At 37.2% G+C, this 144179-nt stretch overlaps 4 protein-coding genes and 1 long non-coding RNA gene across 15 annotated transcripts; 2 read left to right on the forward strand and 3 right to left on the reverse strand.

The window, feature by feature from the left end:
* Window positions 1–13842: 13842 nt before the first annotated feature.
* Slik (Sterile20-like kinase) lies at window positions 13843–93185 on the reverse strand. 5 transcript variants are annotated; one of them, XM_073990930.1, is made up of 12 exons: window positions 92803–93110; window positions 70209–70463; window positions 54156–54677; window positions 53894–54092; window positions 53522–53832; window positions 53324–53464; window positions 51861–51936; window positions 51505–51788; window positions 49083–51449; window positions 48917–49023; window positions 18399–18531; window positions 14911–18002 (listed from the first exon to the last, which is right to left on the reverse strand). In XM_073990930.1, the coding sequence occupies exons 3-12, from the start codon at window positions 54477–54479 to the stop codon at window positions 16965–16967; spliced, it is 4980 nt and encodes a 1659-aa protein (XP_073847031.1). In that variant the 5' UTR covers window positions 54480–54677; window positions 70209–70463; window positions 92803–93110; the 3' UTR covers window positions 14911–16964. The 5 variants fall into 5 exon arrangements, with proteins under 5 accessions (XP_073847033.1, XP_073847031.1, XP_073847029.1 ...); XM_073990932.1 differs by lacking the exons at window positions 14911–18002; window positions 70209–70463 and adding an exon at window positions 13843–14337 and having other exon boundaries at window positions 92803–93185; XM_073990928.1 differs by lacking the exon at window positions 70209–70463 and having other exon boundaries at window positions 92803–93185.
* On the forward strand, window positions 36651–48842 carry LOC141405967 (uncharacterized). 2 transcript variants are annotated; one of them, XR_012413293.1, is made up of 2 exons: window positions 36651–36738; window positions 47233–47294. XR_012413293.1 is itself a non-coding variant. In XM_073990935.1 (2 exons), exons 1-2 carry the CDS (start codon window positions 44401–44403, stop codon window positions 47277–47279), a joined length of 561 nt encoding a protein of 186 aa, XP_073847036.1. In that variant the 3' UTR covers window positions 47280–48842. The 2 variants fall into 2 exon arrangements, 1 of the variants encoding a protein (XP_073847036.1); XM_073990935.1 differs by lacking the exon at window positions 36651–36738 and adding an exon at window positions 44401–44914 and having other exon boundaries at window positions 47233–48842.
* Window positions 93186–104657: 11472 nt separating the features above from the next.
* LOC141405969 (uncharacterized) lies at window positions 104658–106899 on the reverse strand. 5 transcript variants are annotated; one of them, XR_012413296.1, is made up of 6 exons: window positions 106709–106899; window positions 106213–106649; window positions 105984–106140; window positions 105098–105868; window positions 105010–105039; window positions 104659–104943 (listed from the first exon to the last, which is right to left on the reverse strand). It is a non-coding gene; the product is annotated as an uncharacterized lncRNA (long non-coding RNA). The 5 variants fall into 5 exon arrangements; XR_012413295.1 differs by having other exon boundaries at window positions 104660–105039; window positions 105098–105267; window positions 105354–105868; XR_012413298.1 differs by having other exon boundaries at window positions 104658–105039; window positions 106284–106649.
* A 7435-nt stretch (window positions 106900–114334) lies between these two features.
* LOC141405968 (uncharacterized) lies at window positions 114335–115659 on the reverse strand. 2 transcript variants are annotated; one of them, XM_073990938.1, is made up of 3 exons: window positions 115419–115659; window positions 115110–115272; window positions 114335–115049 (listed from the first exon to the last, which is right to left on the reverse strand). In XM_073990938.1, exons 2-3 carry the CDS (start codon window positions 115159–115161, stop codon window positions 114880–114882), a joined length of 222 nt encoding a protein of 73 aa, XP_073847039.1. In that variant the 5' UTR covers window positions 115162–115272; window positions 115419–115659; the 3' UTR covers window positions 114335–114879. The 2 variants fall into 2 exon arrangements, with proteins under 2 accessions (XP_073847039.1, XP_073847038.1); XM_073990937.1 differs by having other exon boundaries at window positions 115110–115353.
* A 5154-nt stretch (window positions 115660–120813) lies between these two features.
* Window positions 120814–123381, forward strand: LOC141406587 (uncharacterized). Its single transcript, XM_073992318.1, has 3 exons — window positions 120814–120846; window positions 121939–123045; window positions 123120–123381. The coding sequence occupies exons 2-3, from the start codon at window positions 122257–122259 to the stop codon at window positions 123138–123140; spliced, it is 810 nt and encodes a 269-aa protein (XP_073848419.1). The 5' UTR covers window positions 120814–120846; window positions 121939–122256; the 3' UTR covers window positions 123141–123381.
* Window positions 123382–144179: the final 20798 nt, after the last annotated feature.

A 144179-nucleotide genomic window follows, 5' to 3' on the forward strand; every position in this document is an offset into this window, starting at 1 on the left:
TGTCTAAAGTATTGTCTCAGATGAATGATGTCTCAGTAGGTAATAATCTGCAAGAATTTTATACTAACATTAATCATGTTATTGAAACCAATACTATTAATCTAGATCCCCAAAACAGGTACGTCCCTAAGCCTTGGTGGGACAAAGAAATACAGGACCTCTATGACAAACGTACGCTTGCCCGAAGAAAGTATCAACACTCGAAGTCGTGGCTGGATGCCTTGGAGCTGCAAGAGGTTGAGAGAAGGATGTATAGGTTGATATGGAAAAGGAAACAGCAAAGTTTCAAAGCATTTCAAAATAATCTCAACAATCCAACTTCCAGTAAGGAAATGTGGTCGATGATGAAGAATATAAAAAAGTACGGCAAAGCCAAGCCGGTAAATAATTCCTGGAGCCAAACCCAAAACGTGGAATATCTCGACTTTATTTCACAACAAACTTCTATGAGTTCCATGTCAGCACCAGTTGTATTTGCAAATGTGACGAACGAACGTCCGGAAATTGATCCTGATGTATTTGATAAATTTTTAACTAGCCGATCCCCAACATCTGCTGCCGGACCAGATAAAATATCGTATTGCATGATTTCCAACCTTGGCAGTGAGGAAAAGAAAAAGTTTTTTCAGATGCTAATAGATATCTGGAACAGTGGAGAGTTCCCAGAACAATGGCGCAAAATAAAAATCTCACCTATACCTAAAAGAGGTAAAGACCTAAGTGACATCAAAAATTATCGACCAATAGCACTTATGTGCACGCCACAAAAAATATTGGAAAGTGCCATTAAAAATCATATTCTGGAAATAGTTGAACAAGGTCAAATCATACCACCGAGATCGTATGCCTTTAGGCCAGGCCGATCCACTACTAACTGCATAAACGATGTCATTAATTCTGTCGCTATTCTCAAAGAGAAGGGCAATCATGTTATTGGTGCTTGTTTGGACGTGGAGAAAGCTTTCGACAACACTTGTATTACCAAGCTTGCTACAATATTGTTCCTTAAGGGCATAAACACCCACATAATTGAATGGATTTATAATAGCATGAAATGCAGATACCTCGAAATTGGAAGTAGCTCCAGAACTGTAACTAATGGTTTACCCCAAGGCAGCGGGCTTAGTCCCATTTTATTTAATATCTACACTGCACAAATACATGATGTCACAGCAAATGGGATTATCCTTTTTCAATTTGCGGACGATTTTTTTATTCTAAGTTTTGATAAAGTGTTTGATAGAGCAAAGGACATAATGATTGACGAGGTCCAAAGAATCTATGCTTGCTGTGCTGAATTAAACTTGAATTTTAACATGCAGAAAGTAAACACGATACATTTTTCACGACGGCCAAAACAACTTAATATCAATATTAATGGAGAGATGTTAAATCAAACCAATAACATAAAGTATTTGGGAGTGTTCATGTCATCTAGTGGATCATTAAAAACTCACATTGACGAAGCCACTGGAGCTGTTGACAAAACATGTAACTTTCTTCGCACTCTCAGCGGTTGCACTTTTGGTGTATCACCGTCTAAGGCTATTCATTTTTATAAGGCATTCGCCAGAGCCAAACTAGAATATGGTGCCGCTGCATTATCTAAACTAACCAGGACTTCCGAAAGAAGAATTAAGACTTGTATTCAGCAATATTTGCGAAAAGCCTTGGGCTTAATCAAATCTACGCCATTGCCTATTATTTATCACCTGGCAGCTGAGCTACCACCTGCCCATAGATTCGAACTCGCTACTGCTAAGGAGTTAATAAAAATTAAGGCACATGATCTTCCTGGAATTAATCATTTTGATTCAGCTATCTCAGCCAATACCGCATATATACAAACGATGGATAAGTTTAAAGAAATCATTGATGATGTGGCGCCAACAAAAATCATTCAATCCAAAGCTAGAGGTTTGACAACCGATACCAAATTCTTTCAAGGTACGGTAAAAAAGAAGGCAGAAGCAAATGCAAATATCATAAATCAGCTATTTCTCGAAAAAATCAACAAACTGCAGGAACGTGAATTTGACATCTTTTTCACGGACGGATCAGTTTCTACAGACAAATCTGGTGCTGCATTCCTCCACATGAATACTAATATAATAAATGCATTTTTTACCAACAAAAGACTTTCATCCATGTCTGCTGAAATCCTTGCCTTCAGACAGGTTGCTATCTATGCTAGAAATAATGGGCTAGCTAGAATTGCAATACTGACTGATAGCCTTAGTGGCATCCAGGCCATGACTTCGAGGCAGCATAAAAACTTCCTTATTGATGATTTTGTCGATACCATAAATGCCAATTCTATTATGGTAGAAATGCATTATATTCCTGCACATGCCAACATAGCTTTAAATGAGAAAGTTGATCAAGCCGCCAAGAACGCATATCAAGATGGTATCCAAATCGACATTAAATGGCCAATTAAAGACGCTTTAAACAAAATACAAGACGCAATCTGGGAAGATTGGAGCAATGATTACTCTGCTATAGCCCAACAAGGTAACTCGCACTACTTCAAAATTTTTCCAAGACCTTCCAGGACTCCATGGTTCAAGGGATCTAGCCTTAGTCCTGACGATCAGAAAATTATGAATCGTATACTAAGTAATCACAGTTTTAGTAATAGCACGTTGGCTAAGATGAAAGTCCTGCCTTCTGGGGATTGTCAGGTATGTAACAAAAGTGATACTGTTTCACACATCCTTTTCGAATGCACAAAGTTTAACTCTATCAGAACTAAATATCCTACATTCAATGGAATCCTCACTGTTGAGGATTACATTAGCAAACACAAATGGGAGCACTTGCAAGATCTAACCAAATTTATTCATGAAAACAAAATAAAAATTTAAATTTCTAAGGCAAACAGACCAAGTCTGTACTATTCTCCGTGGGCCTCAAACCTTTACTTAGTTTAAAGGAGGGACCAAGCTTATTTTTAATCCAAAAAAAAAAAAAAAAAAATCAGATAAACACAGAGCAGCTGACCACTAACAGATGATTAAAAAACAGCTGATCGAACTTGCTAAATGTTGTCGGGAAAAATTCATTCAGCAACTTTTAGAATTTCTAAGCAAACAACTGTCAAAATTGTTTTCTCACTTCGCTCTCTTTTCTGAACATTTGTATAAAGATACAGCATTTAGTAAAATTATTAAATTATTAAATTATTACAAATTATTACGTAAAAAGACACACCTAATGTTGCCTTTCTTTTTGTTATGTTTTTATTTATAATAGTATTTGATAAATATCCAATTGTTATTCCACATTTTACTTTATGAATTTAATCATTCCTATTTTGGCTTATTCTTGTTCGTGGCATATGATATTATATGCTTGATGTAGATGCCATGCCAAGGTGTTGGTTAAGATACCATTCCACGGGGTTGTTGAAGAAGTCATCCAAAATGATTTGAATATTTTGGGAGTCACGTCTTTTAAAAAGCATGGGCGAAGGTGGTAAAAAGATGACATGTCACTTGCACCCATGCTTGAATAGCTTCTTTGGCATCGAATATTTTGCTGGGAATCTTAGCGAACAAAGAACAATTCAAAGGCACTTACGATATGTCACTTATCATCTTGCACATTAAGTAATATGCACATTGTCCTGTCGAGGAACAACAATTGCAGAAAGGGGTTGCTCCTGATTGGGTCCTCTTCCATTCCTGTTGCCATCCTATGATTCTGAACCGCTTCCTATACCTGCAAATGTTGGCCAGCTTCAACTCCGCCTTCAGATTACTCCAAACTCTATTGAGGTCTTCCTTGCTTCATTGATACATGGATGAACATGTATAGTTACTTTCAAACTAAAACACAAATAAATACAGCTGGGGCCTAATTACGACATTCGATTCGATCGAGATGGAAAAATCGAGCTATGAACACCTTTGTGCTCTCCAAAGAACACTAAGAAGGTAGATGGTAAAAAATTTGTTTATTTTAAAGCAAAAACTAAAAAACAAAATTATTAACGAAAAAATGTAAATATTTGTTAAATTCGTTGAATAATACTTTCGGAATGAAGATGTGCTAGAAAACTGTACGAAATTATTTATTTTTGTAAAACTTTTTGACTTTGTTGTAACAAATTTCTAATGCATATACCTTAGTAAATGTACAGTTGGTGGCGCGAATAGGTTTTCATAGTTTGATTTTTTCATTCTCGAGCAAATACTCGATCGAATCGAATGTCGTAATTAGGCCCCTGATTATAATTACAAATGCATAAATTTCTTTTTTGTCGATTTTTTCTAAAAAAAGTCCATAACTAAATTTTTTTGTTCAACTCACCTTGATTTCTTTAGTGAAATTTTAAACTTCTCAACGAAGTAACAACTTCATTCCCACACCAGTACGTGAATTGGACAAACCATTCCTTTTCGAATGCGAATTTGTTTTTAGAAGAAAAGCCCCGATTATATAAAAAACATAAACATACAAAGCAAAGATGAGAATAGTTGTTGTGAGTAAGTAATTTTATTTGTCTTTCCGATGCTAATTGCCGGCGAGCTGAACTTTGGCCAGATATACAGCTGATGTCCTGGGTACTTCTTTGGCTTCTACCACGACGTTGTATTGTTTTTCAATTAATTTACTGTGATTTAAATATAAACAAAACTTTGCACCCTTTTCAAATTGGGATGTGAAAAGTAGTTACCTTTGAAAATTGAATAAAAAAAATTGAAATGCAATTCTGGAAATAATTTCAATTCTGGAAATATCAACAATCAATATCAAATATCAACAACAATTTAATTTCAATTCAATTTCAACAATGGTAAACAGGCGGTCATGCTGCATCCCAAACTGCCAGAATAGGGAGCCGATACCTGACGTGAAGTTTTATGGAGTCCGCAAGAATTGGATTGGAATCCTAGAAGAGAATTATGGGGCTGGTATCAACTACCTAAAAAAATTTATATGTTCCCGTCATTTTGCCTCTTCATCAGTATCCCCCAAGAAGTACTTATTGAGGGATTCCTTACATCCCAGTGAACAACAATTCAACAACTCAATGTTCATCCGACGAGGATGAGAGAGCGGAAGCCGAACCTCCCAACAACAATTCAATTTGCTGTATCAACTCCTGCAAGCAACACATCAGCTGCAGCGAACAACAATTCAACAATTCAATTGGATGAGGATGATGAAGAAATGTTCGTGAGCGATACTGCGCTGACTATAAATTACTTCAGCGATAGTGAGGACACTAAATCAACACCCACTAAATCAAGTGATGACGATGACAGTGATAGTGATTTTGAACCTCCCAATCCCACTAAATCAACACCCATTACATCAACACCCATTACATCAACACCCACTAAATCAACACCCATTACATCAACACCCACTAAATCAACACCCATTACATCAACACCCATTACATCAAGTGATGACGATGACAGTGATAGTGATTTTGAACCTCCCAATCCCTCAACACGAACTAGGAAAGAAAATATTACACGAACTACATATGAAAGAAAATATTACACGAGCAAAAACAGAAGACATTATAAAAATCGGAATAGAAGAATATCTTCGAGGAGGACCCTCCCTTAACACCATGACGGAGAAATGTGGCACCTCAAGGGCAAATTTTTTTAGACGTGTAGAAAAAAGGCGATTTAATCATCTCGATATTCATAAGGGCACCTGGCTGTCTCCAGATCAGAAAACAAGAAACCAAATTGATCATGTTGTGATAGATGGAAGACATTCATCGAGCGTGTTGGATGTACGATCGTTCCGAGGCGCAAACATTGATTCGGACCACTACCTTGTTGCAGCAAAGGTACGCACCCGCTTAAACGTAGCAAACAAAGTACGAGCAGACACAACACGAAAGTTAGACATCGGTAAGCTGCAATCACAACAGATAGCCACAGCATATTCCACTCAACTAGCCCAATTGCTTAATCAAAGCCCTCCTCATCCCGATAACATATCAGCGCAATGGCAAAGCATTGCCCACTCCATGCAAACAGCCGCAAAATCCATACTTGGATACCAGAGACCTCCACCAAGGAATCCATGGTATGATGAGGAGTGTCGTGCTGCCACCGAAGAGAAAAATGCGGCATATAAGGCTACTTTACAATCCGTAGCAACGCGTAGCGCACGAGAGAGATACAGGGAGAAAAGGAGAGAGGAGAAACGTCTTTTCCGCAGGAAAAAGAGAGAGATGGAAAAGCGGGAGTGTGAAAAAATCGAGATGTACAGGAGCCAGAATGAAGTCCGAAAATTCTACCAAAGAGTCAAGCATCAAACTGATGGCTTTGGTACAGGCACATCCTCCTGTAGAGACCAGCAAGGTAATTTGGTAACTGATACAGATAGTATACTCAGGATATGGAAAGAACATTTTTCAAATCTGTTGGTATCCAATAGCAGCGAAGAAGACGAAGATACCACAGTCCCAATCCCAGAAGATGGTATTGAATGTATACTGCCCAGCCAAGATGAGGTAAAGACAGCAATAAATCGGCTGAAGAATAATAAGGCAGCAGGGGCCGATGGCTTACCAGCCGAGCTGTTCAAAACCGGAGGCGACACGCTGATAAGGTGTATTCATCAGCTAGTTAGCACCATCTGGCAGGAAGAACGAGTACCCGACGATTGGAACCTGAGTATCCTGTGCCCCGTCCACAAGAAGGGAGATAAGACTGTATGCTCTAACTATAGGGGCATAAGTCTACTCCCTATTGCCTACAAGATCGTGTCAGGGATATTGTGCGAACGACTAAAGCCAATGGTCAACGAGATTATTGGACCATACCAATGCGGCTTTAGACCTGGCAAGTCCACCATTGACCAGATATTTACCCTGCGGCAAATCCTGGAGAAGACCCAAGAGATGCAGATCGACACCTACCACCTTTTTGTCGATTATAAAGCAGCCTTCGACAGTCCGCTGCGCTCAAAGGTATTCCAAGCCATGTCTGAATTTGGTATTCCCGCAAAGCTCATCCGGCTTTGTAAAATGACTTTAACTGACACGAGGTCCTCAGTTAAAATAGGAAAGAACCTCTCCGAAGAGTTTGGTACCAAAAGAGGTTTCAGACAAGGAGACAGCCTTTCGTGTGACCTCTTCAACATCCTGCTAGAAAAGGTTATACGAGAGGCAAACGTCAAAAGAAGTGGCACAATCTACACCAATAGTCACATGTTACTTGCTTATGCTGATGATATAGACATCATGGGTCGATCAGTAAAAGAAGTAACTGATACCTTTATAAAGGTCGAAGGAGAATCTGCTAAAGTGGGTCTGGCGGTAAACGGTGAGAAGACCAAGTTGATGGTGTCGACGCGCAATGCGTCCATTGAGCTCGGACCGACTGTGGAAGTTGGTTCCTATAATATTGAGGTAGTAAAAGACTTCGTCTACCTCGGCACCTCCGTCAACACAACAAACGACATCAGTTGTGAAATAAAAAGAAGAATTGTATTGGCCAACAGATGCTACTTTGGATTAAGTAAGCAGTTTAAAAACAAAGCCACATCTCGTCAAACAAAAATAACGCTCTACAAAACACTGATACTACCCGTGCTGATGTATGGCTCCGAAGCCTGGGTACTTGCGCAAGCAGACATGGCAGTGCTTGGTGTGTTTGAGAGAAAAATTCTTCGAAAGATCTACGGACCAATCTGCGTTGACGGTGAATATCGACGTCGCATGAACCACGAGCTGTATCTGCTATACAACGACATGAATATTGTTAAACGTATCGAGATGCAGCGATTGCGTTGGCTAGGCCATATCATAAGAATGAGCGATGATGAACCCGCTAAAAAGGCGTATGAATACATGCCACATGGCGGTGCACGCAGAATTGGCAGGCCAAGGAATAGATGGCGCAAACAAGTGGATGTTGAGATGAAAAGGCGCGGTATTCCAGAGAGCAAAGCAACAAATAGAGAGGAATGGAGATCTCTTCTTAGTTCGGCCTATAGAACAAATGTTCTGTAATGGGCCAGCTAAGTAAGTAAGTAAGTAAGAAAAAAGGCGAAATGAACTGAGGGAAATTAATTATCCTACCAAAATAAAAAAGCAAAGTGGTTCTTAACACTTTTTACATTATTGAATAAAATAAACCTCTTTTGGTATAAAACTGTTCGGGGAGAATCTTTCATATTTTAACTGCGACATTCTTGGTCGAAGATGCCTCCGAGTCGATGCGGTTGTTAGTTTTTGGGATGGTGGTTTATTTGATTGGCTGATCATTGTGGTCTTTGATGCGGTAACTGGTTTGGGAGCGGAAACAGTGGGTTTTGGCGGTGTTAGAGGAGCCAAAGTTATGTATTATTTTCTGATAAACACTCGACATTGAACATTTTTATGTTTAGCATTTTGATTTAAATATCAACAAAACTTAGCACCCTTTTCAAATTTGGGTAAAATGTCAATCTGAAAATTGAAATTAAAAAAAAAATGAAATTCAATTCTGGAAATAATTTCAATTCAATTTCAAATTTCAACAATGGTAAACAGGCGGTCATGCTGCATCCCAAACTGCAAGAATAGGGAGCCGATACCTTACGTGAAGTTTTATGGAGTCCGCAAAAATTGGATTGGAATCCTTGAAGAGAATTATGGTGCTGGTATCAACTACCTAAAAAAATTTATATGTTCTCGTCATTTTGCCTCTTCATCAGTATCCTCAAAGAAGTACTTATTGTGGGATGCTTTACCAGTGGTTCCTTACATCCCAGTGAACAACAATTCAACAACTCAATGTTCATCCGACGAGGAAGAGAGAGCGGAAGCCGAACCTCCCACTACATCAGCTGCAGCGAACAACAATTCAACAACTCAATGTTCATCCGACGAGGATGAGAGAGCGGAAGCCGAACCTCCCACTACATCAGCTGCAGCGAACAACTATTCAACAACTCAATGTTCATCCGACGAGGATGAGAGAGCGGAAGCCGAACCTCCCACTACATCAGCTGCAGCGAACAACAATTCAACAATTCAATTTCCTGCAACCGACGAGGATGAGAGAGCGGAAGCCGAACCTCCTACTACATCAGCTGCAGCGAACAACAATTCAATTTCCTGCAAGCAACACATCAGCCGAAGTGATGGCAGAGTTCATGGGTTTTGAGGACAGTACCACCGCTGTGCTTAAAAAAATATTTGAGCAGAAACCCATGGACTACAGAAAGTGCATTTTATCATTTGATGGTGCAAATGTCTATGACCATGAATTTAAAAAAAGCGAGACGAGCATATTGCTTCATTTTAAGTGGCCTTCTAGCCGACTGGAGTATGGTTGCAGGAGTTGCGTTGAAGGAACCTTATAAGGTGGAAGATATTCAAAACTGGTTGTCAAAAATTTATACGGCTGCGGGTAAAATTGGTGTCTCAATAGAGTTTAATGTCTGCGATGCACAGGCGCAGCATGTTCAATTGTTGACGCCATTGAGACATTATCAGCTGTTCTGTGAACCTGTCAAAGGACAAAATTTACTGTGGGGCATCGATATGATGCATCTACTATTGAATTGTGTGCACGCATTGATACAAGGACGCCTTAAACGCCAGGGATCTCGATCTCCAGTGAACTATACTTTACTTGAAGGATTGAAGAAGTGTCCTTCAAATTTAAAATTAAAATATACATATTAGAGGTTCAACATTGACCATTATTGTGAGTTGTTTAGCGATGAAGTGATTCAAAAGCTTTCAAAATTAAAGCAAACTCGAGATGTACAATCGTTAAAATTTGTGGTGTCCAATATGAAAGGATTTGTCAACTTTTTAAAAAATTATCAAAATATCAGGTATGTGATGAATTTCGAATCGATTTGGTATGAAAACGATTTCTCCAAAACGAGTGAATTGTATTTAGATGTGATGGGAACCGCATCGAATTTCAATTCCACGTTGTTTCAATTTCATTAAATTCCCCCATACAAAAAACGGACTAGTGATCCCGAATCTCCAGCTGAAAGGCACATAAAATACTTTTTGGCAAAAGCCGAAATAAAATTTAATGGAAAATAAAATAATGGCCTGTTCCCGTACTTTATAAAGTGGTAAAAGTTGTAAAAGTCGTAAACGATTTTCATATAAATTTTGTGTACGGGAACGCAAAATGTGTAAAAGTGGTAAAAATTGTAAAAACTTTTTAGTTCTGGAACAGAGCTTAAATGTGTGTTCTTATTTAAATTGGCCTAGTGAGGAAATTTTTGTGCTATTACATGATGAGAACTACAAACAGCGCATAACAACATATTAAGCGGGTGTCTTCACCAATTTGGATGTTACAAGTAGATTTTTTGTTCTGTGTTTTTTTTTTATCAAAATATCAAATATTTTGTTAACAAAATATTCCAAAAATAAGGAAAATAAATGTTAATTTATCTTTTTATTCCCGTTCTTACATTTCAAACTTTTTCTCATAAAAAATCTAACCAAATTTATTACATCGTTTTTCAATCGACCACAAAAATATGACCGTTTTCAAAACGAGAAAAATAAACGATTATCGGATTGCATCACACGTCTTTTTGATCAATTTTTCCATAGAACAAAATGGAATATGAAACCGATATCGAAAACAATTCGATGTCGGAAAATGTACATGCATCACACCTACAGTCGTTTTTGACTCGTTTTGAGATCGAAATCGATTTTCATCACATACCTGTAGTGGGATTCTGTAACTCATTTTTGCTGTTATCGATAATTGTCGGTAAAATTAAAATGCTTATAATTTCGATAATTAACGAAAATTTTCGGTAAGTTAACGATGAATAAAGAGTAGTCGCTAGCCTCTACCGACACAAACAGTGATGCCAACTTTTCTTTATGTTTTTAGTCATAATTTTGCGATTTAATTTTACCGATTTTTGTCGGTAACAGCAAAAATGAGTTACAGAATCCCACTACTGATGTCTCTGGAGGACAAAGATTCGGCATTGAAGGAATTTGGCGATTTTGTAAGAGAGGTTGATTTTAGTGGCAATGACCTCTTCTTCTCGTGCATAAAAGCATGGCAACTGTTACTCCGCAAATATTCTAACATTAACCTTCTTAAGTGCACGACACACTTCACAGTCGAAAAATATTTCTTTATTATTGGCAAACGACTCACAATCGATCAAATGATAAAGGATAAATTGCAATATGACAAGGAAATAGAAAAGAACGGCTATATCGGCGACGTTTGCATGGCATGATCAAGTTTTCAAATCCGGAATTGGACTTAAGATATAATTTCGATGGAGCTCATCATTAACTTAATTATACATTTATTTTAAAATTTTAAAGAAATCAATTTTTAATATTCATTATTGCGGTTTCGTTCCTTTCAATAGTCGTTGACTTTTATTATTATTTTTTAAATAAAATAAGAAAACAGAATATGCTAATTTTGTGTATCATTGTTATTAAACAAACTGCAGGGCAAAGTACTCAAGGGCACTCTTGCCAGAGTTCGCCGAGGCTAGGTTAGGTTTTAAGATACGTAGTTATCTAATAACAAAATGGCTGCTTCACTCGAGCAGTTGGTCCATTGTGTTTACCCCAGTTGGTTTGAAGATGATAATGATTATGAATATGGTTATTGCTTGTTGAGTTGTGCATGAAGAAGTTTCCGCGATATTGTGGTGTTATTAATAGATTATTTGTAGTGGTATGGAAATTGTGTTTTTGTCAAGCCATGATGGGTTTTTAACAAATTTAAAAATGATAATCCTTATAAGGTCAGAGTATCCATCTCCTATCTACCCAATAGTCCGTGCCTTCTTGTTTGCAATAAGCGGCACCTCAAAGTAGATGTTGTCTACTACATCTACACATAATATACAGTAATCGACGCCACTGTAGTCCCATCTTAATACCTTAGCGGATGTATATGCGCGGATTCATTTTCATGGTGACGTAAGATGATGCTATAGCATTCACATGCAAGACCAATTGGCGTAATTTTTGGTGATTAATATGCATAGTACGACTAATTTCATAAATATCCAAAATATATAATAAATAAAAATTATAATAGTATTACACGGTGCTCTTGAATCAACTTTAATTGAAAGGAGCTTACAACCTACAACCTGGGAAGTTTTTGCGGATTCTGAAACTACAATATTTATAGATGAGAAAATAAAAAAAAAAATCGCCGGAGCGCTTTTTAAATAAATCACGGTCAAAGTTCACATTTTTAGTGTCTTTTAGGAACTAAAGGAAGTGTTATAGCAGTGAAAATTCTCTACAAGATTGTCCATTATGATGTTTTTTTTTTATGTTTTACCATTTTTGAGATATAGAAGTTCAAATTGGGACAATTCACTGACTGTATCGTCTCTTTATAAAGCAATTTCATGACTGCAAATTCCCAACTTAAACTTAATTTTTTAAAATTTTTTGCAACCTAAAAATGTAACCTGAGCTTCTTTATCTCAAAAATGGTACAGCCTGGGAACAAATCATAAAGGTCAATCCTCTAGAAAATTTTCACAGCTACAACATTTTCTTTAGCTCCATTTCGATAGGACTTGCGGTTTTCAAGCAAAATCGCAAAAACTTAAAATAAACCTAAAAATGTGAACCTAACCTAAAAATGTGATCGTGATTTATTTAAAAATCCCTGCAGCGATTTTTTCTTGTTTTTGGATTTTTCTCATCTATGAACATTGCTGTTTCGGAATCCGAAAAAATTCCTCAGGTGTAAGCGGTTTTTACTTAAAGTTAGTTAAGGCGCACCGTACATGACATTGTTTTATAAGGGGGCGATACAGTCAGTGCATTGTCCCAATTTGAACTTCTATATCCCAAAAATGGTAAAACCTACGAAATTAAATAAAGGTCATTCTTGTAGAGAATTATCACAGCAACAATATTTTCCCAAATCCCATTTCGATGGGACTTTGCGGTTTCCAAGCAAACTCGTGAAATACTTTGACCGCGATTTTTTTTATCCGTCGATTTTTTTAATTTTTGTGATTTTTCTCATCTATGAACATTCTAGTTTCAGAATCCGCAAAAACTTCGCAGGTGTAAGCTCCTTTCATTTAAAGTTGTTTCGTTCGTGAACGTGTAAAGGTTAGAGATCTAACCCTACAGCGGTCCGAATTATATACTGTCTTCCGTACCGTCATTAGATGCTTTGCAGTTTTTAAAATTCGTCAAAATATTTCAGTTGCACACTCATACATTGTTCCTGGAAAATGCAACACAATGTAGGGAATCAAGAAAACTACATACCTGAAAAAACATCCTTCCAATAGGAGCGACAGCAGTGTGATACATTGGAAGATTAAGGTTCTGATGACAATGATGCCAATTTCGAAAGCAACGAGGAGGACCCAAAAGTCCCCTTTGATGAACCGCACGAGGGCTAAAATTTTTAACAAAAATACTACCTAAAATGCCAGGATTCTAAGATATCTTACCTCGAATATTTCGAAAAAAATTATAAAAGGGCGGAACTTGCCTCGCCTACTTTGGTTATTTTCCGATGAAAACATTAAAAACGCGAATACAAGTGTCTTATATTTGTTTGCTCTACTTTCATAATGTACTCAGTTTTTCTCATTATTTTGAAAAAATTGAATTTTGTTGCAGAGTTTTTCTTAAGTGAGATTTCTCAACAAAAAAAATTGCCCCTTTTTCTCACTTTTTTGACATTTATGATAGCTACTTTTTTCACGAACGTGAGTTTTGTTCTCCCTTAAGATGTTTATAATAAGCGAGGAGGCGAGAGTGAGAAAACTCACGGTGAGATGATGTATATGGGCTGATAATTTGTAAATAAATTTAAATTTGTATAAATTGTACCACCCATAAAATGTGTAATATAACGGTTCTTGTATAGTAGGTTTATTTATTATTTACAATAGTAATGTCTACAAATTTGTTTTATATTTTAATATAAATAGAATATGTAATAGTATATATAGTAGAATATATATAAAATAATAGATTGCATTACACAAATAGACATATATCTAAAACATAATATTCTGTATAATTATAGCATATTAATTAATTGTATTCTAAACTATGTATTTAAATCAATAGATAACGATATTTCTGTTCGACAGACTATTTCCATGTAAAACTTTTGCAGTTTTTTTCTGTTATTGTGAACGACATAGGCAATGTTGAGGTTGGGGTGGAATACGTGTATGTGTATGGAGGATAACAATACCTTAGCCTTCAGAAAATGACGATAAACTGCTCCGTGTTGAACCAGTGAAATGATCTCGTTGTAACGTATCCGAAGGAACGGATACGATCAGTGCCCCTCCATATAAAGATTCCATTTCTTCCATTTGTTTAGCAAATGTCTCTTCCAGACGCTATATGTTATTATGAAAAAGAAAGAACAAGAACATGAACGTCATTAATCTTTCAAAATAACCTAGTGATGAATCATTGTTAAGGCGACTAAAAATGATGAGAGTTAACATGACAATGAAAACTGACACACAAATGCAGGCGTACCCACACACACAGAACAGTCATACGTACACTAATAATTACAACCGAATTATTACGATACATTAGGCATACAACTAAATTGCTTTTAATTACAACCAATTGATCCAGTATTATTGCAATGGTTATAAATACCAATTTATTTATTTTCACATGCAGACTAATTCTGCAGAATACAGTATGGATATTTGATAACATAATTGAGTTGTATACCACAAGTAAAAGAACAAATGAAGTCAACTGTCTTAATAATATACAAATATAGTTTCACTAACCTTTCAAATTCTTTGCATTCTCTGGGATATATTTGAAAGAATGTTCATGAAGCATTGATAAATACGAACAATACATAATACCAAAACCAAACATATATAATACTGGACGTCATAAAATCCAAGTTATTTGTCTTATTTTCGAATTTTGATGTTTCCTTATGGCAAGTTCATAATTTTGTTTTTCAGAATAATGTCTATGTTCCCACTCAGGAATAATGTCTATGTTCCCAATATAAGGAATGGTGCACTTTTTACATCGAATTGTAGGATTGTTTTATAGTGACAGATGAGCCAATTGAAGTCAGTGACGTTCTATCAATGATATCCCACAATGCCACACACGTATGAATACATAATTGATATCATATTATCGGGGATGAAACTTGAGGCGAATCTTCTCACTTATGGAGTGATTCATTTTTGTATTCCACAATTTTAAATACACTACTCAATTTCGTAGGCAGGCTTCCCCACTCAAGCAGTCTGGGTCCAAAGGTACAAACTGTGAACCGCTATATCAACTGCACTTATTTCACGACGGATTCGGTACAGTGTGAATCCCGTACTCGGAGACCACATTTACGTAACTTGTACACTATCCATACTCAGGCAACCCTATGCTTATGTATTTCAGTACGGTATATATAAAAGTCTAAGATATTAAGTTTGTGGAAGTCGGAAATGCACTTGCAATATTTAGCATAAATATATCACTATATGCAGAACAAGTTAACCAGTAGTGCGATTCATCACATACCTGTAGTGCGATTCTCTAACTCATTTTTTGAGTTACCGACAATTAACGATATTGTTCGGTAACTTAGCTACCAATAAAATGTAGTCGTAAAGTTCAACCGATAGCAACAGTGCTGTCAACTTTTATATGAACTTTTCATTCATAATTTTTTGTTTTAATGTTACCGATTTTTGTCGGTAACTCGAAAAATTAGTTAGAGAATCGCATTACTGTAGTGGGATTCTCAACTCATTTTTTGAGTTACCGACAAAAATCGGTAAAATTAAAATGCTTATAAATTCGGTAATTAACGATGTTTGTCGGTAAGTTAGCGACGAATAAAAAGTAGTCGTAAAGTTCTACTGATATCAAGAGTGTTGTCAACTTTTATTAGCATTTTTCATTCATAATTTTGCGTTTAAATTTTACCGATTTTCGTCGGTAACTCAAAAAATGAGTTAAGAGAATCCCACTACAGGTATGTGATGAAAATCATTTCGACTCGATTTAACATTAATTGAAGTTAGTAAAATTATTACCGTTTCATTAAAATTATGGTTGAATTGAAAATAGAAATTAAAAAAGAAAATGTCAGATTCGACAAATCAACTCCAATCGGTTTCCATAAGTATAAGATTTTTTTTCTCTTGGAAAGGATCGGATTTTGGAACCAGACATTTTAATTAACAGAATAATTATTTGAAAGCTAATAGAGTTGTCAATCACGTGAAACTAATAAGCTAAATAACCGGGTATGTTCTGAGACACTTCACCTCTCACTTTACGCCTTAGGAATTTTTGTTCACCCCTTTACTCCTATTTTTTTGGGATAAGATTCATTAAGGTATTTTAAAAGAAGAGTACGCTCTAGTCCTTCCATAAAATACTCGAAAAATAAGCGTAAATGGGGTGAACAAAATGCTTGAGGTGTGAAGTGAGAGGTGAAGTGTATCTCAGATCATACCCGAACACTTAGTTTTGAATATCCCCAAAGGGACATGGTAGACTTCTCTCATTGATGATATTGATAAGCTATTGTAAAATATTTCTTAGTCTTAGTATATTAGCTATACTAGACCATAGTATATTAAATAAGATCGACTAAAATGTTCGAAAAGGACTTTGGTTTCAAATATTGCAATAACAAGGATTTTAATGACAAGTCTAATAGTTAAATTTACTGATTAACAGGGAATATAGATTGCTAAGATGGTCAAGAGGTAAGACTAACGAATGTGTTAGTATACAAGGTTCATATTGACAAGGTACATATGAATTTCGTGTATGTATGTAATATTAGATTAAGGAATAGTAGTCGCACAATAACACAAAACAGAAAATATTGTTAATGTTTGCTTAATAACTAATATGTATGGGTTTACATATTATTCTAAGAGAGTGTTTGAAAAAAATAGGAATGCTGAGGGACAGTGTGTACTATAATGGAAAATGAATTTTATGGCAAAGTTTTTGTTATTCAGCTACTCTGTGTATCTTTGGACTTTTGTGCTTCTGTGGCTTTCGGCACAATTCTGGGAAGTGTAAATTTTGGTCCCCTCTGAAGGAGAAAGCCATCATAAGGCTTATCGTCTTGACATGTATTGGAACGTCGCAGAGTTGCTCGAAGTTCTGGGTTAACTTCGTTAAGGAGTGCTGCTGCTTTTTCGCCTGCCAAATTTGCATCATTTAGAGACTGCTGGCGGTGCATTGCAGTAAAACCTTCCGAAATATTGTGGAGCGAATGTGATGCAGTAATTGAAGAGTTCCTTTCTGGTAGTATCGATGGACGTTTTATAACAAATGACGATGATGGGTGTAAAAGTGAATGTGTACTAGCTTTCGGTTTCTTTAACTCTTCACTTGTTGAAACAGATTTTCGACCAAAACGATTAACAATGATGTCATCGGCATGTCTACGAAGCTCCACGGTGGAGGGTGTATAGGGAGCCCTAAATGTTGTTAAAACTTGGTTATTTTCTTCTTTTATAGTATGTATTGCACTTGGTATTGGAGGGGTTTTAATTTCAACAAAGTCTTGCTGATCAGATGTCTTCGTTATAACCGGACCTGCCGGGCGAAGTTCAACGTCCTTAAGACTCGTATGCTTTGTATAACAATTCAATCTGGCATCGACACTATCATTTTTGATATTAGGATGCGTTCGAGGCATGGAATATGATCCATCCAATAGTTCATTGGATGTAATTGGACGGCCCTGTTTGTAGAGGATAGGTGTATTTGGGACGCTTCTACTAAGATCTGGCACTGAGCTACGGAAATTTGAAGATATGCCGGAAGAGAACATTGATAAGGTTCTCGATCGAAGCATTTGCTGAGCACTGTTCAAAAATGTCCCTTTGGGCACCACTCGTGGCAAGTCGTTGAATATACCTACTAAATGATTGGGCAATTCGATCGGCAATTCCTCTAATTCCTCATATAGTCGATCGTCCTCTTTTATTCCATATCGTTGACCAAACTCCCTCATGATAACTTTGTATGTTTCAACCATATTCTGAATCATGTTTAAAATGATTTGTAATAGTTCAGAAAGGATATAAGCGGGCACCGTTGACAGGAAGCATGCAATCATTTCGTTATTTTTGTTAGTAGAAGTATTGGTAGTAGTAGTATTGATAATAGTAGTACATTAATGTTACGTTTATTTAAGGCAGTGGAGTTTATCCAATTATAAACGCCCAATGGCAGCAATAAAAAGTAGTAGAAGAAAAAATAAACAAATGTTTAAGGTATTATCCATCACAATGTGCATAGAAACTAAATGTTTACATATTTCGAAAACAGCTATTTTCTTAAGATACGTAAAATTGGATTCGCATATTTAACCGTATCCCGTGTTATATTGATTTAAATTAGCGTATATTTAAGCTTAACACAAATGATCTGTTACCTGTTTTCGTGGCACTAACTGATCTTTCCATTCCCTCAATTCCGCCTTTAAGCGTTCATCAATTTGGGCTAGTTTAGCGTGTTCATGCTCTACCAAAGCCTTGCGCTTTTCATTTTGAAGCTGCTCCAGTTCCCTGTAAAAAGAAAAATTGTACATAATTTAAAATTAAATATTGCTCAAATAATATCTACTTTCGATTCGATATTGAACTTTGAAACCTAAGCGCAATAATAATATTGAAAGCATGGTGACAAAAAGGGGTATCGAAAGAGTATTCACGTTTTAAGAAAAATATTTTTAATTTAAAGTTATTGTTCGGCTTAAGGTCAGTGAAAAGACTTGTTGATTTTCGTTTATAAGTTTTTTATTCTAATATTTCTGTTGACATCGTCAACCATCTTCAGGTATAAACTACAATTAAAAACGCAAATTAACATTGGAAAACAAATATTTATAATACAAAATTACATTAAAGAGAAAAGCCACTGGCTTCTTCTGCCGTTTGAGCTGAACTATATAAAAACTAACAGCCTGTTCATGTATGTCGATAAGAAAATGAATGCGCAAGAAAAACTACCAAATTTGAGTGTGTTTTTCAAATTTGTTTTTTGTTTTGAAGTAAAAGCAAAGGCAGTAATATTTCAAAAACTAAAGTTTGGGTGTGTTTCATGCGCACACATTTTCGTTTCGAAATACATAAACTGGGGGTAAGTATTTCTTTTTGTCGTGAGTGCTTTTGTACTAAATGTCTATATATGTGTGCACAGTGGTCAATATCGGATTTATAATTCATTCTGACGTTACTGGGTGTATTTATTATGTGCAGCATTTCTAAGGTAAATCGCCTTTTATAATTATTCTCCTGTGTCAATATATCTTTCAAATGTGGAGTATGTCTAGTTGAAATACAGTGTCCTGCTAGGGCCGTCTTTTGTTCCAAAGGTATGTCCGTTTTTTGATCCGACTTATGTTCTGAGTCTAGTTTTTAATTTTGTTTTCGTTGTACCAACATATACCTTCTGGCATATGTTAGTTCCGTCTCCATTACATTTAATTTTGTAAACTATGTTGCACTTGTCTTCTTTTTTCACCTTAAATTTTGTTTTACTGAATAAGTTATTGACGTTGTTGTTAGTTTTTAGTGCTAACTGTTAGTCGTCCTTGTTGTAAATATTGGAGGTTTTCAACCAAACTGAAAAACCCGGTATATACGTTATCGATTTTGATGTTTTTTTCCTTCTTGTCTTCTGTGTTTTTTTTTTGTATATTTTATCAATTCTTCAATGGTTTTGTGTGGAAAATTGTTTTTAAATAAAATGTTGTATATAGTTTGCTCATTTTCTAGGTGGAAACTCATGCATAGGAGAGAGTTCCGTGAGGAAATCTGTTAACAGAGGCACTCCGCAGGGAGGAGTTCTCTCACCCCTGCTATGGCTTCTGGTAATAAATGAAATACTTGTGTGCTTCGACCGGCTAAAGATCAAGGTGGTTGCCTATGCTGATGATGTGGTTGTGCTGATAAGTGGCAAATTTCTGCCAACCCTGTCTGAGCTCATGCAAAGCTAAATACCTCGCCACTATTCTGGACCATCGCTCATGGCACTCTATTCCTGTAAGAACTCCATTGGGAAAAGCTGGGGATTGAGACCACAGATCATACACTGGCTGTATGTAACCGTGGTCCTGTCCATACTTACCTATGGTGGACTGGTCTGGTGGCAAGCTCTTGGGAACAAAGTGTTACTTTCCAAATTGTCAAGTGTACAAAGAACCGCGTCACTGCTGATTAAAGAATCGATTAAAAGCACTCCTCAAGCTGCTTTAAACGTCATCTTGGATCTCCAACCTCTGGACATCCTAATACAGTTTCAGGCTGCGAGAACTGCTTTTAGACTCCGGGAGTCAGGGTGTTGGCGTGGTTCACACTTTGGACACTCGAATGTCCTAAAACTAGTTGATAGTCGACTTGAGTTAGAAGACAATGGTTGCGTAAGCGATTATTTGCCTACCTCGTTCAAGTTTGACTCCTTAACTGTTATCTTCCCAAGCAGAGACGCATGAGCTGAGTGCATATCTTCTCTGGACGGTCTGGCAATTTACACAGACGGGTCCAAGATGGAAGAAGGTACTGGCGCTGGCGTCTACTGCGAGAATCCACTAATTAAAAGCTCATATAAGCTTGACGATAATTGTAGTGTTTTTCAGGCGGAGATTCTTGCTATCAAGAAAGCAGCTGAATTGGTGAAATGGCTTGAAGGCAGTCTTACAGGACCGGTGACTATATATGTCGATAGTCAAGCGGCCCTCAAGGCTCTCAAGTCAGGGACCATAAATTCAAGAGCTATTCTTAATTGTAGGAGAGCTCTGCAGGATAAACCCGATATCGTAAAGCTATGTTGGGTTCCGGGTCACAGCAACATCATGGGAAACGAGGTAGCAGATGAACTGGCTCGAGGTGGCTCTAGGTCTATCGACTTATCAATTGATGAAACCGTCCGGCCACCGATGTGCCACTACATCGGCAAACTTCGGGAGATCTTCAATGAGAAAGTACATCAAAGATGGCTATTGGAACCTGGTTGTAGGTTACCCAAGGCAATCTGGCCTGTGGTTTCTCGTCGAAGAACGGCTTCCCTCCTCTCACTTGATAAGTTAGGGATGAAAATCGCGGTGGGTCTTATAACAGGTCACTGCAGAGTGAAGTCCCTAACATAGATCCTAACATAAGATAGATATATCCCATCGTCCTACTCACCTTTGCCTGACTTCTAGCAAAGGTCCTTAACAACCCTTAATAATCAGTCTCCTTTCACTTTTCCAGATAATCCCTTGACGTCAATCTCTACATCTCCTACACTCACCATCATCTCATCAAGCTGCATCAACACTCCACATCTCTTTCATCTTTAATCATCTCAACAACACACCTCCATCATCTTTAAATAGCCTACACAGGATGAACACAATGGACCAACGGTATCCGAGTGAAGCAGTCACCTATTCTAACCTAGGTGGAAACTTTTGTCACTTATGCTTAATACCCTATTAATAAAGTTTGTAGCGGTGTTTATTTTGACTTGTCGTGGGTGCTTAGAATAGAAATTTATTAGACGTCCTGTTGCCGTCGGCTTTTGGTACCAATCAAGTGATAATTTGTTTCCTCGTCGAATTATAACTGCGTCCAAGTTCCAGTTAATGGGTGAATTGAATTTTTTTTTGTCAAACGAATTAAGATTTTTGATGGTGTTGTCAATTTCTGCTTTTTTCACTATGCAGAAAATGTAATCTACGTACTTCGTTATTAACTTTGGTTTAATCGTCATTTTATCTATTACAGCGTCCAATAATTCCTCCATTACGATGTCCGCAATGATCGGTGACGCCGGCGAACCCATTGGTAGTCCTTTTTTCTGCTCGTATATTTTGAATCTTTTATACAAAGAGTCACTATTTCTAAGAAAATGTCCTTCGGTATTTTTGTGTGTTCGTTGATTACATTTCATTTTTCAGCTATTGTGCTTATTGCCAGATCTATCGGCACGCTCTCTTTGAAATCCAGAGCGTCTTTGATGTTATATTTAGAAGGTTTCGTCAGATTTTTTAAAATTTCTACTATATATTTTGAAAGTCCATATGTTGGCGAATTGATTGACGAGCATATAGGCCTCAGTGGTACTCCATCTTTATGGATTTTTGGGAGACCATAAATTCGGGGCGCAACAGCTGTGTTCGTCGTCATTTTATTTTTCTCAAAAACATCAATTATCTTCATCCTAAACAGTTTTTCTATTAATTTGTTGTTGTTTTTTTGCAGTTTCGATGTGCACATATCCCATAATATTGTTTTCATCTTAGCTTCATAGTCGTCCTTGTTCATTGCAACCGTCTTTCCCCCTTTATCAGCATTCAATATCAAAACGTCTTTATTGCTTTTTAAAAATTGTTTCGTTCTACCCACTAGGTCAAGTATAAACATATCTTTTTTACTCAATTTCGTCTGTTGTAAGTGTCGTCAATAAGAGAGACTAATTTCACTCTCGCATTTTCCTGATCCTCTTTATTTTCAAGTGTCTGTACGTATTCTTCGCTCTCGGCGATGACATTCAGTAAGGGGAATGTTTTTCTTGTTATTGGCAATGCATATTTTGGCCCCATCGACAGCAACCATTGCACATCGTTTGGTATTGTTGTGTTTGTGGAGTTAAAAAAACCAATGGTTCCCAGCCAGCAATTGGGAGTGAGTGAGTCACTTCCTCTATCAGAAGTTATCGCTTTCTGAACTTCTATTCTAGAAAATAGCGATCCTTTATCATTTTACAATAACAATTGCATTGCTGTCCCTTTTTTAACTTCTTGAATAACTACCTAGTGTCAGAAAAGGAGATCGAAATTCTATTATTGCTTTTTTACACTAACAATGCTACTACTTACGACTATCGCATGGGCAGACACTTTCTCTGGTCAATGCAGACACTTCGATTGTTTACGTTCATTTGAGGCGTGTACAACCTTAAACTAATATAAGACTTTAGTCTATCTGGTGTTTATAAGGTACGGTGGTGCAGTGGTAAGCATGTTCGCTTTGCATTCTTAAGGTCAGGGGTTTGATTCCCAGGCCAGGCAACATAACATTTTTAAAAGTACAAAAATTAATGAAGATGGCAATTTCATCTAAGGATAGTTCTTTAAAAACGTATGTAATTTGGAACATTAATTAGAATAGTAAAAAAATAAAAATTAAAAGAATAACAACAGATAAAATGAAAAACGAAAAAAAAAATGTTTTTTTTCGTCACAACCAATTTTATCGCTAAAAGTACTTCTAGGAAGTATCGAAAGCGGCATTCACAAGTAGTGTCGTGGACGTGGTTCATTTCTTCCCGAACGGTGTGCCTACTTCAATTAGAATGCGAGATCGCGGATGTGTATTTCTATCGCCTGGGAGTGACTGCTTCGGGTAATGGGCGATAATAAATGCTTGCTGGGTTACTTTAAATCAGTGATGGCCAAAAACACACAATTGCAGATTACATCTTGCGCTAGTGTGAGTGGAAACGTAAACAATGCGTTAATCGAACGAATGTATTTATAGTGTACCTAACCTTGTTCGTTCGTCTATATTCGTAATATTTTGAGCATCCATAGCTCATCCCCTAGATGACATACATATCTGATTCTTCGTAGACACGTCCTTTATATAGTTAAGAATTACTCATTCAAAAATCAGCGTTCCACATTTGCGCTAAGGCGAGTAAATCGTTCTAAAAAATTTGACAATTCGTGTGGGTTCATTTTGTTGCTGTTCTTTTAGTTTCTGATATTTTTTGATATGTCTTTTTTTTATTTTTGTTGTTATAACTATTGTGAATTGATTTTTCTCTCTCCATGTAATTATTGTAATCTCTTTCGTCCATTAGATATTGAAGTTGCTCACTAGTTTTTGACAGAATAGTTTTGTTTTTGTTGATTTCTTTATGTTTATGCTGTATGAGTAATTTTAGAATTTTAATGTGAATGTTGTAGTTGTGTTTCTCTAGCGTAGTTAATAAATTTGGCGGTATATTTTCGTTTGGTTTGAATATGTCGTATGTGGTTTTGGTTGTATTAATTATAAAATTCGGTATTAATCCTATATATATAATAAAAATGTTGTGGATGCTTTTAGTGAAGCGTTTTTATACCTTACACCACACTGTAGTAAGGGGTATTATGTCTTTGTGCATTTGTATGCAACATACAAACGAAATAGACCCATAGTTTCTTTTTGGGATATACAGTGAATCACAGTCAAAAGTATCCACTTCAGTGCTACTGGATCTACATCCGCTAGACCTAGTAGTACAGGAACTGGCAGCAATGAGTGCACTTCGTCTTAAGGAGCTAGGTTCATGGCGCAGTTCCGAACACGGAAGAACTGCAATTCTACGTCGATTCGGACTATCAACGGCCTCGGGGAACATCAGTGATTATATATCACCACAAATGTGCTTCGAGGCAACGAAGGTGCACATACCCCACAGGGATGAATGGACACACAGTAGCCAACCTCTAGACGGTATAGAGATCTATACTGATGGCTCTAAGATGGAAACAGGCACAGGGGCAGGTGTCTACAGCAAATCCCTTGGTCTACGACAATCATACAAGCTGAACGAATATTGTAGTGTCTTCCAAGCCGAAGTTTTTGCGATAAGAAAGGCCGCGGAACTGATAAACAACTTGAGAGGGGAAATAGTTGGACCGGTGACTATCTACGTTGATAGTCAAGCGGCCCTAAAATCACTCAAATCCCAGTACATCAAGTCCGCGGCTGTTCTAGACTGCAAACACGCTTTGGAGCCACTAAAATCAATCGTCACCTTGTGTTGGGTCCCAGGGCATTGCAACATCGAAGGTAACGAGGCAGCCGACGAACTGGCACGCTGTGGATCGGAGTCACAAACCATTGAAATCGACTAGTCCATCAAGCCACCACTGTGCCATTTCAGGAAAACAATAGAGCAAAAATGTCGGGAGAAATTCTGCCAACAATGGCAAAACACGCCAAACTGCAGCATATCAAGGGCAATCTGGCCAATCCCGTCCAAGTCAAGAACCGCCTCACTGCTCTCAATGAGGAAATCAGACCTCAAACTAGCAGTGGGGATCATCACGGGTCACTGCAGAATAGGATCCATGATGAGCAAATGGGAAGCAGACCACACGGCTGACTACTGCAGGCTATGCAAGGATGAGGAAGAAATAGAAACGATCGAGCACCTTTTATGTCGCTGTCCTATGCTCCTTTCTAGAAGACAACGCACCATGGGTGTGCACACCATCCATGCTCTTACAGCATTCTGCCAAGCAGAGCCGTCGGATCTTTTACACATGGCAAAAGGCCTAAAATGGCTCCAACGTGCTGAGAACAGGACAAGCACTATCCCTACATAGTAGCATTGTCAACCACGCCCGAGCTACAACTTACTTCTATTATCAAAACTACAATTTCACTACTTCTATATCTAACCTCCACATCTACACTCTCATCTGCAATCTCTTTCTACTCCTATAGTTGCATCCGAAATTCACACCCAATCTGCAGACATCGCCTATACATCACTACATCTCACCCGTCATCACCTTCAATACCATCACCACCGCACCTGAACTATTGGATTCTACGCTTTTACAACCACATCACTCACAAGCTCCGTCTACCCACAGCTACTATCACACATCCACATCTCCTATATATCACAATCACAACCACAATCCGTTTCAACCTTCAGGATGATCACAATGGACCTCAAGGTCACCGAGTGGAGTGGCTGCTATCACAGCAGCTACGCATCCTAAAACCTAACCTAACCTAACCTAACCTCCACTTCAGTTTCTTTCATTAAAACTGCGATTGCTAATAATTGGTTTATGATAGCGATTTCATTCCTTCTTATATTTTTAAATTAGTGTCTTTTTTCCCATTCTTCTTGCAATTCATATTTCAGGGTTCCTATACTTTAGATGTTACGATTTTTTATATTTATTTTATTCAATTTAACATGTATAACAAAGCCAACAGGCCAATTAATGAAATACAAAATTCTTAAACCAGTGACTCACTACTCCAACAAAAGGACAAACGTCCAAAATAAATACAATAGTAACGTAATGAAGAAAAAACTTAAAATTAAGTACTATTAATTACTAAAAAATTAAAATTAAATGCGTATATCATAAATGAAAAACACAATGCATCACATAGTGAGGTACTACTCTAACAAAAGGACATATTCAGCATGTCCGAGGTAAGTAAGTAAATAAGGGAAATACTACAATCATACTGAGATCAAAAAACTCGCTACAAAAAAGCATTCCTACTTTAAAAAAACTCAGAAGCAATCGCGAACAAGGCGTCTACTCCTTTCCAAGGTGATCCTGATGACCTCAACAAATCCTTCGTCAATATACGCACAATACCTGCTAATCCTTCTTTTTATAACACTCATAACACAATATCTGATGATAATATACTTGCCGGTGGATCTTTTGAGTTCAGATGCGTTACCTTCGATGAAGTAATCCGCAGTGTTGGAAATGTCAGGTCTAATGCTATTGGCTCAGATGGCATTGATCCAAAGTTCATACGTCTACTACTACCTAACCTCTTACCTTACTTAACCTTTTTCTTCAATACTATTTTGACAACAAGCCATTTTCCCACCCTTTGGAAACATGCCAAAATTGTTCCTGTTCCAAAATCACCTAGTGAATACCGGCCTATTGCAATTTTGCCTTATTTATCTAAAGTTTTTGAGAAACTTCTACATATGCAAATATCTGAATATCTTCATAGAAATTCATTGTTATCTGATGTGCAGTCAGGATTTAGACCCAATCACAGTTGTATAAGCGCGTTACTAGAGGTATCGGAATCAATAAGGAGTGATATCGACCAAAACAAGACATGCTTTCTTGTCCTATTAGACCATTCCAAAGCCTTTGATACAATCGACCACGGTAACCTCTATATTAAACTCCAGCGTTTTTTCAACTTTTCTAATACATCAACGAATCTTATAAAGTCGTATTTGTCTAACCGGTCGCAATCAGTTTACTCCAGAGGATCTATATCCAAACCTCTACCAGTACGCAGGGGTGTTCCACAAGGATCTATTTTGGGTCCTCTACTATTCAGTTTATATGTAAATGACCTCCCCAGTCAACTAGACCACAGCAATGTGCACATGTACGCAGATGATGTGCAAATTTTCCTAAGCACTAATGAGTACGATGTAGATCACACTATTCATAAACTGAATGGTGATCTTGACAAAGTCTGTAAGTGGGCCAGCGCAAATGGCCTTCTCCTTAACCCAAACAAATCAAAATGTCTAGTTATACATAAGAATAAAAAACAGTAAATGGAAAACTTTGATATACTTGTAAATCAAGAAAAAATTGAAATTGTTTCGAGTGCCAAAAACCTGGGTGTAATATTTAACTCTACGCTTAGCTGGTCAAATCACATTAATCAGGTGGTGGGACAAACATATTCAAAATTACGTGCCTTATGGCTAACGCACTCCTATACCCCCTTCCATATTCGACGACTCTTGGCTAAAACGTTTCTGGTACCTGGCTTGATATACGGCTCTGAACTTTATTCAAACTGTGATTCTGTTTGCAGACGTAAATTAAATGTGGCTTTCAATAGCATTATACGTTACGTCTATGGACTGAGAAGCACTCAGCATATGTCCCAGTACTCTCGTTCTCTTTACGGTATCAGTTTCAACTCCTTTCTCCATATGAAATCTTTATTATATCTTCACAAAATTATTGTTAAAAAAATACCATTATACCTTTTTAACCGAATACAATTTGCAAGATCCGATAGGGGAAAGATAATTACTCCTCTTATATGGAGAAGTAGACAATCACAGTGGCATTTCTTTATCAGAACAATCCGTCTCTGGAATACCCTACGCCATGATCTGCAGTGTATCAGCAGTGTGTATATCTTTAAGGAAAAGATTTATTGCTATTTTCAAAGATTGGATACAGTTACATAATATACTTTTTTCACTATCAATGTATTCATTTATATTTAATTAATATTTTAAATTACCTTTTTATTTATATAAATTGCATTCAACTCAAATTAGATTTTGTATAAGTTTAAGCTGGATATGTATCTTTTTGATTGTAATCCTGCACTTTAATTTATAAGATATTTTTCTTGTTGTGCAGGAAGAAGAAATAAATAAATAAATAATAAATAATAATTAATGTAGGACTGAAAAGAACAGCCAAAAAAACTTAACCACATAAGGTTCCATATGAGCACGGGGATTCAGCCTGAATACAACCCGCAAAACTCTGTTGACTGCTATAAGAATCAGATCCAGGTTACCCGAAAAAGTACCAGTATACACCTCAATACAGTATAGGAACACTGACAAAACCAAGGCATGAGCCAAACGCTTCCTAACAAAAAACGGCAGAGCCAAATCCGTGGCATAAAGCGAACGCAGAGAAATATTAACCCGGGATATAACAATATTAATATGACTGGAGAAGCAAAGTTTGTCATCAAGCAGTCATCTTTGCGGATGGCTTTAGTAAATAAAGCGTTAACTGCCGTCATTAAGTACACATAAATTTTGCATAATGAAAGCGTTTTCAAGTATGGTGCCCCGAGAATTAGTCTTGTTTGAACCCCAGATTATATTTCAACTATTAACATCACCAATAAAAACAATTGGTGTATGTATATTGGAAAACATGTCCAAGATGTCAGAAATTGTAAACGTTTCGTTTGGTCCAATGTATGCAGAAACGACAGTGAATTTTATACTAATTTTATACTACTAATTTCAATGACAATGTTAAGTATTTTTGAGTTGTTGCAAATTCTTTGATGCGGAATGTGACGTTTGATACACACTGCGATTCCGCTTTTCGCAGTAGTATTTTCGGGCTTATTTGCCGAATAGGTGGTGTATGAATTGGGAGAAATTGGTTGCATATTATAAGGGATGTGTGTTTCTTGTAGTGATAAGAAAAAAGGATTGTGATCCTTTAATAATAATTGTAGATCGATAAAGTTGTTGATTAATCCTTTTATATTCCATTGAATAATCTTAAGATTATTCATATTGTTGTGTTTGGCTTAGAGTATCTTTAGGATTGTTCATATCGACATCGTCGATATCTTGTATTTCAGGTCTTCTGCTGAAAATTCTTGCTGAGGTTGTTCCATTATAGTTGTTGCCTTGTTTGTTCATATGGTTATTTGAGTAATTGAGTGTGGAGGTAGTTGTTTTGGTGAGAGTTGATGAGTTGTTGTATGATGATGTAGTTGTAGCAGTTACATTTGATGTTATTTTATTCATTGGAGAGCTAACAGAGAGAATTTCGCTGTTAGTCGTTGGTGATGAGTTTGTTGTGGTGTATTCAGTGTTTGAAATTGCTACCAGCAAGGCACTGAAATCACTAAAAATATGCTATTGCTATGCTGTGCTGTTTTCAAAAACAAAATCGAAAACTGTTGCTGTGCTATGCTGCGAACATAAAAGTAGCACAGCACATGGTCTATGCTGTGCTTCTGAAATCTGCGAAGCACATAACATAGCATAGTCATCAAAATCAAAAACGAATGCTATTGCTATGCTGTGCTGCAGACATTTTAACAGCATAGTAAACAGCCGCAATCAAGAAAACGAAAACTATTGCTGTACTGTGCTATGAACAAAATCAACAGCATAGCATCAAACATAACCCAGAAAAATGTTTGATGGCAAAGAAGAATGTATTTGAAATATAATAGAATTTGCTATTGAGCTGTGAAACCATGACTAATTGCACATTTCGATATTTTTAACACACTACTATTATTTTGACCGCAACTATTGCTCTGTTCCAGAACCTGCAACAGTCTACTATTTTTCAAATGTTGACACTTTTCCTTTATAAAGCGAATTTCGAGTTTCTAAATGCATGTTATTGCCACTTGTACCTTTTTATACCCTACACCACCATGTGGTAAGGGGTATTATGTCTTTGTGCATTAGTTTGTAACATGCAAAAGGAAACGAGATAGACCCATAGTTCCTTTTAGGGATATACATAGAATCACTTTCTGAGTCGATTTACGCATGTCCGTCTGTCTGTCCATGTATTTTTGTAAACAAAGTACAGGTCGCATTTATTGTCCGATTCGCATGAAAATTGGGGAAGATAGTTTTTTTGGCCAAAGGACTAACGCTATTCATTTTGGTAAAAATCGGTTCAGATTTGGATATAGCCCCCGTTTATATCTTCGCCCGATTTAAGGCATTTGGTGCACGAAACACGCTATATATGTCCGATTTCAATGAAATTTGGAATGTGCGACGGAATTTAGTCTAGAAATAAGTGTGCCAAATTATATAGAAATCGGTTCAGATTTGGATATAGCCCATATATACAGTTGCGTTCAAAATAATAGGAGCGCCCATACAAAAAAAGAAATATGCCAAAAAATATGGTTAAACTTACCCATTTTGGTTTATTTTAAATTTGTTTAATATTGTTGACATCCCAACAGTTAATTCATCAGCAGAAATGTGACAATCTGCTTTAAATTATTTACTGTTTACACCAACATTATAAATCGTGTTTAAAGTTTTTGTTCAAAAAAATAGGAGTGTGGAAGAAAAAGGACGATAAAAATAGTTTTAGTTGAGTTTAGGGTCCAAATTGTCAATATTTTAGTTAACAGTAGTAAATCCAATAGATTTTATGAGATTTGATTGTTGTTTGAAAACAAAAGTCCTTTGGAGGTAGCCAAAAAACAGGCGATTGTCCTTGCAGAATTTTTTTCCATAAATTGAGCACTTATTGGGCAACTCAATGGATTTTGTAGACAAAAGCTTTAACGATTAGATTTGTTTGATGCTATGGATGTTATCTCTAACAATATATAATGATTGGTATCCCATAAATTTGTGTATTTTGATCATTGATCAAAGTTTAAGACAGTTTACATTAGTCCTTAAGGTAAGGATCGGCCAAAAAAGCGTATTTTTAAGGAAATTATTCCCCAACCAAAAAATATTTGGAAGTCCTTAGGGTGCTAACCTTGTGTATGCAATCAATTTCGCTTCTATTCAAAAAATGTTTAAAACGTGAACGGTTGAAATGTACTTTGAACCATTTAGTGATAGGCAAGCTGGGATTGCACTATGGTTGGTATACGCCGTAATATATTTTTCAATATAAACTTACGTTTTTCACCCAAAAATACTTCATTTAGGTTAGTTTCATTAGAAAACTGTTTATTTTACGATGCAAAACCTAATAAAAATAATCTTAGGCCAACTTCAAAAGTTTGTCTTTAAAGTTTCCTTCTCAACAAAGCGTTTTAAAAAATGTCTCATATGTGCCAATCAGCCAATTATTCAAAAATGAACCATATAATCAATTCTGCGTGCAGTTAAGATGCTAAGGACCTCAAAACATCACTTGGTCGAGAAATTAATGCCTTATAGATACCCTTTTTTAACCGATCCTTACGTAAAGAGTTAATGGAAACCGGCTTTAACTTGGCTCAAGGATCAAAATACACGAATTTCCGGGATACCGATCATTATATATTGTTCGAGATAACAGCCAGAGCATCAAAAAACTCTAATCACTAAAGTTTTGTCTACAAAATCGATTGAGTTACCCAATAAGTGCTCAATTAATGGAAAAAATGGCTGCAAGGACAATCACCTGTTTTTAGGCTACCTCCAAAAGAAGTTTTGTTTTTAAACAGCCATCAAATCTCACAAAATCTATTGGATTCACTACTGTCAACTAAAATATAGACAATTTTGATCTTAAACTCAACTAAAAATATTTTTATTGTCCTTTTTCTTCCGCACTCCTATTTTTTTGAACAACAAATTTGAAGGCGATTTATAATGTTGGTGTAAACAGTAAATAATTTAAAACAGATTACCACATTTCTGCTGATGAATAAACTGTTGGGATGTCAACAATGTTAAATAAATTCAAAATAAACCAAAATTAGTAAGTTTAACCATGTTTATTTGTCCATTCCCTTGGTGTGAATGAGCACTCCTATTATTTTGAACACAGCTGTATATTTTCGCCCGATTTAAGGAATTTGGTGCACGAAACACGCTATATATGTCCGATTTCAATTAAATTTGGAATGTGCGACGGTATTTAGCCTAGAAATAACTGTGGCAAATCATCGAAATCGGTTCAGATTTGTATATAGCTCCCATATATATCTTAAATGTGAAAAATTGTATCAAAATCTGTTCTGATTTGGATTTAGCTCCCATATATATTTTACATATTCACAGTGGTGTAGGGTATTATATAGTCGGCCCCGCCCGACTTTGATTCTTTCCTTACTGGTTTAATATATGTACTAGAGTGGTTTTAAAAATCGATGTCGGATTTTTTATGCGGCAACCTCCTAAAACTTTTAGTTTTGTTAACAATTAAGATTGTCAGAGTTTGAGCTCAATCGGAGTATGTTACCACGTGCAACTGGGGCCTCAAAGTTTCCATGGGCCCTTTGTATAGCTAAAATTAAAATCTGGCCCGATTTTCAAAAATGTTTGTGGGATTACTTGTTTAGCAACTTGTAAACTGTTTTCTTCGATTGGACAATAAATGTGATCTGTAAAGTGATTTTGTGAAAATTCGCCAATACAAATTAAAATTGGTCCCCATTTTATAGGGCCAAAGGCGAATTTTCACAAAATCACTCTATAGACCACATTTATTATCCAATCGATGACAAAAGTACCATGTATGTACCTTGTAAGCAATAAACAACACTGAACAACTCATAGGGCCATTATTATAAGTTCTCTTTTACTATCGGATGTATTTGAAAATGCAAAATAAATGAATTTGAAGACATTAAAAATATAATTTTCTTATTATAAGTTAATGCCAAGAAAGTTCTCCTTGAAATTGAATGATCACTTTTAATATTATTTTAACCGGAACGCTAAAAAATCTCATAGAAAAATCCAAACTATAACCAAAGAACGCTTTATAATAATGGGGGTTAGTCAGTTTGCTGGGTTAACATTAATTATGCTATGCTATGTAGAAATGTTTACAGCATAGCAGAGCACAACAATCGTTTTTCGATTTCATGACTATGCTATGTGCCATGCTACTTTTATGTTCGCAGCATAGCACAGCAACAGTTTTCGTTCTTGTTTTTGAAAACAGCACAGCATAGCAATAGCACTCGTTTTTATTTTTGATGCTGTGGCTATGCTGCGTCACTTTCACAGCACCAGCATAGACCTTGTGCTGTGCTGTGAAAAACTAGTAGCAAATTCAAACACTGGTTGTATTTGTTTTTGATTAGTTCTCTTCTGTTATTTTGTCTTGTGGTTCTGTTTCACTGGGAGTTGTGTTTGAAAGTTCTGTAACGGTAGTTGTTGTGTTGTTGTTTTTAATAGAGGATTGTAATCTTTTTTTGCGTTCTTCCATAATGGAAGTTCCATTGCACTCTCTAAAGTTTCTGTGAGAACTTCTGATGAGTTGTGCTTTGGTGTTTTTTGTATTGCCTCTTTAAAAGAGCATATATTTGTTATTTTGTATTTCAATACTTCTTTTCTTTGTAGCATTGCAGGGCATTTTTTGTTGTTAGAACGATGTGGGTGAGTACAATTTATGCATTGTATTTTGGTACACGGGGTAGGATCGTGTATGGTGGAAGAACAAACTTCACATGTTGCATTGTTGGTGCAGAACTTTTTGGTGCGGCCAATTTTGAAGCAGTTTTTGCACTGCAATGGATTTGGTAGATATTATTTAATTTTGCATGTGATAATTCCAACTTCTACGGTTTGTGGAAGATCGTAGAGGTGGAAATCTAAAATGTGCATTGGCGTATTTGTTACTGTGCCATTCTTGTATGTTGTTATTTTTTGCAACCAATTACATTTTGCGACTTCATTCCATTAACTATTCGTTCCTCAGTTAAATTAGTTAACAGGTCGCAATATATAAAGCCCTTTATTGTGTTTAAAGTTGGATGTAGAGAGCACTCAAAAGGACAAATACCTGCGAGATTCTTAGCCTTGAGGAAACGTTGGGCCTGAGCTTCATTTTTCGTTAAAAACAGCATATTACCATCTCTTGTGAAGATAGTTTTTAATGGATATTAGCTGGATATACCTTGAATCGCTTTCGAAACGAGAAAAATGTTGAATGAATTCAGAGGTTTGTCAGCATATTTGCTCTTCATCACTATGTACTTTGGGCATTGATGTTTTTTGTTTTTTGCGCTTTGGAGATACGGGGCTAAATTCCCCTGGCTCCAAACAAGCATAATAATTTCCTCCTGAGGAGGAAGACATCGTAGGGGTTAACCACTAATAACGTATAATTCAAAAATTGTTTAGTCAAAAACGAGAGAAAAAGAGCGATAATTTAAAAACAAAAGCAGAACTATAAACTGTCTGTAATGCTTTTTGACACGTAGACTTGTGTGATGTGCGCACAAAAAAGAATGTTGACCGTTTACGGCGAGAGTTAAAGGTAAACTGCTTAATAATAATAAAAGTATTATTTTATTAACAAAATCACATTTAATTTCACATTTTTTACCATTTTATTTAAAAAAAAAATCGCAAATTTCCATTATTTCTCAATTAACGAAACCAACAAAGTATTGCCACATATTTTTCTCGTGAAACCTGCCATTACGAATGATAAATTAGAAAAGATAAAAGAAAACAAAATAAGAAAGAAATCAAACAAGGTATTTTTCAATGTTATGTTGATTACTTTGCACCTCGATTACATAAACAATAGAAAAATTGAAATTTCAATAGAAATTAACTTTCATTAAGAGGTTATCCCTTCTTGTCAATTTCAAAAAATCGAAAAAAAGTTCATTGGCTTATTTTTGAAGTACAGGTAGTATAGAGTGTGCCGCAAAACATTTCAAGTCGATCGGAGCAAAATTGGCTGAGATATGACCTTTCATATTATAAAGCCGATCATTCATTATTTTTTGTCAATTAGTAAGTGTCAACAAAAGAGATTGTTCTACATAACAAAAAACAGTGTATTGCAATTGCAATTCGACGCCATTCGAATTCAATTCACGATATACATGAGGCAATATGGCGACATTTGATCATTACAGTTCAAGCGATACAAATCCACGTCACGAAAGATGTCCAACCGGTGAAGACTCGTGGTGTTCATATCAACGGGCTCGGGCAAGAAAAGATGTTTTCATACACGATTACAGACCACTTCCATCAAATGTTTTGGATGCTATTAGACAGCTATATATATATATATATATATATATATATATATATATATATAAAGAGTCTTTACTCGAAAGATGCGTCGGCGGCTTCAATCGAAATAGCAACGAAAGCTTCAATCAACTAATTTGGAAAATTTGCCCCAAAACCCTTTCAAGTGGAGCACTAGTTGTAAATTTAGCAGCTTTCATTGCGATTGCTCTTTTTAACGAAGGTACAAAAATCGACCAAGCACGAATTGCACTGACAGACCACCACCAAAATATATGAAGATCGGTCTATCCGTTTTCGTGCTATCGTTGGCACCGACCTCAAAAATGGCATTTCGAGAAAAACGCGGTTTAAGTTTTTATTTCGGTTTTCGTTTTCGAGCAAGAGTTGGCACCGCAAAACGCTTTTACAAAAAATGAGTTTCGCAGGTTTTTCAACAACAAAAATTCCAAAGGTAGTTTAAGATCTCTTTCATAGGAATAAAAGATTAACATAAAAATATTGGTAGTTTTCCCAGAAAAAATTGAAAATTGAGTTTTTTGGCCAGCAAAACTAGGGATTACCCCTTAAACAAAATATTTTCACAATTCCCACGTCTAATCATATGTTTTTATTTTGATTCCTCTAATCGGAATCGGAATCTGTGACATGCCTGATTAACTTTATTTGAGTTGCCTTTTTGTGTCCAGTTCACGCCGAAGACTAATCATGGTCCTAAGTAAGGCATTCGATTCGATCGAGTATTTGCTCGTGAATGAAAAAATCGAACTATGGACACCTAATATGTGTTCTTCAAAGACCATTAAGAAGGTAGATGGTAAAAAATGTGTTTATTTTAAAGCAAAAACTAAGAAAACAAAATTATTAATTAAAAATGTAAATATTTGCTGAATTCGCTGAACAATACTTTGTACGGTTGGTGGCGCGAATAGGGTTTCTTAGTTCCATTTTGACATTCACGAGCAAATACTCGATCGAATCGAATGCCGTAATTGGGCCCCTTACGAGATACACCAGTCGAGTCGATATTACTCACTACAAACAATCACAAATACCATGTTCTGACTAATGGAGTTATTCTCAAGAAGTACCGACGGAATGAAACAAAAAAAAACTTTTGGAAAGTTCCATCTCATAGCAGTCAGAGCTGCCAGATGTTGTAACAAAAATTTGACATTCAGTTTTTTTGGCCAATGGCTGGGCCCACTGTGCACTGTGTTAAACTTGAACTGTTATCCACATTATCAAAAGTAGCCGCAAAAATAAAAGTTTCTGTTTTAAAAGTGTAATATTTTTTGTTCTGCGCAAATTTTGAAATGCACAATTTAAGTATGGAATGGTCAACATTTAGAAAATCACTTATAGAAAAGTTTTTGTAAAAAAAATATTTTTAATATTAGGTAAAAATAAAATGTCTTCGATATACATGCCTTATGAGGACCCCGAACCGCCAGGCAAGGTCACGTAGGATCTAGTGGATGAACTATGGAGCACAGGCTGGGTCATTTTCGGATGCGATGCTTCCCATTGGGGAAGCAGTGACACAAACGCCAGGGGTGAGCGCACGTTCAATTTAATTTTAAAAAATAATTTAAGAATATATAATAACCCTCCAGCGTTCTAAAACCGACTAAGGGGGGAAGTAATTGACATAACCCTAACCAAATGCTCCTATACTTGGAGTAACACAAAGCGCCCATAGAAATCCCAGGAGAACGGACTTCGAATCTCTGATGGCTTCAAAACAGTGTGGAAGCAATAGTTTCCACACGGTCGAAGAAGTCGAGAGAGCTGTGTGTGTGCTATAAGGCCTTCTGTCCAACACCTATCCGGGGAAGAAATCTCAGCCGGTATGGTGGAAAAAACAAATAGCAAATCTGCGTAAATTAACAAGGAAATCCTGCAATAAAGCCAGTAAGACGAAGCTCAGTACGGATTGGGATACCTACAAGGTCACCAGCTTTCAGCCTTATAGTCACAGAGACCGGATGGTATTATACCGGCAATGCTTCAGAATGTGGCAGAGCCAGCACTATGAATCCTGACGGAAATTTTTAAGGCTTGTCTGCTTTTATCGCATATACCTGGTCTGTGGAAGGAAGTGAAGGTAACTTACATCCCCAAAGCGGGGAAGCCAAGTCAAACATTACCCAAAGACTATAGACCAATAAGTATTTCTTTCTTTCTATTAAAAACGATGGAAAAGCTACCGGATATGATAATTAGAAGATAATTAAATACCAAGCAGATCAGCAAATCTCAGCATGCCTATTAGGGGTTTTCACAACCTCGTATCTCTGTACCATATTTTGGTCAACAAGTCATAACCCTAATGCCTATACTAAGGGCAAACCAGTGGAGACCGCCCTGGATGAGATAATCAGACCCGTCGAGAAAAATATGAAAAATTCAGGTTTCACACTGGCGTCCTTTCTCAATATAGAGCGGCCATCAATAATGTGAAGCTTGATTCATTCCACACTGCTCTCAGCAACACAGGAATTTCCTCTATCCTTGTAGAATGGATTGATGAGGTGCTAAAAAGTAGAATCATCAACTCGTACATAGGAGAGAGTTCCGTGAGGAAAACTATTAATAGAGGCACACCACAGGGAGGAAATCTCTTACCTCTGTTATGGCATTTGGTGATAAATGACGTACTTGTGTGTTTCGACCGGCTGAAGACAGAAGTGGTGGCCTACACTGATGATGTAATAATGCTGATAAATGACAAATTCTTACCAACCCTGTCTGACCTCCTACAAAGTGCTTTAATGCAACTTGCAATCTGGGCCCATGACAATGATCTTGGAGTAAACTCAGAGAAGACTGAACATGTACTATTTATTACAAAGAAGCGATTCCGATTTCCAGCCTCCAATTCTGGCCGATGTGGCCTTGGAACTTTCTACGGAAGCAAAATACGTCGGCACAATTCTGGACCATCGCTTGACATGGAAAAAGAATATAGAGGAGCGAACGAAGCAAGTGTACCAATTCTACAAAGGAACGCGTCATTACTGCTTACCGGCTCGATTAAAAGCACCCAGCAGGCTGCTTTAAACGTCTTTCTGGATTTCCATCCTCTGGACAGCCTAATCCAATTTCAAGCGGCAAGAACGACTTTTACAGCCAGTTTCTGTATGTAGAAAGAATAATGTGTGCGAATGAAACACGCCCGAACTTTAGTTTTCGGAATAATTTTACCTTTGCTTTTGCTTCAAATCAAAAAAAAAAAAAAAAATTTGAAAAACACACAAGGGTTTGGACGTGTTTCTTTCGCACACATTCTTCTTTCGGCATACAGAAACAGGCTGTTATACTCCGAGAGCCAGGATCGTAGCGAAGTTCACACTTCGGACATTCGAAAGTTTTAAAATTGAAAGCCGACTTGAATTAAAAGACAGGTATTGCGTAAGCGATTCCGGGTTTAAAATGCTAACGCCATATTAGCAAAAACATCGAAAGTGTGCTGCTTTACAATTTTCTCGTAATATGTTTAGCAACAATGAACAACGTCAACACATTTCCCAAAAATATTGCTAGCGAAGCTAATGCTATTCGATATTGTTGCTATAATAAAACAGCACCGCACAAGCATACTCATAGTTTTCAGTATACATGATCAACACATAACAAAAAAGAGAATAAGCAACATGGTTTCTACTACTTAGCCATGTTTTCAGCAAACAATAGTTTTTGCGATCAGAGTTGCCTATTGTAAGGCATTAAAAATCTCTTTTTTCGTTCAAATGCCATGTGAATTTTTGATGAAGCCGTTTAACAAATATTTTTCATTTATTAACCATAATATAATAAAGAGTATTTGTCATTCCGTATGCAACACATTGAATTGAAGAAGATAACACAATATTTAAGATAAATTATTGATATTTTTCATTGACATTTGTATTACTTCTTTTGAAGCTGGGTTCATATTCTCAGTTTAGAATGACAGCTTTGCTCAAATAATCGGTTGCTTGCTAGTGTGGCCGCTTATTTGTGTCAATCATCATGCAACCACAAAATAGTTTGTGGTTGCGGGACGATTTGACAGTTGTCGATAATTGCGAAAAATCGGCAATCAAAACTAACAGTAGCGGTATTCACTCATGTTGGTAAAGTGGCATTGTAGATCTTGTACATCTTGTTAATATTGTAGATCTACAAGGGTTTACAATACCACAACAACAAAATACATGAAAGTTTAATTTACCACAGGGTTGTTAATTTACTCGACCTAAAAGTATTGTAACCATTCCATTGTACTTTTACAAGGGTGTAGAACAGCTGATTGTTGTGCCATCACTTTGTTGTGAGTGTTATTTTATGTCGGAGTTTTGGTTTTTGGTAGAAAAATGGGAAAAATAAAAAGAATAAGAGAATGGAGGCCAAGAAAAAAAAACAATTTTTTATGAAAAAAGTGTAATAAAACTGAAACTAAAAGATAGACTTACGACGACGTTAATATGCTTTGATTTGTTTACGATATTCACAAAAAAGACATTCACACTTCGTTGTAAAAAACCCTGGTACATATAGTACATTAACAAGAGTTGTAAATCGTTTTGAAAACGTCCTTCACTTTTTTCACTTTCAAAATCCAAACAATATTTTTTTCCAATTTACCAAAATATTTTTTTCCAATTTACACGTGCAACAACAACATTTTCCAAAATATTTTCTTTACCAAAATATTTTTTTCCAATTTACACGTGCAACAACAACATTTTTCAAATTATTTTTTTTTACCAAAATATTTTTTTCCAATTTACACGTGCAACAACAACATTTCCAAAATATTTTTTTCCAACTTACACGTGCAACAACAACATTTTCCAAAATATTTTCTTTACCAAAATATTTTTTTTACCAAAATATTTTTTTCAAATTTACACGTGCAACAACAACATTTTTCAAAATATTTTTTTTACCTAACTATTTTTTTCCAATTTGCACGTGCAATAACAACATTTTCCAAAATATTTTTTTTAATTATTTTATGGTGGAGGGGAAATTCCATTGAAGATGATTTTGATGTTGAGGTGGAGGAGGAGCAGGAGATTGCTGTAGGCACTTCTATGTTGTGTGGTGTGGGGGAATCTGTAAAGTATGTTGGTCTTTAAATTTGGAACGCTTCATACATATATTGAAAATTGTCTCGAAAGAAGATGCATGATTTGGGACAGTTCTAAGATAAAAAGCTCTTCTCTCTCCATTATCAACCCATAAAACAGACTTCTTCCAAAAAAATTAACACTAACCACTATCGGCTGACAACAGCTCGGTAAAGCATATTGCAACATTTGCTTGTTGTTGAATACTAAATATACCACAATGAGTGAATACCGCTAGTGTGTATTGCACTTTAGAGTTTGGTAGTATTTCTTACGCATTCATTTTCTTGTCGACATACATAAACAGGCTGCAAGACTCTGGCATGTAAAGAAATAGAGCTGCAATTTAATTGCAATTGAGGAATATTAAGGTCGCTGCGGTGCAAGAAATCAAGCTCAACAACTGTAACTTTTTGGAGTAGTACATTAGTAATTTTCCCCTTGAGGGTTTTTATGAATTTTTTTAGGTATTTCCGCATTCAATTTCCCCTTAAGGGGTTTTTATGAATTAAAGTTTGTAAATCCTGCATTTAATTTCTTATATAAGCTTACTTTCTTTTATTTATTTTTTCATGATGTCATTTTTCATTGCAATTAGGTTCCCCAGTAGTTCATCATTCGTACTTTTTGATCATGTCATTAAATAATAATCTTGGTTCTATGGCTGGTAATTCTTCCTATTTTAGAAATAGATTGAACCAATTTTCTAACTGCATGTCTTACAACACAACAATAATTTAAATTAAGAACTTGTCTGCAATAGTGGTCTTGCTTTATTTACTGTTTCTGAGACATGGTTGAAACCCTATGTTTCAACCAGAGCAGTTGCTATCCCTGGCTACTCGTTTGTGCGATATGATCGCGCGAATGTTAGGGGTGGCGGTGTTGTCATTTATATTCGCGAAGGTCTTAAATATAAAGTTGTATTTCGGTCTGGGCACCCTTGTGCCTGCGAATCGCTATTTATAGAACTAATCCTGGGGTCTGGGAAAGTTCTGTTTGGTGTGGTCTATCCACATGGTAATATTTCTAGTTTTGAAGATATACATGGGGATATTCTGGCGCAGAATGACTCTATTGTTGTGGTTGGTGACGTCAACTGCAACCTTTTTGATATATCCAAGTCTACAGAGATGAGAAGCATCTGTCTTCGGCTTGGCCTTTCTCTTCAACATAATTCATTGCCTGCGCACTATAATGTTGCAACTGACTCTGTGTCGCTAATCGATTTCTTTGCCTGCAACAATTCTTGTCCACTCAGTTTTTTCGGTCAGGTACAATGTCCAGCATTTTCGTACCATGCCTTTATATTTGGTGTAGTTAATATAAACTGAACGCATCGTAGAGTATCGTGACTTCAACAATATCGATTGGGAGAGTATGCTTAACTATTTAATTCAGACCGACTTTAGCTGGATATATAACACCACGGATGTTGATGCTCCACATTCTTTTTTTGATTCGCTTATTGAGAATCTTTTTTCTTTTGTCCCTATTTTCACGAAACGAGTTGTTAATGTTGTTGATCCCTGGCTAAAATGTCGACCTGTAATTTTAGCTAACTCTCTACGTGACATGGCATATAAGGAGTATTTGCAAAACCCTTCTCGGCCTAATTGGACAATATATTGCTCTCTTAGAAAGTGAGCGTAGGAGACACTATACAAAAGTTTTTGGTGCGCTTGGCCCAACACAGGTTTGGAAATATCTATGTGCAGGAGCTTTTGTTGTTAATGACAGAATAACTAACCACACTAGAATTCGGTGGACGATCAACAGTTTCCAGCCTTATAAATCACCGGGACCGGATGGTATAATACCGGCAATGCCACAGAATGTGGCTGAGCCAGCACTATCTATCCTGATAGAAATTTTTAAAGCCTCCCTGCTGTTATCGCACATACCTGGTCTGTGGAAGGAGGTAAAGGTGACCTACATCCACATCCACATCCTCAATCCCACGGCAGCGGGTTCATTCGTACCGGATTGACCCGGAACAACACAAAACCAATGTTCCGGCCAGCGGCTGCCACCTCAGTGTGTACATGTTCGTATTTGTTTCGTTTTTCTGTGTTGGGAGCAGCATATCCCGGAATGCCTGCTCCGAATTCTATTGGTCCTAGCCGGGACGGAGGAAAACCCAGGACCAATATATCTGTGCTCAGTTTGTCACATTCGCATCTTCACCCACAAGGTGGGGTGATATCTCCGGAACTGTTTAACATCTACCGCTCCTGTATTCCACCCCCTCCAGACGGCATTGAGATCGTGACGTATGCGGATGACCACAAGCCATGTGTCGTCGAGATCAAGTGATTGTGATCCGGCTGTTCTAGGTGTGGATGCCTTGGCACCTACAGCTGTACCTGCTACAAGTGCATCAATTCCAACCCCCAAATTAGATGACGTCCCGGCAATTCAAAAGGAACATGATTTAGCCAGGGCTGGTGAAAGCCTGTCTACGGCAGACAGGACCGCAGTTGTGGGCGGGGACGACATTCACGGGACCCTCAGAACTATTCATAACAGTTTAGAGAGGCAAAGTAGGGAACTCCTCGACCAGTTGGATAGGCTTGTACCGGATGAGCATTGTGAGGACACACTCCCGGAGGAATTGTTACACAATCTAACCCTGACTGATGATGAGCTGGACACCACGGTGATCCCGGCCAAGTCTACACAGGAAGGTTGTTGTGACACTGACAAAGGGAGTGCGAACACTGATACCCAAACGATGCGGGTCCGATTCCGACTGGTCCTGTGTCGGCACCTGCCGACAATAGGCTTCAAAGGCAGACTGCAACAGAAATGATGTCCGACGACGGGGATTCTAACGAGACCCCGACAACGGGCAGCGACTCGAAAGTTGCATCTGCACGAGAGGCATCGGATGCGAGGCACTACAAACGTGATGTATCCTATCTTCGCAAGTTCGTAGGGAGAGATGCGAACTTGCATTCGGCGAGGGAGGTCCACCTCATCAGGGGTAAGCTGAAATTTATAAGGAAGTACGAGAGAACTTACCCGCATGAATTTCATCGCGAGCTCCAGGTGGAACGGATCTTCCTCCCGGATAAAGTAGTGGAGCCGGCTAAGCCTACTGCCTCTGGCAAATGTGCTACGCCTAAACCTATTCAGAAGCTTAACCCGAACCGACAGGTAAAGAAAAAGGCTATTGAGTGCACCCCTAAACCTACAGGCACCCCTAGTGATGACCGACCGGTGAAGGACTCTGCCTCAAAGCCCGATTCTGCTCCGAAAGGCAAGGGTGAAGCGGCTGGAAATGCTGGTCTCAATAGGAAGATGGTTAGACCAGCTAAGGAAACATCGTCTTCTGGAGAAACGAACAATGCCCCGCAGAATAAATCTGTGAAGCGCGTTCGTTCCTCCGGGGGTCCACAGCCCTCACCAAAGAAGACGATGACTTCTCAGCTGGTTGAACCATCAACCTCGTATGCGGCGGCTGTTGAGCGTACTACCAAGGGGAAGCAACCGAGTACAGAGAAGGCATCCACCTCCTCTGGAAAAGTTAACCCCAAGGCGCGCGGTCAAGGACGCAAGAAGCCATACAGTAGACCAGTTGCAGTGGCAGATGATAAAGACCTTCATTTTGCAATCATCGACAGAGCTGACCCGAACGGTAGAATCAGCGACAGTCACTGGTTGCTTTTTGAAATTGGTCTTCGTTCTGCCATAGTTTCTGGACCGGAAGATCGGGAGGACCGACAATTTGGCAGCGCCTTCTTGCGGAAGGGTGTCAAAGTTATTAATTGTCTGAACAAGAAGTCACGAGACTTTCTTGTTCGGACAGTTGAGGGCTTTGGCGCTCTGTGGGAAGGAGCTGATCTCGCGGCGGTCCCCCTAACTGATATTCCATCCAGGAAGGTCCTTTCAGCGTGGATTCCCCCCACCTACTGTGGATAAGGAGCTCCTGCTGAAGATGCTCAGATTGCAAAATCCCAACCTCACTACATCGGGCTGGACTGTAATAAGTCTAGCACCCTGTAACGAGGATGGTGGTTTAGTTGCAAGAGTGGCGGTAGACCCCCCTGGGGAGTTATATCTTAGAGAACGTGAGGGAAAACTGAATTTCGGTTCAGGATGGGTTCGATTTCGACTGAGCCCACCCCACGAAACTCAGTAAGGGTAGGGAAGCGGCAAAGGCTGCGCATTTTGCAGATCAATCTGCATCATTGCAAAGCCGCCGCCGCTGAACTACTCTTGTCCCTCACGACCTCTGAAGTAGAAATTGTCTTAGTCCAGGAGCCTTATATCTATAAAAATAAGGTTTCTGGACTAAGCAATGCCAATTTCGACATCTTCGCCGCGTCCGAGGGGGACAAGGTGAGGACTTGTATAGTAGGTAAAAAGAGCTTAAATCTAATATTTTTATCTAATTACAGCAACGGTGACATGTGCACGGTTAGGCTGGAGCATGGTACGGGGATGGCCACACTGCTGTCATCCGTATACATGCCTTTTGAGGCCCCAGACCCACCAAACTTGGATGTCCGACGGTTGCTCGATGACATGATGGGTACCTGTAACGTGATCTTGGGATGCGACGCAAACGCTCACCATTTCCAATGGGGCAGCAAGGACACCAACAAAAGGGGTGAGTCTATATTCGACTTTATCATATAACGGGTGTTTTTTTAAGCTCGATAGAACTTTAAATTGTAAAAAGTAACACAAAAAATTAAATTTTGATGAAACTTTTTTTTTATTTGTTTCAGTATACTCTGACAAATCATCATGAATAGACTCACGCTTGAACAACGCTACGAAATTATCCAAATTTACTTTGAAAATCACTCGTCGATTCGCGCAACTTATAGACGCAAAATTGTCGGATTGTATAACGCCGGCGATGCTTCAATTTGCAGCGCCGCTTTTATATCAAATCCTGGAGGAGATCTATAGGGCGTGTTGTTGTTGTTGTTGTAGCAGCATATAATGCTGGGTTGGCAGCCGCTGGCCGAAACACTTGGTTTCGGGTCAATCCGGTACGTAAGAACCCGCTGCCGTGGGATTGACACTCTCATATGTACCGGGTCTGTGGAAAGAGGTAAAGGTTACTTACATTCCCAAAGCGGGGAAACCTAGTCACTCTGCACCAAAGGACTACAGAGCCATTAGTTTATCATCCTTTCTCCTTAAGACTCTCGAGAGACTGATCGATTTGGAGATAAGGAGTCATGTAGACACCACCTCTATAAGCAGCTCACAACACGCCTATATTAAAGGCAAATTTGTGGAGTCTGCCTTGCATGAGGTGGTTGGCTTCATTGAGAGGAATATGGAAAACTCAAACTTTACCTTGGCTGCCTTTCTGGACATAGGAGCCTTTAACAACGTAGAACTTGAGTCCATAAAACTCTCACTTAAGAAAGTTAACACACCTGAACCCCTAACTTGCTGGATAAATAATATGCCAGAAAGCAGAATTATAAACTCCAGCATTGGGGAGACAAAAATTAGGAAAACAGTAACTAGAGGCACCCCCCAAGGAGGGGTGCTCTCACCGCTACTGTGGCTACTTGTTATAAACAATATTTTGACGGACCTGGACAATCAAGGTATAAAAGTTGTCGCCTATGCGGACGACGTTGTACTACTGATTTCCGGTAAGTTTCCGTCAACCATTTCGGAGCTTATGCAAGGAGCGCTGGGCTAAGACCTTGGAGTAAACCCAACCAAAATAGAACTGGTAATGTTCACGAGAAAGCGTAAGCTCGGCGTATTTGTACCACCAACATTGGATGGAGTGCAGCTTCAGCTCTCGCCTAAGGCAAAGTACCTCGGCACTATCCTGGACTGTCAATTGCGATGGAACAGGAATGCTGAGGAAAGGGCGAAGAAAGGATTGACTGCACTTTATTCATGCAAGAATTCCATTGGGAAAAGTTGGGGCCTAAGCCCATCGATTATACACTGGTTGTATAACACCGTGGTTAGACCGTCTACTGTGAAAGGCTATCTCTTGAGTACACCTACAGGCTAGACAGCAACTGTAGTGTCTTTCAGGCTGAAATCTTCGCGATTTGGAAGGCAGCGGAATTCATAAAAAGTTTGGATGCAGAAATCTTTGAACCGGTGACTATCTTTGTGGATAGCCAAGCGGCTCTTAAAGCCATCAAATCCTGCAACATCAAATCCGATGTCGTCCTTAAGTGTAGATCAGCCTTGGGAGCGCTAACTAACGGCTTCCGGCTATGCTGGGACACCGCGACTATCTGGGTAATGAAAGAGCAGACGAATTAGGTAGGCGAGGATCGCAGTCCACAGACCTAGCTATCGCTGACTCTATCAAACCACCCATTTGTCATTTCTTTCAACATTTTAAAACGTTCTCTGACGAAAGAGCCAGTGAATTGTGGCATAATGAACCTAGGTGCATTGTGGCAAGATCCATATGTCCGTTTCTGTCAGTCAAAAGAACGAACTCTCTGCTGAACCTGAGTAAAGCTTAGATTAGCGAGTAACGACGGGAGTCATTACTGGACACTGCTACATCAGGGCCCATACCAACAAATGGGATGAGGATGTTACTGACTACTGCAGACTCTGTGAGGACGAGGAGGAGTTAGAGACGATCGAGCACATCTTGTGTCGTTGTCCAGCAATGGCTGGTAGACGGCATAGGTTAGTAGGTGCTCACTTCCCACCGTGTCTAACTTTGTACTCAACTGTGGAGCCTGCTGTGATCTACAACATCATCAAAAATCTGAAGAGGCTGGGACAGCGCAACCTGAACGCGTAAATAAATTCAACTATTCTGCCTACCATTAAAAATAAATTTTTCTCTTACTCTAAAACTATCACTCCACTCTTAAACATTCTTGTAATCTACTCGTTCTTTCACTGCGCTAACAACTTTCTCTTTTTATTTTTTCCTCTAACCTCCCTTTTTTCATCTCCTTTTTCCTGTAGCTCTTTTCTACTGGATGATCACAATGGACCGGAAGGTCTCCGAGTGACGCAGTCACAATTAGTGACTGCACATCCCCTAACCTAACCTGGGGTGCAGATAAAGAAACCTTGTTGGCCACGTATAACGCGATAGGTCGGTCTGTGGTAAGCTATGCGGCTCCAGTCTGGTCCCCGAGATTGTGTGATTCGAACTGGAAAAAGATTCAAACTTGCCAGAATGCCGCCCTGAGAACAGCGACAGGGTGCCTCCTCAAATCTTCAGTGGACCATCTACATGAGGAAGCAAAAATTCTTCCTGTAAAGCAACACAATGAGATGCTTTCGTTGCAGTACCTGCTTGGATGTTATCGTGTGAGCCAACCCAATCACCATCTTGTGGGTAGGCCCGGCCCATTCAGGGAGATCAGGAAGGATATCCATGCTCTAGAGGGAGAGGTCTAACGATACAGGAGAGAACCCCTAGATCAACAAGCATATCAAGCAGGATTGAATAGCATTCACACGGACGCAGTTGCCAAGGCCTTAAGCAATTATAGTGTGAATAAAGTACTCGGAGTACATCCTCCATCTATCGCAGCTGAGGAGCGTCAGCTGCCACGACAAACTAGAGTAGTTTTGGCTCAACTACGCTCGGGATATTGCAGTCGCCTAAATTCTTATTGGACGGAAATCGATCGCGCCGTGCAAGACATCTGCCCAGTATGCGGCATGGGCCCACACGACACACAACACCTTTTTAACTGCCCCGCCAAAGCTACCCATCTAACTCCAGTGGATCTGTGGCTACATCCCATCGAAGCGGCCACTTTTCTGGAACTGGAGATAGGCCCAGAGCCAGATTGAAGAGAGGATCGAACAAATAAACATAACAAAAACACTGTTACAACAACAACAACATCCACAAAGCGGGGAAGCCAAGTCACACACTACCAAAGGACTACAGTCTTTCTTCCTTTCTTTTAAAAGAATGGTTACTGGATCTTGAAATTAGAACACAACTAAATTTCAATAATATCAGCAAATCACTAAAGGCAAATCAGTGGAGACTGCACTGCAAGAGGTGGTCGGAAAAGGTACAAAACAGAAACATCAAGAAACTCCAACAAAAATGTTTTTCGCCAATATTGTAAAAACTATCGTCAATTCTTTCGCTAATAATATTATTATCCATATTCGAAATCGAAGGTTTTCCTGCCACAAACTGAGCGACGAATGAATCGTTTTCAATTCATTCTTGTATGTCGTTCTCGAACAACATATTCGCAAAACTTTCGAGAAACATTCGAAAACAACATTGTGTGTTTCTTTTTTTTGGGTGGTGGTAAAATTGGAGGAGTAAAAGAATGGACTGGTGATGAGGCTAATCTCTTTCGATTTGTTTAAAAAATTCCCAAAAAAGACGTTTCACTTTATTTTACGTGAAGCATTCGTGATAATCGCTACTGTTGAATGGCTGCAGCACATAAAAGCAGTCTTAAATCCAATGGAACTTTGCGATTCTCGCCAAAAATTGCAATATAAAAGAAAATTGAGAAATTCCTCACAGAATTATCATTATTATTGCGTTTTTATGTTTGATAGTTATCTGAAGAATCTTTTTTTTTGCCATTCCTCTCTTTCTTTCTCAACGAAAAAAAACCACACGTATTATATATATACATAGTAACCTCCTATAAGAACATACCTTATTGTGCTCTCTCTCGTGGCTCTTAACTCTTCCAATTGTTTTTGGTGTTTTATTTCAAACCTTCTCTCCTCTTGTGTGTACCTTTTCTTGTCTTGTTCTTGAAACTGTTTTGGAATACATTAGCTTTTAGTAATAGCTTTTCAAAATTATACAATTTTGTTACCTTCTTTAGACGCTCTCTCTCAACCTCGGGATCAAGATTCGAGGATATGCGAAGTGATTCTCTAAACATAAGTTCCCGGGCCTTTCGCTCGGCTCGGATACGTTTCGGCAGTGCACGTTTTTCCAAGGCTTGCTTCTTAAGCAAATCCTCTTCTTTGCGTTGCAACATGCGTTTAACTTGATCCAACTCTTTCTCGTGGCGCACAATCATTTGATGGCGTTGCATGAAACACATTTCTTTTACGTGTCGTTTGGAAAGTTGGTGTCTTTCGTGCAGTTGTTTCTCTTCAAGTTCCCAAAGCAGGGCTTCCCTCGTGCGCATGGCATTTTGTTTCTGTTGTAAAAAGTTTCTGTGAATCGTGGCAAGATGATCTCTGTGCTTTTCGCTTAAACGTCTTAATAACAACTCGTGTCTCTCTTTTAGCGAATCAAGAAAAGCCCTTTCCTTTTCCTCGTGATCCAATTCCATTGCGGATCGACGTTGTTTGAATTCATCTTTTCTTTTATCTTTTGGCAGGAGATCAACTTCTTGTTTGAGTAGATGGATTTCTTGCTTCAGGTTTTCTCGGAATATTTTTAGTTCTTTTTCCTGTTCACCTCGAATTCGTTTTGAAGAGGATCGCAATTCATGTTCTTGAGCTTGTTCTGTCTTTTCAATTAACTGCTTATGTTGGCGAGCCAAAGCGTCCATATCCGCTTCGTAGGTTTTCTCAAGGGACGATCGCTCCTGTTCGAAACGACGATCTTGTTGTTCTTTGCTTATTTGCTCTTTCAATTGTAAATCGGTTTGTTGTTTTTTCTCTTGCTTTTGAAGCATCTTTAATTCCCTCAACTCTTGCTTACGGAACACATGGTCGTCATATAGCCGTCCTGATTCATCGTCTCCGTATATAACCCTGCTCGTTGTGGTTGTAACTTGTACACCATCGATTTCAAACTTTCTTGTTCGTTTTCTTGTCTTTTTTCTTAGATTTTTAAGCTCAATTTCTTCTTTTGTAAGACCAGAAGCCATAGCATAACCGCTCTTATAAACTGGTTTTCGTCTTATAATGACATCATCATCTTCCATTCGATCCTTCCTCTCCGCAGCATCAACATCGACTTCAATACGGCTATCATGACTAGCGGTAGTGCATACGCTTTCTGCATCACTTTTATCAGCAGATACTGCTATTTTGACCTCTGCTCCACGTCGGACAATTTTACTGTTACTACCAGTACTTGATCTTATTGAACCAGATTCGCTTCCATCTGCAACTGGAGACACGGCTACCTGTTCTTGTGGATTCTTATTTCTATTAACTATAATGTTAATATCATCTGTTTCGATCGAAGGAGAATTATGTTGGCTTCTCGTAATTTGGCCATTGTGTCTTTTGTTGCTTACTACAGTTGCTGCATCAAGGACCACATTTGGAGAGTTACCAGTGTCAGACAAGTGGCTGCTGTCTTTGACACGTATTTCGTCACCCACCGTTACCACTGATACATGGCTCGTATCCATCATATGCTGGTCAACACTATGATCATTTTGGCTTTCTGAGGGCGTATTATAAGCTGAATCATCATCGGTAGTGAATGAAGGACTTACTATTAGGACTTCACTTTCGTCAAGCTTACGGGCATGTGTTGCCGATGGACGAAGGGAAGTATAGCCTCTATCGGTTTCTTCGTTAGTGTTCTGCTCTGTATTAAGGGTGACGATCATTGATGACTGTTTGTGAGGAGGTGGTGGGGACGACGCTCCTATACTTTCATCCATGGATGGATAGTCATCATCCGTCGATGATTCATTTATATGCGTTGATTTATTTTGCACATTCGATACAATAACAACGTCACTCGATGATTGAGGTGGTGTTGGTGGCTGGGGGGCGGGTCGACTCATTGTATTATCAATAACTACTGGTGGATGAGTGCTTGTTACTACAGTGATTTGCCTGGTACCTGCTTCTAAACTATTTGGCAAGATAACATTTTGCGAAAGAACTAATGACGTTTCAGTCTGACTTCTAGATGGCGGAGAAGATGCATCACTATTTATGGTTATCATTGATGTTGTTGAGCTCACAACAGTCCCAGTAGCAGTGAAGCTCTTAGCTGATGAGTCAGCTGATGATCGCAATGAAACAGCCGGTGACGACTCTGGAGAAAGAGAGGGTTTCACTTCAGTATTCTTTTGACAAATAGAACTTTCATTGACGTGCTCTTTTGTATCCTCGTCGTTCTTTGGCAATGAGGAACTTGTATTTCCATATGTTTCATTCGATTTTGTGGCCACCTCAACACTTTCCTGTGCTGTATCCTTTGGTTTTGTAAAAGCAGGTGCAGGCGGAGGGGGAGCTTTGCCCTTTTCCCTCTTAGTAACCTAAAGCAGAGATTTTATATGGTATTGTATTTAAAATTATGCGTCAATAACAAACCTTTTTATCCGCATCTGTGACATTTGGCGCTGTCGCCTTTTCTGCCTCCGATACGGGCATATCTTCCGGAATTTGTTGTAATTGTGTTGGTGGACGCTGTGACTTGTTTGAAACTTCTTTCGACTTTTCCAAAGACTCCACATCATCTTCATTTGCCAATTTGCTCGATGTTGTTGAATTTGTTTCGCATGTTGTTGCTGTTTTATGATCAGCAGCATCTTGTTTATTACTGTGTATATTATTTGTATGAGATTGTTCTTTAGCATCTCTAAGGGTACTTGGTACTAAATAATATATTGGGAAAAATTGTTGGGTGAAAAATTATTGATAAACTAGTTATATGAAAGAATACTTACGTTTGTCAATGTCTTGACTCTGAACAGAAGCGGAATCATCGTCCAAATCTAGTGGGAGCGCTGAGTTGCGGGGTTCCTAAACAAAAAGAAATTTGTTATTTCCTATTCGGTTAGACATAGCTTTAAACTTTTTAATATATATGTATGTATGTTCTACAATTAAGGCACATAAATAAATATATGAAAGCTGCAAAAAGATTTTTATTAAAATCAAGTGAATAAAATAGTGCTCTTTAAAATTTATAACCTATGATATTCTCGAATTATTGATAGAATTGTACATCCCTACAGAGGGTTTAAATTTCTGCTCTTTTTTATTATTACGTTTAAAATTTATTTATTTATCAAAATTAAATTTTATCAAAACCATCGAATGAAAAGAAAAGGAACAAAAAGAAATTCATATTTACAACATAGAAGTCAAATGACTTACCAACCCTCTGATACAGAGATCTTCTTTTCACTTGACGTTTTAGTCTCTAAAGCAACAAAGTTTTATGTGCATTATAGAATTTATTTACATACAAGTAAATTAGCGGCGTGTAAGAGAGAATATGAGGAACTTAGTTAATATACATTTAAGAAAGGAATATAAGTGGGCATATTTTGGTATTCATTGAAAATATAAAATTGAAGAGAAATCTCGGTAATATTTCTGCATAATTTTTAAATATGTATCACTCGCATATTAAGAGGCAATAAACATGTATACCTTACAAATATAAATTACATTCTGTTTGATTGCCACATAGGAACAGAAACAGCAGAAATCATATCGCTCATTTAGTTAAACACGTCAGAATGGTAAATTATGCGTAATTCAAATCAATAAAATTCTATTTTTACTACGTATTCTACTTCATTATGTGTTAAGACTTGAAATCAGTCATATCTTGAAAATTCAATTCATAGATATCTAGCACTGATTTCTGATGTAAAACCTGGACTATACAATTTTTTTTTATTTATTGTTGATAATTCAAGTTGCGAAGTAAAAATTTAATCCTGTAACAATAAATTACCTTATTAATTTCTTATACTTTAAACTTGATCGTTTCTTGATATAAGTTTTAATACGTCAAATACATTCACCTACAAAACTATAAAAAGTAAAGAAATCAGTGCGTAATTTTCGATTCACTGTTGTATGATTTTTTTAGGTCCAAAAGGATTTTGGAAAAAGGCATAAAACTTAAACAGAACCAACTCAATTGGCTTCTCTTTATGTATATATTCTCCTTCAGCATTGTAATGAATACCAATCTTTTTAGCAATATGGGATAGATAAAAGGACACTACTGGTAATTTGAGCAAAAAAACAATTCTTTGCTCAAATGCAAAAAATATTTTTATTTTTGCTCAAATGCAAAAAATATCTTTTTGCTCAACACACAAAAAATATTTTTTGCTCAAATGCAAAAATAATTTTTTGCTCAAATTCATTATTTAAAAAGATATTTTACCTCGGCTTCATCATCCACCACTTCCTCAACAACTTCTGCTCTGTATTCTAATAACAAATCTTTGATTGGTTTGGCATCCAGTTCACGGTTAATAAATGAATGTTGCAATAATGTATCTGTAGATGGCCTTTGATTTGGATCCTATAAAAAATATAATTATAATTTTAATTGCCACAACACTCTTTTTTCTCTTATTACCTTTACGAGTGCATTTTTTAAGAAATCATTAAATTCCTTACTCCACCGTGAAGGCTGGTCCAATCGCGGAGGGTCACTTTTCTGTATCTTCAATAGAACTCGCATTGGAGACATTTCACTATTTGGTGGTTCCATTTGTGCCAACTCAATAAGTGTAATACCTAAGGACCAGATGTCAACTTTTTGGTCATATGGATTGTCTCGAAAAGTTTCACACAATACAAGTTCGGGTGCCATCCAATAGGGTGTACCTATGAAAGTGTCGTGCTTCTGAAGTGTATGTTTATTTTTGGCAGAAACTCCAAAATCGGCTGAAAATGTTTATTAACCTTTTTACTTTCTTTTCTACACAATTATAGTCAATCTTCTTACCCAATTTGACACCTCCTTCCATTGTCAGCAGAACATTTCCGGCTTTTAGATCACGATGAATAACCTTGTTTTTATGCAAAAAGTCCAGTCCTTCTGTCATATGTTTGCATACATAGGCGATTTGTGGTTCATTTAGTGGTTTTTCTAATTCAACCATTATGCTATCCAAAGCTCCTCCATCACAATACTCAATTAGCATCTGAATTGAAATCATAATTTGATGTTAGTGTCACAATGCGACATTAAAAATATACATACGTACCCATAATTTAAGTTCTACGAAAAATGCTTCATACAATTCGACAATGTTCGGGTGCCTGATTTCTGACAATATATCGATTTCTACCATGTGATCACTCAGATCGGTAACTGCTTCTAAAATGCACATTTTTGCCGCGGCAAATTGTTTTGTTTCTCTATGCTGAGCTTTGTACACCTTCCCAAATGCGCCATCCCCAAGTTCGCCGACGATCTCCCATATCTCGGCGGGGTCAGTATCCATTTTGATGTTATTTCCATGGCGTTTCTTTTTGGTGTCACCGCTTCCCAAATGAAAGACCTTTTTAAGATTGTTGATGAACGACATGCCCAGCCTATACAAGTTTAATCTCAACTCTCTTTGTTGTCTTTTATAGCCAAATCTTTAAATATTCTAGAAATTGACAATGACTTCTTCCAAGCGTCTAATGCTGCTCCATTTATATAGATGTAATTTACTCTCCGCAATATTAGACAACATTCATCTACCTTTAATTCTTACAGTATATTTTTTTGTGTTTAGCTTCTGCAAGTATGAGAAAACAGAGATGAAGTTTTAGATGATGTTAACATATTTCAATATTATATAACTTATAGGTACACAGTCCCTGGAACAAATTGAAGACTCTACCAGCTGGCGGAAAAAATCTAATTTTTTTAAATTGTAAGTTTTTTCTAAGTAGTCGGCCTTCGGCCGGGGATTTGAGACTTTCTCCTATGGACAGGAGCCAATTTAGGGCACGGGAACAACATTTTTTTTTATTTAAAATTTTTTTTCTTACTTTAACAAGGGAATTTTCGGAACTTCAGAGGCCCATATCTCGGGAAGTATGGACTTCGGCCCAACAAACTTTATATTTTTGTAATCAGGACTTAAAGATCTCCCTGTGGTAAACATTTATCTGCCAGCTGGTAGAGTATTCAATTTATGCCTAGTCCCCTTCTTATTGTATTACATAAAGCAGTGACATCATATTCTAGATATTATAATGTAACTAACTAGTTGGCAATTTCTTCATACCAGCAATTGATTTTTTGCTATTTCATTGCACTCATCGCTTGTTCCTTCATGATTTTTTGTTCTTCTTTTAATCTAATTATGCTATGTTGAACCCTCTAAATAGCACATTTGACTACAATTTCATTTGTTGGTTCTAATGGTACCTTTCCCTGCTATAGACAAGTAAAAGTTCTACTCCAGACATCGCTTACCTACATATAGAGCGCAATGAAAATTGACGTCACATTTGTTATCGAAGCCGAGCAGTAGCAGAAAACATATGATAAAACATCCATACATAGTATGTGTTGCAATGTTGTACGTACATACCCAACATTCAATCCAGTCATAAAGTAAAAACGCTGATAGCCGAAATGCAAAAACACTCATAAAACACATTTAATAGTAACTATTCACATTCTCCATAATTACGAATATTTCTGTGATAAGCGTTCACATTAAGAACATAACTAGAATAAAGGAGATTCCAAATTCGTAGATGATTATTTGGAAATTTTTCAAATTCAATAACATCAACAATATGATAATAGGAAAAAATTTGTACATCTGTATGTAGATAGCTAACAAATTTATAAAAAATATAACACAAGAAGTAATGTGCACTGAAAATAGCTGGAACTTGCAGTCGTCGGTAATCTTCAAACTTCACTATATATACACACGTACATAAAAAAAATACGATTGTATGTGGGATTGGAACATTTACCTATTTAATCAAGATTGGTGAATATTCTGTTGTTTTCGATTAACATCTAAGTTTTAATTGATATGTAAATAAAAAACATTATAGAAAAACAAATATTTTCGGAGCAGGAACGATGAATGATTGATCAGACAACACCACAGAGAACATAGGAAGTTAACGACGCCGATAAAAATTTCTCCACATTGAACGGCGTTGTGGGTTGCGACGAAATATGGAACAATAGTACAGGTACTACAACAAAAACAGCTGATTATCACACTAGTTGTCAAAATATATCATTGTGAATAAAATCACATAAACAAGAAATTCACAGTAATGCGTTATGGTGAACCACTTTTGACGTTTAGACTGATTTTGAGCAACTGAAGTAACACCTTCTCATTCCGCCAAAACACATTTTACATTTGCACTTAAAACAGATGTTTTGGGAGTTTACGTCATTTATTATTTCACGGATATTGTATGAAATTGACAATTTAAATGATGCATGTTTAACAAAACTTGTTAAGTGTAAAATGCGTTCAAGGGACGAAAGTAAATAACATTAACAAATTTATACGGTTGTACAACAAATTCGACAATACGAATCAAATATTTTCTCATAGTATTAAGCTATATAGAAGAAGAATAGAAGGTAGATAGATACATTAATTAAAACAATTAACAATTTTACAAAAACAATTTTTTAGGAAGTTATTTTTTGGCGTAAGTTGTAAAAGTCGTAAACGATTTTTATATAAATTTTGTGTACGGGAACGCAAAATGTGTAAAAGTGGTAAAAATTGTAAAAACTTTTTAGTTCTGGAACAGAGCTTTTATTACACGACACATTAACTAGGCGTTTACACCAGACAGTTTGTCTTCAAATACAACTCTGATTTACTAACACATTCATACATAGATTTGCCGTTTGTCTTTCCAGCTGTCCATCATTTTTTCACAGACAGTAGGGAAGACAAATTTTTGGCATTTTTGTAAAAATAAGTAAGATAATAATTGAAATGTGTTGAAAACAAAAGAACATGAACAAAAACAAAAAATATAAACGGAAAACAAAACGAAATCGATGATTTTCATTCAAAATTTGACAACTGTTTTTGCAGTTGTCGGGACGCCTACGTCACACAGGCAAGTTGTGGGATTTTGACAATCAATACATGAAGTCAACTGTCCTGTCATTTGAAAACGCAGGGTAAGTGGTAGCTCTGACTCTCACTTAAGGCCAGAACAGAATCAATCGTCGCTTGCTTTGCTTGCTTCCCAAATGTCAAATTATAAAGGAATGCCAGAGCCAAGGCATATTTATACAAGGTAGAAGTGACAATCAGCTGTACACTTACTTTTTTTGTAAATTTAGTTTTCAAAATGTAATAGGGTCTACTCACGAAATTTGAAACTTCGAAATTTGCGACCATAAAGTTTTACTTTTCACCGTAAACGTGTAATAACAATGACCTACGGGCCGTAGGTCATCTGGATTTCATTTGACGTTTAATCTATGGATTTGACAGTTGAAATCGAGTGGATTTCGTAAATGTAAACAACGCATTAGACAATTAATTTTCAATAACAACAATGTTGTTTTTGTAAATTTGTTAGTTGTTGTAATTCATGCATTTACCTTATATGAATATGCCTTGGTCAGAGCTTCTAAAGGGAAACGCAGGCGGATTTGCAAAGAGGCTCTGGCATTCCTTTATAATTTGACATTTGGGGAAGAAAGCAAAGCAAGCGACGATTGATTCTGTTCTGACCTTTTTCCCCTTCTTCAATATTCTTAAAAAAACATTATTGTTAGAGAAAATAAAATGACAAAGAAAATATTGAATAATAGGATCGTACCAGGGTTTAAAAGCCAGCATCTAAAAACATTAGCATTAGCTGCACACTTCAACTGCTACACAATATTGACACACACGGCTAAATAAGCAACCAAACGCATATTTATTTTTGTACATTTTTGCTTATTTCGTTTTTTACGCATAATCTTTTTTTTCGTTAGGCATAATCGACATCCACGCTACATATTTAGCAGTCGGCTGACCATTCGTCGCAGAGAATTAGCCACCGAGTGTGTTTTTGTGGTTAGAGTTGCCAACGCAGTAATAAAAAGGTGTCATTTAATGTCAAAATGCCTCCATCATATGGTGAAACATAAAAAATACTAATTATAATTGTTAAAAATTAACAAAAACAAATATTAAACGGCTTCACCAAAAATTCACATGTCCTTTGAACGAAAAATTGGAATTAATTATATCGTGATTTTTAATGCATTACACTGGTAACCCTGACCTCAAAAACAATTGTTTGCTGAAAACATGGCTAAGCCGTTGAAACTTTGTTGCTTATTCTCTTTTCTGATATGTGTTGATCATGTGTGCTGCAAAATATGAGTATGCATCTCCGATGCTTTTTTATTACAGCAACAATATCGAATAGCATCAGCATCGCTAGCAATATTTTTGTGAAATTTGTTGCTACATGTTGCCTTTGTTCATTGTTGCTAAACATATTTCGAAGAAATTTTAGCACGCAAAGCTGCAAATATTGGGTGCTTTTGCTAATATGGCGTTAGCATTTTAAACCCTGGATCGTACAATAAAGTATAGGTAGGTCAGTAGTGCGGTTCTGTAACTCCTTAACGACAGAATTAACGACGAATGTCGGTTGCTAATGGCTATATTACACTATATGCTTTTTCACATGTATGACATCAGCTGGTCTGTATACATATTAGTATACCCAGAGTCTTACTTATTAAAGAAGAAAAACATTATCTAAAGCTTCAAAAGAACACAAGGGACCAGCTGTTATAAAGGACATATTTCAAGGCGCTTAACACTATTGCACATTGCTTTCTAGTTGGCTTCCGTTGGCTTTAATGCCGTATTGAGAAAAAAACGTATATAGTTTTCCTCTAAACATCTTTGTTTTAGACACTCTTATGCTTAACATCACTAACGATCCGAAAACTAACAAGAACAAGTAGGAAAAGCGTTAAGTTCGGTCGGGCCGAACTTTTTATACCCTCCACCACAAATTTAAGCCATTTCGGTGGATTAATGTGGCCACAACCTTCAAAATACCGAAAATCGGAAGGTATCGTTCTGGGGGAAAGTTTTATACCCCCAACGAAGACTAAATACCAAATTTCAGCCATCTCGGTGTGATAATGAGTCCAAAACCTTCAAAATGCCGAAAATCGGGGGATATCGTCCTATGGGGGCTATATTAAAACGTGAACCTATATAAACATTTTATGGTAGAAATGTTTCTTAGCCTCTGGAAACACAAAATACAAAGTTAGAACCGATTCTGTTGTCAAATGGGACGAATACATTCAAAATATATTAAAAAGACGCGTACTTTATATGGGGCGTTATATGGGGGCTATACCAAAACGTGGACCTATATAAACCAACTTTGGCAGGAATGTTTTTTAGCCTCTGGCGACACAAAATACCAAATAACAACCAATTCGGTGGTAAAATGGGACATCTTAAAAATTTCTTAAAACGACGACGCGTCACGCGTCATTTTGTATGGGGACTATACGAAAGCGTGGACCTACATAGCCCGCTTTCAATACCAAAAGTCCTACGTACATACATATAATAGATTTTCCCAAAATTTAATTCACCTACGTCAATCCGTTCGGACGCTAGAGTGATTCCCACAGACAGACGGACATGGCTATATCGATGTAGAATTGCACGCTGATCAAGAATATATATAGTTTGTGGTGTCTACAATGATTATTTCGAGTAGTTACAAACGGAATGACAAACTTAATATACCCCCATCCTATGGTGGAGGGTATAAAAATGGCGTATGAATTATATTCCCGAACTTACAGAAGATGCCTTCTACTGTGACAAATTTCATTCAATGTGGGAGTGAAATATGTAAGCTCAAGTGACTGTAACGTGGATTCACGAACATCCCTGAAGAGGCTGAAGTCATATCAATTTTCAAAACTCAATCATCATATCGTCGGTGTCATGCTTAAGTGTTCCATACGCCATTTGCCTGATTCGAGAAAAACTCAAGTTAATGTTTTAGTCCATACAGGCTAGATGTGGTGCAAAAATCCAATACTTTAAGAGCTCAGTTCTACTTAACTAAACTCAAAGACTATATTGGGAGTTTATTTTAGTCAGATATGTGTTATAGTCTAGAAGTTATGGCCAATTTTTATAAATGCAAAAGATTGTTGATTTGTTCCATAGGATCTTTTTTCATGTTTTTGCTATTTCTGTCACATGGAACACTTTATGTCACATTTTAACATAAAAAATACTGTTCATCGGTATTTCTTGATATAGAACAAGCATTTGACCGTGTCTGGCATCTTGGTTTACTTTTTAAAATCAAAAAACTATTACCGGCTCCTTATTTTCTATATTTTAAAAGTTATCTGGCAAGCAGAACTTTCTATGTAAAAGTCGATGATTTCACTTCTAATATTTATGATGTAAATGCAGGAATCCCACATGGAAGTGTGTTGGGTCCTGTTTTGTATACATTGTTTACGGCTGATATACCAACAACCGAGAATATTTTGATAGCAACTTACGCGGATGACACAGCTATTGTTGCATCAAACACTTGTCCTGTTACTGCGTCCACATTTGTTCAGAACGAACTGATAAAACTTCACGATTGGCTACAGAATTGGAATATAAAAGTTAATTCAGACAAATCAAAACAGGTAACATTTGCCTTGAGACATGGTAACTGTGCTCCCGTTTCTTTAGGAGGTAACCTAATTCCTGTTAGTGAAAATGTGAAATACCTTGGAATGGTATTAGATAGGCGACTAACTTGGAAAGACCACATAAAGAATAAGTCCAATCAACTTAAAATCAAAACGCGTAAAGTAAATTGGCTCATTGGCCCATCATCAAAACTTACCCTTGAAAACAAACTTAGATTATATAAATGTATTCTAAAGCCTATCTGGACTTACGATATCCAATTATGGGGCACTGCAAGTAATTCAAACGTAGAAATTCTTGAAAGATACCAGTCAAAGACACTTCGACTTATTACAAATGCCCCATGGTATATCAGAAATGATTCCATTCGGAGAGACTTATCAATTTTAAAGGTTCGAGAGGAAATAAAAAAATATAGCGAAAAATATGTTCAACGACTTAGCGATCATGTTAATATTTTAGCAATATCTCTACTCGATACATCGGATGAAACACGAAGACATAAAAGGTATCACGTATTGGATCTCCCATTCCGTTCATAGATGTTTTTTTTTGTAAATAGCCATTAAATAAGTAAATACATTTGTAAAATACATAATACTGCATTAATTAATAGATTTGTAACCATTTGTAAATAACCATTAACCGATATATGTACATATGGCGAAAAACAAAATTTTTTTACAATCGATGAATCCGAGTTTCACCCTTTCAGAATTCGCGAACTGTTAACATATTCTATATAGTATGATATACATTCTTTAAACTGAAGTGTTTTAGGAGGAATCCCATAAGGTCGACCATTAAAATTAATTTACGTGGAAGCTGTGTTGGCATCAATGTAGAAAAATAGGTAAAAATGGGTTGAAGCCAACAAATTTTTTTATGCTCCCTTCCGATTTTAGGCTTAACCTTACATTTTATAGACATATGCCCAAAGAAAGACTCAAAGAATACTTCATGGGCAATATGATACTAGTGTATCATTTTTCGATATATCCACTGCATCCACCTAAAATTGATGCTGACATTTTGAAGCCGGAATTTCGGGGTTTTTTTTATGTTTTAATAATTCGGACGCGCAACAAGATAATATTCAAAACTCACATTAGGATAAAAGAACTCATGATTCTACATCGTTTAATGCATATCTCATGAGTGTGCTCCTTACAGCATCCTAGTAATTGGAGTCTAAAGGCCAATATTTGATGCGTGATTTTTTTTAAAAAACCTATTTTTTGCGTTTAAAATTTACAAGTGCCATTTAATTTCCTTTGTACCCCGCGTGAATTTAGTTTTTTTACGCGACGGATCTAATGAGAACTTCCGCGATCGAATCCATCCACTAAAACCGCGGGTATAGACACCCTGACAATAGGAAAAGCAGCAAAAAATTATTTCGACAAATCCGGGTACTAAACCGCGATTTTCTTGAAATTTTTTTACGTAAATGGAATCCTTTATACGCGATTATAATATTTGCGAAAACGCGTGTCATAAATTACAGAGATTCGCGTGTAATATGGGTTTTTCACCAAAAATAGAATGTGGAGGCACATCCGCGGTTCTTGAAGAATCTAATTAAAATTGGTATATTTGGACGTATTTTTGATAGGCGCTGACGAAACCGGATGCGCATCAAAATCGTATGCACATTGCGCGACTTTTACCAACTTTAAGGTTTTTTGCAGTGTATGATGCAACTGGTGGCACACAATGGCCCATGAGTAAAACATCGAAATATGCATAAATTTTGACAGAGATTGATTCGCTGTATCCAAAAACGGATGCGCATCAACCGACTTTAACTAATTCGCGAATAACAGGCTTTTTAATTATAATATTAATTGAATGCTTGTAATTTCAATATTACTCTTAATTTCTTACCCTTATAAGTTATCACAGTAATCAGTTAAACTCTCGCGATGGTAAACCATATGTTTTGATGAAGTTTTAACTGTATACATTCATTATTCTATGGGATTTTAGCAAAATAGTTGGAGAACTCCCAAATATTTTTTTCTAATTTTTAGAATCAAACCAAAAAAATATTTGCAACAATATTTTCCAACAATAAGTTTTTCTCTTTTGTTGTTGCTATAATATGCAATTTATGTACCCAATCTCTATAAATTTGGTATCATATTTTTCTACGCATTGTCTAGATTTCGCATATATTCTTTAATTTATTTTTTGAGGGTTTGTACGGATTCTGGGACAGGATAATTTGGATTTACTTCAAAATTTTTTTATTATTTGTTGACTTTCCGCGAAAATAATAATAAACTAAATAACTATTTAAACATCTACGAATAGATATGGACTGCTGTTAACGATTTATGCATACATTTTCTCACAACAACAAAAAAGATATTTTTAAATATTTTTTCTTTTTATGAGAATAAAAACCGCTATAACTTTTGCGCGCATTGTCCAATTTCGTGAACGCGAGCAGATTTGAAACCGGATTTTTTTCCTTTACCTCTGTACCAAAAATCGTAGATGTGCTCGTAAAAATTTTTTTTAATTTTTTTCAAATGGAATTGTAAAGGAATTTTGTTATTCGCCATATATGTATATTTTATAATTTTGATTATGTACAGTATCGGCCAAAACTAAAGCACCCCCTCAGTACATATTTTTAAAATGAAAATTTTTTTAAGAAAACAAAGTTGTAATTTGTATTTGTATTTTTCGTTTTCTTTATTTATATCCATATTAATAGAAAACACAATCAGAATGTATTCAGAATGTAATAAACAAAAGTTAAAATTCAAAAATCATTTTAGGTCGTAAATGTAACCGGACAAAACTAAAGCACCCCCCTATTTGAAGTATAACAAAACCATTGAAATCATATTTCGTTGGGCCCCCTCTATTCTGGATGACACAATCACATCTTTTAGACATAAAGGATTCTAAATAATTAATTATTGCAGGCGAAATAATTGATTTTCGGAAAATTTAGCTTAAATCCTCAAAATACTGAAAATCCGAACTTATCGCTATATGGGGGCTATACCCAAACGTGGACCTAGGACAACGATCTTTGGTGGATATGTTTTGTGACCACTAGGAACCCTAAGTACCAAATTACAGCTAATTTAGTGGGGAAATATGGCTTAAAAATTCAAAATACCGAAGATCGGAAGGTACCGCTATAAGGATGCTATACCAAAACATTACCCGATATTGTTTATATCCATTTAAAAAAGATACTACAGCCTCTTCTGTTCAAATACAAAATCGCTTAAGTTTAAAAATTAGCAAAAGAACGATTCACAAAAGAACGGTAGACGTCGGCTTATTCAGTCGACGACGACCAACAAGCAATATTTAGGATTTAACAGTTGCCCACTTGGTACACGTCTTTTACCATCTGAATACATTAAATTAAATATAGCTTCATCGGAAAATAGCAGTATCCTCCATTTTCTAATCCAATTCACTTTTAGTCGATATTAAAGGTTTCTTGCTGGTCGTCGACTGAATAAGTCGCGTCTACCGTTCTTTTGTGAATCGTTCTTTTTCTAATTTTTAAACTTAAGCGATTTTGTATTTCACCAGAGGAGGCTGTAGTATCATTTTCGGATGGATATGAACAATATCGGGTAATGTTTTGGTATAGCATCGTTATAGCGGTACCTTCCGATCTTCGGAATTTTGAATTTTTAAGCCATATTTCCCCACTAAATTAGCTGTAATTTGGTACTTAGGGTTCCTAGTGGTCACAAAACATATCCACCAAAGATCGTTGTCCTAGGTCCACGTTTGGGTATAGCCCCCATATAGCGATAAGTTCGGATTTTCAGTATTTTGAGGATTTAAGCTAAATTTTCCGAAAATCAATTATTTCGCCTGCAATAATTAATTATTTAGAATCCTTTATGTCTAAAAGATGTGATTGTGTCATCCAGAATAGAGGAGGCCCAACGAAATATTGATTTCAATGGTTTTTGTTATACTTCAAATAGGGGGGTGCTTTAGTTTTGTCCGGTTACATTTACGACCTAAAATGATTTTTGAATTTTAACTTTTGTTTATTACATTATGAATACATTCTGATTATGTTTTCTATTAATATGGATATAAATAAAGAAAATGAAAAATACAAATAAAAATTACAACTTTGTTTTCTTAAAAAAATTTTCATTTTAAAAATATGTACTGAGGGGGTGCTTTAGTTTTGGCCGATACTGTATGTCACTGGATGTATATAATTTCTGCCACTTGTAAAATAACCATATCATTTGCTTATTATCCTTGAGGATAGATTGTAAATAAAGAGAATAATAATAATCTATATATATATAAAAAAGGATGATGTTAGTTACTACGCTTATAACTCAAGAACGGCTGAACAGATTTTGACAATTCGCACCAATTCGGAATGGTCTCATGGCAGAAAAGGATAAAACCTAAAAAAATCGCGAAAATCTGCGAAAATTTTGCAAAAAAATGTTTGACACATTTCTATGTAGCTTCGTGTTAGGAGTATACCGTGACACTTTTTTTTACAGGTTTTGGTGAAATTGTATATGCACCAACTGTCAGGGTCCATTGTACTACTCTGTTTTGTCAATTTTTAAAAGTTGTATAGACATTTTTTATTAACAATCAAATCGATTTTCATTTATTTTTAAGCGTCTTTTTAGAAAATTAACAGCGAAAACTTTGTTAAAAAGAGGGAGTTTAGTTTAGAGTTTGTAAAGATTATTAGTGGCTTCGGTCAGATTCCGATTAAAAAGATGAAAATGAAAACGCTGGAAATGGTTTCCACAGTTTTGGGGAAAAAAGTACAAAATCCACAAAATTGGTGGGTTATTAGAAAAATCTAGAGCTCAGAGGTAATTTAATTGGAAATGAGGTTGTGGCATATATGGTATAATGGGGAGGGTGTGCCACGTTTTTGTTCAAAATGTTCCAATATCAACACCGTTAAAGTTTTTTTCAAATATTATTTTTGGAAAAAATATAAGCATATCTTGGCTATAAGTTTTGATATATAAATGTTTATAATTTTGTTTTTAAAATATAATTTTTGAGAATTTACAAAATGTCTAAAAATTGGGCAATCCGCCCCACCCCACCCAAGGGGCAGCTTTGTCACCGACGTGGATACCTACGCCAAGGGACTCTAAATATTCATTTACCATACTTCTTCCTTAAATATCAAAATTTTACAATAAAGGGACGTTTTATCTATTGAAAAATCAAAAATTATACTAAAATTGAAGACAAGAAACAGATCCTAGAATTCAATTGAAGTTGGTATGTTGAATTTCGATACAAAAGATATAATATTACGTCAATACGACAAATTTCTCACATTAATCCACCCCACCCCATCCTGGCATAGGCGCCCCAACCTGTTTCATAATATGAATAATCTTGGCATTTATAATTATTTTTTTATACAAATTAATTGGATTTCTATTCTGTAGGAATTGTCTTTTAACGGTATAAAATGTATTTTGGATATCACCAAAGGCAAACCAGATGTAACAAAATATATCTACCATGAACTTTTTTCGCAATACCCTGAAAAACACAATATATGATTGAGGATATATTTGGTACAAATGCCAGCTTTTGGGATATGATAGATCATCGCTAAACTCACAATTTTCCTTTTAACGGCATTTTTGTAGCATTTGTAGTTTTCAAGAAAATCTGCGGTGGCACAGCCGCCCCATAATACCATACGAAAGATGAACTTCCGATTTATGTCGTATAAAATTTGAGCAGTACCAGGTATTAGGGTAACCCTAGTACTACCACATAAAATGCAACAATCTGGCAGCATCATAGCAGTGTTGCATGCATCAGTAGTTTTAAGTTATTATCTCTCTCTATTCATTGTCAGTACACAGTCAGTTAGTTACTTTGCAACCACCAATTAATAGACATCTCATCTGTACATATTTCGTCATATTTCATTGTTCTTCATAATTAATACTTTATTTCAACTCATAAAACAACTTAAAGTTTTATTCAATAAATGAATTGATTGTTATGTTTAAACATCGTCTTTCATTCAATCGACCACCTCCGTAAGAACATAACAATTTGGCGACGAGGACTTTGGAACAAAGATGTATCATTCTCGCTAACAATTTGGCGACGAGGATTTTGGAACAAATATAAGTTTCAACAAGGCTGCGTAATAACATCAAGACATCGCACACAATAAAAGTTGTGGCAGGAAGGTTTTCAAGGAAAACATCAAAACGCACAGGCGCTAGTTCATCAGGAATATTCTAACAAGAATTTTCAAGAAATCTTCAGCGATCAACACTCACACAAACAACAGGTTGCAGTCTCACATATACATAAATTTTTTTCAGATCAACACACACACCACTACAACGTTGGGAATTTCATCATTTTTGCTGTACACACATACAGACATACAACGGCAGCGTCTCTAACAAAATTGTAACGGCTGAAAACACACAGACACTAGAACAATCTAGACATGTCGGAACAAGCGAATATTTTACAAATACTTGCGAATCAACAGGATTTGCTCAACAAACTCACACAAATCATCGCTGGACAACAAGGTGCAAACACAGTTTCATCATCAATTCCAGGTGAATCATCAGTGGCAAAAGCCCACCTCATGGAATCTTTAGCTAATTCCATGACGGATTTTCACTATGAGCCTGACAGTGGTTTATTATTTGAATCGTGGTACAATCGTTTTAAACACATCTTCGAAAGGGAAGCAAGTGCACTGGACGATGCAGACAAAGTAGGACTTTTGTGGAGAAAAATGTCCAATCACATTCATGAACGATTCAAGAATTTCGTGTTACCAAAACAACCTCAAGAACTTTCATTGGCAGACACAATCAAACATCTTACAAGACTATTTGGCAGAACAGAAACACAAGTAAGTCTACGATACAAGTGTCTCCAAATCACAAAGATGGAAAATGAAGATTTTAAAGAATACGCCAGTCGTGTCAATCTTCAGTGTGAACTTTTTAAACTGGATGACTTAACTATAGACCAGTTCAAGTGTTTAATTTTCATACTTGGTCTTAAATCATCACAAGACAGTGACATCAGAATCCGTTTATTAAGGCATCTCAATGAAAGTAAGGAAGTAGTCAACTTAGAAAAGCTAGTTGATGAAACACAAAGCATTTTGGATTTGAAAAGTGACACAGCACTAATTGAGGGAAGCCAAAAACACTGCAACAAAATTGGTAAGCCTCAACAAAAACAAAAGATACCAAAAACAGCATGTTGGTATTGTGGAGATATGCATTATGCAAAACATTGCCCCTACTCCAAGCACAAGTGTACAAAATGTCAACAGATTGGCCACAAAGAAGGATTTTGCAACAGCATGCACAGGCAGAGCAAATCAAAACACAACAACGACAAACATCAACAGAGCAAAACCAACCACGATCTAAACTCAGAACAGAACAATGTGAGTCATCAGAATTTTAACAACAACAAAACAAAATTCAGCACAAAAACAGTATCTACAACAGATCCAGTCAAAATCAAGCAGGCAAGAAAATATGCTACAGTGAGTATTAATTCAAAGCAAGTGAAACTACAGTTGGACACGGCATCAGACATTACCATAATTTCCAAATCAACGTGGAAAAGAATCGGAAAGCCGGATGCATTTGAAACCACAGACACCGCCGAAGATGCAGGTGGCAATAAACTTACATTTTTTGCAAAACTTTTTCCAATAGAAGTGTCAGTTGCAGGAAAATCAAAAATTGTGGATTGTTACATTTCAAATTTGGAATCATTAAATGTCCTAGGCATAGATTGGATTGAGAAATTTAATCTATGGGATATTCCAATAGCAAAATGGTGTCATCAGATCAAGTTCACAGGAACTAAGTCATTGAACAATGTTTATCAAGTACTCAATGCTCACTTTCATCCCAGCCCAAATAAACAAGTCAAAACAGCACTCAAAAAAAGGGAAGAGGAAGGAGCGACCGCAAAAGCATCTTCAAGAAGAAAAACTCACAACATATTCAACGTTCATAAAAATCTATGTTCATCAGTCATGGACAGAAATCAGAAAAAGGAAAGCCAGTATAATTCCAAACACGGAAGTCGCATCAATGTACATGCAGATCAACTTCAAACAAAAATAGGCGATACTTCTGCTTCATCAAATAAATTATCACCTTTGGACATATTACTTCGAGAATTCAACATTAAATTGCCGTATACAGATTCTACAGCACATCAACCTGAATCATCCACAGAAGACAACCAGTTGAAGTAATATCCAGAACCCAGGTTCAAACTTAAAAGGGGAGATATTAGGGTAACCCTAGTACTACCAAATAAAATGCAACAATCTGGCAGCATCATAGCAGTGTTGCATGCATCAGTAGTTTTAAGTTATTATCTCTCTCTATTCATTGTCAGTACACAGTCAGTTAGTTACTTTGCAACCACCAATTAATAGACATCTCATCTGTACATATTTCGTCATATTTCATTGTTCTTCATAATTAATACTTTATTTCAACTCATAAAACAACTTAAAGTTTTATTCAATAAATGAATTGATTGTTATGTTTAAACATCGTCTTTCATTCAATCGACCACCTCCGTAAGAACATAACACCAGGTATATATTGATACCCCCACTGAAAATCAGTTTAGTTCCCGCAGAGCTGGAACGCAATTGCTAATGGTCAAATACATACAGTGTTGTGCATATCAAAAGCAACAAATCTAGGATTTTGCAGTACTTTAATTTTTGGATCCGTTACAATTTTTAAAAATGTAATATATTGTGGCCAGTTGTTTTTTATTATGTACAGAGAGCTTCCAACAAGTTGTTTTTGTACTTTGTCGTTGGATGGGATAACAACAACAATAATATTGGCCGATCCTCGAGAACGGGGATTGCAAAACAAAAGCAACAATAGAATATTATTAAAAATTGTAGTGTCATCGGTGTTAATCAACTGTACTTTTGACTTAAATTTGCCTTTTGGGGCATGGTAGTGTCATTTTAGAAAGGATTTGCATTTGTTATCCTAACAGGGTTGCCACTTTCTACCACTTTTCCCATGGTCTGGGCAAAATCTCATAATACCCTCAAATCAAAAATTTTTTCCCTCATACAAACATTTAAATTTTAAAATATTCATTCGGAAAGTGGATTAATATCAACCGTTCTTTTGTTTGCCGCATAATAAAAAAGTTAAACAACCGAATAGTGGTAAATACGATACATCCTGGTATAAACCCCTTAAGGCCATAGGCACATTTTGGAAGAAAACGTTGGGGAAACTTTAAAAATAACGCTAATAGGAACTTCCAAGAATTAGTTGGGGCTCTTATTTCCAATATATGACCTAGAGTACTTCGCAGAAGAAGTTTTGAAAACAATTTGAAAAGTTATACACGGGCCAAGAAACCATTGACATACCCAAAGGAAGACAATTTATGAAACACTGGTAGAAAATGCAATGTTTTATATGGTTTAAGCGACCCAATAAGACTTTTTATTTTATTTTCAATAAATTATATTAAAAATAAGATTTAATAACAAAAAATATAAAAAACCTGTATTATTTAGCCATATGAGGATATTTTACTCACTGTTGGTTGAAACAATGGGTTCTTGACCGTTGTGTTGTTTGAGTTGGGAGCTGTATAACTTCTCAAATTGGTTTCAAAACTTCCTCTGCGAAGTACTCTGGGCCATGTATCGGAAATAAGAGCCCCAACTAATACTTGGGTGTTTCTATTCGCATTATTTTTAAAGTTTCCCCAACGTTTCTAGCCACAACGTGCCAATGGCCTCAAGGGGTTTACACCAGGATGTATCGTATTTACCACTATTCGGTTGTTTAACTTTTTTATTATGCGGCAAACAAAAGAACGGTTGATATTAATCCACTTTCCGAAAGAATATTTTAAAATTTAAATGTTTGTATGAGGGAAAAAATGTTTGATTTGAGGGTATTATGAGATTTTCCCCAGACCATGGGAAAAGTGGTAGAAAGTGGCAACCCTGTTAGGATAACAAATGCAAATCCTTTCTAAAATGACACTACCATGCCCCAAAAGACAAATTTCAGTCAAATGTACAGTTAATTTACACCGATGACACTGCCATTATTAATAATATTCTATTGTTGCTTTTGTTTTGCAATCCCCGTTCTCGAGGATCAGTCATTATTATTGTTGTTGTTATCCCATCCAACGACACAGTACAGAAAAAACTTGTTGGAAGCTCTCTGTACATAATAAAGAACAACTGGCCACAATATATTACATTTTTAAAAATTGTAACGGATCCAAAAATTAAAGTACTGCAAAATCCTAGATTTGTTGCTTTTGATATGCACAACACTGTACGTATGTATGTATATCGAAAAAGTATGATATTCAAATTGGAAAGAAACAAGTAAGAAAGTATCAGTCAGCTGTATCCTCAGCCTTTGACCAAAAACAAGAAATAAGCAAACACAAGTTTAAACAGCGAGTTTAAACCAAGTTTGGAAAAAATTGTTGAACAATTTGAGAGTTATCCTTCATACTAGCAGTTTAAGCATGTGCCGGCAGGGTGTCATGGACTTACTCCGGAAAATAATTGTACCGTTGTAATAGGAATCGTGAAAACAACCTTCTGCAAAAAAAAATCAAATAGATCCGAGACGAGTCCTCAAAGTCCACTTTTCCCAAATTTTGTGTGGGAGGTACCCGAAGGACTGGACTGGGTGAAATAATACGATATGCAAAGTTTGGACCAATCAGAAACTCCCTGCGAGAGTTATCTTCAGGATTTGGCAGTTTAGATGATGCCGTCAGGGTTTCTTGGAGTTTTTAGGCCAGTATCTCAGGAAGTATGGACTGCTGAAAAAATATCAAAACTATCTGAGAGAAGCTCCTAAACTTCATTTATGGTGTGTGGTAGGTACACGAAGGAGTAGATTGATATGGTCCATATTCAAACCCGATCTATATCCGGAAGGAGTAATCCGATTTGCAAAGTTTGGACCAAATCGATTGCGCCCTTTTGTGGGGGAGGTACCCGAAGGAATGGACCAATATGGATCAACTAAGTTTGGGCAAGGTTTTTCGAAGTTCAAAATTCGGTTCGGTTGATCCGTTCGAGAGTTATCGTGCACACCAGCCAGACACTCCAGCCAGTAGGAGGTACTGATAAGAAGAAAACCATTGATTATGAAACGAATGGGGGCGTTACGATATTACTTTGTTTCAAATGTGCGTCGCAAAATATGTTATTTGCTTAATAAATATATTTTAGTCCCGATTTACAGTTGCCCAATTGTCAGTTTATGGGACAGAGATTCGAGGAAAATAGAAACACTTTGCCTCTCAGTAGCCTCTTTCTCGATAAACTGACAATTATAGAAAGTACAATTGTCTAATGGGCATCTGCGTCAAAGATCGTCCTAAATAGTTCAAAACAAAGAAATATTTGCAATTGAACTCGACAACAAAGCCATCGACTTCAGTAATAATTCTAACAGACCGCGAGACGAAGTTCGCCGGGTCCCCTAGTAAAAAAAAAAAAACATTTTAACAAACAAACTTTTGATCAATTGTGTTCCACCTCCTTTATGTCAAGTGCTGCTGTAGAGCTGAAAATTCGGGGGCTTCAATAAAACAGTTGCAGTAGAAAATAAATGCTTTAGGGACCATTGTTATATGTTTCCTTTACATTTATTTAAGGAGTGGACTCATCCACTTTCGAAAAATATAATTTTTATTAGCTTATTTTTATGAGAGGAACAATTCGTTTTTGTCTTTTTTTGAACCATACGCCAAACGGTGTAGATATGGAACAAAAAAGTTCAAAGTTCTTTTGTTCCATACGCCAGACTTTGTGGATATGGAATAAAAAAAACAGATTTTTTGCATTCAAAGTGGATATGGAACATATTGACATTTCTATATCTCGAAAACTATAAGAGATAGAGGAAACCCGACTAGAAATTCAGAAAGAGCAGGGTTGAAAACTTTGAAAGGTACCTATAACTCAAAATGTCAAAAATGGCGTATGGAACACTTAAGCATGACACCGACGATATGGCGAAGCTAGCTCTATTTTGCACTGCTCTGATTTTCCTTACAAAGAGCCACAACCCAAAATATGACCCCAACTTTTAATTAGAAAAAAATACAACTGCGCTTTAAATAAAGGATTAAGGGTTTTATCGCTTTTATTATTTTTAAATCATACACACAATAAGAAGTGACCTTCAGGCCAATGATCCGGAATGGTTATATTTTATTTACTTATTATCCTAGAAAATGTGTTTGTATTGCTCAAAAACATCTTTTTTTTACGAACGTTCCCACGCCTCACTTTCCCACCCCAGCCGACCGAGGGGGGCGACCTCCCTTTTACGTAGGGATCGCGTACTGACCATGATTCCCATCATGATGGGGTATGAGAGGGAAATTATGTTAGTTGTTATAAGGTTCAGGCTCATGGCAAAGTCTACATTACAGTATATAGAATTAAAATCAACACACATTTTGTAAATGGGGTCGGTCTCCCATAGAATAATTCGTGCGGTGTAAGTCTATATATAAGTGTTGATAGTTTCTACTTGCTCTAAAAGGATCATTTATTCTAATAGATGAAATTAAGTAATCCGAAGGAATATAACCCATTAAATTTTTTATCGCCATCATAGAGTTTAGCATAATGCGTCTACTTTTTAATGTAGGTAATCGAATTAATTTTAGCCTTCTTGTGTATGAAGGCAATACAAAATCGCTGTTCCAGTGTAAACCTCTCAGCGCTAAAAGCATAAATTGTATCTGCACTGATTCAATTTTATCCGAATAGATTGCGTATTGAGTGTCCCATACAACTGAACCGTATTCTAATATATGTCTAGTCTAACAAGAGACGTAAATAGCTGCTTTGTTATATAGGGATCTGAAAATTCTTTGACCCATCTTTTTATAAACCCTAAGACTCCGTGAGCTTTATTAACAATAGAAATTACATGATTATAAAAAATTATTTTTTGATCCATCAATGATCCTGCAATCATATACGAGCAGGCTTAAGTTAATCAGATTACCAACATTAAAAAGTAGACGTATAATTTTCAATACAATTATGGTACAAAAAATTTTGAATGGCAATATACCTTCAGATTTCCTTATCTCTTCAATTAGAATAAATGTTCCTATCAGATTCAGTAGATATTATTGTTTCTGGTACATTGATTCTCATCGCACTAATTATGAACTAAGAGAACCTGTCTGCAGAATGTGTGATGAATTTAATTCTTTATATTTTATTGTAGATTTTGGTGAAGATATCAATATTATCAAGTCTAGAATAATTTAATATCTTAATGCGTAGAATATAGCTAATATTATAAAATATACTAGCTGTTGAAGAATATTCGGTAGCTGGTATTCAATGCCAATTTTTTACCCGTCATGCTCCGGATCATGACGTGTACGCTATCCCTACGTAATGGGGGAGGGAAAGAGTGACGTTGGGAACGTTCGAAAAAAAGATCAACAAATGAATCTACAGTTGATAATTGGAAATCCTTAATATTGTATTGCCTTATTACAGAAGAAGATCTGGAATCACACATATGTTTACATTTGTTAAGTTTAAATCCATACAGTTGATTTTGCACCATTCAAAAAGTCTATTTAAATCACTCTGGAGTAGATCAGCTTGCTTCTCCGAATTGTGAGTAATGAATAACTTGACATCATCAGCGTACATTATCCATCTTGAATGAAGTATTGAATTTGGCAAATCGTTTATAAATAGAAGAAAGAGAATTGGTCCGAGGTGACTCCCCTGCGGAACACCCTATGGAACAAAACTACCTGTGTGTGAGTGAAACACACCCAAACTTTAGTTTTCAAAATATTAGTTCCTTTGCTTTTGGTTCAAAACGAAAACAACTTTGAAAAACACACTCAAATTTGGTAGTGTTTCTTATGCGGCCCATACACTGTGGGCATGCAGGACAGCATTTTTAATAGTACACTAATACCTCGATTTGCGTTGTTTCGATTTGCGTTAACAAAAAAATTATAGATTTTGTTTCGATTTGCGTTACAGATTCGTTTTGCGTTATATAAAAAATAATATATTTGGCTTTGAATATCGTGAAGAGGGCATTCATGGGTTGTTAACTTCACACGATAAAACAATTAGAAAAGATTTTTTATTTACATTGCCTCGGAACATGCATTAGATGTACAATCACTAGCGTTTTAGTGCAAAACTTAGAAAAAAAAAAACAATTCTGGAACCAATTAACAAATTCTTCACACAAACACATGGAAACACGTGTTTCGATTTGCGTTGTTTCGCATTGCGTTGAAGTTTGTCGGAACCAATTATTAACGCAAATCGAGGTATTAGTGTATTAGTAAATTTTGAAGTTTTTCTCAATGTACCCAGCAAGCATTTTCTATCCCACATTACCCGAAGCAGTCACTCCCAGGCAATAGAAACACACCTCCGCGATCTCGCATTCTAATCGATGAAGGATAACCGTTCGGGAAGAAATGAACCACGTCCACGACACTACTTGTGAATGCCGCTTTCGAGACTTTCTAGAAGTTCTTTTAGCGATAAAATTGGTTGTGACGAAAAAAATATTTTTTATTTTGCTTTTAATTTTTCTTTTTATTTGTCGTTAATCTTTTAATTTTTGTTTGTTTATTATTCTAATTATTTTTCCAAAATACATACGTTATTAAAGAACTATTCTTAGTTGAAATTGTCATCTACATTAATTTTTGTAATTTTAAAAATTTGATGTTGGCTGGCCTGGGAATCAAACCCATGACATGAATGCAAAGCCAACATGCTTACCACTGCACCACAGTACCATATAAACATCAGATAGACTAATGTCTTATATTTCTCCAATTTCAGCAGGGGAGACATCACCACCATAAGGATGGACAGAGGGCATAGGAAACCATTTATAATGGCCTCTATTTACATGGCTTATGAAGACCCCGACCCACCCGGTGGCATCGTAAACACTCTGATGGACGAAATGGGGAGCACAGGCCACATCATCCTTGCATGCGATGCAAATGCTCATCACTTCCATTGGGGAAGCAGCGATACCAACACAAAGGGTGAGTCCTTTTTCAAATTCATTTTGCAAAATAATTTATGAATTTGTAATAGGGGTTAGAGGCGAAGTCATTGACATCACCCTAACCAATATGGAAGACTCCGATGTTATAGACACAAGATGATATTCTTCAAAGTCCCCATAACTTCGGAGAAACAAAAACCATACAGGAATCCCAGGAGGACAGACTGGAACAATTACAGCTCACTAACGACTTCGGTGCTAAGCAATTCCCAAAGATTGTCCACAGCAAAGGAAGTCGAGGTAGCTGTAAATGATCTAAGTAAGTCACTCCTGAGATGCTACGAGGATTCCTGTCCAATAACCTACCCTGGGAAGAAATCTCAGCCGGTATAGTAAAACAAAGACCACGGCACAGGACATGCAGCTGATTGACAGATTAACTAGCATCCCAAGAATAAAATGGGCGATAGACAGCTTCCAGCCCTATAAATCTCCTGGACCGGATGGCATTATACCGGCTATGCTGCAAAACGCGGCTGTTTCGGTACTGGCAACCATAAAGGAGATCTACAGGGCCTGCCTGCGTTTATCGTACATACCTAACCCATGGAAGGAGGTAACGGTGACTTACATTTCCAAAGCTGGGAAACCAAGTCACACACTACCTAAGGACTGTAGACCTATTAGTCTTTCTTCTTTCCTCTTCAAAGCTCTAGAGAGACTACTCGACTACGACATCCGGTCTCATCTAGATCCCAATATAAGCAACTCGCCTATATTAAAGGCAAGTCGGTGGACACCGCCTTACACGAGGTGGTTGGATATATTGAGAGGAATATGGAGGGTTCGTGCTTCACTCTTGCAGCCTTCCTCGATATAAAGGGAGCCTTCAACAATGTGAATCTGGAATCCATCCATAATTCGCTCACTAACGCAGGAGTTTCCTCTATCCTTGTTAGGTGGGTTGATGAGATGCTGAAGAGCAGAATCATCAACTCCCATCTAGGAGAGAGTTCCCTAAGGAAAGAGGTTTTCAGGGGTACGGCTCAAGGAGGAGTTTTATCACCCCTTCTCTGTCTCCTTGTAATAAACGAAATTCTTGTGAAATTCAACCAGCTAAGGACGAAGGAGGTAGCCTACGCTGACGATGTTGTTATCCACATAAGCGGCAAATTCTTGCCGACCATATCAGACCTTATGCAACGTGCTTTAGTGCAGCTGTCTTGCTGGGTTCGCGCCAATGGACTTGGTGTGAATCCAGTGAAGACAGAGCTCGTACTCTACACGAAGAAGCGCAAAATTCCCGATTTCCCGTTACCAAAGTTGGACGGTGTTGCCCTAAAACTTTCATCGTAAGCCAAATACCTCGGCGTTATCCTGGACCAACGTCTAAATTGGAAAAGGAACACTGAGGAGAGGGCTAAGTGGGGTTTTATGGCACTCTATTCCTGCAAGAACTCCATTGGAAAAAGATGGGGTCTCAGACCAAAGATCATACACTGGTTGTATGATACGGTGGTTCTCCCCATTCTTACCTACGGCGGGCTTGTCTGGTGGCATGCTCTCGGGAACAGTGCACTTCTGTTCAAACTATCTAGTGTTCAAAGAGCCGCATCTCTGCTAATCTCTGGTGCCATCAGAAGCACACCTCAAGCCGCCCTGAATGTGATACTTGATCTCCAACCTCTGGACATCACTATCCACTTTCAGGCGGCGAGGACGGCTTTCAGGCTTAGAGTCAGGTGTGTGGCAGTGTTCACGGACATGCAAAGGTCCTCTCCCCCTTCACCGAATTACTTGAGTTTAGTGGATCCAATCACGTCAGTTATTATATACCCACTGTACTCAACTTCAACCAAATCAACGTAACATTTCCAAGCAGGGATGCCTGGTTTAGTGGTAGCCCTCCTCTTGGCGGTCTGGCCATCTATACAGACGGCTCCAAGATGGAGGGTGGCACAGGTGCCATCTTCTTCTGCGAAAACCCACAAATTAAGCAATCCTTCAAACTCAACGATAACTGCAGCGTTTTTCAGGCAGAGATTTTTGCAATAAAGAAAGCAGTGGAGTTGGTCAAAGAACTTGGGAGAAGCCTCAAAGGACCGGTGACTATTTTTGTAGATAGTCAAGCGGCCCTTAAGGCCCTCAAGTCGTGGACCATAAATTCAAAAGCTATCCTCGAATGCAAAAACGCTCTGCTTGAAGTACGTGATATCGTTGGTCTTTGCTGGGTTCCAGGACACAGTGATATAGAGGGAAACGAAGAGGCGGATGAACTAGCACGGTGTGGGTCTCAATCGATTGACTTACCAGTTGAGTCATCTATCAGACCACTACTACATCCGAAAACTTCGCTGTTTCTTTCTTGAGAAGGCAGGGCAAAGATGGCAAACGGAACCTGGCTGTAAGGTATCCAAGGCAATCTGGCCCAGCTACTCCCAAAATAGAACCAACTCTCTCTTTTTACTAAACAAGTTAGGGATAAAGACCACTGTAGGACTCATTACCGGTCATAACATGGTCAGGTCCCTAACTTCTAGATGGGACAACAGTAGTGTAGACTACTGTAGGCTATGTCAATATCCAGAAGAAACAGAGACGGTCGAACATCTACTATGTAGATGCCCCTCGCTATTCACGAGGAGACATCGATTCTTCGGTAGATGTGAGATAAATACTCTGACTTTCTTCTCCGGCATAGACCCCATCTACATATACCAATTTGCCAAAAATCTTACTTGGTTTGGCAAACAAAACTAATCAATTACGTTTTTATTCTTCTTCACACAGGGGGATATAAATCGGCTCAACTATGAACCACAACTTCAGCGGCTACACACCCACATCCATAGTACATCACTACACTACATCAACATTTCCACCACAACCTCAGCAGCCACACACCCATATCCAGTATTCATCACATCCATCACACCAAACCACTCTTCATCTACAACACCAGCAATAGACCAACCACCGTATTTTCACCTCAGAACAAACCAGTAAACACATTAGGCATAACATCAACCACAATAAACCACTCTACTTCAACAAACCTGCAATAAACAAACCACCGTATATCACCTCAAATAGATCAGTCAACACACACAACAACTCGATTATAAACCGGCATCTATCATCATCACAACCTGAACAACAATACATCAACAACTCTACAATAGACCAACCACAACACACAACTCTTCTAAGGATGTTCACAATGGACCTCAAGGTCTCCGAGTGAAGTAGCTGCCAACAACGGTAGCTGCGCGTCCTAAAACCAAACCAAACCAATGTCTTATATTACTTCAAGGTTGTACACGCCTTAAATGAACGTAACAATCGAAGTGTCTGCATAGGCCATAGAAAGTGCCTGCGTAAGTGGTAGCATTGTTAGTGTAAACAAGCAATAATAGAGTTTCCATCTCCTCTTCTGACACTAAGTAGTTATTCAAGAAGTTAAAAATGGGACGGCAATACATTTGTTATTGTAAAATGATAAAGGACAAAATATTCCTTAAAATGTAAGTTTTCTTAAGTAGCCGGCCTTCGGCTGGGGATTTAAGACTTTCTCCTATGGACAGGTGCAAATTTCGGCTTCGCGGTCAATATTTTTCTTCAAATTGTAGGTTTTTGTTACCTAGAATCTTGGCATCTTAACAAAAAATATATCATTAAGAAAGTGTTTTTAAGCTTTCATTTGATACCCATATCGGTTCACAAAAAACGGTCATATATCCAGTTTTTACGCGAACTTTCGGTTCAAATAACCGGTTATGACCGCCGGCAAAATTTTACATTTTCTTAATCAGGGCATTGAGATCTACCTACGGTACAAATTTCAGATTTATCCGACAGTTATAATTAAACTAGGAATAAGCCGAAATATCTTCTAGCAATTGTTCCATATCGGCAATATGTCGCTCATATTTGTGGTTGTCCGGATTAAAGATTCTGTAGTATAAATACTTTTGGTTTCCAGATTACCACGTTGTCCGGATTATCGAGACTATACTGTTTCTCATAAAGAAGGTTAACCCTGAAAAAACCTATAATATATGCTCTGTTCCAGAACCTGCAATAAGCTACTACATATTTTTTACTACGATAACATTTTTTCCTTTATGTTATCGAAAAAATAGTAAAAATTAGTAGATTCTTGCAGAACTGGAACAAACCAATAAAAAGCATATAAATGTCAAATGAAAAAAAAATTATAAAGAAAATATTTTTCATTTCAAATTTTCATAGAACAAGACTCCACCCCCAGGAAATATTTTTTTTAGATTTTTTTTTAATTTCTTAGTATTTTTTCACAAAAATATAATTTAAGTGTTTGTGCCTGCATCTAAACCCATTAGCATCAGCTGTGCACTTCAACTGCTACACAATATTGACACACACGGCTAAATAAGTAACGCATATTGATTTTTGTATATTTTGCTTATTTCGTTTTTTACGCCTAATATTTTTTTTGGTTAGGCATAATCGACAGCCACGCTACATATTTAGCAGTCGGCTGACCATTCGTCGCAGCGAATTAGCAGCCGAGGGTGTTTTTGTGATTAGAGTTGCCAACGCAGTAATAAACAAGTAAAAAAGCGTTAAGTTCGGCCGGGCCGAACTTTTCATACCCTCCACCATAAAATATTCTGAACTAAAATGGAATAATTAGTTTTCATTCTTGTCCCCAACTTTAAGTGGGTACGTTAAAATGTGAGATAATGTACATAAAATGCTTCATTCGGAAGGCCCTTTTTATGGTGCCTATATCTAACTATGTACGTATGTTGACAATTTTTGTTGGGCTAGAAATTATTAGGTACCGTTATATAGGGGTTATAACAAAACATGGACCTATTTTGACAGTTTTTGATGGGAGCCTTTAATGTCAAATAACTCCTAATTCGGTTAAAAATTGTAGCTAGAATCCTCAAAATACCGAAAATCGGTACATAACGTGGGAACTTCAAATGTCATTAACAGCTAGTTCGGAAGTATGTGGGCTATACGAAAATATGAACTTAAATGAACAATTTTTTTTTGCAGAATTTTTGTTGGCTTTTGAATTTCAAATTACAGAAAGTTCGTCCAAAAATAAAGCTGAGGTACGGAGAATCGGGAGGTTTGTTTTGGGGCTATACCAAAACATGGACCTACGTTCTGTTAAACATTTTAAGTAAAATATTGGTGGTATGTTGAAAATTGTTGATGCAGATGTGTGGTGACCACTACAACCTTCAAATGTCAAATTACAGTTAGCTAAAATTGCCAAATTACTGAAAATTGGGAGGTACCGTTATATGGGGTCTATACCAAAACGTGGAGCTATGTCCACAACTTTTGTTATATAAGTTTATTGACATTAAGGAAACATAAATATCAAATTATAGCTAAATCGCTCTGAAAATGAAGCTAAAAACGTCAAAATACCGTGAATCGGGGTGTACCGTTATATGTGGGCTATACCAAAAGGTGGACCGATATAGCCCATCATCGAACTTGACCTACCTGCAAACAAAAGACGAATTTTCCCAAAATTTCAGACAATTTTGATGGAGAGGTGTGGTAACCGCTAAGAACTTCAATTGTCAAATGTTCAAATTACAGATAATTCGGTAAAAACTTGTACGTAAAAATCTCAAAATACCGAAAATCGGGAGGTACCGTTATATGGGGCTATACCAAAACATGTACCTATGTCATAATTTTTTCGAATATAAGTTTTTTGGTCACTTAGAACCTTAAATATCAAATTATAGCTAATTCGGTCTAGAAATGTGACTTAAAACGTCAAAATACCTGAAATCGGGCGGTAACGTTATATGGGGGCTATTCCAAAACATGGACCTATGTCGACTAGTTTTGTTATCTAAGTTTATTCACACTTAAGAACCCTAAATGTCAATTTATAGCTAAATCGGTCTGAAAATGTAACTAAAAACGTCAAAATACCGTAAATCGGGGGTTACCGTTATATGGGGGCTATACCAAAACGTCCACAACTTTTGTTATATAAGTTTATTGAGACTTAATAACCCTAAATGTCAAATTATAGCTAAATCGGTCTGAAAATGTAGCTAAAAACGTCAAAATACCGTAAATTGGGGGGTACCGTTATATGGGGGCTATACCAAAACGTGGGCCTATGTCCACAACTTTTGTTATATAAATTTATTGACACTTAAGAACCCTAAATGTCAAATTATAGCTAAATCGGTCTGAAAATGTAGCTAAAAACGTCAAAATACCGTAAATCGGGGGGTACCGTTATATGGGGGCTATACCAAAACGTGGACCTATGTCCACAACTTTTGTTTTATAAGTTTATTCACACTTAAGAACCCTAAATGTCAAATTATAGCTAAATCGGTCTGAAAATGTAGCTAAAAACGTCAAAATATCGTAAATCGGGGGGTACCGTTATATGGGGGCTATACCAAAACGTGGACCGATATAGCCCATCATCGAACTTGACCTGCCTGCAAACAAAAGACGCATTTTCCCAAAATTTCAGCGTTCTATCTCCATTTTTGTGGATGCTAGAGTGATTACCACAGACGGACGGACGTGCACAGATCGACTCAGAATTTTACCCTGATCAAGAATATATATACTTTATAGGGTCGCAAATGAGTATTTCAATGCGTTACAAACGGAAAAACAAACTTAATATACCCTCCATACTATGGTGGAGGGTATAAAAAGGTGTAATTTATTTCAAAATGACTCCATCATATGGTAGAACCTAAAGAATACTAATTATTAAAGTTTAAAAATAAAAAATATATATTGAACGGCTTCACCAAAAAATCAAATTTCCTTTGAACGAAAAAGTGGAATTATATCGTGATTTTTAATGCATTACACTGGTAACCATGATCTCAAAAACAATTGTTTGCTGAAAACCTGGCTAAGCCGTTGAAACTTTGTTGCTTATTCTCTTTTCTGAAATGTGTTGATCATGTGTGCTACAAAATATGAGTATGCGTGTCCGATGCTATTTTATTATAGCGACAATGTCAAATAGCATCAGCATCGCTAGCAATATTTTTGTGAAATTTGTTGCTACATGTTGCAGTTGTTAATTGTTGCTAAACATATTTCGAAGAAATTTTAGCAGGCAAAGCTGCAAATATTCGTTGCTTTTGCTAATATGGCGTTAGCATTTTAAACCCTGAATTTTAGTCATTAATAGCCAAAAGTTCACTCATTCATTAATGTATTCAAAATTAAATTTTAATGGCCATGTAATATCTATGGTAAATAAGGCCCAAAGAGTCTTAAGACCAGAACAGAATCAATCGTGACTTGCTTTGCTTGCTTCTCCAAATGTCAAATTATAAAGGAATGCCAGAGCCTCTTTGCAAATCCGCCTGCGTTCTCCTTTAGGAGACTCTGTCATTCCTTTATAATTTGGGAAGCAAGCGACGATTGATTCTGTTCTGGCCATTAGGGTTTATTAAACGATGGGCCAAAGAATTCTAAAACCCGTATATAACAAAGCAACTATTTACGTCTCTTGTTGGACCTATTTTAGAATATGCTTCCGTGGTATGGGATCCCATTATGCAATATACTCTGATAAAATCGAATCCATGCAAAAACAATTTATCCTTTTTGCACTAAGGGGTCTTCATTGGAATTCCGATTTTGTGCTGCCTTCCTACACTAGCAGGTTAAAATTAATTCGATTGCCTACATTAAAAAGTAGACGCATTATGTTGAATACTATGATTGTGCCAAAAATTGTGAATGGTAGTGTGCCATCAAATTTCCCAATTTCGTCCATTAGAATTTATGTTCCTTTTAGATCTAGTAGATTCTATCAAATTCTTTACACAGATTTTCACCGCACGAATTATTCAAAGGGCGAACCAATTAGTAAAATGTGTGCTGATTTTAATTCTTTATACTGTAATGTATTGTATTTGGGTGTCACCGTGGTGCAATGGTATGCACACCCGCCTTGCACACATAAGGTCGTGGGTTCGATTCCCCGGTCAGGCAACACCAAAACACTTTTCAACGGTGGCAAAATACCCCTCAGTAATGCTGGCGACATTTCCTGAGTATTTCAGCCATGTACAACTTCTCTACAAAAGTGGTGTCTTAGACACACCGTTCGGACTCGGCGATAAACTGTAGGTCCCATATCATTGAGCTAATATGAATCGGGGTGCACTCATTGATATGAGAGAAGTCTCCCTTGTCCCTTATGGGATGTTTGTGGAACAATTATATTATTATATTATACTGTAATGTATAAAAAAATAAAGTAACTGCGTAATAAAAACTATTGTTCTGTTCCAGAACCTGCAAGAAGCTACTATTTTTTACTATGATAACATTTTTTCCTTTATGTCATCGAAAAAAAATAGTAAAAATTAGGAGATTCTTGCAGTACTGGAACAGACCATATGTTACAATTCAAATTTACAAATTACATTTGTATCCCTGCGTTTACACATGACAGGACAGTTGAGTACATGTATTGATTGTCAAAAACCCAAAACTTGCCTGTGTGACGTAGGCGTCCAGACAACTGCAAAACCAGTTGTAAAATTATGAATGAAAATCATCGATTTCTTTTTGTTTTCCGTTCACATATCCTGTTGTCTTTTTTGTTATTTGAAATAGTTTTGTTTTCATTTCTTCAAAAATGTCCATGTTTACTGTCTACGAAAATTACCAGACAGTACCGAGGCAACTAGCCATATGCTTGTATGTATTAGTAAATCAGAGTTGTATTTGCAGACAGTCTGTCTTGTGTAAACGCCATGTAACAATATGCATCACTGACAAGTCGAAGGTCAGACTAGATAGGTTTTGTTAAAAAAGTTGCGTTTAATTAGGCGTTCCACAATCGACCTCTCCAATACTGGAATTTTATGATTTTACTCTAGCGTGGAAGTCAATCGTGGAACACCTAATTAAACGCAACATTTTTCACGAAACAACTCTAGTCTGACCATCGACCAAGGGACAGTGTGATCGTGTTGAATTTATACATAAGTCTGTTCGATATCCCAAAAGTTTGTACAAATTTGAACGAACTTGTACAAAATTCTGTTCGATAACAAACTTGTTCAGTGAACAAGAAATGAGAACTACAGCTTTTTCAGATATAATTCGAAACATTCCAGTTGTTATTCGTAACATTTCATTTGTAATTTAGAACATGTCTAAACTAGTTTACACTTAGATATTTCTAGTTAATTTGAACTGTTTTATCGACAATTAATATCTGAAATATGCTTCCCTTAATGAATATGAATTACTTAAGTAACTGAAATGTATTGAATTGAAACATCATTTTTGTACTAATGAATTTTCTTGCTGGGTATAAGCCCAATGTACAAGCTCTTCTTTTGTAATCATCCACACAAGCTCTCTCATCAATAAATCATTATAAGTATTTGTAAAAACTATGTCTTATTCCCTAATCTAATTTCTCTTGCATAATCAAAATAAATATTTTCTCCTTTCTGAGAAATTATTTAACAACAATTAAAGGTTGTTGTGGATCGCCAGTGTCAACGATCTCTAACCTCTTCTTTAATTACAGTCCACACTCTCTTTCTCAAAAGCTATATTTAAAAACAGGTTCCACTTACTCAGCAGCAAAAACCTGTCACCGCACTCACCCGCCTGTACAGAACAATTCAATTGTTATTCAAGAATTTCATTTATAATTCGAATTATTCCATTTGTAATTCGAATCATTCCATTTGTAATTTGAATTATTCTATTTGTAATTCGAATTATTCAATTTGTAATTCGAATTATTTAATTTGTAATTCGAATGATTCCATTTGTAATTCGAATTAATCCATTTGAAATTCGTATTATTCCATTTGTAATCCAATCTATACTTATAAAAGAGTTCAGTAATGATGACTCACTGACTCACTTATTCACTGACTCACTGACTCACTGACTGACTGACTGATAATCAACGCCCAGACTAAACGGCTAAAGCTAGAATCTTGAAATTTTGGGTGAGGGTCACTCTTGGTCCGAAGGTGTCAGATAAGGCTGGATTTTTGGAAATTCGAACTAGAACCGTACTAAAAGTACTAAAAGGTACTAAATATGGTACCCTTTGTATTAGGCAAACGCGAAGAGCTAGAATTCTGAAATTTGGAATGAGGTTCACTGATGGAGAGTTAGAAAGGTGCACCAAATGGTTTTTGGAAATTCGAACTATAAGTGTACGAAAAGTACTAAAAGTTACTAAATTTAGTACTATTTGGTATTACTTGAACGGATAGAGCTAAAATCTTGAAATTTGGAATGAAAATCAAGGTTTAGAAGATGAGTTGATATAAGGAGGTGGTTTTGAAAATGTGTACTCATGTGTACGAATAGTACTAAATGGTACTAAATTTGGTACAATTTGAATTTGGGCGAACCGAAAAAGTTGGAATTCTGAAATTTGGAATTACTATTACTGTTGAGCGTAGGTTTGAGATATGGAGGTAGTTTTCGAAATTCGTACATATGGGTACGAAAGGTACTAAATAGTACCAAATAAGGTACAATTTGGATTTGGGGGAACGGATGGAGCTGGAATCCTGAAATTTAGAATTAGGATTACAGTCGGGGTGTAGGATAGAGGTATATTGGAAATTCGTACTTTTGGGTACGAAAAGTACTAATTGGTACCAAATTTGGTACAATATGAATTTAAGTGATCGGATAGAGCTGGAATAGTGAAATTTGGAATTAAGATTACTATTGGAGTGTGGGATTGGGATACTTTTGGAAATTCGTACTTATGACAACGAAAAGTACTAAATGGTACCAAATTTGGTACAATTTGGATTTGGGTGATCAGATACATTTGGAATCCTGAAATTCGAAATTAAGATTACTTTTGGAGTGCTGGATAGAGGTAGGTTTGGAAATTCGGATCTATGGGAACAAAAAGTACTAAATGGTACTAAATTTGGTACAATTTGGATTACGGTAATCTGATGCAGCTGTAATTCTGAAATTTGGAATTAAGATTACTGTTGGCATGTAGGACTGAGGTAGTTGTGGATATTCGTACTCTTGGGTACGAATAGTGCTAAATAGTACCAAATTTGGTACAATTTGAATTTGGGTGAACGGATATAGCTGAAATTCCGAGATTTAGAATATAGAGTACTATTGGAGTGTAGGATTGATAAAGTTTTGGAAATTTTTAGTTATGGTTAGGAAAAGTACTAAATTTGGTACAATTTAGATTTCAATGATGGGATACATTTGGAATCGTGAAATTCGGAATTAAAATTGCTGTTGGAGTGTTGAAAAAGGGAGGTTTGCAAATTCGTACTTTGGATACGAAAAGTACTAAATGGTATCAAATTTGGTACAATTTGGACTACTGTGATCGGATGCAGCTGTAATCCCGAAATTTGGAATTAAGATTACTGTTGGCGTGTAGGATTGAGGTAGTTGTAGAAATTCTTACTCATGGGTACGAAAGTACTAAATGGTACCAAATTTGGTACAGTTTGCATTTTGGTGAACGGATATAGCTGGAAACCCGAGATTTGGAATAAGGAGTACTGTTAGAGTGTAGGATTGATAAAGTTTTGGAAATTTGTAGTTATGGGTAGGAAAAGTACTAAATAGTACTAAATTTGGTACAATTTGGATTTCAGTGATAGGATACATTTGGAATCGTGAAATTCGGAATTAAAATTGATGTTGGAGTGTTGATAGAGGTAGGTTTAGAAATTCGTACTATGGATACGAATAGTACTAAATGGTAACAAATTTGGATTTGAGTTATCGGATATATCTGGAATCCTGAAATTCGGAATTATGCTTATTGTTTGAACATAGCACTGTGGTAGTTTTGAAAATTTGTATTTATGGGTACGAAAAGTACTTAATGGTACTAAATTTGGTACAATTTGGATTTCGGTGATCTGATGTAGCTGCCATCCTCAAGTTTGGAATTAAAATACCTGTTGAATTGTAGGATTGATAAAATTTTGGAAATTTTTAGTTATGGGTTGGAAAATTACTAAATTGTACTAAATTTGGATTTGAGCGAATGGATAGAGTTGAAATCAAGAAATTTGGAATTAAGATTACTGTAGGAGTGTAGGATTGAGATATGGAAGTAGTTTTTGAAATTCGTACTAAATTTGGTACAATTTGGATTTAAGCGAACGGCTAGAGCTGGAATCTTGAAGTTTGGAATTAAGATTACTGTTGGGGTGTAGGATTGAGGAAGTTTTGGAAATTCGTACTTATATGTACGAAAACTACTAAACGGTAGTATATTTGGCACAACTTGGATTTGAGCGAACGGGTAGAGCTGGAATCAAGAAATTTGGAATTAATATTACTGTTGGAGTGTAGGATTGAGATATGAAAGAAGTTTTGGAAATTCATACTTATGAGTACGAAAAGTACTAAATTTGGTTCAATTTGGATTTGAGCTAACGGCTAGAGCTGCAATCTTGAAGTTTGGAATTAAGATTACTGTTGGGATGTAGGATTGAGGAAGTTTTTGAAATTCGTACTTATATGTACGAAAAGTACTAAACGGTAGTATATTTGGCACAACTTGGATTTGAGCGAACGGTTAGAGCTGGAATTTGAATTTTGGAGTTAATATTACTGTTGGGGTTAGTTTTGGAAATGCGTACTTAGTTTTGGAATTGCGTACTTATGTTTACAAAAAGTACTACATTTTGTACAATTAGAATTTGGGTGAAATTATAGCGCTCGAATCCTAAAATGTGGAATTAGGTACACTTAGGGGTACGAAATGGTTCCATGTATGGTACAATTTTGTATTGGATGAACGGATAGATCTGGATTCGTGAGATTTGGAATTAAGATTACTGTTATCATTTGCTTATAACGTCCGATTTAAGAAATATGTGCCATAAATATACGAAAAGTTGTCAATGGCACAGGATTTGGTACAATTTGTTATTATGTAAAGGGAATTTTGAAATAATAGGAGGAGGTTCGTATTTATGTATTTACATGTAAAGTACTTAATAGTTCTATAATTGGTTTTAGGGGAACAGATAGAGCTGGAAATGAGGATGGCGGTTGTTGGGTTAGGCCGTATTTGCGCTGAGAACCTCAATTAAAATATCTCAAAAAATGTGGATTGCTCTTGATGTGTAGGCGTGACGAAAATCGAAATCGTATTAGTACACAAAATGTTTCCACCATTCTATATTATATATTGTTTATTTGTTTTGTATATTTAACGCATACGAAGTAGCGGGCACTTTGCTAGTACATGTATAATTGGCATTTATTTGCTTTCTTTGTATGATTGAATAAATAAATTCGAATTACTCCATTTGAAACTCGAAACAAAAAATTAAAAAAAAAATGGTTGCATTGATTTTATTTTTAGTTTTTCGAATTACAAATGAAATGTTTCGAATTACAAATAGAATAATTCGAATTACAAACGAAATAATTCGAATTACAAATAAAACAATTCGTATTACGGGGCAAGTTGAATTAAAGCTTTAACCACCAGTTTTTGTAATTAATTTTTGTTCGTTCGTCTATATTCGTAATGAATTAGGCATCCATAGCTCAGCCCCCAGATGACATAAAGACCTAATTTTTCGTAGACGGGTTCCATATTTAAAAAGAATTCCTCATTTAAAAATCAGCGCTCTACATTTGCACTAAGCCGAGTAAATTGATTTACAAAATTTGACAATTCGTGTAAGAAGAATATTTTTTTTACAAAAATAGGGGGTAAAAGCTCGGATCGGGTCCAAATTTTTTCCACAGTTAGGTCTCATTACCCTGATCACAAATATATAACACTGATCACAAATATACATATATAACACTTATAGCGAAGTTATATATAAAGGAATATTCGGAACTTCAGAGAACCATATCTCGAGTGCAAGAACTTGCAAGCACTTTTTACTTGCGAAGTTATCGAACAGATCTTATATGTGTGAAAATGTAAACAAACATTTTGACATCTTGAAGAATTTTCGGTCAAAATAGAGTTGTTGTTGCGCTATATACGTGACCTGGTAAGTAGATCTTGGGTGTGATAATGGAAATATAAATTTTTTGAGGCATAAAGTTTATTTTGGCTCTCACTGTATGTCGTTTTACTCAGGTCCCACTTTTCTCATTAGTCGAAGTTCGCACTAGCGCTGAGTTTATAGAAGAGGGATATTAGGTAGTGAAAATGCTGTAAATGGTTTCTGTGGTTGCTATGTTGTCTCTTCCTATTATTCGTTCCAAGAAACTTGCTAGTGTGACCAAGGACAAATGAAACTTTTGAAGGGCTAATATTGTCCCGATTTTAATTCACCACTAAATACATTTGCACATTTTATATGTATCATATCCCTTGTCGGTGTGATAATGGAATTAAAACTTAGGTCCGTTTGATACTCAACATTTTTTTACAAACTTTTACAAAATGCTGTTCGACCGATACCAACCGATATTACCACAGATACCCCCATTATTATAAGTCTTCTTTTGTTAATGTTTAGATTTTCCGAACAGATTTATAGCGTTCCAGTCAACTTAAAGATAAATGTGTTCATTAAATTTCATGGATGACATTCTTGGCATAAACTTCTGATGTGTAAATTAAATTTTGATGACTGCAAATTAGTTTATTTTGCGTTTTAAAATGTATCCAATAGTAAAAGAAGACGTATAATAATAGCCCATAGTGCTTTTCATGACGATTCCAACGATGTATTTCTTTTGTAGCGGAAATGTATACTTCGAGAGATATATGCCTTCAAAGTTTCGAAAAATTCCATGCTTACTTGGAAAAAAAAAATTTAGGTTTTAAAAATTTTGTTCGCGTAGCCGAAATTCGCTCCTGTCCATAGGAGAAAGTCTTAAATCACAGGCTGAAGGTCTGCTACTTAAGAAAACTTGCGATTTTAAGGAAATGTTTGTATTTTTTTTCTGCGAAGGGTCGGTAAGGGAAATTTGTTCCCAAAGTCCATATTAACATTAGGCAATTTTCCTTGCGGCAATTGTCAGTTTGATGGAGAGAGGGGTGAGGCATTTGGTAACCCCCGCCGGGGATAACAATCTTCGCGCGATGCGGGGGCTTGACGCCACAATTTGCTCATTCAATTTCTCTGAGTGTAGAATTGGGGGGTTGTGACTGACCAAAGGTTATCCATTCTTCTTGTCGCAAACCAGCATAATGCACTGAAATCTCACAGTGTATCTTTGGGATGAGTGACATATATTTGGTTACTGATCTCCTACCAAAATAATTCGAGATCCCCTAACACCGGGGTGTTAAGCGACCACGTGCCCATCGGTGTTTCAGGTTTGCAGTCAGGGTACCGACTGTATTATAACGGAGCCTCGTTGATACCTGTAGCAGGCTTAGTTGTCAAGCCCTAATCATGGTAGTGGAGGGCTATGCCATGATTGTCCTCAGTTCCCCAGTCAAAAATCTCTCTATGGATGATAACTTAAAAAACAAAAACCAAACCCCCTTGATAACGACCAATGCTATGACCACGGACATTGCTGCACCCGGTGCAATTAACACAAATGTGGGCGGGGACGACTGTTCCACACCGACCCTGGACAGAGTTAGCGACTCAATTAACACGCAGAGCAGGGAATTGCTCGATATCCTGAGGGAAAGTGCGTCCCTACATCCGAGTCGTGAAAGTTCTCTCATAAGCAACTGGGAGGATATCCCCCTGTCTGATGACGAGATAGACACTACGGTCATCCCATCTGAGATGAACAAGGATATGTCGCCCTCGGTTGCTTCGGGGAGTGCTAACCCGGACGAGAAGGGAGTAACTCCCCCAGGAAATGATACGTCGGTCATTACCAACAGACCAGTTCTTCCCAGGCAGGACGAGGACGGATGAGGCTATTGGTGATGAGACTGAAAATTCTCTCACCTCCCCCTCCATCATGAGTAGTAAGGCCCGGGAAAGAAAAGACAAACAGGGCTACAAAAGAGCAGTAAAGTACTGCTCTAGATTTGTAGACAAGTCTCCAGGAGAGGTCTCTCAGGCGGAATTTCGGGAGATAAGGCTGAAGCTTCGCTTTATGTGGGCTATTGAAAGGAAATACCCTCTCATTGAGAAGCTTCCGCTTCCAATCGACTGGATTCCGCGGCCTGTCCCGGAGCTAGGCACCAGCCCAATAACTAGTTTGACTACTCCGGAGCCAAATCTGAAAATCCGGTAGTGCCGGCCCGTCCGAACCCCTTGCGGACACCTAAGGTGTCTGCGGTAGGGAAAGACACGCGGACCTCACCGGCCCCACCGACACAGTCCCCGAAGTCGGAGAAGCCTAAGGACCGCGCACGGGCGGGATTGCCACGTCTGTGAGTGCTGCCAAAGCTGCTTTTTACTTGAGAAGTTACTTTTTACTTGCGAAGTTATCGAGCAGACCTATTGTTTTGAGGTGTAAAGTTTATTTTGAGGCTCTCAGTATGTCGTTGTATATGGCAATATATTATTAACAAAATATAACGTTGACCGTTTGAAGTTACATATTTTGTACACGGAATTTCGGGTCCGTCCCCAAGAAAATTACACATTCGCGTGATCAGTGCAACAATATTTACCTCTGAAAAAATTTGAAAAAATCGGAGTTTTTACTAAACTAGAGTTAAGCCCATATTTTAATAACATGGTTGAGTTTTATTGCTGTTCGCGGTTCTTATGGTTCTTATTCAGTAGAGTTTTTAAACATATACATTTCTCCATTATTTATAAGAAGATAAAATAGCGTAGATTGCGAATCTAACCAGGAGGCAGAGTACTATGCCGGTGCAAGATGGAATCGTGCCGCCTCCAGTTTTATTTACTCAGCTTGGAATTCTGCACTGGTTATTTGATGATTTGGAAGAAGAGAAACCAAGAAGAAATCGAATGAAAATGGCGGTTAGTCATCTATATCGTCTTATTCTTAGTATTGTCTATGGCATTTAGATGTTGGATGTTGGTGTGAAAGAAACAACCATCTCGACGCAGCACAATTAATAAATTGATAAAAACTCATTTCAAACATCAATTAGAATAAACATTTGGGCGTAGTTTCCAGTTTAGTTCAATTTTCTTATTTTACAAAAAAAAAATATACATTACACATACTTTTCACTACAAATCATTCAAAGATTGACAAGGGAGTGTTGTTGGGAATGAATGTGTATATAGTATGTCACGAGAGAAAACCAATTTTCACATCTTAAAAACCGACTTGCACATTTCCTACAATTTTGTAGAAACCGATAGTATTTTGGGCGAATATGACTTTGCAACCGATGTTCTTGCGATTTTCGACCGATTAGAATATAAACTTCAACTTTAAAACTTTATAATTTATAATGCATTACTTTTCACTCTGTCACTATTTTTCACGTTGAAGTCATGCACGGAATGCAGTGCCGATCATTTTCATTAAATGGCGGTGTTGGTTTTATCTGTCGGAAGCGGCTGAAATATTTCTTAAACGCCGTCTGTGTGTTTAGAGAATCGCACTACTGTACTGTGAAATGTCAAAAATGTTTTCAAAAATAAAGCAATTCACACAATTTAAAAAAAAACTTATTAGGCAGGTTTTAATAAACGCATTATTGCAAAAATTCGCAATTTTTCATTTAAAGTTTCGTTTTTTGAATTTTGTGTGTTTTACTAGGCGTTTACACCAGACAATTTGTCTTCAAATACAACTCTGATTTACTAACACATATGGTCTGTTCCAGTACTGCAAGATTCTACTAATTTTTACTATTTGTCCGATAACATAAAGGAAAAAAATATCGTAGTAAAAAATAGTAGCTTCTTGCAGATTCTGGAACAGAGCAATACATACATTTGTCGGCTGTCTATCATTTTTCACAGACAGTCGGGTTACCAATTTTTGACATTTTTGTTAAAAAATAAGTGAAATATTAATAGAAATGTGTTGAAAACAAAAGAACGTGAACAAAAACAAAACATGTGAACGGAAAACATAAAGAAATCGAAGATTTTCATTCATAATTTTACAACTGTTTTTGCAGATGTCGGGACGCCTACGTCATACAGGCAAGTTTTGGGTTTTTTGACAATCAATACATGTTCTCAACAGTCCTGTCATGTGTAAACGCAGGGTTAATTACAACTTTTTTGATAGCTCACAGTAAATACGCTGATGCGGCTACCTGTATGATTGTGCTATGAATAAAGGCCTGCGTACATAAGCTGCCTTGCCTGCTTACCTTGCTTACTTCTGATAAAAGAATAAAAAAGAAAAGGGCAACCCAGTTCGAAATTTCACCGAGCAAATTTCGAACTGGGTTGCCCTTTTCTTTTTTATTCTTTTATCAGAAGCAAGGCAAGCAGGCGAGGCAGCTTATGTACCTAGGACTTAAATGCGTCGACACATATTCAGTAGTCACACGCGCAGAAAATTGAGTGTTTTTGGAGAGAGCGGAGAGGAAGGAGCCCCTCTCTACTTTTTCCTTCCCGCTCTTAACCAAAAAACTCAATTTTCTTTACCGCACGCGTGTGACTACTGAAATAAGAAGCATGGCATTCTTACTTAAGTCATATCTGGTAACTGGTAAATGACTAAAGACCAAGTTTGACCTAATTCAAATGTGATTCTGAAATCTTTAGTCTTTTATCAGATATGACTTCAACAATAATGCCATGTTTCTTATGTGTCGCGGCCTTTAGTGTTTTATGCTTGATTTACATTTAGCATCATTTCGTGGTTTCGCACAAAATCAAGCCAAATTTACCATGATTTCGCATACAAAAGTGAAATCATCTCATCTTGCCGGTTTTACCATTTTCAAAAGTAGAGTTGTGTAGTACCGGAACGAGTTAGTTCATTGGAACTATTCCGAGACTCATGGCACAATTACCAGGTAGATGCATCAGCAAACAACTACAACAAAAACGAGTTCAGTACTGTGAAATGTCAAAAATGTTTTCCAAAAATAAGCGATTCACACATTTTTTTCAACAAAATTTTGTTGGGCAGTTATTAATAAACACATTATAACAAAAATCCGTCAAAAATTCACAGTTTTTCTTTTAAATTTTTGTTTTTTAATTTTGTGCTTTCAATTACAACTTTTTTGACAGCTCACAGTACATCAGCTGGGCTGACGCGGGTACCTGTATGATTGTGCCATGCCGATACTGGAACGATATCCGACTCGTTCGTTTATGTAGTTCCTTTCGTTCATCTCGTTCCTTTTGTCCATCTCGTTCCATTCGCTCATCTCGTTTTTTTGTTCATCGGATTCAAACGTTCTTTTCTATTTTGATTTGTTTGTTATTAACAACAGGGATACCAACTGTTCCAGGGCAAAAATCGCTACAGAAAACAGAAAAGTTGTGTTAAAACCACCATAAATCTCCACCGACTAACTCATGGTTCACACATACGCAACAGTTGCTGCAATTTTTCAATTCCGTTTTGACCGTTTTCTTACGTTTAACAGAACCCAGGAGTTATGATTTCACAACATCTTTCGATGTAGTCTAACAGAGTTATAAAAATGCACTCCGTTCGATACATTTTATAAGCAGTTGCTGTAGAGATCCCTACAGAAAAAACAGTTGGTTGATCCCTACACATTTCTTCAAGAGATAAACAAGAGTGTATACATTTCGAAGAATTTGTTATAAAATAAAGAAATAACTTAAGTTGCGAAAATTTTTGCTGTAATTCACGAGACGGAAATTTTTAATGGAGTGGAGTTGGAGTCCATGTTGAAAGCTGAACTAGTGATGGGAAGGTAACATAAAAAAACTTTAGGATGATGAAAGAACAAATGTTCCCAACTTAAGTTGTTATTTCTTTATTTTATAACAAATTCTTCGAAATGTATACACTCTTGTTTATCTTTTGAAGAGATGTATAGGGATCAACCAACTGTTTTTTTCTGTAGGGATCTCTACAGCAACTGCTTAGTCGATGGTCAGACTAGCACGATTTTTTTTTTTTTTGAAAAAGTGGTAACACTCGAATTGTTCGGACGTCAAATTTTTAGCGCAAATAAACTCTTAAAATATTTATAATGTTTATAAATTAACAACACATCACCCGGCATTTTAATTGCAATTTCAATGCATTTAAGATGCCTGGTCCAATCCTCGATGACATAGACTTCGATGTTGCGGAAGAAGAAGTAACATCAACACCTCAACCCAACGGTGACGCAGCAACAAACGTTCAAAATGTAAAACCAAATGAGCCGAAAAGGCAAAGGCTGGACGGCGCCCTTTCGTCAGTAAATTTAAATACTTCCGATCTCAAAAGGAAATTGGTGAGTTACAACCCTAATGACCAAAATAAATTTGGCATTCTGGGAGTCCTGACAGATATTAATCTGGAAAATAACCACCCAGCCACTGAACCTCGTATCCGTACAACAAAAGAAACTACGTCAGCACCAAAATCTTGGGGCCCGCCAATTGTTGTCTTCAACGTCAACATTAAAACTTTATATGAGTCATTGAAATCAACTATTCCCTTATCTTCCTTTAAAATAAAGAATGTCAACAAAAGCAAAAGTAAGCTTTATTTTGCAGACCCAGCTATTCACTCCTCCATGATGGCAGTTTTGAAAGAAAAAAACATACAGTCATACTCGTTCACGCCAAAAGAACTTAAACAAGAGTCCTTAATAATTAGAGGATTATATCCAGCCACTGATTCGGACGACATAAAAGCGGAGCTCGACATTCTAGCCCCCGATACAGTAGACAGTGTGAAGAAGTTCAAAACTTCTGCTTCAGTTAAAAAAAAACAGAGACACCGGATTGTTTATTGTTTCTCTGCGGCCTGGAAAGAAACTTGGGGACGTAACCCACATTAACCTTATACAAGGTCAATCTTTTACGTGGGAAAAGCCAAAAAGGAAAGATTCCGACATACAGTGCCACAGATGTCAGAAGTGGGGTCACGTATCAAAGAACTGCAATTCGGCCTACAAGTGCGTAAAATGCGATCAACAGCACGCCCCTGGCGAGTGCCAGCGTGTGCGGTCAGAGTCGACAGCTCCCTATTGCATCAATTGCGGCGAACCTGGTCACCCGGCCAGCTGGAAGGGCTGTCCTACGTATAAAAAATTTGTTGCAGCACGTCGTAGCAAGGTCACAAAGGCAATAGAAGAAAAAAAATATTGCTAGGGCCAACGTCAACAGGGCAGTAAACAATTCAAGAGTTTCCACAGGAAAGAGTTTTTCAAGTCTTTTCAACAATAACCACACCCAGCAAAATATAAACATCCCTCAGAAACCGTCTTTGATCGAAGACTTTTTGAAGTTAGCGAATTTCTTCTTGGAGCCTGAAGAGATGTCACTGGAGCAGGAGATAAGTATGTTTCTCGCAAAATACCAATCCATGTCAAAGTCTGATGCAAAAACCCAATTCTTGCGTCTATTAAATAAAGTAAAAGACCAATATGGACCATAGATCAGTTAATTTATTATCCTTTAACGTTAGTTCGCTTGTCGATACAAGTCGACAAATTGATCTCCACAACACACTTTCAAGATACAAGATAGACATTGCCTTCATCCAAGAGCTGCACCTACGAAGATACAGAAAAATTAATCTTCCTGGGTATAATATTATATGCAATAACTCATCTGTTGGGGTAGCAGTTGTAGTCAAAAACTCTATTAAATTTAATAGAATAGTTTTGAGCGATATTGGAATTTATACAGCATTTATCCCAATTGATTCAGCAAACAATGGCAATCATCAGAGATGGTTATTCGGTTCTGTTTATATTCCATGTGGGTGACGTAGGGGATGGAAGATACCAAGCAACGGTCCTGACCGGTTTTAACATGGCGAAGCCCAGGATTTATCTTGGTCCCTCTTTCGTCTCAAGTGGACACTGACCTCCCCGTGGTGTCACCTGGGGAACTGCCTTTAACACCCGTTAAAGGTAGTGAGCTAACATGTGCCGCGCGTTCACCCATAAGAACGTTAAAAACTTGGGTTTGGGCATGGTATAAGTAAAGAGGTAGATTTAAATGAAATAAATCTATAGAACCCTTGTTTTTCCTGAATTCCTAAAACTTCAAAATTAAGCAACAAGTGGGTTTATTTACAACACCAATTTTGAGCATTTTATAAAAATCTCGAAAAATGAATGAAGGACCAATGTTTCTCCGCATAATCAAGTTGTGGATATTGTTACGAATGTAACTGATAGGTTTAAGTTAGTTTAGTTTAATTTCCGTTAATTTAAAAATTTGAATTGTAACGTAAAGTTTTTATTACGCAGTTACTTTATTTAAGCAACAACAACTACCATGTAGAACTCTCTTCATTATTCTAGATGTTACTTTACCTTTCATTAATGTGCTTTTATTTTGTTTTGCCATAATCATGTAATTATTGTTTAGTTTGTTACTTCTTTGCACTTGTTTGTTGTTGTTACGTCATTACTGTGCTTGTCGTCCAATTGTATTCCCCCGTGTATGTATGTGAGTATGGTTGTTCGCTTAGTGCGAATGTGCGTCTGTGTGTTCGCTGCACAGATTCGAGATGTTGCCATATGTGTTCTGGAGGACTCTAGAACAGGGAGACTTCGGGGAATAAATACCGGGGAAATGGCAATGACGGAGGAGTTGTGTTTTAAGCGTTGAACTGAACAGATCGGTTAAAGAATTGCTGCGTGCTAACTAGAGACTTGCTGTGTGCTTAGTAATTAAAGTCGGTTCTGAATAAGTGTAATAAAGTAAATAAAGCATTGTAGAAACGTAATCTAAAACGAACCCTGTTTTATTTGGTACAAATCGTATCGGGGAATAAAACAACGTCTACACGGACATTAGTTAAATCTAATTCCGTAACAATTGGTGTCAGGAAGTGAGATTACAATCATCCTACAATGAAGTTTAAGGATCTACGAGTGGAAGACTTGAAGAAGGAGCTAAGTAAGTTGGAGTTGTGTTCTACTGGCAACAAAGCCGAACTACAAAAACGCTTGTTGGAAGAGTTCGAGCGCCGTGGAATGAACATCGATGAATATGAGTTCGACGGTAAGGAGGAAGTCGAGTTATCGGCAAAGGGCGAATCCAGCGTTGAGGAAGTCTCTTCGGTAGCTGCCAGGGGTGACGATTTGAAATCAATGCTGGCTATGATATTGCAGGAAATGAATAAGAAAAGTGAAGAAAATTCCAAAATGATGGAGAAATTAGATGCTAAAATGGACGAAATGAAAGCAGAAAATTGCAGAATGGTTGAAGAAAATTCCAGAAAGAGTGAAGAATATTCCAGAAAATTGGAAGAGAAATTAGAGGTAAATTCTAGAACAATTAACGAGAAACTCGAGAACATCACGATGGTGATTGAAAAGAGAGTAGAAAACGTGGAGGTACAAATTAAAGAGTTGGATAAAAAGATTTTGTCTGTTGACGAGAAATTTCTGGCTCAAGATGAGAAGATTCTGGGCATAGAAAAGAAAATGTCGGAACTGGAAATTAAAGGCGGTGCAGTGAGAGCTATCCATAACGCGTTAAAAATTAAGCCTCCAGTGTTTGACGGCTCTACCTCTTTCAATGTGTTCAAATTACAGTTCGAGACAGTGGCTGCTAGAGATTCTTGGAACGACAACGAAAAGGCGGTATCACTCCTTATGGCATTGAAGGGTGATGCTGCTGACGTATTACAGAGTATTCCCGCCGCTTCTAGGAACAACTATGGAGATATAATGGCTGCTCTTGAACGTAAGTACGGTAGTGAACACAAGCAAGAGATCTACCGAATGGAACTGAGGGGAAGAGTCCAGAAGCCAAATGAGACCTTACAAGACTTTGCGGCTGATATAGAGCGATTGGCGCAGCTGGCATATCCAGGAGAGACACATCCATTGGTGGACCGCATAAAGATTGAAACATTTGCTAGTGGTATTCGTGATCCAGAGATAAAATTTGCGACGTATGCGGCACCGATGGGAACATTTGCAGAAACCGTGTCATTTGCCCTGGCCCAAGAAACCGCGAAGATGCTGGTGAAACCTAAAGCTTACAACGTGCGGAGGCTGCAAGTTGAGGACAACAATTCCCAGACCGTTGTCGACCTGCTGAAGGATGCACTGATGCGTGTGAAACGAGGAGCTGCTAGAACGAAAAAGACTTGTTATAATTGTCGGAAAATTGGACACATGGCCCAAGAATGCAGATTGCAACAAGCAAGGCCCAGATCTGCCTCATCGCCTTCAAAAAGTGACGACCAACCGGTGGCCAAGAATCTGGAAAGAGAGACATCAGGTGAATCAAATAAAGTGAATTCCGTCAATCACGAGACGCCGCTGGCAGAGGATGAAAATGATGGTCCCACAATCTCTATAGGCATAGTCCAGCAGAGGAATCACAACTTAACGGTTAAAGGCTTCGTCAATGGTGTATTGCGTACCTTGACATTGGACACCGGTGCAACAAAGTCCATTATTAGACCGGATTTGGTAAAAGGGAAGGTATTGCCATTAAATGGAGTCAAATTGCGGACGGCCACAGGCGAGACTACAACGGTGCATGGAAAGGCCTACCAAAGGCTAAGTATGGGTAGGAAATCGGTAAATTTCGATTTTATAGTGGCCGATATTGTGGACGAAGTTATACTTGGTGTAGACTTCATGATTGCCTTCGATATCAACCTGGACATAAAGCACCGTGTGATGACATGGTCCAATGTGGAAATACCGATAAGTGTGGGCTACAACGAGAAAAGCAAACATCGCCCTAAGGCAGAATCCGGCGAGATCGCTGTCGATGTCCGTACGCTGAAGTTGGAAGCCGCCGACAAATGGCCCGCAGGAAAGTGGAAAAATCTCGCAACGAGGAGGAAAAAGCGAAGATGTACGTCGAGGAAAGGTCCATCGAAAAACGGCCGTACGACAAGGAAGGACAAGTCCGAGGAAGACCAGGTGGCACTTAGGAGGGTGACCACAAAGAAAGAAGGTATAGCGTCACGATTCCTGGAGAGAAAGCAACGTCGTCCAGTAGAGCAAAAGTCCAAAGCTGACGCAGTAGAGGTTACATCTAAATTAGTTGCCACCACTATAGAACGAGAACTGCGTCTAGTCAAGAGGAACAGGCTTAAGCGGGAGGCAGTGTTACCAATGCCCAAACCACCGAGAGGGAACTGTGCCTATTCGGGACGAACAGGCTTAAGCGGGAGGCAATGTTACGAATGTAACTGATAGGTTTAAGTTAGTTTAGTTTAATTTCCGTTAATTTAAAAATTTGAATTGTAACGTAAAGTTTTTATTACGCAGTTACTTTATTTAAGCAACAACAACTACCATGTAGAACTCTCTTCATTATTCTAGATGTTACTTTACCTTTCATTAATGTGCTTTTATTTTGTTTTGCCAAAATCATGTAATTATTGTTTAGTTTGTTACTTCTTTGCACTTGTTTGTTGTTGTTACGTCATTACTGTGCTTGTCGTCCAATTGTATTCCCCCGTGTATGTATGTGAGTATGGTTGTTCGCTTAGTGCGAATGTGCGTCTGTGTGTTCGCTGCACAGATTCGAGATGTTGCCATATGTGTTCTGGAGGACTCTAGAACAGGGAGACTTCGGGGAATAAATACCGGGGAAATGGCAATGACGGAGGAGTTGTGTTTTAAGCGTTGAACTGAACAGATCGGTTAAAGAATTGCTGCGTGCTAACTAGAGACTTGCTGTGTGCTTAGTAATTAAAGTCGGTTCTGAATAAGTGTAATAAAGTAAATAAAGCATTGTAGAAACGTAATCTAAAACGAAACCTGTTTTATTTGGTACAAATCGTATCGGGGAATAAAACAACGTCTACACGGACATTAGTTAAATCTAATTCCGTAACAATATGATAAAATGTTTGTTTCAATGATAACCTGACGAATTATTTCCATACAAATGTTCCAAAAATAATTTTAAAAATCATTGAATTCGATTGTTTTTAAAATTGTTTGACATATTATTCAAACACCACACACACATACACAGTTTGTGTATATTGTTTTGAAGTTTTAGGAATACTCGAATGAAAAAATTTAAATTGACATAAAGCTTTGGCTAACCTTTCTTATTAAACCATGGGTTTGGGCGTCGGGTTAGTAACCCTCCCCTAGAAAAACAGCCTACTATGAAAAAACGAAAGAAAAGAAAAACAAACCCCTCTAAAGTTGACGAACCCCGCAAACGTTTTAAGGACCATGATCTGCGAATCTGCACCTGGAATGTTCGCACTCTTTATAGAGAAGGTGCAGTCTTCGCATTGGCAGACGTACTTGAAAAGTACAAGGCCGATATTACTGCCATACAGGAAGTACGATGGATTGGGAAAGGCGTAACAACAACACCTAAAGGTGACGCACTGTATTATAGCTGCCATGACGTAAAGCATGAGTTTGGTTGTGGATTCGTAGTTACTCGGAGACTAAAACATCTGGTATCCAGCTTCACCCCAGTGAATGAAAGACTTGCTGCAATTCGAATAAAAGCTAAATTCTTCAACATCAGCTTTATTTGCGCTCATGCTCCCACTGAAGAAAAGGACGAACAGACCAAAGATATATTTTACGAGCGCTTCGAAGAAACATATGACCGTTGCCCTGCCCATGACATTAAAATCATTCTAGGCGATTTTAATGCCAAAATTGGAAAGGAGAATATCTTTGGCCCAACAGTCGGGAAATTCAGTCTCCACAGTGAAACATCTGACAATGGTATGAGGCTGATAGACTTTGCAGCTGCAAAAAACATGGTAGTTAGCAGTACCAGATTTAATCATCTCGATATCCATAAGGGCACCTGGCTGTCTCCAGATCAGAAAACAAGAAACCAAATTGATCATGTTGTGATAGATGGAAGACATTCATCGAGCGTGTTGGATGTACGATCGTTCCGAGGCGCAAACATTGATTCGGACCACTACCTTGTTGTTAAACGTAGCAAACAAAGTACGAACAGACACAACACGAAAGTTAGACATCGGTAAGCTGCAATCACAACAGACAGCCACAGCATATTCCACTCAACTAGCCCAATTGCTTAATCAAAGCACTCCTCATCCCGATAACATATCAGCGAAATGGCAAAGCATTGCCCACTCCATGCAAACAGCCGCAAAATCCATACTTGGATACCAGAGACCTCCACCAAGGAATCCATGGTATGATGAGGAGTGTCGTGCTGCCACCGAAGAGAAAAATGCGGCATATAAGGCTACTTTACAATCCGTAGCAACGCGTAGCGCACGAGAGAGATACCGGGAGAAAAGGAGGGAGGAGAAACGTCTTTTCCGCAGGAAAAAGAGAGAGATGGAAAAGCGGGAGTGTGAAAAAATCGAGATGTACAGGAGCCAGAATGAAGTCCGAAAATTCTACCAAAGAGTCAAGCATCAAACTGATGGCTTTGGTACAGGCACATCCTCCTGTAGAGACCAGCAAGGTAATTTGGTAACTGATACAGATAGTGTACTCAGGATATGGAAAGAACATTTTTCAAATCTGTTGGTATCCAATAGCAGCGAAGGCGACGAAGATACCACAGTCCCAATCCCAGAAGATGGTATTGAATGTATACCGCCCAGCCAAGATGAGGTAAAGACAGCAATAAATCGGCTGAAGAATAATAAGGCAGCAGGGGCCAATGGCTTACCAGCCGAGCTGTTCAAAACCGGAGGCGACACGCTGATAAGGTGTATTCATCAGCTAGTTAGCACAATCTGGCAGGAAGAACGAGTACCCGACGATTGGAACCTGAGTATCCTGTGCCCCGTCCACAAGAAGGGAGATAAGACTGTATGCTCTAACTATAGGGGCATAAGTCTACTCCCTATTGCCTACAAGATCGTGTCAGGGATATTGTGCGAACGACTAAAGCCTATGGTCAACGAGATAATTGGACCATACCAATGCGGCTTTAGACCTGGCAAGTCCACCATTGACCAGATATTTACCCTGCGGCAAATCCTAGAGAAGACCCAAGAGATGCAGATCGACACGTACCACCTTTTTGTCGATTATAAAGCAGCCTTCGACAGCCCGCTGCGTTCAAAGGTATTCCAAGCCATGTCTGAATTTGGTATTCCCGCAAAGCTCATCCGGCTTTGTAAAATGACTTTAACTGACACGAGGTCCTCAGTTAAAATAGGAAAGAACCTCTCCGAAGAGTTTGGTACCAAAAGAGGTTTCAGACAAGGAGACAGCCTTTCGTGTGACCTCTTCAACATCCTGCTAGAAAAGGTTATACGAGAGGCAAACGTCAAAAGAAGTGGCACAATCTACACCAATAGTCACATGTTACTTGCTTATGCTGATGATATAGACATCATGGGCCGATCAGTAAAAGAAGTAACTGATACCTTTATAAAGGTCGAAGGAGAATCTGCTAAAGTGGGTCTGGCGGTAAACGGTGAGAAGACCAATTTGATGGTGTCGACGCGCAATGCGTCCATTGATCTCGGACCGACTGTGGAAGTTGGTTCCTATAATATTGAGGTAGTAAAAGACTTCGTCTACCTCGGCACCTCCGTAAACACAACAAACGACATCAGTTGTGAAATAAAAAGAAGAATTGTATTGGCCAACAGATGCTACTTTGGTTTAAGTAAGCAGTTTAAAAACAAAGCCACATCTCGTCAAACAAAAATAACGCTCTACAAAACACTGATACTACCCGTGCTGATGTATGGCTCCGAAGCCTGGGTACTTGCGCAAGCAGACATGGCAGTGCTTGGTGTGTTTGAGAGAAAAATTCTTCGAAAGATCTACGGACCAATCTGCGTTGACGGTGAATATCGACGTCGCATGAACCACGAGCTGTATCTGCTATACAACGACATCAATATAGTTAAACGTATCGAGATGCAGCGATTGCGTTGGCTAGGCCATATCATAAGAATGAGCGATGATGAACCCGCTAAAAGGCGTATGAATACATGCCACATGGCGGTGCACGCAGAATTGGCAGGCCAAGGAATAGATGGCGCAAACAAGTGGATGATGAGATGAAAAGGCGCGGTATTCCAGAGTGCAAAGCAACAAATAGAGAGGAATGGAGATCTCTTCTTAGTTCGGCCTATAGAACAAGTGTTCTGTAATGGGCCAGCTAAGTAAGTAAGTAAGTTATATTCCATGTAATCACCCGGCTCAGCAATTGAGAAATGATCTGGATAAGTTAACTCAATTTTGCCGCCATTTTGACGCTTTCATCTTAGGCGGTGATTTGAATTCCAAAAATACAACATGGGGAGACATCTGCGACAATTCCAATGGAAAAGTGCTACAGACATGGTTAGATGATAGCTCGTTAGAAGTAACTCGAGTATGTGCTTCTTCACCTTCTTACCCAAACGGTCCTTCTTTTCTCGACCATTTTCTAATAAGTACAAATATTGTAAATGGATTGATTTCAAACTTCAATATGGATACATTACCATCTTTTTCCGATCACTATCCTCTTAAACTCGTTTTGCAATTGGATCGTTGCAATATAATTCTAAATACTCCAAGAAGTTTTACGTCATACAAAAACACTGATTGGGCAAGATTTAAAACAGATTTGGATTTGGCATCCCGTCACGTTATGCCTCCACACAACATAAACCTAAATAATGGAGAAATTGACGACATTATACAAAAATTTAGTGATGCTTACACAGTGGTTCACGAATCTCACTCTCAACAACTCACAGTTCCAGATGGCAAATTCCCACTCTCCGAGCAGTGAAAAAAACTATATAAAATTAAGCATCGGTGACAAAAACAACTCAAAAACATATTCCATAGAGACGGAAACAGGGAAAGCAGTGAATATAGAATCCTTTCTAAACAAATTCAACTGCTAAAGATCTTAATTAAGGAAACGGTAAATATCGAACAAGCGCAAAAATTCAACATTAAGCTGCAAAATATAAAACCTGGTCCAACGGCATTCAAAGAAGTCTTCCAAATTGTTGGCAAGAATAAAGCGCCTTTTTGTGACAGCATAGTTCATGATAATAATCTCCTTACGTCTCCTCATGCAATAGCAGATCAATTTCAGGCTTATTTTTCGTCAGTCTTCGTCCATAGGACTCCTGAACAACCAGTAGCGGACCTGGACACCAAAGTTGACCATTTTTTGGATTCCGTTCCTCGGCATATCTTTTCATTCACTGAGCAGTTTATCGCTCTGAACAACGAGGATAACCTCCATTTTACAAACTCTGAAAAAGTTAAAAGTATAATATCTTTAGCAAATAACAAGAAGTCATGTGGAATTGATGGAATTTCTAATTACATAATTAGAAAACTCCCTGATTCAACAATTCAATTACTTACTTGCTTATTCAATCACTGCTTAAACAACGGATACTTCCCTTCAAGCTGTAAAATGGCGAAGATTATTCGAATCAAGAAGAAATCAAATAGTTCTACGGTTTCAGATTTTCGGCCGATTTCTCTATTATCCAACATTGGAAAATTGTACGAGCACGTCCTACGAGAAAAAATAGAAAACCAGTTTATCATAGAACCACTTCCAAATCATCAGTTCGGTTTCAAAAAGCACCATTCCTCTCAACATGCATTGCTGAAATTCCACAATGATGTCACAAACAACCTTAGAAATCAAACTTGTACCGTGGCCATTTCCTTGGATATAGAGAAGGCATTTGACTCGGTGTCACATAATGGAATTTTGTATAAGCTAATAGACCTGGGCCTTGATCCGTTCATAGTCAAAATTATTCAAAGCTATTTCCAGGGCAGAAAATTCACAGTTCAAATAAAGGAAACATCTTCACCTCTCGGATATATACAGAGCGGGGTCCCCCAGGGCAGCGTATTGGCCCCCTTCTTATTTAATCTGTTCCTTAACGATTTCCCCCATATAACCGATGATTCACAAGCCATCCTTTACGCAGACGATTGTTTGATATACGCACACGACATATCACCGCCAATAGCATTAGCCAAAGCTGCTTCACACCTTGCGCGTATCGACAACTATTATAAAACATGGGGTATTAAAATTAATGCCGCGAAGAGTAATGCGATTTGCTTACGAAATGCCTCAGGGAAATGCCCAAGATACGTTGTCCCCATGAGTAAACAACTCCAACTTTCGCTTCATGGGGCAGATATTCCGTTCAAAACGTCCATCAAATACCTGGGGGTCAACTTCAACAACCTTTTGAAGTTTAATTTCCACGCTCGTACAACATTACAAAAAGCAAAACGTATAGCTGGAAGGTTATCTATATTATTCAGCAGCAAGTACTTACCCCAAAACACAAAGCTACTCCTGTACAAGGTCGCCATACGATCCATATTGCTATACGGGTTCCCCACATGGTTCACAATTTCTCCAACAGTAGCCAAAGAGATTGAGGTTTTTGAGCGCAATGTACTTAGAAAATGCATTAACCAACATTACGAAAATCCTACAAAGAAGTTCTCAAACGCATACGTCTATGGAAAAGCAGGAGTTCAACCTTTCTGCAGATACGCACTTTACCAGCTAAAGAAGTTTGTAGATGGGTTGGAATCCCACGAAAATGATTTGTTGAACATCATTCACCAGACTGAAAAGGATACATATTGGTTAAACTCAACATATTTATCCGCAATTGGCATTTACAACGAAAGATTAGATGATCCGAGCAATTCAAACGTACCTGATTTTTACAGAACGACAGTACAAGGTGCCCACAGGGGCTAAAAATATATATGTAATACTTATTTTAAATATTTTAAATATCTTTTACCTTTAAAAATAATATTTTTATAAGATATGAGCTTCGCTCTCTCGCTTTATTTATTTTATACTTTGTTATCTTTTATGTTTTAACATGCATGTTCTAAACATTCAATACATCTGTGATACGCTAACTCATATTAACATATTGATATGTCTACATGTATATGTTCTTACATATCTTCGCTGTTTGACACAACGCTTAACAGTCTCTTGTTATCTCTTTTAATTGTTGTTTAGTTATAAGCATGGTAGAATAAAGTAAAGGTAGGCCACAGCTAACAGCTGATTACAATTTTTTCATTTTATGGCCTAATCTGTCAAAAGCAGGGTTGACATTTTGTACTATTTTTGACATTATGCAATTATAAAGGTAGATGCATCGCTGAATTGTTCCAACAAAAAACTTCTGCTGTAACACTATATCTTAAAATTGAAAACAAGGACAAAAATGTATATTCGCGTGGCAAAATAAACTTGTTGATTTTTTAGCTAAATTTACGAATGAACGATTTATCAAATATTGATATTAATTAAAGTTTGTTCCAAAAGTACGGGAATGTAAAAATTACAATTTTTGTAAAAATTCTGCTGACATTTATCTGCAAATCGGATGCCAGCAATCACGATGTCAGATTTGCCAAACTTGTCAAGTAGAAAATAAGTGAATGGCACTTTTCACTGTCATAAGTTTGGGAAAAACTTTTGCTATTTTTGGAACACTTTTCCAACAAGAATATTCTGGAGCCTAGCTAAAGAAATGTTTTTAACAAGGCCTACAGAAGGTCGGCCATTCAGTGTTCTGTTAACAACTTTTGACAACAAACATAATAGATTGTTCATTATTGTGATTTGATTTCCTTTGTATTTTATGTCACAATAATGTATCTGACAGCAAACTAAATAGTCAGGGCTGAGTGTCCGACTGTATAGACTGTGGTTTTTACTCTATATGACACTTTTAACATATAAAAAGTGAAGCTCTAAGTTCCATATGTTTTTGTAATAGGGATAGTTATGCAGATACATCTACCATTATTATTGTACCATGCCATTTGACGTTTTAAGCCATGGCTGCTGGGTGACATTTTTCAGTGATTTTCATACCTGGCCTACCTCTACTTTATTCTACCATGGTTATAAGTAATTTATTTTTGACAGACAAAAAAAGCTCTGTCAGCTATCTGTTAAGGCCGCGAGCAAGCCTTGTTTCTCATTCTTTTGCACACATGTGCATTCTCTTGTGTTATTCTCAGCATGTAGCATTACCACTTTCAAGTTATTGGAACAAGACAAATATAGTTCCATGGTACAATAATACAGGTAGCATTATCATGCCAGCTGATGGTAACATAATGTGTCAATTGCATTCCATTGATGTCAAATTCTGACATCTTATGTTACCAACAATTGCCGATGCGGCTACCTGTGTATTTGTACCATGTATAGTTCTAAGTATCATGTTATCATTTTACAGTACATTACATACACTATAGCTCTGTTCCAGAACTAAAAAGTTTTTACAATTTTTACCACTTTTACACATTTTGCGTTCCCGTACACAAAATTTATATGAAAATCGTTTACGACTTTTACAACTTTTACGACTTTTACCACTTTATAAAGTACGGGAACAGGCCATATGTTATCGAAATAAGAAAAAGTCTCAATAAAATGGTAACTTAACTTAACTTATAGTACGGTTACACTAGAGTTTTTTGGCGGGTTAACCCACTTCGAGAGGATTTATTTGACGTTTGCGCTATGGAATTGACATTTTAAATCCAAACTCACTGGGTTAATCCGGTTAAGTGTAACCGGGGTATTAACTAGCACGATTTCAACATGGCGACGTCAAGTTTATAGGCGAGAGGTATGAAGTAGTGAAACCCATGTACATGGTTTTCTGTGTTTGTTGTGTTGCCTCTTCTTATTCTTCGTTGCAAGATTTTTTCTTCAATTTTCTTTCATTTTTATTTTCTCAAGCAAACGTTAACAACAGAACAAACATAAATATATTTAATAAAAACATTTAATTAATGAAATAGTGAAAATTTAACTATTAATATTAATTTAATTATTAATGTTAATTATTTTGTGTTGTTTTTTTGGTTTATTTATGTCTTCTTTTGTTTTTATTGGTATGAGAAACACAACAAACGCGAATGGTAAAATAAAGAGGACATGCAAAAATGTCAAATTTCACGTTAACGTGTGTGGACATTAACGAAATTTGAAAAGAAACTTTAACGAAATTGGTTTCATGAAACCTTGCTAGTCTGACCATCGACTTATAAAATGTATCGATCGGAGTGAATTTTTCATAACTCTGTTGGACTACATCGAAATATGTTGTGAAATCATAACTACAATTGCACAACTTCCAAAATTTTTTGCTGAGTACAGGTAAAAATTCCTCCAAATGCATCACGCATGTATTACCATAATTTCATTGTACGTTTTCTTTCCATGTTTGCTACTACTGCAGAACCCTGCAGAATGTGAAAACGAAGGTCGAAACGGAATTGTAAAATTGCATCAACTGTCGCGTATGTGTGAACCACGAGTAAGACCAAAAGGCACTACGAAAATGTGTAAAAACCGAAGAAATCAGTCGCTACTCAACACATGGTGATGCCAGACTGCGTTTTTAAAACACGGTTTTTTTCTGTTGATCTACAGAACAACAAACAGTGTTTTTGTTTTCAGTGCTTATAACACAGACACTTAATTTTTTTAGTTTAGCCTTTATTTGCTATCAAAGTAAAAAGGCTGACCTAAATTTATTCTTGAATTAAAAATGGATGAGGGGGGTCCTCCCCAGCAACAAAGCCGCCGGAACCCGTTTTGGGATTAACCAATCAAAACAATACCTTCATAAATAACCAAGGGGAATCAATGAAAAATAATACATCATCATCTGCAAATGAATCTGGCGATTCTGAATACAATATCAATAATCAGTCTTCTGCCGCTGGAAACAAATCGTACAATCCCAATGGTAATCCTGGCTATAACACCTTCCGCCTCACGTTTAATAATTACAAAGCTGCAAATGATTTCGTTCAAAATAAAAGATTGGAAGAAATTGGTCTCAAAGCTGAAATTCCTGACCGCTATGTACAAAGGCATGATATAATAAAAATTTGGCGTAAAATGACCAGATGATTGGTTTCAATCTGTCAAATTTTTTGTTATTGTGAATAAATTGTATGAAAACGTAAACAAATGTTTTGACATATTGAAGAATTTTTGGCAAAAACAGAGTTGTGTTTGTGCTACTTACGTGACCTGTTAAATAGATCTTGGTACAAAGGTACTATGTAATTAAGAATGGGCCAAAAGAAATTGATGGTCAAACTATCAAAACTGCCATTGAAGAGGATAATCCTATGAAGGTGACCTCGTTTTATCGATTTACCAGGAAGAATGAGGACAACCAAATTGTTGAGACAGAAACTGTTAAGATAGGAATTGTCTATGATGGCATTCCGCAGTTCATTTTTATGTGTGGAGCGAGAGTGATCCCAGATTTATATGTACCCCCAGTACGTCAATGTACGTTTGGGCCATACTGCCTTACGCTGCAGATCTGAAAAGAGATGTCTCAAGTGTGGTAAACCCATTAGATGTGAAAATGAATGTGGTAAGGAAAGATGTGCATAGTGTTTAGCAACAACAGCTGTGTCTGGTTACCCTAAAATTTGTAACAATTTGTACCAATTGTTGCTGGAAGTCGTCTGTTAACACAAAAAGTCAGCAAAAGAGACCGATTCGAGAGAGACATTTTGACAGTTCTTTCACTGAGAGCTTGTAAATTCTTGCTGGACAAATTTCTTCTAGCAAGCACTTGCACTCTTCTTCTTCCTGAAAACAGTCAATCATCTGTTTTTAGTTTTTTGTGGATTTATGTTTGTGAAAATTAAAAACAATTTTATTGTGGAAATAACATTTTCTAATTGTATTGTTTTATGGAGAACAAATTTGCAAAGTGGAAAAATACGTTTTTGTTTTTATTTTTAATAAAATACAACGTGTTTGCTTCCTTTATTGGTGGACAAATTGTTCTGTTTTGGCAAGCCAGCTGATTGCTTGCTGGTTTTTGCTGAGAAGGTGTCTGTTTACTTTTTACAATTTTCTAGCAAAAGAGAATAAAAACTCCTTACTCTCTGAGAAAGTTCTTGCTGGACAATTCTTGCTGGAAAAGTAACCAGACAGACTTAACATCTTGCAAATTAAAATGTACAGTGGCTCCAAGCGAAAGTCGTACACCTAATGAAATTTTTTTAATTGACTTATGTATATCTCCGACACAAAAATGGATATGAAGAAAGAATTCACACAGCTTTATAGTGCATTTAGTCGACAATTTAGAAACACGATATAATAAAGTAATCAACCCGTTTAGATTGTTATAAAATTAAAACATATAAAATACTAAGAATTTTAGCACCAAGCGAAAGTCGTACAGCAATTATAAAGACAAAGTATTTGTTAATATATTTAATTCTAGTACATGTTTCTGCTTTTGTTTAATACTACGGTTGATTTAGTATAGCATTAGTGCTTCTTTACAATCGAGAGGGTCAATTCTGGAAACTTGTATCAGAGTAAATGGGAGAGAAGCGTAAAAATGAAATAAAAATTATTTTTATGAAACCACATGATAAAATGATTTATTCAACTTTACAAAAACAATTTTTTTCGATTCAGCAGATATTGAAACATGATACAATGATACAAGGTAACCTCACGCTCACAGAGTTGTATTGCTTTGCCGTCCCTTCATTGACAAAATGATTTTGTATGTATGTCAGTTATGTTTACATTTTCAATATCAAATCCAATTTTATTATTTCAAAATATTCAATTCAAATTTTTCTCGTCGATTATTCGTTCGTCCAGACTGTCACCTGCCAGAAGTGAAGCAACTACCTACTGGTGGAAGAGTCCACTCACACTACCTTCTATGCCCATGGAATCGGAAGAGGAAAAGCAGCAACAAAAGGAGCAACTTTACTCGAAGCAGCCAAAGACTCTATGAGTGACGAAGAAACACATTCCACATCTACTGCTGGTCTCAAGGCTTGATCACATACGGTTCGTTGAGTGTCGCGTTACAACAACCACATGCAAATTTCAATAACAAATTTCGCATCTTGCTTACACATTTTTCATGTGGTTGTTGTTTTTGACAAATGACGACTCACAACGGACCGTATGTGCCGAGGCTTTAAGCGCTTTTGAGGATAATTTAAAGGCTTAATTAATGGGAGGACGTTTCCGTTTTCTCAATGAACAACCCCAAAATGCCACTCCTTCATACATATCTCGCACTAAAGTTTTAGTAGCCTTTATTACAACGCTATAAATGCACTTTGTGTATGTTCATTAGGCCTGTCAATGGAAAAATTTGGCCCGCTGTTATAATGCCTACCCCACAAACGTATAAAATGACGGCCACGACGGAAGACCTTCTTGCGTGGGCCAGGGAGCATCTTGCAGATTTAAGAAGGCGAGACAAATCGATGCAATCCATCTTGGGTTGAGGAAGGTTGTATCATTCTTTAAGATAGAAACAGATATGCAGCTATCCCAATAAAAACGCATAAACATTTTTAAAATTAATTTTTATTAATTTCTCGTTGGACCTATGTTGAATGGTCAAGATTTTTACAAATGGAAATAAAAATAACAAATCAGCTAAAAATATATTTTGTTGTCTTTTTCACTTTGTATTCAATGTGGAAAAACCAACCAAAGCGACAGCATCTTTGGCCACAACTGATGTAGGGGGTATATTATTTCTTGACTTAAGTTACCACGTTACAAAGTAATAAAAACTCAATATAGGGATTCGTGTTGATGAGTAGACGAACATTGGACAGTGGATTGAGACGACGGAAGATCTTGGAACTTCTTTCCTCTAGGTGTACCTGGCGGAACAATTCGACATTTTTACGATAGGTAGTCCTTTTGGCCCTGATTCCAACGGTGTACAAAATGTATACTTCCCGAGATATAGGCCTCGAAGGTTCCGCAAAACCCCTAACAAGAACTTAAGTTACAAGTTTTTACTAAATTGGAATCGTTACAAATTTTGTAATTACAGGTATGGCTTCTCCCCCGAACACAGCAATATACAATATGCATTGTCTAAGTATAAGTTGGAGTTTTACACGAACTTTCTAGGCATATATCTCGGGAAGTATACATTTCCGGAACAAAAGTTATAAACCGTTGGAATTATGACCGAAAGGACTACCTGTGGTGATAATTCCGAATTAATCCGCAAGGTGCACCTAAAGGGACGATAAGCCAACATCTTCCCTGCCAGCAATTGGAAGTGAGTTTTATCTAATTTTATAAATGAGGAACTTTTTGGTGTCTAATTTTCTGTAAAAATGCGACATTTGTCTAATATACAATAACAATTGCATTGTTATCCCATTTGTATCGTATCCAGTCACCATTTAGAAAAGATTACGATAGACAAATAACAACAATAACATATGTATCTAAAAATAAATGTTAGCTATCTCATTTATATCCCAATAAAGGATGGAAATTAGATAGACATATCTATTTTCCATCCTTTATTTGGATACAAATTAGACAGCTTACATTTATTTTTAGAATTGTTGTAAGTTGAACAAATAAGACATTTGTACACAGATAGTTATATACGCAGGTGGTGCAATGGTAAGCATGCTCACTTTGCAATTTGAATGACCGGGGTTCGATTACCAGGTCAGGCGACATCACATTTTTCAAATGACAAAATTAATATAAGCGACAATTCCTGAAACAATTATAAAAATATAATGAATTAAATTAAATAATAAAAAACCAAAAAGTCAAAAAATAACCCAAACAAAGGATTAACGACACAACAACAACAATAAAACAAAACATGAAATAAAAAGGAATTAAATTAAGTTGAAAAGAAAAATAAAATTTTGTTCTTTTTTATTTATTATTATTTTTATCAAGTTTTTAGCTATATTAATGTTTTATAGTTAAAAAAAAAAGATTTGTCATTAAAAAAATGTCGACTGGCCTGGGAATCGAACCCGGGCATTCAGATTGAAAAGCGAGCATGCTTACCACTGCTCCACCGATATTATCGTTTTAATAACTTTCTGAAGTGTCCAATTAGACACTCAAAAAAGTATCTAATGAGTGGAACAGTTCTTCCCGAGAGCTTTATCTTTTTGGATAAGAATGCGACTATCGCATTCGTTTGTGCAATCTAATTGAAGTGACTCATTGGACAATAAACAGATAGCAAATGTTGGCAGGGTTCTTGCATGTAAAAGTGCAACAGACCTATAGTTTCAAAGCCGGGAATGTTACAGAAGGCACAATGAACACAATGAGAGGTGTACGACGGGAAATGCGGTAGTTTCAAAATTAAAAAGCCATTCCCAGAACAGAATTATCTAAAAGTAGGTGGTGTTTTTATCTTCGTGCATCTGGTTAAACCTTTAGATTGGACTGGGCTGGAACGACAATAGCAGCAACTGCAAGACCAAAGCGTAGCGGAGCCGGTTTACAATGGCGATAAGTCTTTGTAGGGACGAACACGCTACCACCACCGCACATCCTAACGAAAGCACCCGGACCATTATTCAGCAGGGTTTCGGGACCTGTAACAAGCAGCACACATTCAATATAAATATAATCATCACTATGGCACAATAACTTACCGGCTTGTTCGCTGATAACATAAGGTTGACGTTTGTTAGATATCGTTGACATCAGGGCGAATGGGTTACTTGAGCACTGCTGGCAAGTAAATGTGGTCTTCCTTGATTTGCCTATTATTTTCCGAATATACGGAAAACTGACCTTGATGGCGTTGGCTGAACTCTTCAATAACGAAAATAACGACATAAAAACAGTTTAATGTTGTATTACACAATTTCATTTCGTGTCGTGTGGATTCAAAGACTGAAAAACGAAATGTCGATCTGCTTTTACATTTACATAGCTTTTATTTTAGCGAATTTTCATACCGTTTCACATTTTTCTTGGCAATTCCTTCCGAGCTTATGAAAATATTTAATTTTGCAGCCGCAGAAACGTCCTCAATTGACCAATGAGGGATGGAAGATAAAAACTTAACACAATTTCTCCAGAATTACGACTAAATATTTCGCTTGACTTATTTATTTTCGCAATCGTAACAGTTTATTCAATTATGTACAAAATATAAATACAACGTAAACAAATTGTTATTGACACTTACAAAAACAACATTTATGTATACTGTTTCGATACAGGGTTGTATTTGACAGCTCAAGGACGGTTTTTCAAATGAGATTACCTTCTTATTCTGCCATGATATTGAAAATTAAAATTACAAAGCTATATAATACTTTGATGTCTATTAGTAAGAAAAAAAGCGCATATAAAATATTTAAAATAACTCAAACATTAAATAAATAATATTTTCTTGTGGATAGTTTAATGGCCTGTTTCTCTAAGACGATTCGAATTCAAATTCGTTCGAATTACTACCAAACTCCTGTAGTTATAGAACATGTTTTTTTGATTGAAAACAAACATGAATCAAATATTTTTCAAAAAGAGAAGTTTGGTAGTAGTTCGAACGAATTTGGGTTCGAATCGTCTTAGTGAAACAGGCCATAATACACGAATTGCAAAATGAGTTGATTTTTGGTGTCCCGACGCTCTAATCGATTGAGAAAAATATTTGGAAGCTTATTTTTCCAATGTGCAGTCAAATTTTTACAACATAAATGCCTGGTCAATTGGTGATAAAAAATGCGTAAAAAAGCTGTACATAAATTTATCCAAGAGCGATGTTTAGAATATCAAAACAATAGCGATGAATGCATAAATTTACTTAAAATAGTGTAATTTTCATAGATACAATAAGCTTTGTGCGAAACCTGGCATTACATTGTGAAAACTCCCACAAATTGTTTCATGTCTAATACACGAATAATAGAACATAACGCATCAGTGTATCTGTGAGTGTGCGGGGCTTATCTTTCAGATTTGAATCATTGTTTTATAATTTTTTTGAAGTCATTGGGAAGCGAACTTTGAGATTTTATAATTAAAATGAGTTCTTACTACCTGGCGAATAATGTATTGGTCAAGGTAAGCGTTGTTCTTTCTGCCAAAACTCTGACTTCAAGCATAAAAGCTTATTATTTGCGACCACTGGTATTAAATAATTGTTTCAATAACATGGGTTGGCTGGACTGTAGTCCAAGCTTGGACAATAAATCGTCTATAGTGGTTCTATAAATGGAAAATGTCTCCAGACGACTTATACTTCCAGAAAGCCTTATAGGAGAGATTTTCAAAAAAGCGGCGACATATTGTTTGAAAAGAAACTTAAATCCATTATGGTCTTATCGAACCTAAGTAGAAGGGAAGTTCTACAAAGCTACCCAGAAACACAAAACTATTATAACATTCTTGATGAGGAAAACGTTGATAAAGCTTTTCCAGTTTTGAAGGGTAACGCAGAACCTAAAAGAAATTTAAATGAAGAAATAAATAGAAGGGTAACCCGAATTAAATATAGCAAGATTGCAGCCCCTTTTCAAAAAGGAGTCCACCCTGTCGCAGCTCATGCTGAAATTTCGCCGTCTGTACCTGTATATCAAGATCAATCGCATTTCAAAGTCTCCGATCTGGAAACAATTATGACACTTTTCAACAAACAAATGTCAGATTAACTTTCGTCGCTCAATTGCGCAGACGGTTTAAGCATTCTACAAAATTTCCCAAAATCCGTAACAGCAGTTCCACCAAACAACTCTAAAGAAACCAACAATAACGAGTCTCAACCTCCAATCTAGTTTTCTATAAATTATCAATTTTTCTCTAAAATTAATATGAACAGTCTACAACACAATATTCAAAGTCTTACCAAAAACAAAAATTATCTCGAAGTCAATTTAAAAAAAACTCTATATTGATATATGTGTTCTCAGTGAGATTTTCAACATTGATGAAAATCAAAACACATCGTCCATAATCAACTATAATATAGTGTCCAAAAAAAGAAGTGACAACTACGGCGGAGTTGCCATCCTCTTTAAAAAACAAATAAAATTTAACAAAATTAAATTTCAAACTCCACTGGATATTCTAATATACCAAACAACGAATTTAACGACCAACTTAACAATAGCTTCTGTGTATTTTCCTCATTCAATCAAATAATTGAAATCAAACAAGAGCTGGAAAAACTAACTTATTTCTTGGAATCAAAACCGAATGTACTCATTTGTGGCGATTTTAATGCAAGGCATTCAGTGTATGGCGATCATTTTGACTCTCATAGAGGTAACATAGTAAAAACAATATTTGATTCTTCCAACTTCTATTGCTTAAACAACGGCAGCTATATCTTTAAAAAACGTCTCGATGATACACGTGGATCATTCCTCGATCTTTCCTTTACCAACACCACTTTACAAAAATCTTGGAATACACATCCTTTTAGCATCGGCGGAAGTCATCACTAGCCCTTTGTCATAAAAATTGAAAACGTTAAAAACAAAAATCAAAAATTCCTTGCAAAGAAAAGGCTTCTGAAAGGTTTACAATCTGCAAACTTTCCACCTTCTTTTGATGAAATACAGTCAGTATTTAATAATGAAATTAGTAGGTCAACTTTTGTAACCAATGGCAATCATACTCCCAAAGCTTGGTGAGACGCCACGGTAGATACTTATAGATTGCAGCTAGCAGCGCAAAAGGTCTTCGATCTAACGAATAATAATATCAAACTCAAAGAAGCCATCAAAGCTTTTAGAAATGCCGTGAAATTTTCCAAACAGAAATCTTTCAAGTCCAAAATTTGTGAGCTCAACAAAAATCCAAATTCTAAATCAATGTTTAAATTTGTTCGTGGCTGCAAGAACACCTTTTCAAATACAGCTCAAACAATGTGGTGCTCCGAAAATGATAAAGCTTTTCTAACACATCTCCGAGATCAAGTTCCAAATAACAATCCAATAGACATATCATTAGATCAACAATCAAATCCTACCCCATTCACGATCGACGAATTCAACAATATCCTGAGTAAGAAAAAGAATCCCTCAGCTGCAGGAGTTGACGGAATAACTTACGATATGGTCAATCAATTATCAACTTCAGCCAAACACAATTTACTTTCTGCCATGAACGGTTCCTGGAAAGAGTGTAAAATTCGAGATGAGTGGAGGAAAATAACAAGTAAGAAAAGCGTTAAGTTCGGTCGGGCCGAACTTCTTATACCCTCCACCACAAATTTCAGCCATTTCGGTGGACTAATGTGGCCACAACCTTCAAAATACCGAAATTCCGAAGGTACCGTTCTATGGGGGCTATATGATGGCGTGGACCTATACCTACAAATTTCTGGGGGAAATTTTTATATGCCTAAAGAAGACTAAATACCAAATTTCAGCCATATCGGTGTGATAATGAGGCTAAAACGTTCAAAATATCGAAAATCGGGAGATATTGTATTATGGGGGCTATATCAACACGTGGACCTATATAAACATTTTATGGTAGAAATGTTTCTTAGCCTCTGGAAACACAAAATACAAAGTCACAACCGATTCTTTGGTCAAATGGGTCTAATACATTCAAAATCTATTAAAATGACGCGTACTTTATAAGGGGTCTTATATGGGGGCTATACCAAAACGTGGACCTATATAACGCAACTTTGGTAGGAATGTTTTCTGGCCTCTGAAGACACAAAATACCAAACTACAACCAATTCTGTTGTCAAATGAGTCTAATACATTCAAAATATATTAAAATGACGCGTACTTTATATGGGGCCTTATATGGGGGCTATACCAAAACGTGGACCTATATAACCCAACTTTGATAGGAATATTTTTTGGCCTCTGGAGACACAAAGTACCAAATTACAACCAATTCGGTGGTAAAATGGGCCAAATATCTTAAAAATTCCTTAAAACGACGACGCGTCACGCGTCATTTTGTATGGGGGCTATACGAAAGCGTGGACCTACATAGCCCGCTTTCAATACCAAAAGTCCTACGTAAATATAACATATTTTCCCAAAATTTCATCAACCTACGTCAATCCATTCGGACGCTAGAGTGATTTCCACAGACGGACAGACGGACGGACATGGCTATATCGATGTAGAATTGCACGCTGATCAAGAATATATATACTTTGTGGGATCTACAATGATTATTTCGAGTAGTTACAAACGTAGTGACAAACTTAATATACCCCCATCCTATGGTGGAGGGTATAAAAATTGTCCCAATACCCAAGAGGGGCAAAGACTTAGAAGTTCTCACAAATTTTAGGCCTATCGCTCTCATTCCTGTATTTGCCAAAATAATCAACCTTGTGGTAAAGGAAAGACTACAAGTTTTTCTTGACACCAATCATATTTTACCGGACAATACTTACGCGTATAGAAAGCACCTGTCAGCATCAATGTGTATAAACAATCTATTATATACTATCAATGCCCACAAGGAAAAAGGCGAAAAAGTGATCATCCTAAAAATCGAACTACTTTACAAAATTTTAAATGAACTTCAATGTCCAAAGGAGATCACACAATGGATTGTAAATTTTCTAAGACAACGAACATTAGTTATGTGTAAAGAAAATCTGGTAATTTTTAATGGTCTACCGCAGGGAAGTTGCCTGAGTCCCACACTGTTTAACATCAGGGATGGAAAATTAAAAAATTCAAACAGTACTAAAATGGTACTTTTTTCATTGAAAATGTATTTTTTTAATATTTTTTTAGGAAAAAAAAATAAAAATTTTTTATTCAGTAAAAAAAAACAACAACAAAGGCTCATTATCCCATCGAAATAACTGAAAATTGATACTTTGTATTCGATATGGATATAAAACACTCCTATAGAGAATGTGGGTATAGATGCACGTTTTAAATAGCCTAGAGCTGGCAAACTATCGTTAGTTTGACTATCGCTTTGATCGCTGTCGTAAAGCCATGTTTATATTGAACTCTAAACAAATTATTTTTTAAATAATTCGTGACAGATAGTCCAAAAAAGTTTTGGTGGCCGATATAAACTTTGTTTTTCGTCAGTAATCAAAACGATAGTCAGACTGTCTTGGTTTTGTAGAACCAATATGGCCCCCATAGAAGAGATATTGCAGATTCTCATATTGGAATCATGGTAGAACAAACCAGGTAAAGTAAATACTACAACAAATACAACTCAACAACGACCACATTGTAGTAGAAAACAATGAACAGACCTATTGTAAATGTAACAAATATCGATAATGTTTAGTATGATAAAATGCAACACTGTATTGATAAGTAATCGATGTGTATATATAGGTATACATAAGAAATGGAAAATAAAGCCAAGACATTCAGTAAGTGGCAACCGAATGAACAACAGCTTCAGGTGTAAAGAACCCCGCCGGTAAACGAATATTGTGCTAAATAAAAGAAGTGAAGAAAAGAAAACTGTACAATTCAAATTGAGAATAAAGCCTTCAGGAAATTTAAGAAAATAGACTGTGTTATAAGTAGACAAAAAGATAAACTGTGGCATAGAGAAAATTTGGAAAAAGAAAAACTAAGCTGCGATATTAGAAATTGTTTGATACAACTAAATAAGCCATAACATAGAAAATGGTGCGTGAAAAATTAGCTGCCCAACTTGATGAGTTGGGGATATCGTACCCCCAAACGGCATCCGTCGGTCAATTACGGGAATTAATAAAAAATATGGTTGGCGACAATAGCCAGAAAGAAAAAACCGATGCCGTGACAGCAGATATGAATGCGTGTGAAATTGAGACGCCTGAAAGTACAGCAGAACAAGGAAGCCAAATCCAGCAGACAAGCCAAGACACACGCACACAGATGGATCAGTATGCGGGCACAACCCAGCTAACAATTTTTTCCGAGGGCTCTGATTTCCGATTTTTTTCCGAAATTTTCTGAATATTTTTTAGATATTTGTCGATTTCTCTAATATTTTTCTAGAAATTGTACCGATTTTCTAAAACTTTTTTTTAAGAATCTCTGCACATTTTCTGAAGAACCTTAAGAAACTCGTTCCGAATTCGTTCCGATTTCTAATCGATTTTCTAAGGGATCTTTTTGTTCGATTGTTGTCGAAAAACAAAGTGATTTTTTATAAAATTCCCATATACAGTTTTTGAATTGTTTTAATATAAATGCAACATATAATAATTCAAGCTAGTGTTGATAGCTTTAACATATTCGTGCACATTCTTCTACTATTAATCACAAAATGATCACAACAGGGGAAATCATTAGGACGTTTGAAAATAGAATCATCCATAAATAGCGCATTAAAAGAGAATTGATTCTGAGTTGGGGATTTGTTCTGTGTTGTGTGTCAATATCAAAGGCGTCAGCGGCCAAGAATTTCATCAGATTTTTTCCAGAAAATCTAATCTTTTCTTCGAATTTTTCCAGAATTTCTTTCCGAATTCGGACCGATTTTCTTCAAAAAATCTAAATTTTCCACCGAATTTTCCAGAATTTTTTTCCGAATTCGGACCGAATTCGTTGCGAAACTCTAATATTTTGTTAGAATTTTCTTAGAAAATTCTTTCCGATTTCGGTGGACACGTCCATACAACTTTTGTACCGAATTCGGAAAGAATTCGGCATCAGAATCGGCAACTTGTGCAGAGATTCTGACCGAATTCGCAAAGAATTCGCAAAAAAATGTTAGCTGGGAAGCGAACAAACACGCCAAGCCACACACACAGACGAGTATGTTGGCACAAATAAGCAGACAGACAAGGCAGAGGGTGACTTGCAAAAAATTGAACGATTACAAAAAAAGTTGCGCATGTTGCAGCTGCAATATGAAATCAGCGAATTGGAGGCGAAAAGAGAGAAGGCAAAGACAAGTACATGTTTTGCCGATGTAGACAATGCCTTGACAAAATTTAACGGCGATGATGGTTATGACGTCACCAAATGGATAAAGGAATTTGAAAAGGTGACGTCAGTGATTGGATGTACTGAGGCCGAGCAATTTTTGTTTGCAAGACGAATGATGACGGGCAGTGCAAGCGTCTTTATGCGTTCGTCCGAAGCAAACACATGGGTGAAATTTAAAAAAGAGTTAGCTGCCGAGTTCAAACAAGTGACGGGCATAAAAGAAGCCCTCAAACGGCTAGAGGACCGGAAATGGAATAAGCAAACAGAAAGTCTGCATCGCTACGCATTGCTTATGCAAGAATTGGCTGAGGGTACACCAATCAGCGAAGCCGAGCTGGTTGAGTTCATAGTGGAGGGAATCCAGGACAAAACGATGGCTGCTACCGTTTTTGTCAATATAACAACAGTGAACGATTTCAAGCGGGCCATACCAAAATATGAAAAAATGGTCCGAGAACGAAACCAACGAAACCAACAGCGTGCAACAGGCGTTACCAAAGTGAACTTAGCAGATGTGCGGTGTTATAACTGCCGGGAGTACGGGCACTACCAAACATCTTGCCCAAAGGAGATGAAACCAAAGGGAGCTTGTTACCGCTGTGGAAAGGTGGGACACCAACTTATGAACTGTCCCCAAAGAGCCGTTGGAGCCGTGAACGAAGAAGACGAGGAAGAAATTGGCTGGAGCATGAAGGTAAGGGTAGCATTTGGGTTTCCCTGTTCTGGGTCTAAATTTTATTCTGTTTCTTCTATAATTGATACCGGTAGCCCCAGCAGCTTTATAAGTAGAGAGGTGATTGATAGGATAGATCCGACTGCCAAATTTGAGGAGGAAAAAGTATCAGGATATAGAGGTCTGAACGGGGAAAAATTAAGGATCTGTGGAAAGAGAGAAGTTTTAATTGAATTTCATGGGGAACAAAAAACATTGAATTTAAATATACTTACAAATAAAGCCTCTTGCTCTTTAGTTTTGGGAAGAGATTTTTTAAAGCTCTTCGGAATTATTTTATGTTTCAAAAACGAAAACACCAAAAATATTACTTATAACGAAAGTAGCCTTAAGATGTTTCTGTGTAAAGACTCGATGAACGAGGATAAGTTGGAATTAATACAAAATAAAAATGAAATCGTTGAAAATTTGTGCAGTGTTTCTCTTGAGGGGAATCGTGGGGAGTGGAATCTTGGGGAGGGGACTCAAGGGGAGGGGAATCATGAGAAGGGGAATCATGGGGATGGGAATCATAAAGAGGATGAAAAGGGAAAGGGTGTGAATAACCCCACGGGTACTGTTGAACATTTTAATAAATTGATGGAAATCGACAAAACTGGTTCTGGTTCGACTGAGGAATACAGTGAGGGAAAAGGGCATGATTCATTGATAATAGGGAACCTCGAGGTTGAGAACGTGGAAAAGTGGGATATCAATCCGCAGCTAAATATGCAGACAAAACAGGAGATCCGAAGGATAATCAGGGAGGATTACCTGGGAGAATCGCAAGGTAACCCCAAGGTATCGGACTTTAGGGCTTCCATTTTAGTAAATTCGGGAAATGCAACGTATTGTTCGCCAAGACGGCTATCATTTGCGGAAAAGCAGGAAGTCAACAAAATTATCGCAGACCTTTTAGATAAGGGAATCATAAGGCCAAGTAGCTCCCCGTATGCGTCGCCTATTGTCTTGACTAAAAAGAAAAGTGGGGAAACCAGGATGTGTGTGGACTATAGGTCCCTCAATAAAATCGTAGTTAGGGATAATTATCCACTCCCACTAATTGAGGACTGCTTAGAATACCTAGAAGCGAAGACATGGTTCACTATAATGGACTTAAAATCAGGATTTTACCAGGTAAGGTTGGACGAGGATTCAGTTAAGTACACATCGTTTGTGGTCCCCAACGGACAGTACGAGTTTTTGAGGTTACCATTTGGTTTAAAAAATGGACCGGCCATATTCCAGCGGTTCATTGCAGGAATCTTTCAAGACTTTTTAGCCAGGAATGAGATAGTGATATATATGGACGACATTGTAATAGCATCAAGAACATTGGAGGAACATATCGAACTATTAAGAAGAATTATGGATCGATTAGCTGTGTATGGGTTAAAATTAAAAATGGAAAAATGTAAATTTGCCTTCACTGAGATAGAGTACTTGGGATATAAGGTATCAAGAAGGGGCATTGAACCTTCGGAAGAACACGTGAAGTCGATCAAACAATACCCAATGCCAAGGAATGTCAGGGAAATGCAGTCGTTCTTGGGCTTATGCTCATATTTTCGGAAGTTTGTGAAGGGATTCTCCTTAATAGCGAAACCTTTATATGGATTGACAAAAGATGGGGTTAAGTATGTGATTACCGAGGAATGTAGAAAAGCTTTTGAGGATCTCAAGCGACATCTGACATCTAACCCAATTTTGTCTATTTATAACCCTAAAAGGGAAACGGAGTTGCATTGTGATGCAAGCGCGGTAGGTTTTGGATCCATTCTTATGCAAAAGCAGGACGATGGCATATTTCATCCGGTAGCCTACTTTTCGAAGAGCACAACGGACGCGGAAACGAGATATCATAGTTTTGAACTGGAAACTCTAGCCATTATTTACTCTTTGAGAAGGTTCAGAGCATATTTAGAAGGAATAAAATTCAAAATTCTGACTGATTGTAACTCACTCGCGTTGACACTGGCTAGAAGGAACATTAATAGTAGAATAGCAAGATGGGCATTAGAGTTGGAAAATTATAACTATGTTATTGTCCACAGAGCGGGAACGAAAATGGCCCACGTAGATGCATTGTCCAGAATAGACCGAAACAACAAGGTAGTAGCAACTATAGAAACAGAAGATATTGACTTTCAACTATGTGCGGCACAGGCCAGAGATCCGGAGATAAGTAACTTGAAGTCGAAATTAGAGAAAGGAACCGTGGGTGGGTACGATATGGTGAATGGAGTCGTGTATAAAAAAGTCAATGAGGTTTTGCGGTTTTTCGTCCCAAAAGGATTGGAAATTGAAGTAATTAGGAATGTACATGAAAAGCTAGGCCACTTAGGGGTGGATAAAATTTATTTGAAAATGAAGGACCATTACTGGTTTCCAGAGATGAAACGTAAAATAGACGAATACCGAAAAAATTGTCTAAGATGTATTATGTATTCCGCTCCCCATAGGCCCAACGCGAGGGCATTGCACAGCATACCAAAGGAACCGAGGCCTTTCCACACTATCCACCTGGACCACTTAGGCCCATTACCTTCATTGCAGTCAAAAAGGAAACATATTTTGGTGGTTATTGATGCATTCACTAAGTTTGTCAGATTATACCCAGTACTAACAACTAGCACAAAAGAGGTCAAGGCGGCACTTCTAAAATATTTTGACTATTATAGCAGACCAGTTAGATGCATAGCTTGAAGCGTAGAATTTGCTGTATCAAAGTCTTTATGTGCAGCTAGAATTATAAAATCGTCAGCAAATTGAAATGTTTTGGTTGACTGATCAGTCCAAGAGTATATATGTTAAACAGGGATGGAAAATTCAGTACAATAGTACTTTTTTCAGTACCATTTCACTATAAAAAGTACCGAAGTACCCCCGCAGCCAATTAAGTACCATTTCCATACTATAGTCTAGAAAAATTTTATGTGGAACTAAAAATGCTAAATTCAGGTAAGTTTACTAGAAATTTTAAAAATCTGGATATATGTTGGGAACATACCAAAATATATTGATCATTTTCTTCCACTCTTTGAGAATCCGAAATATCAAGTTACAGTCACAACGGTATCAATCATTTAGAAGACTTCACATCGAGCGGTATCGAAGTACATTCCAATACATGGTAGAACAAGAAAAGGTAGCAGCAATACCCAGCTGACTGAACTGGGCTGTAGTGTTAGTGTCAAATTCAATACGACATTTTATATATTTATTTCTATGTTCGATGTATATTAGGGATATATATTTTTTTGAAGAACAAATTTATTCATCAGAAAAAAAACTATTTCCCATAAAGACTCCTTCATATAATTGACATGTAACCTCCTCCAGGTCCGAACGACATGCCATATACTAAAACAATGCTTATAGAGGCGGTACAATATTTGTTAATATGCGTGGTATTTTGTTAAACTTGAAAATAATAAAGCCCTAATAAACATGTGCCTTTTTGTTTTCAAAAGCAAACCATTGAAACAGCTTCTACTTTTTCAATGAATTACTAGCAACCCCAAACATTTTTGCAAGAATTCTACTTTCTGCGAGAAATTATGCATTTAGTGGAATGATATGGAAACATTAAAATTGAAAATCAAACGAGTTTCCATTCATGTTTTTCAAATATTCAATCGAATGTGAAAAATTATTAGTTTTTTAAATTCCAATAATTTATAGACATTTCCTTATTTTGTTTACATGTACGTTGACACTAACGTTTACAAACAAAAACAAATTTCTATGTGGTTGTTTTTGAGTTGTATTTGTTGTAGTATTTACTTTACCTGGTTTGTTCTACCATGATTCCAATATGAGAATCTGCAATATCTCTTCTATGGGGGCCATATTGGTCCTACAAAACCAAGACAGTCTGACTATCGTTTTGATTACTGACGAAAAACAAAGTTTATATCGGCCACCAAAACTTTTTTGGACTATCTGTCACGAATTATTTAAAAAATAATTTGTTTAGAGTTCAATATAAACAAGGCTTTACGACAGCGATCAAAACGATAGTCGAACTAACGATAGTTTGCCAGCTCTAGGCTATTTAAAACGTGCATCTATACCCACATTCTCTATAGGAGTGTTTTATATCCATATCGAATACAAAGTATCAATTTTCAGTTATTTCGATGGGATAATGAGGCTAAAACTTTTAAAATACCGTTCTATGGGGGCTATATCAGAACGTGGACCCGCACTGACAAATTTCTGGGGGAAAGTTTTGTAGCCTCAACGAAGACTAAATACCAAATTTCAACAATTTTGGTATGATAATGTGGCTCAAACCTTCCAAATACCGAAAATCGGGAGGTACCGTTGTGTTGGAGCTATATCAAAACGTGAACCGATAGAGATAGAGTAATTGAAGCTCCTGTACCAAATAAAAAAGGTCCATATTAAATATTGAGAGCTGTATCTGGAATTCAACGGACCTGGTTAAATACTTTATAGGGTCTCCGACGAATATTTCGATGTGTTACAAACGGAATGACAAAATTAATTATACCCTTCAGTATGGTATAAAAATATATACCGTTTTGAAATAATCTTCAGATTACATAGATATAAGCCTTTGTTGTTGTTGTTGTTGTAGCAACGCATATATGTTCGTTCGAGTATTATTTCAGTTATCAAGTTCCTCTGTATCCAGACTCAAGAATTCTGCAACCTGGACTGGTTGCGTCCATAAAGAATGAGGAGACAGGTGAGTGGGGTTAGCTGGGCAGTTGAATAAATGCAGAGTATCGTGTGGTCCCAATCCACATGCTGGGCATATGTTGGGTATCGTGGCGTCAATTCTGGCCCAATACGAATTGAGGCGGCTGCATCGTCCGGATCTTAACTGAGCTAAAACCACTCGCGTTTGCCTTGGCAGCTGTCGTTCTTCTGCTGCGATGGATGGGGGATGGTTTCCAAGTACGGCATTCACACTGTATCTTCGTACTGCTTGCGCAACCATGTTGGTGTGAATGCGATTCAAGCCTGCCTGATAGGCTCGTTGATCTAGCGGTTCTCCTGACGTGCCTGGGTGGGGGGCGCCTGTCCATTAAATCGTGACAGGGATGCTCACTGCGGTAACACCCAAGCAGGTACTGCATCGACAACATCTTATTGTGCTGACGCACCGGTAAAACCTTCGCCTCCTCATGAAGATGGTCCACTGGTGTCATGAGGAGGCACCCTGTTGCAGTCCTCAGGGCGGCATTCTGGCAGGTTTGAATCTTCTTCCACTGCGCTGCGCTAACCTTTGCGGACCACGCTGGCGCCGCATAGCTTACCACAGACCGGCCTATTGCATTGTAGGTGGTCAACAAGGTTTCTTTATCAGCACCCCAAGTGCTGCCGGCCAGCGACTTGAGAACCTTGTTCCTACTTCTGATCTTATTGCAAATAGCTGTGGCATGCGCGGACGACTTGAACATGCTATCGAACGTTACACCCAGTATTATAGGGTAGTTAGTGGTCGGAATCAGTGCACCATCGACCAATATGTTCAGTGGGAGCCTCATCTCAGCCGTCCATGTGGTGAACAGCGTGGCTGTGGATTTAGCGGCGGATATTTTCATATTCCTCAGATGGAAGAACTGCACTAGGTCAGCTATGTAGACATTTAACCTATCACATATGTCATCGACGATAGGACTCGACGCCAAGATCGTACAATCATCCGCATACATCACGATCTCTATGCCGTCTGGAGGGAGTGGAATTTCAGAAAGGTAGAGGTTAAACAGTTCCGGAGATATCACCCCTCCTTGGGGAACTCCCTGTTTCACTCTACGGGGCTTGGACTTCTTGTTTCTGAATTCTACAAACGACTGGCGTCCACACATATAGTTGATTACCCAAAGTTTCAAACATGGCTGGAGATTAGTTTTCTCTATATCCTCGAACAGCTTGGCATGGTTGACGGTATCTGGTTCAGTCCTCTACTGATATGTGTGGATATGGCGTCTAATGCTGTTGTAGTACTATGCATTTTCCGAAATCCATGTTGATGTTGGGCAACTGGAAAACACCTTCTCATCGTGGGGAGGAGTAGCGCCTCTAGGATCTTTGCTACTGGCGACAGGAGTGAAATCGGCCTGTACGATTCACCTCTGCTGGCATCCTTGCCAGGCTTCAGTAGCGGGACCACCCTGCCAACTTTCCAGGCATCCGGTACAACATGGGTGGCTAACGATAGGTTGAGAACACTTGTTAAATACTCAACTCCAGGTTCATCCAGCTGCTTAAGCATCATCGTTATTCGGTGCGGGCCCAACGCTTTGGATGATTTAGCGTTTCGGATGGCATCTGCAACATCGCTCATCTTAAATTGTGGTGGTACCTCCTCGGCTGGAAGAGTTCTTCTTATACGGCGTAGCACACTTCTCTTCGCCCTATCACTCTCGGGGTGCTCTATGAACTGCCGGTTAAAATAACACGCGCACCTCTTTGGGTCAGTTACTGTCACGCCGTTGACAGTAACAGCCGTTCTGTCATCCTTCTTTCCTGACTCGAGAGTGATTTAACCGTTGCCCACAATTTACTTATTCCTGCACCAATGTTGCACTGCTTCAGATGGTCTAGCCACTTTTTCCGCTTATGTTCGCCCACTAGCCTGTTGACTTCAAGAGTAAGTTCTCTAACTCTTGGGTCTTCGGGGTTCGTACGACGAAGCTCATCACGTTCATTTGCTAGTCCCGTCGCCTCTGCTGGGAAATTTGGTCTTATTTCGGGTATTCGACCAGCAGGTATGTAGCGAGCGGCTGCTTTAGTGATGATGTCTCGGAAAGTTCTCTCAGCTACCCGAGGATCTGAGGGGGTGGGCAATTGACTGAAGCGGTGATTGGTAAATTCTCTGAAACCTTGCCAATCAGCTTTCCCATGGTTCAGGAAAGTACGGCGTTCAGAGGTTATGAAGTCGGGTGGTCTGTTTACGGAGACGATGATAGGAAGGTGGTCCGAACTAAGGGAAATGACGGATTGCCAGGTTACGTCATTTATCAGACCTGGTGCCACAATGGTGATATCTGGCGAGCTGTGGCAGTTTCCTCTAATCCTCGTAGGAGCGTCTTCATTCACCGTGCAAAACGTGGAGCTATCGATTTGCTCTGCCAGCGCTGTACCCCGCTGGTCATTACCTAGGACGGAGTGCCAAAGCTCATGATGAGCATTGAAGTCCCCTAGCACCAGACGGTTATCGCCCTCTAACAGCGAACTAATATTGGGCATATAACGTCGGGCACAGCTATTCATCGGCGGTATGTACACATTAAGCAGCTCTACCTCGGCAGTACCACACTTTACTGCTACCCCCATACACTCCATGTATGGGTAACTAGAGCCATGCTCAAGCGAGATAGGTCTGTACTGGACAGACTGGTGTATTAGGAAGGCAAGTCCTCCACCTCCGCTTCTTGTGCGATCCTTCCGCAAAACGTTGTAACCATCACAACGTAAGCTACAGGTGGCGGTGAGCTTTGTTTCCTGGATCGCGGCGACCATGATGTTTTTCCGACTCATAAAGTCCACAATTTCATTGACCTTATTGCGGAGACCGTTGCAATTGAATTGCAGGAATGATGCATTCCCGGGCCGTTGAACAACAACATGTGGTGTTAGATGCTGCATTTGCTGTTGTTGTTGGGGAGACTGCGGGGGCGTCTCGTATTCCGACGACGACGTAGAAGACGTACTGGGTGATGCGCTGACGCAGCAAGCAGCAACATACCTGTCGCTGTAATCCCGGGTGCTACTAAGGCCAGAGCACCCACGAAAATGCACCCATTCCATACATCCATTACATCTCACCATTGTTGACATGTGGTGGATGCGGATCTGGCAAACGGAACAGATCCATACTGGCCCGGGGTTCATTTTTTTTACTGAAAAACAAATTTTTATCTTTTTCCTAAAAAAATATTAAAAAAAAGTACCTTTTCAATGAAAAAAGTACCATTTTAGTACTGTTTGAATTTTTTAATTTTCCATCCCTGCAACAATATGAAAAAATATTCTGGCCAATCCTTTACTAGAGTACTTAAAATTAATGGTTAATGGGAATGGTTGTGTGATCTTTGATAATGGTCCACTTTTCTCTTATTGCATTTATTGCCAGATTAACAGGTACACTTGGGAATAAGGATATGACATCAAATGATATCAGCATCTCATCATCATCAATTTGTTGATTTGCTATTCTAGTTTTGAAATCAAGTGCGTCCTTTATGTTATATTTTGACTCTTTCGTTAGAACCTTTAATATAGTTGACATGTACTTAACCTTTTCACCGACATTCTTGCACTATGTATTAAGGATTCGCGGTATTTTACATAAAATGACAAGATTTATGAGCAGCAAAGAGGGACACCAATGGGATCACCAATTTCACCTATAATCGCCGATATGGTCATGGAAAAATAACTTGACGAAAGTATGAACAAATTGACTGTCAAACCACGACTACTAACTAAATATGTAGATGACATTTTCTGCATCGTAAAGAAAGTGGAAATCAATAATACTCTTAATGCATTAAACGGATATAATAAACAATTGCGTTTCACAATGGAATGCGAATCCAATAAACAACTCCCGTACCTTGACTCAACAAAACACAGACAAGGCAAAAAGTTATTGCTAGATTGGTACCAAAAACCTACTGCGTCCGGTAGAATAATCGATTTTCATTCGAAGCATCCCCGGCGCATAAAGATACATACTGCAACGAATTTTATTCGAAGGGTACTAAGTATCAGTGACATAAATGTCCACCATAAAAATCTTAAAGTTGTCCGAAAAATTCTCAAAATGAACGAGTTTCCTAACAAAATCATCGACAAACTAATAAAAGGTGTGAAAAACGACAAAAACTGCAGTACCGAACCAAAAACCGAGAAAATTTACAGAAAATCCACATATGTACCTGGTTTCTCTGAACGATTTTCCAACTCGAATCTGTACGACAAAGACAAATATCAAATCGCACTAAAAAGTAACAAAACTAATAGTAAACAATTTTTCAGCCGCACAAAATCAAAAATACCGCCTGATGAAAAATCAAATCTAGTTTACAATATCAAGTGCAATGGTGACAATTCCAATATATGCCCAAAGGTGTATGTTGGAACAACGAAGACAAAACTGAAAACTAGGATAAGTGGTCACAAGTCTGATCAAAAGGCAAAGACTAGACCGTTAGAGCAAAAAACAGCTCTCGCCGCGCATTGCGCCTTAACTGGGCATACGCCCAATTTTAAGGAAGTGGACATCCTGGCGCAGGAGACAAACTACAAAAGAAGATATATGTTAGAAATGTTGCACATTGTAAACGTCCCCGTAGAGCATAGAATGAACTATAAGACGGATACAGAACACTGTGCACAGATTTACCGAAGCCTGATTGAGAAACACCAAAAACATTAGTTGATATTTGCAATTTGAGAAATGTGGAAGAAGAATTTGTTGTGTGAAATATCAATGTAATTATTGTTTTTCTAATTTTGTTTATATTTTCATATAACAAATGTTTTTGTTTTTTAAAGTCAATCAATCACAGATGATCGAAATATTGGATCAATAAAAATAATAAAATAAAAACAAAAAAACCCATTTGTTTTTAATTTAATATGACCTCAAGCCAAAATTAGAGTTGGGCAATATAGTTCCTGGAGCGGATCGATCTTTCTAGTTCCTTTTGTCAAAAGGAACTAGTTCCTTAATATAGTTCCGTAGTTCCAAATAGTTCCGAGAGCGATATAGTTCAATGAATCTTTCTCTTTCATCGTTCCTTCTATTTCCTTCGTTCCAAATAGTTCCGAGACCGATATAGTTCAACGCATCTTTCTCGTTCCTCGTTCTTTTTATTTCCTTCATTCCAAATAGTTCCGAGAATGAAGTAGTTTAACGAATCTTTCCCTTCCTTTTTTCATCTTTTGGTGGATGAATTGGCATAAAAATTAATAAATTGCAGCAATGAACGAGGATGTGATTTACGTTTATTTAACAATGTGGCCGCATCTGAATGATGAAGGAACCGAACGAAGAAAGAAAATGAATTATATAAATGAAAGGAACTACATGCACGGCTGGAACTATATGAAGTAAAGGAACTATATAAATGAAAGAGCCGGATATAGTTCCAATAGTTCCGGAACTTGTCCGGAATAGTTCCTTGGAACTAGTTCGTTCCGGAACTACACAACTCTAGCCAAAATAAATCTAAAGAAAATAGAGTCCAAAGGTCAACTATAACTTCATAACATGGATATAAAATTTCACTGCGTGGCATAAGTATTTTGACAAAATTGTTCCATTGATTTTTAGACCTCAACAAATAAAAATGTATTTTTTAAATGGTTTTATTTAGCTCACCCCGTTTGTTTTATTTATATTCTTGGGTCAAATTTAGTAATTCAAATTTGACCCTCTTCCTGTCAACCAATTAATCTGAAATTTTGTATACACTTTGGATTTTGGTGACAATACAATTATGTTTATTCATTATCATTATAAATTCAAGATGGCCGCCGCTACAAAATGGCGGATAACGTAGGTTTTATCAATCCCATCAATATGGGTATCAAATGAAAGGGCTCAACAAGCAGAATACAATATACTATAAAAAATTGAAATCCAAGATGGCGGCCGCTACAAAATGGCGGATAACGTAGGTTTTATCAATCCCATCAATATGGGTGTGTCAAATGAAAGTGCTCAACCAGTAGAATACAATGTACTATATAAAATTAAAATCCAAGATGGCGGCCTCTACAAAATGGCGGATAACTTAGGTTTTATTAATCCCATCAACATGGGTATCAAATGAAAGGTCTCAACAAGTAGAATACAATTTACTATGCAAAATTGAAATCTAAGATGGCCGCCGCTACCAAATGGCTGATAACAATTTGTTATCAATCCCACCAATATGGGTATCAAATAAAAGGGCTTGACAAGAAAACTCAATATTTAAGATGGGCGCAGCCACTAAATGGCGTATAATTAAGATTTAAATTTAGAAATTGAATCTGTAACTTAGGTATCTGATTAATCCAGCCTGAATCCACCACCCAAGTCAAGATTTTTTATGGTGTTGAGGACTGTGTGGCGTTAGGGTGGCAAAAAATGATACGTCGTTAGCGGTACACCACCCAAGTTAAGGTGAAAGGTTAAAACGCGCCGAGAACTGTATGGCATTAGGGTGGATAAAAATGATATGTCGTTAGCGTTTTCCCCTCAAGACTCAGTCGCATCTTGTTGTACATAGCCTTGCCCCTTTATTGGACCTCTGGGGGGGTCGACCGTTTAAATGTCCATTACTCGTGGGAACAAAATGGTAAAAAAATATAAAAAATACAAACACAAATAAAACAGAAACTGCAACACAACGTAAACGAAGGCTTCAAAAAGCGAAAGAAAAGTATAAAGCAAAACGAGCTAAAGAAAGTGAAGGTGATAGAAATAGTCGATTACAGAAACGACGGGAACAATTAGCGTCAAAAACACCTGAGTAATGTGAGGCCAGGTTAAAAAAGCAGCGTCAGCGATATACACAAATGACGGCGTCAGAAACGCCTGAAGAATATGAAGCCAGGTTAACAAAGCAACGTGAGCGATACACACAGATGATATCGTCAGAAACACCTAAAGAATATGAAGCCAGGTTAACAAAACAACGGGAGCGATACACACAGATGTCTGTTGCCTTTAATACTATCATGGGCTTCTACAATACATAAAATGCAGGGCAGCACTGTGGATCACGCAGTCGTATACTTAGGCGCGAAACTGTTTGAAGAAGGTCAAGCCTACGTGGCTCTTAGTAGAGTAAGATCTTTGCAGGGACTACGTATGGAGGAGTGGGACTGCAATAAACTAACGGGCAAGAAACCTTGCAATAATGAAGCACTAAATGAATTAAACAGAATGCGAAATAAAAACTAAAAACTAGAAAATAAAAATAGGTAAAAAAACTTTTTAAGTTAAACGGTTTTATGTTAAACATACATTGCAATGTTTAAGATAAATGTACTAAAAACCAAAAAATAATAAAATAGATACAGTCGTGGGAATTATAAACATATGCATAGACTAGACTAAAATAAAACCGTGGGGCTCGTCAATTGTCTACATTCGTTGATTAAAATGTTTGTTTTGTAATGTTACACTATAATTAGGCAGTTGTTCAACCGACAACGATGGACGTGTGATAAGAGGGCTAGAATGTGGAAACAAGCTAGCAAGCTCGATTATAAGCGAGTTTTAGGGTTTCATAGTGGTGAGCGAGTAGTACTTTGTCGATTAAAGACAAACTACGAGCAGTGAAACGATTCCTCGCCAGCCAGCAGTGTGAATGTCCAACGATAAACTAGTTGCAACATCTCTTTTATTTACATGGAGTGTATAACTATTGGAATTTCCTCACCGTCTTCGGGCCAACTGCCTAACGACGAATTAAACGATTCTTCTATCGCACATTAAGTCGATAATTTGTAGAAAATTGACGTGCCCCAAGGTTTTATTTTAGTCTAGTCTATGTATATGTTTATAATTCCCACGACTGTATCTATTTTATTATTTTTTGGTTTTTAGTACATTTATCTTAAACATTGCAATGTATGTTTAACATAAAACCGTTTAACTTAAAAAGTTTTTTTTACCTATTTTTATTTATATTTTTGATTATTATCAGTTACGGTAAAAATAATATAAAGGGTGTTTTTTTAAGCCCGATAGAACTTGAAATTGTAAAAAATCACACAAAAAATTAAATTGTAATCAAATTTTTTTTTTATTCGAAAGATCAATACGTGACATTAACATTTGAAAATGATTTCGGGCATATGGGCACCGCGGCTGTTCTTGACGAAGTGCATTCTGGACGTCCAATTTTTGGCCACTTTTTCGAGCACTGCTGGCCGTTTGTCACGAATAACACGAACAATGCTGGCCTCCAAGGCATCAATTGTTGCTTGTTTATCAGCATAAACCAGTGACTTCACGTAGCCCCACAGGAAATAATCTTCTTCTTCTTCTTTATTTGCCAACCCGTATTCGGGTGTTAGCGATCATACAATTATGTGTTACATTGTTAACAATTCAATATGCATGTATATGTATATATGATTTATTATATTATAGAGAGGTTCCTATTCTTTGCGGCATTCAGGAGGCTTCTTTCGTCTTGTAGGCCCGTCCATTCTTGGATGTTTCTTATCCATGATGTTTCTTTTCTGCCTCTCGGTCTTCTTCCCTCTATAGTTGTTTGAATAATGGCTTGGAGCAGCTTATATTTTTCATTACGCATTACATGTCCTAAGTAGGATGTTTTTCGGCTTTTTATATTGGGTATAACTTCTCGTTCGACATTCATCCGTCGTAGCATTTCTTCATTTGAAATGCGGTCTGTCCAGCGAATTTTTAAGATACGGCGATAAATCCACATTTCAAAAGAATTAATTCGTTTTTCGTCTGCTAGCTTTAGCGTCCAGGTTTCGGCAGAGTATAATAATACTGAAAATATGTAGTATCTGACAAAACGTATTTTTGTTGATAGACTTACATATATCATGGCTGGTCAGCGTTCTCTTTTATTTAGAAAATGCGTTTCTCGCTGCTTCAATTCGACATTTGATTTCGCTTGACATATCCCATTGTTCGTTTATCTGTACTCCTAGATATTTGTATGTTCTTACTCTTTCTATTTGTGTGTTATTTATTATCATTGGTACATTACTATCCACATGTTTTCTGCTGACAATCATATATTTTGTTTTTCTTATGTTGATTTTTAACCCATATTTTTCACTAGTCTTCATAAGTGCATCTACTAGTCGTTGTAATCCTGCTAAGCTGCTTGCCAGTAATGTGGTGTCATCAGCGTAGCGAATGTTATTGATGAGGATATTGTTTATACTAATACCAATGTTCTTGGAAGCTATTGATTCTTGAAATATTTTTTCTGAATATAGATTGAACAGAAGTGGTGACAAAATACATCCTTGCCTTACACCCTTTGAAATTGGGATATTGTCAGATAATTCACCATCGATAGATTTTGAATACATCTTTTATCGCATTCTTTTAGTCCAATATCCGTTAAAATATTCATTAGTTTATCGTGTTTCACGCTATCAAATGCTTTCTCGTAATCCACGAAGCAAAGAAATACGTCCTTTTGAACTTCGCGGCATTTTTGTACTAGAACCTGAACTGCAAGCAATGCTTCCCGGGTACCCATGCCTTCTCTGAATCCAAATTGTGTCTTACCCATATGCATCTCGCATAATGGGTATATTCGTCGGTGTATTATTTTTAAAAAGATTTTTAAAGCATGGCTCATAAGGCTTATTAGTCTGAAATCGCCGCACGAATTCGCATTATTTTTCTTAGGTATGGTTACAAATGTCGATTCCAGCCAGTCTTGAGGGTATTGTCCTGTAGAGTAAATTTGATTGAATAATCTCAATATAAATTGTATATTTCTTCCTTCTATTAATTTGAATACTTCGGTGGGTATTTCATCCGGACCTGTTGCTTTTTTTGTCTTTCATGGATTTTATAGTTGATTTTAATTCCTCCTCTGTAATGGGTCTTATCGTTACACCGCTTTGATGTTCTATATTTTGTAGTTGTGTTCGACTTTCGTCTGTGAAAAGAGCTTTTATATATATGTTTCCCAGAGTTTTTTCTTATCCGCAATTTCATAATGGGCTATATTATTCTCATCAAAGAGAAATGTGGATGATCTTCTGGAATATATCCCGGATGCCTCTTTCAATTTTTTATGGAGATTGAAATCGTCGTGGAGATTTTGTAATCTTTCAATTTCCTGGAATTGTTTTTGTATTTGTGCAGGAAATAATCGAGAGGTGTCAAATCGCACGACCTTGGAGGCCAATAGACAGGTCCACTTCTCGAAATCAACTTATCGCCAAATTTTGATTTCAATAAGTCGATGGTTGCGTTCGCCGTATCTATAGATGGACAGTGGGTAAATACCCAATGGGTAAATACCCGGTAAATTGGGTAAATACCGGGTAAATACATCTTAGACCCTATTTCTGGGTTTAGGTTATGAAATCGATTCAAAATGGATAGTTTTACAATACTTCAAACAAGTGGGTAAATACTTGGGTAAATACCCGAGTATTTACCCAAGTGTTGGGTAAAAACTCATTAACTGCGGAACCACTTGACGTAGGCTGACAAAATTTGGTCCAAATCTTACTCATATCAAGAGAATATCTAACATTGAAAATGGGGTCTCTGGGTCCATGTTTTGATATAGCCCCCATATAACCGTACCTCCCGCTTTAAGGTATTTTTTGTCTATTTGCTTCATTGTACAATCATAGTGGCTGAAATTTGGCACAGTGAGTTCTCAACATGTAGAAAATATCCTTGCAAAAATTTGTCAACATAGGTCCACGTTTTCTAATAGCCCCCATATAAGGGTACCCCGATTTCAGGTATTTACCCAAATATAGGGTAAAAACTATTTAAGTGCCGAACCACTTGACGTTGGCTGACGAAGTTTGGCTCAAAACTATCTTATATCAATAGTATTAAAATTATTGAAAATGGAGTCTCTGGGTCCATGTTTTGATATAGCCCCCATATATCCGTACCTGCCGATTTAAGGTATTTTTTGCCTATTAGCCACATTTTACAACCAAATTGACTGTAATTTGGCACAGTGAGTCCTCAATGAGTATAAAATATCCTTGCAAACATTTGTTAACGTAGGTCCACGATTTCTCATAGCCCCCATATAAGGGTACCCCGATTTCGGGTATTTACCCAAATATAGGGTAAAAACTCTTTATCTGCCGAACCACTTGAGGTAGGCTGACAAAATTTAGCTCACAACTTTCTTATATCAATAGTATTAAAGGTACTGAAAATTGAGTCCCTGGGCCCATGTTTTGGTTTAGCCCCCATAGAGCCGTACCTCCCGATTTGAGGTATTTTTCACCTATTAGCCACATTTTACAATCATACTGACTGTAATTTGGTACATTGAGTTCCCAATATGTATAAAATATCCTTGCAAAAAATTGTCGACGTAAGTCCACGTTTTCTAGTAGCCCCTATATGGGTTTCTGAAATCGGGAGGTACGGTTATATCGGGGCTATATCAAAACGTTATGTGATAAAACAGAGATTTCAGTCCAATTTTTGCAACCCTACGTCAATTGTTTCGGAAGATAAATAGTTTTTACCCTATATTTGGGTAAATACCTGAAATCGGGGTACCCTTATATGGGGGCTATAAGAAATCGTGGACCTACGTTGACAAATGTTTGCAAGGATATTATATACTCATTGAGGACTCACTGTGCCAAATTACAGCCAATTTGGTTGTAAAATGTGGCTAATAGTTAAAAAACACCTTAAATCGGGAGGTACGGCTATACGGGGGCTATATCAAAACATGGACCCAAGGACTCCATTTTCAATACTTTTAATACTATTGATATAAGCAAGATTTGAGCCAAATTTTGTTAGCCTACGTCAAGTGGTTCGACAGTTAAAGAGTTTTTACCCACTTTTGGGTAAATACTCGAAATCGGAGTACCCTATATGGGGGCTACAAGAAAACGTGGACCTACGTTGACAAATTTTTGCAAGGATATATTATACTCATTGAGGACTCACTGCGCCAAATTAGGCCAATTTTGTTATAAAATGTGGCTAACAGATGAAAAATACCTTAAATCGGGAGGTACGGCTATATGGGGGCTATACCAAAACATGGACCCAGGGACTCCATTTTCAATAATTTTAATACTATTGATATAAGATAGTTTTGAGCCAAACTTCGTCAGCCAACGTCAAGTGGTTCGGCACTTAAATAGTTTTTACCCTATATTTGGGTAAATACCTGAAATCGGGGTACCCTTATATGGGGGCTATTAGAAAACGTGGACCTATGTTGACAAATTTTTGCAAGGATATTTTCTACATGTTGAGAACTCACTGTGCCAAATTTCAGCCACTATGATTGTACAATGAAGCAAATAGACAAAAAATACCTTAAATCGGGAGGTACGGTTATATGGGGGCTATATCAAAACATTGACCCAGACACCCCATTTTCAATGCTAGATATTCTCTTGATATAAGTAAGATTTGAGCCAAATTTTGTCAGCCTACGTCAAGTAGTTCGGCAGTTAATGAGTTTTTACCCAACACTTGGGTAAATACTCGAAATCGGGGTACCCCTATATAGGGGCTATTAGAAAACGTGGACCTATGTTGACAAATTTTTGCAAGGATATTTTCTACATATTGAGAACTAACTATGCCAAATTTCAGCCAATATGATTGTACAATGAGGCTAATAGTTAAGAAATACCTTAAATCGGGAGGTACGGATATATGGGGGCTATATCAAAACATGGACCCAGAGACCCCATGTTCAGTACCAGAAGTTATTTTGACATAAGAAAGATTTAAGCCAAATTTTGTCAGCCTACGTCAAATGGTTCGGCAGTTAAAGAGTTTTTACCCAACATTTGGGTAAATACTCAAAATCGGGGTACCCTTATATGGGGGCTATTAGAATACGTGGACCTATGTTGACAAACTTTTGCAAGGATATTTTCTACATATTGAGAACTCACTGTGCCAAATTTCAGCCACTATGATTGTACAATGAAGCAAATAGACAAAAAATACCTTAAATCGGGAGGTACGGTTATATGGGGACTATATCAAAACATTGACCCAGACACCCCATTTTCAATGCTAGATATTCTCTTGATATAAGTAAGATTTGAGCCAAATTTTGTCAGCCTACGTCAAGTAGTTCGGCAGTTAATGAGTTTTTACCCAACACTTGGGTAAATATTCGGGTATTTACCCAAGTATTTACCCACTTGTTTAAAATATTGTAAAACTATCCATTTTGAATCGATTTCATAACCTAAACCCAGAAATAGGGTCAAAGATTTTGTATTAGCGATTCAATATAGTAAATACCCAAATAAATACCCACAAATTGGTATTTACCCGGTATTTACCCACCGTGTGGGGTATTTACCCGGTAAATACCATCTCTAGCCGTATCGCACGTAGCGCCATCCTGTTGAAACCACATCTCCTCCGGATCAATGTCATCCATATTTTCAAACAAAAAATCATTGATCATGGTGCGGTAACGATCTCCATTGACCGTAACGCGAGCTCCGGCCTCATTTTTGAAGAAATAAGGTCCGATGATGCCACCAGCGTGAAAACCGCACCATACGGTGCATTTTTCTGGATGTAATGGAGTCTGTAGGGTCTCTTGTGGATTGGTCTCACTCCATATGCGGCAATTTAGCTTAAAAAAACACCCTTTATTTCACACACATCTGTACCATTATGGACCAATTCACGGATCGCTATTTCAGGAATGTAGTGATATTCAAGAAATTTATCATTAAACAATATTTTCTATTGTTTTCTCCCATTAACTCAGAATATTTTGCCGATTTCGATTTTTTTATGAGAATAAGAACATATGTATTTTCTCTTACAAACGAGATATTTGAAAGAAAAAACTTTAAATTCCCAGCAAAAATTTGGATCCGGTAGTCATTACGTACCCATTACAAAGTAATGTAAACAAGCTACTTTTCCCATTACAAGTAATCTGAAAAGTAATGGGATACTTCTTAAAAAAATACAAGGCAAACCTACTTACTTTGCTCCTCACTAAGTAATGAGGACGGTGGCACAGTGAGTGTGTAGTGTGTGTCCAACTATAAATCCTAGGGTTGTGTGTTCAACGCTCACTGTCGGCACGCGAGTTTTTTTTTAATTAAAAAATAACAGTTCGTAGTGCACATGTGAACTGCACATTTAAGTTCTTAAGCAACCCTTAATGTTCGTGTGCGTGGCATAGTGTGTAGTGTCTTTGGCTAGAAATCAGAGGGTTCGTGTGTTCAACTGGCACATCCAGCGAAATAAAAGTAAGAAGTGTGATGAAATTAAAAAAAAATTCTACATCAACTGTTCTAAAAATAGAATTTTTTTCAACTTACTTTTCAACTTCTAGTGGCCACAAAATAACTAGTTATTCTAGTGGTCATAAAATAATTACAAACTGAGTGCGACATGCCCTTGTAAAAATAATGGGGAAGAAAGGGGGTTTGCGAGTAGTTACGGCTGCCAAAAATCCCTTACAAAACCCATGATTTTGGGAGGACTTTTTTTGCTGGGTTTGAACCCGAAATACGCTCCAAACGTGCTCCAGAAAATTCAGCCTTACCATAGTAGCAGTGTTCTGCAAATGAATACATAACACTTCGATCAGTTTACTACCATGTTGTTATGAAATATCATTTAAAGTGTCAAAATATTCATTATGGTCCACATCATTAACGATAAAAATTAAATATCGCAGTATTTTAAATGGTGGATCAGACTATTCTGATGCCTGGGAGCATTTAGACATGCAAATGGCATCAGAAGGACATTCATTTCACAAAGATACCCAACTTTTTGGCGGTTTTTTTGACTTAAGCTTACTGAAAAGTGTATTTTAAGATGAATTATGTTCCAATATATTTTTATCAGTCCACAATTTGCTCTGCGACAATGATGATGGGTGGTAAATGATTTTATTGAAAATCTAATTGACAATTTTTGTAGCTATGCCTTATCAACCGAGAGTATTTGCAAAATATGACTTCAAATTATTTTTTTTTTAATGTCTAGAGATTCTAGTCTTAATAGAGAACTTGTTTTGACATCGAAATTTCTCAGAAGATGAGGATTTGTGTTCATAAGTAGCATTGGATTTGTAATTATGCACTATTTACCAGAGAGCAACGTCTGTAATTTCACATTTTCTGCCTAGATCGTGCATATTTACAGCATTTTCAGTATTTTGATATTTATTCGTTACAAAATAAATAGATAACTGCAGCATTATCTAATCATTAGCAACATTTATCACCGAAACTGTCATTTTAAATTTCGTTACAACTTTTGACGCCATCATTCCATATTTTAATTTAAAATTAATGACTGTCAAGTACATTTTTACTTAAATGTTATTAGTTTAGCTAAAGCAATTAAAGTTGGTACCAAAAGTTACGACTAAGTACAAAAAAAACATAATTATAACGTGTCAAAATACTTATGCCGTTTTGCTTTTGCCTCCCTTTTGAAACATTCGCCTACCTAATCACAAATTAAAGTGGAATTTCTTTGATGCATTAATTTTTATTTAGCTGAGAGGTCAAAGAAAACGACTAAACTGTAAATACCCTTTTTAGGAATGCTGACAATAATTATATGCCTTTTAAGACAAATCGCTCATTTACTTAAAGAGTGGCATAACTCAAAAAATGCGTTTTCTGAGTTATCAATTTCTATTTTTTCTACGACTTTATCTTGTGTCAAATTATCATGTCGATATCTCTAAACCTCAACGAGTTACAGCTCATTTACTACGAGCTTCGCATAATTTAACCAAAAGGTTTTTTGAGTTTATGAAGCACTGAAACCCTCCAAATCATGCTTGCTCTTGCACAGAAAATTAGCAGTGATGTCTGGCTAGCTGTTTACAAAATATAGTCCAATCATTTTTTTTTGTTTTTGTGTAATAATCTTTTTAAGATGGGAAGTCAAATTTCAATCGCCATATTAAAACGCGTTTTTCTCGAAACTAGATTTTTTGAGATGCGTCACTCTTTGAGTAAATGAGCGAAATGTAGATTTTGTGAAAATAATTATGCCAGGGACTGTATGCTTTGGCAGCTGTTTTACCTCCCGAACAACAATCGCTATATCTTACTGCAAAAGAACTCTTGAAATTCAAAATGTTCCACAATGAATCATACAGTAAATTTTGTCTCAAATGCTACAAACAAAACCAGCCTTTGGTCTAGTATACAACAAATTCAAAGATGTTTTTGACAAAACAAAAATTTATCCTTTTGCCCAACCGGAAAATAAAACTAAAATCCTCCTCAATATATTCAATCTTTCTAAACACGCATCGGTGCCTCTATTTGGGCAACAGATGCCTCCGTCGTTGGAAATACTACAGGTTGTGGAGTATGTAACATATCGGCCAATCAAAACTTTCTCTTCAGAATTAACAGCAAATGTTCTTCCC

Source organism: Musca autumnalis, unplaced genomic scaffold (assembly GCF_047663935.1).
Source record: "Musca autumnalis isolate F117 unplaced genomic scaffold, ASM4766393v1 scaffold_5, whole genome shotgun sequence".
NCBI lineage: Eukaryota > Metazoa > Arthropoda > Insecta > Diptera > Muscidae > Musca > Musca autumnalis.

Coding starts and splice junctions, on each gene's coding strand:
- LOC141405967 (XM_073990935.1), top strand. CDS start 44,401: ATGGGTTCGATTTCGACTGAGCCCACCCCACGAAACTCAGTAAGGGTA. Junction 44,915..47,232: donor CAAGGACACCAACAAAAGGG/GTGAGTCTATAT, acceptor TTTTTCCTGTAG/CTCTTTTCTACTGGATGATC.
- Slik (XM_073990928.1), bottom strand. CDS start 54,479: ATGTCGTTCATCAACAATCTTAAAAAGGTCTTTCATTTGGGAAGCGGT. Junction 54,093..54,155: donor TCGTAGAACTTAAATTATGG/GTACGTATGTAT, acceptor ATTTCAATTCAG/ATGCTAATTGAGTATTGTGA. Junction 53,465..53,521: donor TAAAAAATGCACTCGTAAAG/GTAATAAGAGAA, acceptor TATTTTTTATAG/GATCCAAATCAAAGGCCATC.
- LOC141405968 (XM_073990937.1), bottom strand. CDS start 115,296: ATGTCGTTATTTTCGTTATTGAAGAGTTCAGCCAACGCCATCAAGGTC. Junction 115,050..115,109: donor TGTTATCAGCGAACAAGCCG/GTAAGTTATTGT, acceptor TGCTTGTTACAG/GTCCCGAAACCCTGCTGAAT.
- LOC141406587 (XM_073992318.1), top strand. CDS start 122,257: ATGTTGCAGCTGCAATATGAAATCAGCGAATTGGAGGCGAAAAGAGAG. Junction 123,046..123,119: donor AAATTGGCTGGAGCATGAAG/GTAAGGGTAGCA, acceptor TGATACCGGTAG/CCCCAGCAGCTTTATAAGTA.